Source organism: Eriocheir sinensis, unplaced genomic scaffold (assembly GCF_024679095.1).
Source record: "Eriocheir sinensis breed Jianghai 21 unplaced genomic scaffold, ASM2467909v1 Scaffold265, whole genome shotgun sequence".
Classification (NCBI taxonomy): Eukaryota; Metazoa; Arthropoda; class Malacostraca; order Decapoda; family Varunidae; genus Eriocheir; species Eriocheir sinensis.
The window spans coordinates 294,978-439,156 of NW_026111571.1; the positions used below are offsets into that span (position 1 = coordinate 294,978).

The 144,179-nt window shown below is 43.5% G+C and overlaps 1 protein-coding gene and 1 long non-coding RNA gene across 2 annotated transcripts in view; both read right to left on the minus strand.

Moving 5' to 3' along the window:
• Positions 1 to 56,268: 56,268 nt before the first annotated feature.
• LOC126991364 (uncharacterized) lies at positions 56,269 to 121,401 on the minus strand. The gene is made up of 3 exons (XR_007745443.1): positions 121,132 to 121,401; positions 79,708 to 79,752; positions 56,269 to 56,478 (listed from the first exon to the last, which is right to left on the minus strand). It is a non-coding gene; the product is annotated as an uncharacterized LOC126991364 (long non-coding RNA).
• A 22,232-nt stretch (positions 121,402 to 143,633) lies between these two features.
• The window catches only part of LOC126991363 (neogenin-like), a 7,920-nt gene continuing 7,374 nt past the window's right edge, over positions 143,634 to 144,179 (minus strand). Inside the window, exon 5 of the mRNA XM_050850123.1 lies at positions 143,634 to 144,047. Coding sequence (XP_050706080.1) covers positions 143,967 to 144,047 — 81 coding nt within the window. The 3' untranslated portion in view covers positions 143,634 to 143,966. The remainder of the gene's footprint in view (positions 144,048 to 144,179) is intronic.

Genomic DNA, 144,179 nt, shown 5'->3' on the forward strand with positions numbered 1-144,179 from the left:
GCCTTAAGACGCTGTACATTTCAAGGTCGTCATGGAGTGATTGCCCGGGAGGTCTGTAGGTGACAGATATATTTAAATTGACTTTTGCAATGTTTACTCGCACGCACAAATGTTCAACGTTACTGTTTCCCGGTGTTTTGTCAGTGGGTTGCAAATAGCTTTCGACATAAAGGGCGACGCCACCGCCTCTACGGTTTACACGATCTTTGTTGAAGAGTCTGTAGCCATCTATGTTGTATTCGGAACTTAAATCAATATTTGTGGTGTCGATAAATGTTTCGGTTATAGCAATTATGTCAAAATTTTCTGTTAGTGCAAGACATCTCAGTTCATCAAATTTGTTTCTTAGGCTACGCGCATTGAAACTAAGGATTTTTAAGTTATCTAGAGGCTTGGTAATAGAGGTGGTGGTACTTGAGGGATCACGGTTACGGGTTTGTTGCGATGCACGGCGTCTATTTACACGGGCGGGGTGGAGGGACGTGGCCGTGACTTGTTTTTTGCTCGGATGACACGCACTGCTTCGTTGAGGAGCCTTCCGAGTCTGGCTGCCCCGATGGGAGAAAGGTGCAATCCGTCCCCGTGGAAGAGCTCATTTTGTCCATAGAAATTGTCCCATGCGTTTAGGAACTCCACGTCAAGCTCCCTACAAAGAGTCTGTAAGCGGTTGTTTAGGCTGAAAGCCTTACTGAAAAAGTCGCTCTCCGCCCAAGTCCGTGGTAGAACTCCTGAAATCAAAATGTTAGGGGATTTAGTCTTATACTGCTGGATGAGCCTACGGTACTTCTCCAGGAGTTCCTCAGACCGGGTCGTGGTGACGTCGTTCGTACCTGTGTGAATAACAAACAGTGAATCATTAGTAGCCTGGGGGGAGATCTCCTCAAGAGCAGCAGTTATGTCGTCGATCCCAGCACCAGGATAGCAATAGTTCCGTCTTCGACGAGGAACTCTGCCGCAGAACTCAACGACCTGCTGGCGAATCATGGAGTCACCCACCAGGAAGGTGCTCTCCTGCTCGTCCTCCTCCTCCAGAATGGCAAACCTGTTGAAGCAATGAACAGGATAAATCGCTTGTCTGGCTGGTTTGGCTCCTCCATTCACGACGGTGAAGCCATCATGGTCGGTGCCACTAGCATCCTCCCGTTGCGTGGTGTTGTCCGCTGGTGTCGACGGTACCGCTGAGCAAAGGGGGCGGTTGGAGAAGGGGTTTGGCACCACAGCAACGTTAGCCTGGATGAATTCCTGCAAGGAGGCAACAGTGCGAGAAAGCTCTATTATTTTATTCTGACCTGCTTCCATCTTCTCTTCTTGCTCCTGCAGTCAGGTCTCGAGATGCTGCCTGGTGAGAGAAAGCTCTATTTTTTTATTCTGGCCTTCTTCCACCTTCTCTTCCTGCTCCTGCAGTCTTGTCTCGAGATGCTGCCTGGAGAGACACAGTCGACAGACAGCAGAACGCCCTGTAAAAAAGTGAGCTGAGAAGCTACCGTTACAAGTACTGCACTTCTTAGGTGCCATCTTAGCTGAAATGAAAGAGATAAAAACACAGAGTGAAGGGGATTAGGAAAGGGGGTGAGGTGTGTGAGAGGTAGTTTAGTAATGGAGGAAAAGTGAGAGAGAGGAGGAGTAGGAAGGGATGTGAGGTGAGTAAAGAGGGGGAAAGAGAGGTGTGTGAGATCAAGGAGGGTTAGGAAATAGGTGAGGTTGGAGAGAGGAGGAGTAGGAAGGGATGTGAGGTGAGCAAAGAGGGGGAAAGAGAGGCGGTGAGTGAGGTGTGTGAGATCAAGGAGGGTTAGGAAATAGGTGAGGTGGGAGAGAGGAGGAGTAGGAAGGGATGTGAGGTGAGTAAAGAGGGGGAAAGGGAGGCGGAGTGAGGTGTGTGAGATCAAGGAGGATTAGGAAATAGGTGAGATGAGTGAGAGGGAGTTTGGGAAAGGAGGTAAGTGGGAGAGAGGAGGAGTAGGAAGGGATGTGAGGTGAGTGAGGTGTGTGAGAACAAGAAAGGTTAAGAAAGAGGCGAGGTAAGGTGGGTGAAGGGATGGGTAAATAGGATGTGAGGTAAGGTGAGTGAGGGGGGGAGGGCTTAGAAATATGTGGAGGTGAGGGAGGAGTAGGAAGGGCTAATCCTCTAGGGGATGAGGAGGAGCAAAGGGATGTGAGGTGAGCGAGGGTGGGGGGCTTAGGTGAGGTGAGGGAAAGGGGTGTAGGAAGTGTTAATCCTCTAGGGGATTTAAGAGGGTGTAGTGAGGAGGAGCAGATTGAATCCTCAGGGAATTCAAAGGGTGGGTTGTCGACACACCCAAATCACGCGTGAGACACTCGGGAACACAAAGTCACACTCGGGACACACGAAACACTCAGAAACCCAAGCACAAGCACGACTAAACACCCTCAAGTCACTCGCAAAACACCGGAAATACAACAGCACACTCAAAACACTCTGAAACCCACGCAGAGCACTATAAACAGCCAAATCACACGCAAAACACTGGAAACACAACACACTCGAAACGCAGAACACTCAAAAACAGCCAAATCACACGCAAAACACCGAAACAAAACACACTCAAAACACTCAGAAACCCACGCAGTACACTTAGAAGCAGCCAAATCACACGCAAAAACACTGGAAACACAACACACTTGAATCACTCTGAAACCCACGCAGAACACCCGGAAACAGCCAGATCACACGCAAAAACACCGGAAACACAAATCACAGAGGCAACCACAGGCAGAAACCACAAGCGAACACACACCAAACACGTGTCGGGAAATCACAGGCAACACACAAGGTCCACAAGCGAGAACACACAAACGCACGTGAAAGCAAACGCAATCCCAAGAGCACGACGAAAACACAGGGCAAGCGATGTTGTGGAGCGCAGCGGGGTGAGGTCACGACCTTCTCTCAGCAGAGGTCGGGTGTGAGAGAGAGAGAGAGAGAGAGAGAGAGAGAGAGAGAGAGAGAGAGAGAGAGAGAGAGAGAGAGAGAGAGAGAGAAAATCCATGCATATAAACACACACACACACACACACACACACACACACACACACACACACACACACACACACACACACACACACATTGCTTCCCTTCCTGCTTGTTAACAATGCTATTTGACAAGAAAAGCCACACACACACACACACACACACACACACACACACACACACACACACACACACACACACACAGCCTCTCCATTCTGGGCGCCCCGATTCACGCCAACGGCAATGAAGCAGCCTTAACCAATATCGAGGATATCACCAGGACGCTCATAGACAGGACGGCCAACATCGGCAGCCACGCTGCCCTCTTCTTCCTGTCAAGGTACGCAGCAGTGCCGAGAGCCACGTACCTGCTGCGCGCAGCACCAATCAACACGGCTGGAGAGTCCTTGCGGGCCATTAACGAGCTGATACGGGAAGCGACTTCACGCAGCTGCAACGTACAGCTCGACGACGACGCGTGGGCTCAGTGCTCCCTGCCGCTGCGTTTTGGAGGTTTGGGCGTGAGACGGCTATCCGACGTGGCACTGCCCGCCTACATCGCCTCGGTAGAAGCTTCGCGGGACATGGTCTGTACCATTAACCGCCGTCCCAACGGCGAAAGACCGGCCCGTCTGGCCTCTGCCATGGACGCCTACACCACGAACCAGTGCCCGAACCTCGACCCGGAGCTCAGGCTGACGCAGCGCAACCTGGACGAGGTAGCCTCCACCCACCACCTGGACTTGTTACCCCGCGCCAACCAGGTCGACCGTGCGCGCCTCCTCGCCGCCTCAGCACCACACAGCGGGGCCTGGCTGTCAGCCGTCCCCGTCGAGGTCCTTGGCCTTCTTTTGCCCGACGAGGCGGTCCGCGTGAGCGTCGCCCTGAGGTTGGGCACGCACGCCCAACAACCTCACCGCTGCCGCTGTGAGGCAATGTCCGACGCCAAGGGCTATCATAGCCTGTCCTGCCACAGGAACCCCGGTCGACTGCCCCGCCACGCAGCTCTCAACGACGTCATCTACCGGGCCCTGGCCGCCGCTGGTCTCTCGACCATCCTCGAGCCGCGAGGCCTGGACCGAGGAGACGATCGCCGACCGGACGGCATCACAGTCTTCCCCTTCAGGCGAGGCAAAATGTTGATGTGGGACGCCACCTGCATCAACACATTTTCCACAACCCACACCATCAACGGTGCCTCCGCTGCTGGAGCTGCCGCACACGCTGCAGAAGTACGCAAGCGTCACCGCTACGCGGCCCTCGCCCAGCGATACGACTTCGTGCCCCTCGCCGTGGAGACGAGCCCGCGTGCTAGGACCAGCCTTCGGGGACCTGCTGCAGGACATCGGCAGGCGCATCAGCCAGCGCAGCGGGGAGCCCCGTGAGATGGCATGGCTGAGGCAGCGCGTCAGCATAGCAGTGGCACGTGGCAACGCAGCAGCGATGTGTGGGCCACCGGACCGTAGCCCACAACCTTAGCCGAAGATGGCATACGCCCACACAAGCACACATGCACGCACGTATGCGTACGCACACACACACACACACACACACACACACACATGAACGCCTCCCAAGCGCTCTCTCTCTCTCTCTCTCTCTCTCTCTCTCTCTCTCTCTCTCTCTCTCTCTCTCTCTCTCTCTCTCTCTCTCTCTCTCTCTCTCTCCCTCTCTCTCTCTCTCTCTCTCTCAAAGGATTGCTACCCTCTAACCTCTAGTCCTGAACTGATTGACCTAACGGTACCCCCGACCACCCCCCGCGAGACACGGTGCCCGGCCTCTGCTTCACCGACAACATGTAACATACCTGAAATCTACCTATACTCTACCTGTACTCTCTTTATACTCCACGCTTAAAATACTATACACTACCGACGGTCATAATGGTCACTGCTAACCTTCTCTCGGTACTGGACTTTTTTTGTACGTTTCTTCCTATAGATGGGGTAGGCTTTATCGGTGGGGCATGATAGTCGGGCCCAGTCTGTTACGGCGTAGGCAAGTGTTTATAGCGGCGCCATCTTGCCTGGCTCATGCTGCCCCCCGGAACTCATCTTTAATCCTAGAATCTAGAGTCCGGGTTGATAGGTGGTCTTCTGAACAGCATGTGGGTAGTTTTAAGCCACTCGGCGACGGCTGAAAAATCCCAGCTTGGTGGCACCGGGCGGGGATTGAACTCGCGTCGTAATGAAAGCGGCGCCGTCACGCTATTCATTCAGCCACCGCCTCCCCAAAGAGAGAGAATCTAGAGTCCGGGTCGACAGGTGGTTTTCAGGACAGCATGTGGGTAGTCTTGGGCCATTCGGCGGTGACTGAAATACCTCAGCTGTGCGGCGGCCAGGATTCGAACCCGCGTCCCTCCTGGAGCTCATGAACGCGGGACCGTCACGCTAATCACTCGGCGTAGCCAAGTGTTAATAGAGGGGCCATCTTGCCTGGCTCATACAGCTCCCCGGAACTCATCTTTGATCCTCATTATTAGAGAGAGAATCTAGAGTCCGGGTTGATAGGTGGTCTTCAGGACAGCATGTGGATAGTTTTAAGCCACTCGGCGGTGACTGAAAAATCCCAGCTTGTGGCACCGGGCCATGTCACTTTCAGTACACTTTTTTTATTATATTTTGCATTTCTTTTGTATTATTTTTTTATTTTCCTCTTCTTTATTGCTTTCCTTTCCTCCCCTTCCCTTTCCCTCTCTTCCCCTTTCTCTTTCTTTCCTCTCTCTTCCCTTTCCTTCCCTTCCCTTCCCTTCCCTTACCTTCCTTCCCTTCCCTTTCCTTGCCTTCCCTTTCCTTCCCTTGCCTTCCCTTGCCTTCCCTTGCCTTCCCTTCCCTTCCCTTCCCTTCCCTTCATTTCTTTCTTTTCTTTTCCTTCACACTTTCATTACACTTTTTTATTATATTTTGCAATTCTGTATTATTTTCTATTCTCTTCTTCTTTATTGCTTTCCTTCCCTCCCCTTCCCTTTCCCTCTCTTCCCCTTTCTCTCTCTTCTTCCCTCTCTCTTCCCTTCCCTCCTCCCTTCCTTTCTTCTTCCTTCCTTCCTTCCTTCCCTCTTCCCCTCTCTCTTCCCTTCCCTCTCCTCCCCTTCCTTTTCTTCCCCCTTCTCTTTCCTTTGTTTATCCTCCATTCTCTTCCCTTTCCCTTCCCTCCTTCCTCTTCCTTTATTTTTCCTTTCCTTTCCCTTCCCTTCCCGTCTTCCGTCCTTTCCCCTTCCCTTTCCTACCCTTTCCTTTCCTTCTTTAATTCATCCTCTCCCTTCCTATTTCCTCTTTCTTTCCTCTCTTTCTTTCTTTCTCAGCCATTGACTCTCTTCTTGCTTTGGACGGTTAAGTAAGTGTGTGGGTCTCATCAAATTTACTATATTAAAGTGTACATACCAAGGTCATAGATTTTTCATAAATAATTATCATTTCATATACTGAGATATATTACCGTCTTCCTATATTGCTATGTTTTCTTACTATGCTGAGTTGATCCCGGAGATGATAGGCCGTCAATACCTTATGCTGCCCAGACATCTTCCTATATTGCTAGGCCTTCTTACTGCGCTGAGTTGTTCCCGGAGATGATAGGCCGTCAATACCTTATACAGCCCAGTTATTGCGTGCCGGGGCTGCGATGATTTTTTTTTTTTTTTTTTTTTTTACATCAAAGGACGCTGCTCAACAAAAAAGAGTACAAAAAAAACGCTACTCGTCACTCCCATAATAGATAACAGCAAAGAGTAGCCAAAAGAGATGTCAATTTCGGGTGGAGAGAGACAGGGAGTTGGGACAGGAACCTGCTCCACCGAGGGCTAGCAGGGATGGTGTAACCCCGCTTGTACCCCTTTACCGCCCCTCAGTTTGGGTAACTCTCGATTTACGCCCGTTTGGTTTACGCGTTTTTTTTTAAATAACGCGGGGTCCAAAATCCAAATAAATGTTTAATTTACACGTTTTTTTCACTTATACGCGATATTTTATGGAGTGGCCACCAGATGTCTCACGCAACTGGACTCACACGGCGCCGCGGCCACAAAGCTGAGCTCAGTTCTTCCCGCGCGCCAATTGAATAACAATACAGTACCCACGCTGCCACGCTACTCAAAAACAACAACAACACCCTCGCTGCTGTGCTACCACGAGGGGAAGGGCAGCCAGAGGAGGAACCACGAGAGAGAGAGAAGTCAGAGTGATACAGTAGGCAATAAAGGTACAAACCTACCTCTTGTTTGATTTACATTGTTTTTGCTTTACGCGACCTCTTCAAGGACACAATACTCGCGTAAATCGAGAGTTACCTGGACTTGTTTTATATGTTTGAAATTTGTTAGTCTTCAGCTCAACGTTAAGCCCAAAGACCACATAATCCCGACCACCACCACCACCACCGTCCCACCACCACCACCACCACAATCACCGCCACCACCACTACCACCACCAGCACGTTATGGCTATGAAATTGTTGTTGTTTAGTGTTTGCTTATCTGGCTTCGTGCTGTCAGGGGAAGCGGCAAGTTGTGAGGAGAGGGAAGGGAAGGGAGGGGAAGAGAAGGGGAAGGGAAGAGGGGGAGGAAGGAAAGAAAGGGAAGGGAATGGATAGGGAAGGGAGGGGAACGAAAGGAGAGGAAGGGGAAGGAAAGGGATGGAGGTAAAGGGAAGGAAAAGAAGGGAAGGAAGGGGAAGGAAGGGGATGGAGGGAAAGGGAAGGGAAGGAAAGGAAGGAATGGAAAGAGAAAGAAGGAAAAGGAAGGAAGGGAGGTGAAAGATGGGAAGGGGAGGAGGGAGAGGAGATGGAGGGGAGAGAAGGGGAAGGAAGGGAAGGGAAGGGAAGTGGAGGGAAAAGGGAGGAAGAGGAAGAGAGCGGAGATTGAAAGGGAAGGGAAGGAAGGGGAAGGAAGGGGATGGAGGGAGAGTTAAGGGAAAGGAAGGGAAGGGGAAGAGAAGGAAAAGGGAAAGGAAGGAAGGGGAGGGAAGTAGAAGAGGAAAAGGAGGAAGAAAAAAAGTGAGGAAAGAAATACATTGGAAAAAAAATGAAAAAAAATAAAAGGAAGCGAAGAGAGAGAGAGAGAGAGAGAGAGAGAGAGAGAGAGAGAGAGAGAGAGAGAGAGAGAGAGAGAGAGAGAGAGAGAGAGAGAGAGAGAGAGAGAGAGAGAGAGAGAGAGAGAGAGAGAGAGAGAGAGAGAGAGAGAGAGAGAGAGAGAGAGAGAGAGAGAGAGAGAGAGAGAGAGAAAGTTAAGCGAAAAGTGAATGACCAGCAGTAAGGAAGTTGAACTGGAAGGAGAGGGAGGAAGAGAGAGGAAGATGAAGAGATGGGAGATGTCCAAATCCCTTATGCAAGAGTTAACCAGCATCTTCACTCTTTCATCCCTGTGCTGTCCAAATCCCTTATGCAAGAGTTAACCAGCATCTTCACTCTTTCATCCCTGTGCTGTCCAAATACCATATGCAAGAGTTCACCAGCATCTTCACTCTTTCATCCCTGTGCTGTCCAAATCCCTTAATCCAAGAGTTAACCAGCATCTTCACTCTTTCATCCCTGTGCTGTCCAAATCCCTTATGTAAGAGTTAACCAACATCTTCACTCTTTCATCCCTGTGCTGTCCAAATCCCTTATGCAAGAGTTAATCAGCATCTTCACTCTTTCATCCCTGTGATGTCCAAATTCCTTATGCAAGAGTTAACCAGCATCTTCACTCTTTCATCCCTGTGCTGTCCAAATCCCTTATGCAAGAGTTCACCAGCATCTTCACTCTTTCATCCCTGTGCTGTTCAAATCCCTTATGCAAGAGTTAACTAGCATCTTCACTCTTTCATCCTGTGCTGTCCACATCCCTTATGCAAGAGTTCACCAGCATCTTCACTCTTTCATCCCTGTGGTGTGCAATTCCCTTAATGCAAGAGTTAACCAGCATCTTCACTCTTTCATCCCTGTGCTGTCCAAATCCCTTATGCAATAGTTAACCAGCATCTTCACTCTTTCATCCCTGTGCTGTCCAAATCCTTATGCAAGACTTAACCAGCATCTTCACTCTTTCATCCCTGTGCTGTCCAAATCCCTTATGTAAGAGTTCACCAACATCACTCTTTCATCCCTGTGCTGTCGAAATCCCTTGTGCAAGAGTTAACCAGCATCTTCACTCTTTCATCCCTGTGCTGTCCAAATCCCTTATGCAGGAGTTAACCAGCATCTTCACTCTTTCATCCCTGTGCTGTCCAAAACCCTTATGCAAGAGTTAACCAGCATCTTCACTCTTTCATCCCTGTGCTGTCCAAATCCCTTATGCAAGAGTTAACCAGCATCTTCACCCTTTCATCCCTGTGCTGTCCAAATCCCTTATGCAAGAGTTAACCAGCATCTTCACTCTTTCATCCCTGTGCTGTCCATATCCCTTAATGCAAGAGAAACTTCAATAATGGAGCAAAAGAAGTTGCCAAACTCTCACCAGGCTCATAACACTACCCATGGAAATGCTAACACAACAACCTCTACAACAGCTATCACCAGACTTATAAAACTACCTATGGACATACCAACACAATCACCTCTACCAAAGCCTTGTCAAACTATCAACAGGCTCATAACACTTCACATGGAAATACTACAACCGTTACCAAAGCCTTGTCAACTGTAGGTTTGTAGGCCCCGAAATGTTTCGAGCAAATGGGACACAAAGGACTAAGGTCTGATATTCATGAATGGTTATCAAGCCTTGCCAACCTAGCCTAACCTAACCTAACCTAACCTAACCTAACTAGATCCGTTCTTCTCTGGGGCTCTGAGGCCACGCGTGGGGGGAAGCAGCCTCCACACACCTCGCACATATGACAAAGTTCAACGGAGGATGGAAGGCTTGCTCTGAGACTGTCAACTGGCCATCCTCGCAACATCCCATCCTGCACCGGGACGTGGCGGGACTCTACAACGTGAATAAGGAGAGGCCCGGGCACACCAATGTGCGGTTGGGATCGACTCTGGCCCCGGTGTGTGTGTGTGTGTGTGGAGAGAGAGAGAGAGAGAGAGAGAGAGAGAGAGAGAGAGAGAGAGAGAGAGAGAGAGAGAGAGAGAGAGAGAGAGAGAGAGAGAGAGAGAGACACACACACACACACACACACACACACACACACACACACACACACACACACACACAACCCCCCCACACACAGAATCAGAGAGAGAGAGAGAGAAGAGAGGAGAGAGAGAGAGAGAGAGAGAGAGAGAGAGAGAGAGAGAGAGAGAGAGAGAGAGAGAGAGAGAGAGAGAGAGAGAGAGAGAGAGAGAGAGAGAGAGAGAGAGAGAGAGAGAGAGAGAGAGACACACACACACAGAAACAGAGAGAGAGAGAGAGAGAGAGAGAGAGAGAGAGAGAGAGAGAGAGAGAGAGAGAGAGAGAGAGAGAGAGAGAGAGAGAGACACACACACACACACACACACACACACACACACACACACATTTTTCTTTCCTTCCAACCATTCCGTAGGCTATTCTTAACCTCTCCCTCTTTTTCTTCTTCCTCCTCCTCCTCCTTGTCCCCCTTCTCTTCCCTTCCTCTTCTTCGTCATTCTCCTTTTTTTTCCTCTGCAATTCCCTTTTCTTTCATATAGTTTCCTTACCCTTTCTCACTACTTTTGCTTTCTCTCTCTCTCTCTCTCGTCTTGAGAGGCGTTCTGATAACTCCTCGAACCTCCTCCTTATCAATTTCTGCAACATTCGTGGTCTTCGTTCTAATTTTCATTCTGTGGAGCACCATCTCTCCTCCTCTAAACCTCACCTTCTCTTCCTCACCGAAACACAGGTTTCTGAGGCTACTGACAGCAACCTCTACTCTGTTCCCTCCTACTATCTCTATCCTAAATTTCAATCCAAAGCAGGATGTTGCGCCTACGTGCGCAACGACATCACTTGCTCTCATGCCCACGACCTTCACTCTTCAGAATTTTCTACCATCTGATTAAGACTTCATTGTCATTCTATTACTAAATACATATGTGCTGTTTATCTCTCACCTTACTCTACTAACTATGTAAAATTCTTAGACTATATGAACTCTAAATTGGAGCACATCTTGACCCGCTCTCCCTTCGCTGAAATCTCCATCTTGGGATATTTTAATGTTCACCACCAGCTTTGGCTTTCATCCTCTTTCACTGACCATCCTGGTGAACAAGCCTACAACTTTTCTTTCCTCAACGACCTAGAGCAGTTGGTTCAGCACCCTACTCGTATTCCCGACCGCTTTGGAGACAGGCCCAACATTCTAGACCTTTTCCTTACTTCTAATCCTTCTGCTTACTTTGTCAAATTGCTCTCTCCGTTGGACTCCTCCGATCATAACCTTATTTCTGTCCTATCGCTCCTGTACATCCTCTGGACCCACCGAAGAGGCGATGCTTCTGGCATTTTGCTTCAGCTCAGTGGGATGACCTGAGGATGTACTTTTCCGATTTCCCGAGGAATGATTACTGCTTCCAGGAGAGAGACCCTCTGTGTGTGCCCAGCGCATCACGGAGGTGATTGTCTCTGGAATGGAGGCATACATTCCACGTACTTTCTCTACTCATCATGCTAAAAAGCCTTGGTTTAATGATGCTTGTTCTCGTGCTATTAAAGATAGAGAGGCAGCTCACAAAAGGTTCCAGAGCCTTCGAACACCCGCTGACTTTGACGTTTACATCTCAGCCTGGAATCGTGCCAAATATATTCTCCGACTTACCAGAACTTCTTTTATCAATAGAAAATGTCAATATCTTGCTTCTTCTAATTCATCCCGTGACTTCTGGCATCTAGCCAAAAATATCATCTCTAATTTCACTTCTTCCTCTTTCCCTCCTCTCCTTAACCCTCACGGCAGTACTGCCGTCTCATCTGTCTCTAAGGCTGAACTCTTCGCTCAAACCTTCTGTAAGAACTCCACCCTGGACGATTCTGGGCATATTCCTCCAACTCATCCCCCCCCTCTGACTCCTTTATGCCTGTTATTAAAATTCTTCCAAATGATGTTTTCTATGCCCTCTCTGGCCTCAACTCTCAGAGGGCTTATGGACCTGATGGAATGCCTCCTATTGTCCTTAAAAACTGTGGTTCCGTGCTGACACCCTGCCTGGTCAAACTCTTTCGTCTTTGCCTATCAACATCTACCTTTTCTCCCTGCTGGAAGTATGCCTTTGTACAGCCTGTACCTAAGAAGGGTGACCGTTCCAATCCCTCAAACTACCTCCCTATAGCTTTACTTTCCTGTCTATCTAAAGCTTTTGAATCAATCCTTAAGCGGAAGATTCAAAGGCACCTTTCCACTTCTAACCTTCTATCTGACCGCCAGTATGGGTTCCGCAAGAGGCGTTCTACTGGTGATCTCTTTGCCTTCCTAACTGACTCTTGGTCATCCTCTCTTAGCCGTTTCGGTGAAACCTTTGCTATTGCGCTGAACATATCAAAAGCTTTTGATAGGGTTTGGCACAAATCTTTACTTTCCAAACTACCCTCCTACGGTTTCTATCCTTCTCTCTGTACCTTTATCTCCAGTTTCCTTTCTGACCGTTCTATTTCTGCTGTGGTGGACGGTCTCTGTTCTTCCCCTAAACCAATTAACAGTGGTGTCCCACAGGGCTCTGTCCTATCTCCCACTCTCTTTCTGTTGTTCATTGATGACCTTCTTTCCAAAACGAGCTGTCCTGTCTATTCTTACGCCGATGACTCCACTCTGCATTACTCAACTTCTTTTAATAAAAGACCCACACCACAGGAACTTAACGATTCAAGGCTAGAGGCAACAGAACGCTTAGCCTCAGACCTTAATATTATTTCCGATTGGGGCAAGGGGAACTTGGTGTCCTTCAACGCCTCAAAAACACAGCTCCTCCACCTATCCACTCGACACAATCTTCCAAACAACTATCCCCTATTCTTTGACAACACCCAGCTATCACCTTCCTCAACACTAAACATCCTCGGTCTATCCTTAACTCAAAATCTCAACTGGAAACTTTATATCTCATCCCTTAGTAAATCAGCTTCCTCTAGGCAGGGCGTTCTGTACCGTCTCCGCCAGTTCTGCTCCCCGGCACAGTTGCTATCCATTTACAATAGCCTTGTCCGCCCTCGTATGGAGTATGCATCTTATGTGTGTGTGTGTGGGGGGGGGTCCACTCACACAGCTCTTCTTGACAGAGTGGAGTTAAAGGCTCTTCGTCTCATCAACTCTCCTCCTCATACTGATAGTCTTCTACCTCTCAAATTCCGCCGCCATATTGCATCTCTTTCTATCTTCTATCGATATATTCATGCTGACTGCTCTTCTGAATTTGCTAACTGCATGCCTCCCCCCCTCCCGCGGCCCCGCTGCACATGACTTTCTACTCATGCTCATCCCTATACTGTCCAAACCCCTTATGCAAGAGTCAACCAGCATCTTCACTCTTTCATCCCTCACACTGGTAAAATCTGGAACAATCTTCCTTCATCTGTATTTCCTCCTGCCTACGAATTGAACTCTTTCAAGAAGAGGGTATCAGGACACTTCTCCTCCCGAAATTGACCTCTCTTTTTGGACACTCCTTTCACCTCTATTCAGGAGCAGTGAGTACCGGGCATTTTTTTTTCTTTACGCCCTTGAACTGTTTCCTTATCTGTAAAAAATAATAATAATAATATATATATATATATATATATATATATATATATATATATATATATATATATATATATATATATATATTTATATATATATATATATATATATATATATATATATATATATATATATATATATATATATATATATATATATATATATATATATATATATATATATATATATATATATATATATATATATATATATATATATATATATATATATATTTATTTATTTATATATATGTTTTTTTATTTCTTTTTTATTTTATTTTTTTACAGCAAAGGAGACAGTTCAAGGGCACACAAAAAGCAAACATTAATAAAAAAGCCCGCTACTCACTGCTCCTCAAAATATTCCAAAGAGGTGGCCGCAAGATAGGTCAGTTTGGAGGAGAGGTCTCTTGAAAGAGTATAAGTCGTAGGCAGGAGGAAATACAGATGTAGGTAGAGTGTTCCCGAGTTTACCAGCGTTAGGGATGAAAGAGTGAAGATGTGTATAAGGGTTTAGTAGAAAGTCGAGTGCAGCGGGGCTGGGGAGGCATGCAGTTAGCAAGTTCAGAAGAGCAGTCAGCGTGGAAATATCGATAGAAGATAGAAAGAGAGGAAACATTGCGGCGGAATTTAAGAGGTAGAAGACTATCAGTATGAGGAGGAGAGCTGATGAGACGAAGAGCCTTAGCCTCCACTCTGTCCAGAAGAGCTGTGTGAGTGGAGCTCCCCCACACATGAGATGCATACTCCATACGAGGGCGGACAAGGCCCCTGTATATGGACAGCAACTGTGCAGGGGAGAAGAACTGGCGGAGACGGTACAGAACGCCCAGCCTCGAGGAAGCTGATTTAGTAAGAGATGAGATATGAAGTTTCCAGTTGAGATTTTGAGTTAAGGATAGACCGAGAATGTTTAGTGTTGAGGAAGGTGATAGCTGGGTGTTGTCAAAGAATAGGGGATAGTTGTTTGGAAGATTGTGTCGAGTGGAAATGTGGAGAAACTGTGTTTTTGAGGCGTTGAAGGACACCAGGTTCTTCTTGCCCCAATCGGAAATAATAGTAAGGTCTGAGGCTAAGCGTTTTGCAGTCTCCAGCCTTGAATCGTTAAGTTCCTGAAGGGTGGGTCTTCTATTAAAAGAAGTTGAATAATGCAGAGTGGAATCATCGGCGTAGGAATGGATAGGACAGTTCGTTTTGGAAAGAAGATCATCAATGAACAACAGAAAAAGAGTGGGAGATAGGACAGAGCCCTGTGGGACACCACTGTTAATAGATTTAGGGGAAGAACAGTGACCGTCTACCACGGCAGAAATAGAACGGTCAGAAAGGAAACTGGAGATAAAGGTACAGAGAGAAGGATAGAAACCGTAGGAGGGTAGTTTAGAAAGCAAAGATTTGTGCCAGACCCTATCAAAAGCTTTTGATATGTCCAGCGCAATAACAAAAGTTTCACCGAAACGGCTAAGAGAGGATGACCAAGAGTCAGTTAAGAAGGCTAGGAGATCACCAGTAGAACGCCCCTTGCGGAACCCATACTGGCGATCAGATAGAAGGTCAGAAGTGGAAAGGTGCTTTTGAATCTTCCGGTTAAGGATTGATTCAAAAGCTTTAGATAGACAAGAAAGTAAAGCAATAGGACGGTAAATTGAGGGATTAGAGCGGTCACCCTTCCTAGGAACAGGCTGTATGAAGGCATACTTCCAGCAAGAAAGAAAGGTAGATGTTGACAGGCAGAGGCGAAAGAGTTTGACCAGGCAGGGTGACAGCACGGAGGCACAGTTTTTAAGGACAATAGGAGGCACTCCATCAGGTCCATAAGCCTTCTGAAGATTGAGGCCAGAGAGGGCATAGAAAACATCATTTGAAGAATCTTTATAACAGGCATAAAGGAGTCAGAGGGGAGATGAGTAGGAGGAATATGCCCAGAATCGTCCAGAGTGGAGTTTTTAGAAAAAGTTTGAGAGAAGAGTTCAGCCTTAGAGATAGATGAGACGGCAGTGTTGCCGTCAGGACTGAGGAGTGGAGGGAAAGATGAAGAAGTGAAGTTGGAGGAGATGTTTTTGGCTAGATGCCAGAAGTCACGGGAAGAGTTAGAGAAAGCAAGGTTTTGACATTTTCTATTAATGAAAGAATTTTTGGTTAGTCGGAGAATAGATTTGGCACGATTTCGGGCAGAAATGTAAAGTTCATAATTAGCATTAGTTTGAAGGCTCTGATACCTTTTGTGAGCTACCTCTCTATCATTGACAGCACGAGAACAAGCGTGATTAAACCAAGGCTTTTGCGTGAGGAGTAGAGAAAGAACGAGGAATGTATGCCTCCATTCCAGAGACAATCACCTCTGTGATGCGCTGAGCACACACAGAGGGGTCTCTATCCTGGAAGCAATAATCATTCCACGGGAAATCGGAAAAGTACATCCTCAGGTCGTCCCACCGAGCTGAAGCAAAATGCCAGAAGCATCGCCTCTTCGGTGGGTCCAGAGGGTGTACAGGAGCGATAGGACAGGATGCAGAAATAAGATTGTGATCGGAGGAGCCCAACGGAGAGAACAGTTTGACAGAATAAGCAGAAGGGTTTGAGGTAAGGAAGAGGTCTAGAATGTTGGGCCGATCTCCAAGACGGTCGGGAATACGTGTAGGGTGCTGGACCAACTGCTCTAGGTCGTTGAGGATAGCAAAGTTGTAGGCTTGTTCACCAGGATGGTCAGTGAAAGAGGATGAAAGCCAAACCTGATGGTGAACATTGAAATCTCCTAGGATGGAGATTTCAGCGAAGGGAGAGTGGGTCAAGATGTGCTCCACTTTAGAATTCAAATAGTCAAAGAATTTTACATAGTTGGTAGAGTTAGGGGAGAGATAAACAGCAGAGATGTATTTAGTAATAGAATGACAGTGAAGTCTTAACCAGATGGTGGAAAATTCAGAAGAGTCAAGGTCGTGGGCACGAGAGCAAGTGATGTCGTTGCGCACGTAGGCGCAACATCCAGCTTTGGATTGAAATTTAGGATAGAGATAGTAGGAGGGAACAGAGTAGAGATTGCTGTCAGTAGCCTCAGAAACCTGTGTTTCGGTAAGGAAGAGAAGGTGAGGTTTAGAGGAGGAGAGATGATGTTACACAGAATGAAAATTAGAGCGAAGACCGCGAATGTTGCAGAAATTGAGAAGAAAGAGGTTCGAGGAGTTATCAAGACACCTCTCGGTCGGCAGCCAGAAGAGTCCTCCTGGGGAATTTGGTCCCCATAAATATATATATATATATATATATATATATATATATATATATATATATATATATATATATATATATATATATATATATATATATATATATATATATATATATATATATATATATATATATATATATATATATATATATATATATATATATATATATATATATATATATATATATATATATATATATATATATATATATATATATATATATATATATATATATATATATATATATATATATATATATATATATATATATATATATATATATATATATATATATATATATATATATATATATAATATGTGCTTTCCAAACTACCCTCCTACGGTTTCTATCCTTCTCTCTGTACCTTTATCTCCAGTTTCCTTTCTGACCGTTCTATTTCTGCTGTGATAGACGGTCACTGTTCTTCCCCTAAACCTATTAACACTGGTGTCCCACAGGCTCTGTCCTATCTCCCACTCTCTTTCCGTTGTTCATTGATTATCTTCTTTCCAATACGAACTGTCCTATCCATTCCTACGCCGATGACTCCATTCTGCGTTACTCAACTTTTTTTAATAGAGGACCCACCCAACAGGAACCTAACGATTCAAGGCTGGAGGCAACAGAACGCTTAGCCTCTGACCTTACAATTATTTCTGATTCGGGCAAGAGGAACCTGGTGTCCGTCAACGCCTCAAAAACACAGTTTCTCCACTTATCCACTCGACACAATCTTCCAAAAACTATCCCCTATTCTTTGACAACACTCAGCTATCACCTTCCTCAACACAAAACATCCTCGGTCTATCCTTAACTCAAAATCTCAACTGGAAACTTCATATCTCATCTCTTACTAAATCAGCTTCCTTGAGGCTGGGCGTTCTGTACTGTCTCCGCCAGTTCTTCTCCCCCGCACAGTTGCTATCCATTTACAGGGGCCTTGTCCGCCCTCGTATGGAGTATGCATCTCATGTGTGGGGGAGGTCCACTCACACAGCTCTCTTTGACAGAGTGGAGTCAAAGGCTCTTCGTATCATCAGCTCTCCTCCTCATAATGATAGTTTTCTACCTCTCAAATTCCGCCGCCATGTTGCCTCTCTATCTTCTATCGATATTTTCATGCTGCCTGCTCTTCGGAACTTGCTAACTGCATGCCTCCCCTCCTCCCGCAGCCCCGCTGCACACGACTTTCTACTCATGCTCATCCCTATACTGTCCAAACCCCTTATGCAAGAATCAACCAGCTCCTTCACTCTTTCATCCCTCACGCTGGTAAACTCTGGAACAATCTTCCTTCATCTGTATTTCCTCCTGCCTACGACTTGAACTCTTTCAGGAGGAGGGTGTCAGGACATGAAACTGACCTCTCTTTTTGGACACTCCTTTGACCTCTGCTCGGGAGCAGTGAGTAGCGGGCTTTTTTTTTTTTTTTTTTTTTTTGAGCCCTTGAACTGTCTCCTTAGATGTAAAAAAAATATATATATATATATATATATATATATATATATATATATATATATATATATATATATATATATATATATATATATATATATATATATATATATATATATATATATATATATATATATATATATATATATATATATATATATATATATATATATATATATATATATATATATATATATATATATATATATATATATATATATATATATATATATATATATATATATATATATATATATATATATATATATATATATATATATATATATATATATATATATATATATATATATATATATATATATGTATATATATATATATATATATATATATATATATATATATATATATATATAAGTGGGTAAATGAGTCGTTAGCGTGCGGACGCGGCGTTCAGGACGAGCCAGGATTGCGTCCCGCCCACCGGCACAAGCTGGCAATTTTTCAGTCACTGTCGAGTGTGTCCCAAGACTACCCACAAGCTGCCCTGAAGATCACCTGTCAACCTGGACTCTAGATTATCTTTGAAAGAGGATCAATTATGAGCTCCGGGGGGCAGCATGAGCCACGCAAGGGGCGCCACTATAAACACTTCCCAGCTCTATAATGGGCTGGGGCCGACCACCAGGCCCCACCAAGAAAGCCTTCCACAGCTATAGGCGGAACGTAGAAAAATAAAATAGAAAGACAACTTGTTAGAAAGATAGACAGACATAGATAGATACAGATTCATGGGCGTATATATAGATAAATGGATATATAGACAGATATATAGATAGTCAGACAGATTGATGGAAAGAGAGATAGACAGTTCTGGCAGCAATGACGCAGTGACGCTTGAATGCATCAAATGTATACGGAATTTCCTCAAACGATTCAACAAGATCTTCTGCGGAACAGGGGAGAGAAAGGGGAAAGGATAAAGAAAGAGAAAAGGGGAAGGGAAGAGGAGGAAAGGTACAGAAAAAGGAAACCACATGGAAGAAAAGGGAAGAGGAAGAGAAAGAGGAGGAGGAGGAAGAGGTGGAAGAGGGAGAGGTTAAGAAAAAGTTTATGGAATGTTTAGAAGGGAAAGAGTAATGTGTGTGTGTGTGTGTGTGTGTGTGTGTGTGTGTGTGTGTGTGTGTGTGTGTGTGTGTGTGTGTGTGTGTGTGTGTGTGTGTGTGTGTGTGTGTGTGTGTGTGTGTGTGTGTGTGTGTGTGTGTGTGTGTGTGTGTGTGTGTGTTCTCCAAGCTCCCTTTCCGTTCTTTTTTTGCATTCTGACTTACATCTCTCTCTCTCTCTCTCTCTCTCTCTCTCTCTCTCTCTCTCTCTCTCTCTCTCTGATACTCTCATTTCTTTATTTTCTTACCTTCAAAGAGAGAGAGAGAGAGAGAGAGAGAGAGAGAGAGAGAGAGAGAGAGAGAGAGAGAGTATAACAGTCAAATACATGCAAGAGGGGTTCTCTCTCGCCGTGCATCACAACAAACCTGTAACCGTGATCCCGCAGGTACCACCACCTCTATTACCAAGCCTCTAGATAACTTAAAAATCCTTAGTTTCAATGCGCGTAGCCTAAGAAACAAATTTGATGAACTGAGATGTCTTGCTTTAACAGAAAATTTTGACATAATTGCTATAACCGAAACATTTATCGACACAACAAATATTGATTTAAGTTCCGAATACAACATAGATGTCTAAAGACTCTTCAACAAAGATCGTAAACCGTAGAGGCGGTGGCGTCGCCCTTTATGTCAAAAGCTATTTGCAACCCACTGACAAAACACCGGGAAACAGTAACGTTGAACATTTGTGCGTGCGAATAAACATTGCAAAAGTCAATTTAAATATATCTGTCACCTACAGGCCTCCAGGGCAATCACTCGAAGAAGATGTGGAAATGTACAGCGTTTGATGGCAGTCACTTAATAACAGCGACTCACTGACATTAGGAGACCTTAGCCTCCCCCATATCGACTGGGAGACAGTCAGGTACAGAAGGCGAGTCACAAAGAATGATCGAATTTTTAGAAGAAAATTATCGAAGCCAAATGGTTTCTGAACTAGCTCGACATAATAACATACTAGACCTTGTTATAACAACCCAAGATAACCTAGTCAGTAGTGTCACGGTAGGAGAACACCTCGGTTCTTGCGATCATAAATTAGTGCGCGTCGACATTAAAGCTCAATCATCAGTGACTGAAAATAAAGTAAAGGTGCCCAATTTCAAAAGAGCTAACTTCGTAGAAATCCGACAAAACTAACAGAAATACAACTATCAGATGACGGCAACGTAGAGCCTGGCTAAGCCTTAAAAAAATCACTTACTCACTCAGCAGAACACATTCGTCCCCTTGTGCGAGAAGCGAATTAACACTAATAAAAGCCCACCGTGGTTTAATAGCGAAATTAAACAATCAGTCAATGAGAGAAAATTGTTTTACAGGTTAAAGAAAGAACAAAGCACGCCTGAAAACATTAGACTTTATAATGATGCCAGGCGACGAGTAAAAAGACTAGTAGGTCAAGCAAAGCGTAGATACGAAGAAAATATTGCAGCCAACAGTAAAATAATCTGAAATCTTTCTTCAGTTACATAAACAACAGAAAGGCGATCAAAAGTGGTATTGGACCTTTAACAAACAGCGACGGTGCACTAGTGACTGACAGTCAACACATTGCAAACCTCTTAAACAATTACTTTTCCTCGGTGTTTAATACTAACAGTCTTCCTCTCGCTACCACCAACACCAGTACTATTGTAAATCTCGAGCATGCATTGCCTAATTTTGAAATAACAACCGATGAAGTCCTTAAAGCTCTCCATTCACATAAAACAAATAAAAGTCCTGGACCTGACAAAGTATATCCAACTCTGCTGAAAGAAACAAAGAGCGAAATACTCTCCTCCCTCACAACCGTATTCAATATGTCCTTGCGACAAGGCATCGTCCCTTCAGATTGGAAAAAGGCTAACGTGACACCGATTTTCAAGAAAGGAGACAAAAAAGTACCAGGTAATTACAGACCCATTAGTCTAACTTCGGTTGTAGGTAAGCTACTTGAGGGCATAATTAGAGACAAAATTGTGAATTACCTTGAAAGCCACTCATTGATTGGGGACTCACAACATGGCTTCCGAAACAAAAGATCCTGCCTATCAAACCTATTAACCTTTTATAACGACCTCTTCACTGTTTATGACGTAACCAAATCACTGGACGTAGTCTATCTTGATTTCCAGAAAGCGTTTGATAAAGTCCCGCATCATAAATTACTTTACAAATTAAAGCAAATAGGTATTGACGGTCAAGTAAACCAATGGATCGCGAATTGGTTGAGCAACAGACAACAAAGAGTAGTGATCGACGGATTTAACTCAGAGTGGGCGCCTGTCACTAGTGGCGTTCAGGGCTCGGTCCTTGGCCCAGTGCTCTTCATTATTTACATCAACGACGTGGATGTTGGACTCAATAACCGCATTAGTAAATTTGCAGACGACACAAAGATTGGCAACTCGGTTCTCACTGACGAAGACAGGCAAAGCCTCCAAGAGGATTTGCACAAAATTTCAGCTTGGTCGGATAGATGGGAGATGCCCTTTAACGTAGACAAGTGCCAGGTCCTTCAAGTTGGAACGAGGAATAAGAAGTTCGAATACGAAATGCGCGGCGTTAAACTCAAAAGCGTTCAATGCGTCAAAGACTTGGGGGTCAAAATCGCGTCAAACCTCAAATTCTCACAGCAATGCATCGATGCAGCAAATAAAGCGAACAGAATGTTGGGCTTCATTAAAAGAAACTTTGTATTCAAGAATAAAGATGTAATACTCCCGCTCTACAACAGTTTAGTCAGACCCCACTTGGAATATGCGGTACAGTTTTGGTCTCCCCACCATGCAAAGGATATTGCTAAATTAGAAGGTGTTCAGCGTCGGGCAACGAAAATGATCCCTTCCTTGCGCAACAAATCCTACGAAGAAAGGCTTTCTACCCTTAACATGTTCTCTTGAGAAACGTCGCCTGAGGAAAACTGATCGAATGTTTTAAAATACTTAATGGTTTCACGAATGTAGACAGATCAACATTGTTTATGCTCGATGACACTTTGCGCACGAGGACCACTGGCGTAAACCGCAGATGGAGACACGTAAATTCAGACGGCACCCAACTTTTCTTCACCAACGGTGTAGTGCGAGAATTGAATAAGCTTCCACCGTCAGTGGTCCTGTGTAACACGATTGAATCCTTCAAAATCAAGCTAGAGCTTCACTTCATTCAAATTAATATCAACTAGAGTAGAAATGCAACGTTTTGGAGTCTTCTGATTAATGTAAAATCACTTAGGTTTAAGGACAGACCACTAAGTCTGGACCATGGGGTCTGTGTGGTCTGATTTTCTATATGTAAATCTCTCTCTCTCTCTCCTTTTTCATTCATTCCCTTCACTTTCCTTCTCTTCCCTTTACTATCTCTTCTCCTCTGTGTGTGTGTGTGTGTGTGTGTGTGTGTGTGTGTGTGTTTATGTGTGTGTGTGTGTGTGTGTGTGTGTGTGTGTGTGTGTGTGTGTGTGTGTGTGTGTGTGTGTATTTTTTTGTGTGTGTGTATGTAGTAGTAGTAGTAGTAGTAGTAGTAGTAGTAGTAGTAGTAGTAGTAATAATAATAATAATAATAATAATAATAATAATAATAATAATAATAATAATAATAATAATAATAATAATAATAATAATAATAATAATAATAATAATAACTACAACAACAACAACAACAATTATAGTCGCAGCCGTCCTAAAACATACTATTATATACATATGAAGCCACTTCTGTAACTTAATATGATGTTAAAAACCTATTGTTAATTAATATTTTATAGTTAGTTACAACGACTGAACAAATATTATATACCACACCTGCTAACCGTACCTAATACACCTCGTCACCGTGCTGGCTTTGAGCTGTAAGGTGACTTTTTTTTTTTTACAACAAAGGAGACAGCTCAAGGGCACACAAAAAAAGGAAACTATATTTTTTTCTTTCTTTTTTTTCTTTCTTTTTTTTTGCAATCTGCTCCTGAGTATCTTTGGAGAGCTGCTGGATGTCTGGAGGGTATGCTGTCATATGTCTACGATAAATTGGACGTTTTTAACTAGGTGGCAGGAGCAGCACAGGGCTTTTGAAAGGGCCGCATAAGGGTTGGTTTTATAAGACATACTCGCTTCTCACATCACCCACTTCCAAAAGTCAAAGAGGGGGTCAGTCGGGCTCTAATGAGTTTTCTTCAGGTTCACGGTACAAAAGCAGGCTCACACTACAACCAGAGTCATAAAACTACCCCTGGAAATGCCCACAACTCATACGAAAGCCTTGTCAAATGTGTGTTTCTTTAGGTTCACGGTACAGAGGAAGGATCACACTACCACCAGGGTCATAAAACTACCCCTGGAAATGCCCACAACTCATACGAAAGCCTTGTCAAATATGTGTTCTTGGGTGGCGATATGTCTTGTAATACGACCCGCATCAGGTTAGGTTAGGTTAGGTTAGGTTAGGTTAGTATGTGACTCCGGAGCCGCAGGTTGCCGACTGCTGCACTAGTTAAAAGTAACGTTCTTGAAGACACGAAAGTAAAGTCAATCTCTCACGTATCACTTTTTAAACTCACAAGCATTTGGTGTCTAGTGTCGTGCTGGGCGGCGGCTGCTTGCTCGGCGGCGATGTCATTAGAGCCTGTAACATAAAACCCACTGATTGCTTACGTCGCGCTCCTTCAAAAACGCTTAATTGAACGCGTGTACCTGAGAGCCCGCTACATCTCACAGGCCGCCGCCTGCCACACGACTGACGCTGCGCCCTCCACCACCTCCTGGCGACGTGGCGGTGACTGAGAGGCAGCACTGTCAGATTGTCGTAGTCAGCTGCTATATTTCCCGACTTAATGCCCCAAAATTGTCTTCTGGGCTCCAATACCGAAACTCATTTATAGTTATCGTTAAGAGAGTTAGATCCTGATGTTTCTTGGCAATAGATAGGCGTCAGAAACCGGTAAATACTATGCTCTGAGTACGACAATCTGGCAACGGTGCTGAGAGGTCTCCCTGGGGTGCCGTGTTCTGGAGGGGTTGGCTTCAAGGCCGGCAGTGTGAGACGCTTCCATTCCTCGTAGCAACTATATCCAGAGGCCGAAAAGGAGATCAATCGGGTTCTAATGTGTGCTGTACTAGTATCCCAGTACTGAATAAGTCAGACTACCACCAGGGTCATTAAACTACCCCTGGGAATGCCAACAACTCCAACGAAAACCTTATCAAATGTGTGTTTCTTAGGTTCATGTTACAGAAGAAGGGTCACACTACCACCAGGGTCATTAAACTACCCCTGGAAATGCCTACAACTCCTAGGAAAGCCTTGACAAGTGTGTGTTTCTTAGGTTCACGGTACAGAAGAAGGGTCACACTACCACCAGGGTCATGAAACTACAGCTGGAAATCCTTACAACTCCTACGAAAGACTTGACAAATGTGTGTTTCTTAGGTTCATGTTACAGAAGAAGGGTCACACTACCACCAGGGTCATTAAACTACCCCTGGAAATGCCTACAACTCCTAGGAAAGCCTTGTCAAGTGTGTGTTTCTTAGGTTCATGGTACAAAAGAAGGGTCACACTACCACCAGGGTCATAAAATTACCACTGGAAATGCCTACAACTCCTACGAAAGCCTTCTCAAATATGTGTTTCTTTGGTTCATGGTACAGAAGAAGGGTCACACTACCACCAGGGTCATGAAACTACCTCCGGAAATGCCCAAAACTCCTACGAAAGCCTTGCCAAGTGTGTGTGTACCTGGGCACCGAAATGTATAACATGATCGTAAGTCTCGCCCACCGCTACAGGCTGACAGTTTTCAGGGCCGCTTTTACAGTCACTTTGTTTGTTTTGATTGTTACCAATGGCGGCGATCGACGCTATAGTTTTCCACGTGCAACTGGCCGATGGGGCAGTGGCGGCTGCAGAGGAAGCGAGAGCTGTTGAGAGTGTGTGACAAGGTGCGGCCTAGCCCCGCAGCCGCCACTACCCCATCGGCCAGTTTGACGTGGAAATACTATAGCGGCGATAACAGCCATTGGTAACGATCAAAACAAACAAAACGACTGTAAAAGCGGCCCTTCTCACCACCGAATGGTCCAGGACTATTCACATCCTGTCCAGATGACCGCCTGTTTCAACCTAGCCCGTGAGCTGCTTCCCTCTGCGACCTGGGACCAACTTCACCTAACCGACACTACAATCGACAACGTGTGGAGCAACTTCAAAGATAAGCTTTTGGGAGTAGAAAAGGCTACGAAACCCAGGAGAGTAAATGGTGCCGTAGATCCACCGTGGATGACCAGAGAAATAAAAAGGGCGGTAAACTTAAAAAAAAAAAGAAGTATAACCAAATGAAAGAGAATGACATGGCCGAAGCCCTTACACAGTACCAAAACAGCCTCAAGAGCTTGTCACACCCTTATTCGGAGTACTAAACGCAACTACGAAAAACAAATAGCGCGTGACATCAAGACAAACTCAAAAAAATTCTTCACATACATCAGATCGAAAAAGAAAGTAAAATCCAATATTGGTCCCCTGACAGACGAGACTGGAGCTGCAACTCAGGACAGTAAACAGATGGCCAGAATCCTCAACAGTAACTTCGCATCCGTATTCACAGTCGAGAACATCGAAACCATGCCCGAGAACCCTGACCCGCCGAGGGGAATCACGCCCCTGAAAATTGACTCAATATGCGACCAAGAAGTGAAAGAGTATTTGGATAAACTCGACACGAACAAGTCAACAGGACCTGACGGTTTGTCCCCGCGGTTATTAAAAGAGCTTAAAACAACAATACTTCAGCCACTCACTAACATATTCAACCAGTCTGTTCAATTGAAAAGGTCCCGGAAGACTGGAAGATGGCGAACGTAACACCAATTTTCAAAAAAGGAGACGAAAGCGTTGCATTAAACTACAGGCCCATAAGTTTGACATCAGTGGCAGGAAAAATACTCGAAAAGATTATTAGAGACAAACTTGTTAAGTTTCTAGAAGACAATAATGTAATCTCCGACACCCAGCATGGCTTCAGAAACAAGCGCTCCTGCCTAACGAATTTATTAGACTTCTTCCAAGGTATATATAAGAACTGGGATGCCCACATCCCCAGTGATGTTATATACCTGGACTTTCAGAAAGCCTTCGACAAGGTACCGCACGAGCGATTCCTTAAGAAACTGCACTCGGCGTGCATTGGAGCCCTGATCACGTGGATAAGAGATTGGCTCACCGACAGAAAACAACGAGTACTACTCAACGGACAGCCTTCCGATTGGCTTCCAGTCACTAGTGGAGTGCCTCAAGGGTCAGTGCTGGGACCCATTCTCTTCATCATATATATCAACGACCTCGAATCAGGACTGAAATCCACAATATCGAAATTTGCTGATGACACTAAGGTGGGGGAAAGGCCCTCACAAAGACCGACTATGAAATCATTCAGAAAGACCTCAATCACATTATCGAATGGTCGGAAAATGGCAAATGTCTTTTAATGTTGACAAATGCAAGTCATGCACATTGGGTCCAGAAATAGTAACCACACATACATCATGAATGGGAGACCTCTGCAAGCGATGCAGGAGGAAAAGGATCTTGAGTCACTATCAGCAGTGACCTGAAACACGTGAATCACTGTAAAAAGCATACAACAAAGCCAACACTATGCTCGGGTTCATAGCGAGGAACTTCGAGTGTAAAACGCCAGACGTGATGCTTTATCCTTGTATAATTCCATGGTAAGACCGCACCTCAGTATGCAGTACAGTTCTGGTCTCCTAATTACAGAAAGGACATTGATTTACTTGAAAGGATTCAACGACGCGCCACGAAAATGATACCGACCTTAAGGGCTCAACCGTACGAGGAACGACTCAAGCGACTCAATCTCTTTACATTAGAGAAAAGACGCCTACGAGGAGATATGATTCAAGCTTCAAGTATCTGAAAAATTCAATAACGTCGATTACTCCAATTTCTTTGAATTGCAAACCAACCTAAGAACTAGAAATAACGGTTTACCCATTCAGTCTAGTCGATGTAACACAGACATCGGAAGGAGTCTCTTTTCAAACCGAGTCATCCGTCACTGGAACAATCTTCCTTCAGAAGTAGTAAATGCGAATACTATCAACTCCTTCAAATATAAAATCGACCGTCACTTCGCTGCGTCGGGAGTAAACTGAATATTGAGTTGCTTTCATCTGCTCCTCAATATCGAGGCGCTTTCATCTACTCCTCAATGTCAAGGTGCTTTCATCTGCTCCCCAGGCCCCAGGCTGTCGAGCAGATTAAATCACCAAAGCGGGCAACCTCGTAATGAGCCAATAGGCTTTCTGTTACCTGCGTTTCCATGTTTCCATGTTTCCATGTTAACCCGGACTCAAGATAAACTCGAAAGATGACCAAAAAGGAACTCCGAGGGAAACCATGAGCCAAACAGGATGGCGCCACTATAAATATTTGCCTGCCCCATAACTACCTGGGGCAGACCACCAGACCCCACCAGGAAACCTTACCGGTGTCATAGGCAGGAAGTAAAATAAATCACGGCATTAATCTATATCAGCACGGGCTTTGATAATGTAGATAAGGGTAGGCGGTGGCTGAATGGACAGCGTGACGGCGCCGCGTTCAGGAGGACGCGAGTTCAATCCCCGCCCGGTGCCACCAAGCTGGGATTTTTCAGCCGCCGCCGAGTGGCTTAAAACTACCCACATGCTGTCCAGAAGACCACCTATCAACCCGGACTCTAGATTGTAGGATTAAAGATGAGCTCCGGGAGGGCAGCATGAGCCAATGCAAGATGGCGCCACTATAAACACTGGTCTCTGCCACAACGGGCTGGGCAATACCATCAGGCCCCTCCAAAAACAAGCCTACCGGCGCCACAGGCGAAGATGTAAAAAAAAGAAAAAGAGAGGGCTTTTTCTTCATTTGTTTTTGCCCTTGAACTGCTTCCTTTACTGTAAAAAAAATCGTTATCATCATTACCATTCACCCACGACTCATGAATAACACAGATAGACCCACCTGGTCATTAGTTAGTGGGCCTTCCCTCGCCTCTCCTTCCTCCTCCTCCTCCTCATACTCTTCTTCCTTCCTCCTCTTCCTCCTCTTCCCCGCCATTCTCTGCGTGACTTCCCGCCCAAGCAATTCCATATCCTTCCCTTCTCTCTTCCTCCTCCTCCTCCTCCTCCTCCTCCTCTTACTCGCCTTCCTTCCTCCTCTTCCTCCTCCTTCCCGACATTATCTTCGTGACTTCCCTCCCAAGCATTTCCATATCATTCCCTTCTCTCCTCCTCCTCCTCCTCCTCCTCCTCCTCCTCCTCCTTCTCCTCATCCTCCTTCTCTCCTCTTTCACCTCCCATAACTTCGTGACTTCCCTCCCAAGCATTTCCATATCCTTCCCTTCTCTCCTCCTCCTCCTCCTCCGCCTCCTCCTCCTCCTCCTTCTCCTCCTCCTCCTCCTTCTCTTCTCTTCTCTCCGTTACTTTCCTCCAGTCTCTCCATCTCTCCCGTGATCTCTTGCCTCCATATCCCATAAACTTAAGAATGTTCCGCCTAAACCTCCTCCTCCTCTTCTTCCTCATCCTCCTCTTCTTCTTCTTCTTTTTCTTTTTTCTTCTTTTCTTCTTTTTTTTTTCCTTTTTTTTCTTTTTTACTTGTACTTCTTCTTCTTCTCATTTTTCTTTTTCTTCTTCTTCTTCGAAAAAGGACGAACGAAGGAAAGAGGAGAAGAAAAAGGGAATAGGATGAAGGGAAAAGATAAGAAAAAAAAGAAAAGAAGAAGAAAAATGGAAATGTTCTTGTAATACTTTTTTGGGGGGTAAAGGAAAGAGAAATAAGTCTTTATGTTGCCTGAGTTTCCATGTTTATATGTTTCCTTTCTTTATTTCTTCTTCTTTTTCTTCCTCTTAATCCACTGTGTTCTTCTCCTCTTCCTTCTTCTCTAACTTCTTCTTCTTCTTCTTCTTCTTCTTCTTCTTCATTTTCTTCACTTCATCTTCTGTTTTCCACCTTCTCATTTTCTTCCTCTTCTTCCTCCTCCTCCTTTCTTTCTCTTCCTCTCCTCTCTCTCTCTCTCTCTCTCTCTCTCTCTCTCTCTCTCTCTCTCTCTCTCTCTCTCTCTCTCTCTCTCTCTCTCTCTCTCTCTCTCTCTCTCTCTCTCTCTCTCTCTCTCTCTCCCCCGCCTAGTCTGGACCATGGGGTCTGTGTGGTCTGATTTTCTATGTAAATCAAGATCTTATCCCATCCCTTCCTTCCCTCTCCTCCTTCTCTCTTTCATCTCATTTCCTTAACTTCTCTGTATTACTTCCTCACACACACACTCACACGCTCCCATCTTTCCGTATCATCTATTTCAGTCCAGCACTCACGCCTAAGATAACATGTCCTATATTTTTTTTCAGCTATTGCGAATATTCCTCTTTAGTTTGGAAAGTTTCGTTTAGTCGGCGCAACATCTGTGGTCATATGCCGGAGAGAGACAGAAGGGGAAAGAATTATAGGAGAAGGGAACAGATTCCAGAAGACGGGACACAACCCCTGATTAATACCCGATACCCATTCACTGTTGTGTGGACAGGGGCGTAGGGCATCGGAAAAGCCGCCCAAATTTTTCCACTCCGCTCGGGAACCGAACATGGGATCTCTCGGTTGTGAGCCGAGTGTTTTATCCACTGCACCACGAAGCCCCCAGATGTAGAAGTTGCTTTCTATCTAATCTGTTGTATTTGCATTATCGTTCTTCATAATGCAAGAGTTAATCAATTTCTTCAGCGTATGCAATATACTGAACTATAGGGAAGGTGGTGGCAGAGTGGCTACCGTGCGGGCTGACGGGGGTTCGACTCCCGCTTGCCGCCACAGTTGGGATTTTTTAGTCACCGCCGAGTGCCTAAGACTACCCACATGCTGTCCTGTACACCTCCTGCATACTCGTATGGAGTATGCATCTCACGTGTGGGGGGGGCTCCACTCACACAGCTCTTCTGGATAGAGTGGAGTCTAATGCTCCTCGTCTCATCAGCTCTCCTCCTCTTACTGATAGTCTTCTACCTCTTAAATTCCGCTGCGATGTTGCCTCTCTTTCTATCTTCTATCGATACTTTCACGCTGACTGCTCTTCTGAACTTGCTAACTGCATGCCTCCCCCCCCTCCCGCGGCCACGCTGCACACGACTTTCTACTCATGCTCATCCCTATACTGTCCAAACCCATTATGCAAGAGTTTACCAGCATCTTCACTCTTTCACCCCTCACTCTGGTAAACTCTGGAATAATTTTCCTTCACCTGTATTTCCTCAAAGGACACAAAGAAAGAACAAACAACAGCAGACCTGCTGGTCCTTACGAGGCTGTTTGTGACAAGCTACACTAACTATCTAATCAAAGGTGGAAGATGAAGGACAGCAAAGGCGAAGGCTCCTCCCCACCCCACATCCCTCCAGGCAAAGCTGGCAGGCAAGGAAAAAGAACCATGCAGCATGGAAAAACTGCATGGAAATTATGTAGGAAAGAGGAAAGAACTACCATTACTGCTACCACTAACCGGGCGATAAAAGCGGACAAGGACACCAGTATTCGAAAGAACTTAACGTTATTTCGACAATGAGTAATATCTTAGTTGCTGGTTGGATTCAAAATACTTGTCTAATCTTTTCTTGAAGGCAGTAACTGTTGTACTATCAACGACATCACAGGGTAGAGAGTTCCAAACATTAAGAACTCGATTGAAGAAGAAATGTTTAGCTTCGTGCGACGAGAATCTTTTACCACTTATCTTCAAATTGTGATTTCTTCTTGTTCTATTTGATCGATCAATTGTAAAGTAATCTTCCGCATTAATATCACCGAATCCTTTAAACATTTTAAACACTTTTATTAGATCGCCTTGCATTCTTCGTTTTGATAGGCTGAATAAATTTACTTCTTTAAGCCTTTGTTCATATGACAAATTTCTCAACCTAGGAATCATCTTTGTTACTCTTCGTTGAACCCGTTCCAACTTTTCTATGTCTTTTCTGTAATAGGGAGACCAAAACTGTACACAGTACTCTAGACGGGGTCGAACCAACGAATTATACAGTTTTAATATTACTTTTTCCGATTTATTGTTTAAGACTCGTCCGATGAAGCCAATCAATTTGTTTCCACTTTTAACTACCTCTGAACAATGCTGACCGGGCTTTAAATCGCTTGAAATAGTGATTCCAAGATCCTTTTCTTTACTTACTGCAGAAAGTTGTTGGCCATTCATTACGTACCGAACGCGATTGTTATTTTTTCCGATGTGCAGCACTTTACATTTGTCAACGTTAAATTTCATTTGCCATTGATTGGCCCAACGTGCAAGTCGATCTAGATCTAATTGTAAAGCCTCCCCGTTGAGTGTCGCAGTTACTTTACTAGCAATTTTTGTGTCATCAGCAAATTTTGATACTTTGCAAGTGAGCCCATCATCGATATCATTAACATAAATTAAGAAGAGCATGGGGCCAAACACTGATCCTTGAGGTACACCGCTTCTGACATCGACCCAGTTAGATGTAACACCGTTTAGAACTACTCTCTGTTTCCGCTCAGAGAGCCAGTCCGCAAGCCAATTGTGAATGTTACCCGAGATACCGTGCGCCAGTAGTTTGCTGAGCAATCGTTGGTGGGGGACCTTATCAAATGCCTTTTGAAAATCCAGATATATGATATCTACTGATCTGCTTTCATCGAACACCTCAAAAATATAGTGAAAAAAATCAAGTAAGTTAGTCAAACACGAACGTTTACTACGGAAGCCATGTTGCGAATTATTTATTATATTATTTTCTTCGAAGAATTTCACCATATTGTCGCGAATGATAGTCTCCATTAACTTACAAACAATCGATGTCAGGCTAATTGGTCGATAGTTTCCTGGATGAGACTTGTCCCCCTTTTTGAAAATTGGTGTGACATTTGCAAGTTTCCAATCCGACGGAACTTTTCCAGCTGTTAAAGATTTATTGAATATGATGGAGAACGGCTTACAAATTTGAGGTTTGATTTCTTTTAAGACCCTAGGGGTAATTTTGTCTGGACCAGGAGCTTTGCTTACTTTAATCTTTTCAATTGTGCGTAAAATGTCACTTTCTACGATGAGCACGCCACTTAACATTTTTTTCGGCCCTTCTGATCTCCGGCGGTTGAGGTGATAAACAATCTTCGTCGGTAAATACGGATGCGAAAAAGTTATTTAGGATTGAAGCCATTTCATTTTCATCGTTCGTGCGGTTACCACTATCAATAGCAAGCGGTCCGATACCACAGGTAAGTGACTTTCTATTATTTACATAACAAAAAAATTCTTTAGGATTACATTTACTCGTTTCTGCTATATATTCTTCAAGATTTTTCTTGCTTCGTTTTATTAATTTCTTGGTTTTGCGGCGAATTCTGTCCAACTCTAGTTTGTCAGCCTCACTCTGAGTTGATATGTATCTACTGTATACGCGTTTTTTAAGAGATAGGCTATTTTGAATTTCGTTATTCCACCATTTGGGTTTCTTCATAGAAGCTGAACGTCTGTTACGATAGGGTACGCATATGCTTATGGCATTGTTCAATATTGTGGTGAAGGCCCCCCAAGATTTATCAATATCTGTTTCCGTCGTGATTTCAGTCCAGTCAGAATTATTTAGAATTGATCGGAGTCTTTCGAAATTCGCTCTCTGATAATCAGGCACCTTTTCTTTGCTAGGAGTTACTTTACTTTCTTTCATATTGATGCTGAATGTGATTGTTCGGTGATCGCTAGAACTAAAAATTGGACCAACATTTACTTCGTTAACTAGATCAGCTGTCGTTGAAAAGATAAGGTCAAGTATATTATTTTCCCGAGTCGGTTCTTGAACGTGTTGATGCAAATTACTTTCTAGTAAATTTGTGTACAGGTTGAGCCCTGTATGACAGTTCAACGGTTCACCCCATCTTTTCACTGGCAAGTTAAAGTCCCCAACAATTACAACCTCGCAACTGCTACTTGTTTCTATTAATAATTCACTTAATGCGTGGTCGATATCAAGAGTCTGCCTTGGCGGTCTGTAGATAAGTCAAACTACTATTTTGCGAGATTTATTTTTAATTTCAATGAAGACCGTGTCTACATTGGTTATAATATCTGTTTTCACGGATACTGGATGGAGAGAGCTGTGGATATAAAAGATAACGCCTCCACCCTGTCTGTTCTCTCTTTCATGACTAAAGATGGTATAACCCGGTAATCTATATTCCGCAATGAAATCTCTGTTTGAAGTGTCTATCCAAGATTCCGTGACTCCGATGATGTGATAATGATTTGTAGCCGCGAGGACTTCTAAGTCTTCTAATTTGTTACGTAGGCGTTTACATAGTAAGCTTTAATGTGATTCGAGTCGGGGGTTTTGCGGGTTGAGTGACCCTTACGGTGGGGCTGCTGGTGTTCTCGCCTCCGCGTTTTTTGGCTTTCGAAGAGCCACTTGGTCACAGAGCAGCTTCCCGAAACGGGCTGCTCCAACAGGGTTTAAGTGAATGCCATCAGGAAGGAACAAGTCTGAATCGTAGTAAAAACTGTTCCACAAGTTAGCGAACTGGACGTTTTCTTGTGAGCAAAGGGACTGAAGTCTGTTGTTTGTGATGAAGGCCTTACTGTAAAAGCTAGATTCGGCACCGACCCTCGGGAGGATTCCTGAGATTATGATGTTACTGGCATCCGTTTTACGTTTATACTGCTTGATCATGCGGCGGTATTTCTCAAGCAGTTCCTCAGAAAGGGTTGTCTGTTCGTCATTCGTCCCCGCGTGAATGACAAAGAGTGTGTTTCGGTCGGCATTTTTCGTGACATCATCGCACGGTGCGGTGATGTCGTCCAGTCTGGCACCTGGATAGCAGTAACGTTTTCTGCGGCCGTTTGATGAACGACCACAGAACTCAACCAGCTGGCCACGCACCATGGAGTCCCCAATTAGGCGAGTCTCGAACGAATCCTCCATGGTGTCTGCCAGCACCTGGAACCTATTGAAGGTAGTGGTGGTCAGTAAATCCTTGGTTGCCTGCTTCGGTTTGGCTCCATTTCTTACAGGTTGGAACCCGACATCCTGTGAAGCAGGAAGAGGAAGGGAGGAAGGAAGGAAGGAAGGAAGGAAGGAAGGAAGCGAAGGAAGGAAACATGGAAACATGGAAACATGGAAACGCAGGCAACAGAAAGCCTATTGGCTCATTACGAGGTTGCCCGCTTTGGTGATTTAATCTGCTCGACAGCCTGGGGCCTGGGGAGCAGATGGAAGCACCTCGACATTGAGGAGCAGATGAAAGCACCTCGATATTGAGGAGTAGATGAAAGCAACTTAATATTCAGTTAACTCCCGACGCAGCGAAGTGACGGTCGATTCTATATTTGAAGGAGTTGATGGTATTCGCATTTACTACTTCTGAAGGAAGATTGTTCCAGTGACGGATGACTCGGTTTGAAAAGAAACTCCTTCCGATGTCTGTGTTACATCGACTAGACTGAATGGGTAAACCGTTATTTCTAGTTCTTAGGTTGGTTTGCAATTCAAAGAAATTGGAGTAATCGACGTTATTGAATTTTTTTCAGATACTTGAAGACTTGAATCATATCTCCTCGTAGGCGTCTTTTCTCTAATGTAAAGAGATTGAGTCGCTTGAGTCGTTCCTCATACGGTCGAGCCCTTAAGGTTGGTATCATTTTCGTGGCGCGTCGTTGAATCCTTTCCAGTAAATCAATGTCCTTTCTGTAATTAGGAGACCAGAACTGTACTGCATACTCGAGGTGCGGTCTTACCATGGAATTATACAAGGATAGCATCACGTCTGGCGTTTTACACTCGAAGTTCCTCGCTATGAACCCGAGCATAGTGTTGGCTTTGTTGTATGCTTTTTTTTTTTTCGCGTGTTTCAGGTCACTGCTGATAGTGACTCCAAGATCCTTTTCCTCCTGCATCGCTTGCAGAGGTCTCCCATTCATGATGTATGTGTGGTTACTATTTCTGGACCCAATGTGCATGACTTTGCATTTGTCAACATTACAGGACATTTGCCATTTTTCCGACCATTCGATAATGTGATTGAGGTCTTTCTGAATGATTTCGCGGTCGGTCTTTGTGAGGGCCTCTCCCCCCACCTTAGTGTCATCAGCAAATTTCGATATTGTGGATTTCAGTCCTGATTCGAGGTCGTTGATATATACGATGAAGAGAATGGGTCCCAGCACTGACCCTTGAGGCACTCCACTAGTGACTGGAAGCCAATCGAAAGGCTGTCCGTTGAGGAGTACTCGTTGTTTTCTGTCGGTGAGCCAATCTCTTATCCACGCGATCAGATTGGCTCCAATGCCCGCCGAGTGCAGTTTCTTAAGGAGTCGCTCGTGCGGTACCTTGTCGAAGGCTTTCTGAAAGTCCAGGTATATAACATCAATGGGGATGTGGGCATCCCAGTTCTTATATATACCTTGGAAGAAGTCTAATAAATTCGTTAGGCAGGAGCGCTTGTTTCTGAAGCCATGCTGGGTGTCGGAGATTACATTATTGTCTTCTAGAAACTTAACAAGTTTGTCTCTAATAATCTTTTCGAGTATTTTTCCTGCCACTGATGTCAAACTTATGGGCCTGTAGTTTAATGCAACGCTTTTGTCTCCTTTTTTGAAAATTGGTGTTACGTTCGCCATCTTCCAGTCTTCCGAGACCTTTTTCAATTGAACAGACTGGTTGAATATGTTAGTGAGTGGCTGAGGTATTTGTTGTTTAAGCTCTTTTAATAACCGCGGGGACAAACCGTCAGGTCCTGTTGACTTGTTCGTGTCGAGTTTACCAAATACTCTTTCATTTCTTGGTCGCATATTGAGTCAATTATCAGGGGCGTGATTCCCCTCGGCGGGTCAGGGTTCTCGGGCATGGTTTCGATGTTCTCGACTGTGAATACGGATGCGAAGTTACTGTTGAGGATTCTGGCCATCTGTTTACTGTCCTGAGTTGCAGCTCCAGTCTCGTCTGTCAGGGGACCAATATTGGATTTTACTTTCTTTTTCGATATGATGTATGTGAAGAATTTTTTTGAGTTTGTCTTGATGTCACGCGCTATTTGTTTTTCGTAGTTGCGTTTACTACTCCGAATAAGGGTGCGACAAGCTCTGAGGCTGTTGTGGTACTGAGTACGGGCTTCGGCCGTGTCATTCTCTTTCATTAGGTTATAATTCCTTTTTTTTAAGTTTACCGCCCTTTTTATTTCTCTGGTCATCCACGGTGGATCTACGGCACCATTTACTCGCCTGGATTTCGTAGGCACTGTAGCCTTTTCTACTCCCAAAAGCTTATCTTTGAAGTTGTTCCACACGTTGTCGATTGTATTGTCGGTTAGGTGAAGTTGGTCCCAGGTCGCAGAGGGAAGCAGCTCACGGGCTAGGTTGAAATTTGCTTTTTTTAGTCTGGTATCACTGACGGATTGTCTACGAGTTTGTGACTTATGTTGACATTGAAACGGATTAAGTGGTGATCGCAACCGTTAATTTTTTCACCAACTTCACAGTCGCGAATGAGGTCGGGGTCGCTTACTAATACCAGATCCAGCAGATTGTTTTCTCTTGTTGGTTGAGTTACAACTTGAGTGAGGAACGAATCCTCCACCATTTCTATAAGCCTGTTACCCTCTTGATCTCCAGTCAATAGTCCCCAGTCAATGTTAGGGCAATTAAAGTCCCCAATTATTATTGCTTCTTTACTTTGTGTTAAAGAGTGAAGCTCTTCGTACAGGGCAGTGTCATCGGCTGCCTGTTGTTTTGGAGGCCTGTATACGGTCGGAAGTGTTAGTTTCTTATTATTCGCAGTTATTTCTACATAGACGGAGTCGTAATTCTCTGCGTCCTGTTTGTCTATCTTTATGGCAGGGAGCGTACTTTTTACGTAGCAAATTACTCCTCCTCCTTTCTTGTGCATTCGATTTTTTTGGAAGCTTTCGTACCCGGGAAATGACAGTTCAGATACTCGATGTGCAGAGTTGGCCCAAGTCTCTGTGATGGCTACCACATCTGGTTTCTCAGTTGCAATATACGCCCTAATTTTGTCCTTTTTGGGTAATAGACTGCGTGCATTTGTGTACAAAATGGAAATGTGACTACTGGTTTGGCCGCGTCGTGTTGAATGAGTTCGCTTGTCGGAGGCGTCGTTGGTTACACAGTTTCTTGCAAGCCGCATTGACGCTACGGCTCGGTTGATCAAGGGTTGCCTTTGCCTTGCCCTCGCCTCCAGTTTTTTGAATAGCTTTTCGAGAAGCTTTCAACTGCATCGTTCAGGAGCCTTCCTAGCCGCGCCGAACCAACCTCGTTCAAGTGGAGTCCGTCCTCCCAAAACAAATCTGGGCGCTGGTTGAAGTGATGCCATGCGTTCGTGAACCCTACGCCTTCATCGTTACATAACTGCTTTAGACTAGTGTTGACGCCGTACGCTTTACTGTTGTTTTATCCGGCGAACGTATTGACTCTCGGTAGAATTCCAGAGACGATGATGTGAGGGGACTTGGTCTTGTATTTCCGAATGACTTGACGGTATTTTGCGAACAGGTCCTGAATTTGAGTTGACTGAAGGTCGTTGGTTCCGCATGGATCAGATACACTGTGTCGTCCTTCGCATTTACTGAAACTGCATCGACAGCTGATTCAATATCGTCCAGTTTGGCTCCGGGGATACAGAAACGCTGCCGTGTCAACGTATTCCGACCGCAAAACTCCGTAAGTTGGCCTCTCACCACACTGTCTCCAACTAAATTGACTCTAGTAGTTAGTTTGCCCATACCAGGAAACAGCGTCTGGTTCGTACAAGTGACAGCTGGTAGAATGGTCTTGTGATTTCTTCTGGAAGGGCGCGAGGTACAAGAGGGAGCGCGGGCGAAGGTGGGTTTGGAAGTGGTGGTGGTGATAGTAGTGGGTGGTTGGGGAAGGGTGGAGGGTGAGGTGTGGATGGAGGGAGATGTGGTATCAGAAGTGGAGGAGGAGGCGGAGGTTGAGTTCGTGTTGGAGGTGGAAGTGGAGGATGGAGTGGTGATGAGGATAGGGGAGGAGTCAAGGGTGTTGGAGGGAGAGGGAGGGAGAGCGGGAGAAAGGGGAGTGGTACTGTGGATGGAGGTGGATGGGGTAGGAAGGGAGGTGGATGGAGTAGAAGGAATGGTAAGGGTGGCGGCGGGTTCAGGCGTGGCAGAGGAGATCGTGTTGAAGGTGGAAGGGGAAGATGGAGTGGTGATGAGGATAGGGGAGGAGTCAAGGGTGTTGGAGGGAGAAGAGGGAGTGGGAGTGGATGAGGTAGCAAGGGAGGTGGATGGGTTAGACGGAATGGTAGGGGTGGCGGCGGGTTCAGGCGTTGCAGTGGTGTGGGGGGGTTGAGGCGTGGCAGAGGAGATCGTGTTGGAGGTGGAAGGGGAAGATGGAGTGGTGATGAGGATAGGGGAGGAGTCAAGGGTGGTGGAGGGAGAAGAGGGAGTGGGAGTGGATGAGGTAGCAAGGGAGGTGGATGGGGCGGAAGGAATAGTAAGAATGGAGGCGGGTTCAGGCGAGGCAGAGGAGGAGGAGGTATGTAATTGGGTCAGAACGTCAGAATATGAGTTTGAGGAGGAGGAAGCTGGAGTAGGAAGGGCGGGGAAAGAAGTCACAACTTCCCATATCAGTACGTTTGAGCGTTTCAGCTCATCGTTAATCGAGCTAAGTGCTTGGATACGCGAGTCCAAGACACAATATTTACATTTAGACTCGCTGAGTTGAAAGTGGATCGTGGCAAATTTCTGCGAACAATTACCGCAAGTGAAATATTTGGGCATGGTTACAATTCCTTTTTTCTTTTCTTTTTTCTGTAGCAAGAAACTTTAGTTAAGATATATTTAGAAACCGAGTGGGTGGCTTGCTGAATACCAGGAAGGAGCTCAACTGAACACCTGGAAGGAGTTAGGTAGGGGTCGGGTCGAGTCCCGCGGGGGTAATTAGTTGGACGGTAGAGAGGCTTGTTTAGTTAAAGGAACACAAAGGAGGAGGAGGAGAGGAGGAAATAGTTAGAGGAGGAGGAAATGGTTAAAGGAGGAGGCGGAGGAGGAAATATGGGTTTGGGCGGAGAAGGAGGAGTAGGGAAGGTGATTAAAATAGAAACAGAAATACCTGTGTTGATTAGGATTAGGATTATTTAAGGAGTGCCGGGTGGTTTCCTTCGTTAAGCCCTCGGTGGCTGTGGGATATGGGCGGGTGTGTGAACACCTGGGTCTTGGTGTGTGAACACCTGACTGTCTTGGTGAGGGAGTGCCGGTGAAAAAATTAGCCGACCTCACTAATCCCGGAAAATTTCAGACTTAACGGGCGGTACCGGGAGTAGTTATACCCCTGGGAATAAATAGGGCGGGGTTCAGGAACGATTGAACAAGAAAGAACAGTGAGTTGTGATCTGACCGTTTACTATAGTAATAAAATAAATAAAATACTCGCTATAATAAGTGTGTAAATGTATCACTCGGGTTTACGTTTAAACAATGTGTGTGCTGTTGTTGAAATACTTTACTTTGTTACCCTGTGACAGGTACGGGAAGCAGTAGAATTATGACACTTAGCGTTCCACAGCGGCGGTGATATCTGCTAGGCAGTGAAGCGACGATGAAGTTACCGATGAGCGATGTACAACCTCTTCAAGTAATATCAACTACAGTTAAAGTCCTCGATGGCGTATAAAGATTGCACAACACACTTGGTGAAAACTAACTCTCGGAATCACGGTTAACACTAAATCAAGGAATCACGGTGAGCACTGAATTACGGAATCGCGGTTAACACTGAATCACGGAATCACGGTTAACACCGAATCACGGTTAACACTGAATCACGGAATCGCGGTTAACACCGAATCACGGAATCACGGTTAACACTAAATCAAGGAATCACGGTTAACACTGACTCACGGAATCACGGTTAACACCGAATCACAGAGTCGCGGTTAACACCGAATCACGGAATCACGGGTAACACTAAATCAAGGAATCACGGTTAACACTGAATCACGAATCGCGGTTAACACTGAATCACGGAATCTCGGTTAACACCGAATCACGGTTAACACTGAATCACGGAATAGCGGTTAACACCGGTCACGGAATCACGGTTAACACTAAATCAAGGAATCACGGTTAACACTGAATCACGGAATCGCGGTTAAGACCGAATCACAGAGTCGCGGTTAACACTGATTCACGGAATCACGGTTAACACTAAATCAAGGAATCACGGTTAACACTGAATCACGAATCGCGGTTAACACTGAATCACGGAATAGCGGTTAACACCGAATCACGGAATCACGGTTAACACTAAATCAAGGAATCACGGTTAACACTGAGTCACGAATCACGGTTAACACTGAATCACGGAATAGCGGTTAACACCGAATCACGGAATCACGGTTAACACTGAATCACGGAATCACGGTTAACACCGAATCACGAATCAAGGTTAACACTGAATCACGAATCACGGTTAACACTGAATCACGAATCACGGTTAACACTGAATCACGGAATAGCGGTTAACACCGATTCACGGAATCACGGTTAACACTAAATCAAGGAATCACGGTTAACACTAAATCAAGGAATCACGTTTAACACTAAATCAAGGAATCACGGTGAACACTCTAGCCGGAGCGAGCGGGGGTCGTGACCTTAGCCTAGGAGGGTCAGCAAACGAGTGAGGGTCAGGAAACGAGAGGGAAGTTGGAGGTAGGTAAAGTTAGGTAGGGTAAGGACGAAAGAAAGAAAGGGAGGAAGGAAGGAAAGAAGGAAGGAAGGAAGGAAGGAAGGGAGGAAGGAAGAAAGAAAGGAAGGAAGGAAGGAAGGAAGGAAGGAAGAAAGGAAGGAAGGAAGGAAGGGAGGAGAGAAGCGAAGGAAGGAAGGAAGGAAGGAAGAAAGCAAAGGAAGGAAGGAAGGGAGGAAACTATGGAAGTAGGTAAGGTTAGGTAAGGTAAGGAGGAAAGAAAGAAAGGGAGGAGGGAAAGAAGGAAGCGAAGGAAGGAAGGAAGGAAGGAAGGAAGGAAGGAAGGAAGGAAGGAAGGAAGAAAGCAAAGGAATGAAGGAAGGGAGGGAAGTATGGAGGTAGGTAAGGTTAGGTAAGGTAAGGAGGAAAGAAAGAAAGGGAGGAAGGAAGCGAAGGAAGGAAGGGGGGAAGGAAGAAAGAAAGGAAGGAAGGAAGGAAGGAAAGGAGAGAGGGAAGAATGAGGAAGGTAAGGTTAGATAAGGTAAGAAGGAAAGAATGAAAGGGAGGAGAGAAGGAAGGAAGGAAGGAAGGAAGGAAGGAAGGAAGGAAGGGAGGAAAGTATGAAAGTAGGTAAGTTAGGTTAGGTAAGGAGGAAAGAAAGAAAGGGAGGAGGGAAGGAAGGAAGGGAAGAAGAAAGAAAGAAAGAAAGAAAGAAAAAAAGAAAGAAAGAAAGGAAAGAAGGAAGGAAGGAAGGAAGGAAGGAAGGAAGGAAGGGAGGGAGGGAAAGAGGGGACTATGAAAGTATATAAAATAAGGTATATATACACACTTGAACAATTTTAAACCAAATGATATACTTCCCCGCTGGTTAAAGACGTCTGCCCCGGCGTGCGAGGGACCACCAATACAAGGGCTGATAAACCAGGGAGAATATAGCCTGGGGAATAGCAGGGGCGGGGTATATATGGAGGAGGAGAGAGGAGACAGGGATGAGAGAGAAATAAAAGGGAACACGCGCGGGAAACAACGACCATGTCAGAGTAAAGGGCGGGAGATAGTGAAATGTGGCCAGCAATATCCGTAGAGTTTTGGTGCCTACCTCCATCGAGTCGCCCCCCCACCCCACATCTCTCTCTCTCTCTCTCTCTCTCTCTCTCTCTCTCTCTCTCTCTCTCTCTCTCTCTCTCTCTCTCTCTCTCTCTCTCTCTCTCTCTCTCTCTCTCTCTCTCTCTCTCTCTCTCTCTCTCTCTCTCTCTCTCTCTCTCTCTCTCTCTCTCTCTCTCTCTCTCTCTCTCTCTCTCTCTCTCTCTCTCTCTCTCTCTCTCTCTCTCTCTCTCTCTCTCTCTCAATAAAGAATAAATAAATAAAAAATGAGAATAGAAAGACTGAAATAAAAAAGAAAGAAACAAAGAGAGAGAGAGAGAGAGAGAGAGAGAGAGAGAGAGAGAGAGAGAGAGAGAGAGAGAGAGAGAGAGAGAGAGAGATGCCTAACGCTAACTTGCAACCCAACCAATTAATTAACCAAGCAACCAGCTGCCTCCCTGACAACCTAACTCACTGACTAACTCCCTGACTAAATAATTACTCGATTAGATGAATAATGACCGCTAACACTAACTTACTAAGAAGATAATTAAGTATTTGTCTAATAATACTGACAAAATCATTCTTCACTGGGTAAGAAGTGAACGAAATATCTAACAAGCTGCATGTCTGACGAAATGCCTGGTCCATGTTCGAATCCCGTCGATAACCACAAGCTTCCCTTCCCTTCCGTTCCCTTTTATTTCCTTTCCTTTTCTTTCCATCCCTTCCCTTTCCTTCGCTTTCCTTTTCTTTCCTTCCCTTCCCTTCCCTTCTCTTCCCTTCCCTTTCTTTTCCTTTCCTTCCCTTCCCTTGCCTTCACTTTCCTTTCCTTTTCTTCCCTTTCCTTAGCTTTCCTACACTTCCCTTCCTCCCCTTCCCTTTCCTTTCCTTCCCTTTCTTTTCCTTTCCTTCCCTTTCCCTCCCTTCCCTTTCCTTTCCTTCCCTTTTCTTTTCTTTCCTTCCCTTCCCTTTCCTTTCCTTTCCTTTCCTTCGCTTTTATACCCTTCCCTTCCCTTTCCTTTCCTACCCTTCCCTTGCTTTTCTTCCCTTTCCTTTCCTTCCCTTCCCTTCCCTTTCCTTCCCTTCCTTTTCCTTTCCTCTCCTTCCCTTCAATTCCTTTCCTTTCCTTTCCTTTATTTTCCTTTCCTTCCCTTCTCTTCTCTTTCCTTCCCTTCCTTTTCCTTCCTTTTCCATCCCTTTCCTTTCCTTTCCATCCCTTCCCTTCGCTTTCCTTCCCTTTCCTTTCCTTTCCTTTCCTTCCCTTCAAATCCTTTCCATTCCTTTCATTCCCATACCTTTCCTTTCCTTCCCTTCCTTTTCCATCCTTTCCCTTTCCTTTCCTTTCCTTCCCTTTCCTTTCCTCTCCTTCCCTTTCCTTTCCTTTCCTTTCCTTTCCTTTCCTTTCCTTTCCTTTCCTTTCCTTCCTTCCCTTCCCTTTCCTACCTTTCCCTTCCCTTTCCTTTCCTTTCCTTTCCTTCCCTTCCTTTTCCTTTCCTACCCTTCCCTTCCTTTCCTTTCCTTTCCTTTCTTTCCCTTTTCTTTCCTTCCCTTCCCTTCCCTTCCTTTCCCTTCTCTTCCCTTCCCTTCGCTTCCCTTTCCTTCCCTTCTCTTCTCTTCAACAATGGAGGAAGATTTCAGCGTCTTGGATGGAAGGAAGAAAAAGGTTGTGGAAAGAAAGCAAAGAATAGAGAGAAAATTACTGACCAGGGTTTCTCTCTCTCTCTCTCTCTCTCTCTCTCTCTCTCTCTCTCTCTCTCTCTCTCTCTCTCTCTCTCTCTCTCTCTCTCTCTCTCTCTCTCTCTCTCTCTCTCTCTCTCTCTCTCTCTCTCTCTCTCTCTCTCTCTCTCTCTCTCTCTCTCTCTCTCTCTCTCTCTCTCTCGAACAGAGTAGAGGAGGTCACAGTGACGTTAATACTGAGGCCAGAAATACAGTGAGCCTAATACAGACTAAGCCACCGTATCAGTGATCTGGAGGAAAAAGCGAGTGAAAACACACAGGCAAGTGGTAATACAAGTGATGTGCACCAGACAACACAGCCTAATCATGACTCTCCAGTGAAAAAACATCTAATTCTTGGTGACGTCAATCTCAGCAACATCCAAGTATCCGATTTATCAGAGAGCCGGAGTGTGAGAACATTAGCGGAGGCAAACTATGATCTCATGAGCTGCTGGGTGAAAGAAAAACTCTCCTGGTCTCCCGCCACTTGCATAATCTACGGTTGCCTTTTGACATTCTGGAAGGATCCGAGTACACAGTAGCCCTGGATGACCTTGGAGCCTTGATATGTGAACTAAAAACGAAAAACGAAAACATGGACATCTATGTCAGTCAGCTGGTGCCAAGCCTGCAGAGTGGTACATTGCAGGCCAAAATAAATGACCTCAATGAACACCTACAAAAATGGGCTAATGAAAACGAAATACCCATTATAAACCCTGACCCGCTATTCAGGCTGGGGGATGGTAACATTGATGAGGATTCCTACTACGCTTATGGCCAGCACCAAGGATCCATGCTTATCAGACTAGGGGCCACAAGACTACTTCGTGCCATGCTCTCTCCAGGGACACATTAACAAGGAAAATCTCAAAAAACATCTCCAGTCACACTACCTCCACAAACATCCTAACAAGCAAACACAGAGGACACCAGGCCACTCCCCCACCCCCACCTCACCAGCACACCAGGTGGACAGCGACGGATGGAGAAGGGCGGGGCGGCGCACTTACGCACCACCATCCGCCCAGGCCCACCACTCTAATCCTTCTCGCCACCCCCATCCTCACCCTGCTGGGAACCACGGAAGGTGGAACAGTGACCTTAATCATCCGCGCCACCCCTACCCCTACCCTCATGGGAGCCACGTAAGGCGGGACAGTAACCTGACAACACCTGGTCCCACACCTGACGATAGGAGGGGCACTAACCCTCACTACCTGACCTTCCACCTCCGATATGACAACTCTCAACAGCATCTCTCTTATGGATGGACTAGAAGCCACCCCCACCCCCACACCCAGAGCTCCACACCATCACCACCACCGCAACCATGGCCACGCAGAAGAAGAGCGCGCTACAACTGTGGGGAAACAAACCACACGCAAAACACATGCAGGTTTGACCATAAAATACGGTGCACAACATGTTACCAATTAGGCCACAAAAATAGACTATGTAACTTTTACATTGGCGAAGAAGACGTTGCCGTTGAATATTATAGTAAAGCTAAGGACGGTCTCTCCATAGAACACATCAGTGCCCAGTCTCTTCTATCTAGCTTCGATGAAATAAAATTACTATTATAAGACCGTGATATTGACATTCTCTCTGTTAGTGGGACTTGGCTTCATCAACAAACACCTGACTCACTAATAAAAATACCAGGTTACAATTTATTTCGACCCGATAAGGGCCGCGGAGGTGGAGTGTGTCTTTATGCTAAGGATAATCTAAGCTTCAAGATCATTACACCAGATGTTGAACCCTGTACTGGAATCGAAAACATATGGATCACAGTTCAAAGCAGAAAACTACCATCAATCATTGTAGGATGCTTATACAGACATCCCAAAGCCCCCGCTACCTCATATGATTATCTAATGGAAGTTTTCAAGCACGTTAACCTAAGAAAGAAACCCATGTATGTGTTCGGTGATCTTAACGATAACCTTCCAGTTAACAACAGCAACCTGAAGAAAATAATTGAAGCTTGCGGTTTATCCTAAGTAATAAGTAAACCAACACGTGTCACCCCTCAGTCTGCCACACTACTTGATGTCCTAATCACAAACAAAAAAGAAAGTATTGTTACCTCTGATTGCCTTCCCAGTACTATCGCAGATCACGACATGATTATCTCAAAAATCGACATCAGCAAACCCAAACGGACAAAAATAAATAAATCTTTCAGAAGCCTGGCTACATACCATAAAGATAACTTTTGTGATGCATTGCTAAAGAGTTCAGACTGCTTAAATAATATCACGTTAACTGATGACATTGACGAACAGGTGAATATACTCAACACAATATTCAATTCTTGCCTAGACCAAGTTGCCCCAATGACGACTAAATATATAAACAGACCACCTGCTCCTTGGATTGACAAAGAAGTAAGAGATAACATGAAGTACAGGGATAGCTTACAAGGCCAGCTAAAATTAGATCGACACAACACAACTTTACAACAAATATAAAAAGAAGAAAAGAAACGCGTTAAGGATAAGCTTCATAAGGCAAAAAAGACATACTATCATAATAAATTCCGTCAAAGTAAAGGTAACTCATCATAAATGTGGAGTAATATTAGAGGTATAGTCCCTAACGATAAACCAAATAACAACATCATCACTAACGAAGATATTAATGACAAGGCGGAGGATTTTAACAACTACTTTGCTAACGTAGGAAGAAAAACTTTTGAGAGGTGCAAAAATGACTCTACTAACAATAGTACTAACTCAGACAACGTACGAGTAACTCATGACACTATTGATAACTTAGACACAAATAACTTCTTCAGACCTAAACCAGTTGATGTTGAGACTGTAATTCTAACGATATCCAAACTAAAGGAGACCAAAGCTGTAGGTAGCGATGGCATTTCTTTAAATTTCATAAAAGACGTTCTTTTTGTTACAGCTTTCTACCTAACATGCATATTCAACACCTCAATAGTTACAGGTAAATTTCCCACCCCATGGAAACATGCCATTGTTGTCCCGATTTTTAAAGGAGGGGATAGCAATATCAACTCCAATTACAGACCTATATCTCTCCTCCCTGTAATATCAAAGGTCTTAGAAAAAATTGTAGCTAAGCAACTTTCTGACCACCTAGAAGGGAATGCTTTACATTCTAACTCTCAACACGGATTCAGGCCGAAGTTATCTACTGAAACTGCTCTCACAGTAACATCCAATAATGTATATAGTAACCTAGACAATAAGAGAATAACTTTGATAACTTTATGTGACTTATCGAAGGCATTCGACAGTGTTAACCACGACATTTTACTGCAGCGAACCCTTAAACTACGTATAGACCCTTTCTGGATCCAAGACTACCTATCAAACAGAACTCAATCAGTCCGGCTAAACAATCACATATCACCCAAATCCTTAATAACACATGGAGTCCCACAAGACTCTATCCTTGGCCCTGTTATTTTTACTATTTTTGTTAATGATATCTCAGATCGCATCAGCGACTGTATACTGGTTCAGTACGCAGATGACACATTTTATCCACAGTGACAACATTAATAACATAGACCAGCTAATAACCAGAGCTAAAGTAACAGTCGAATGCCAAGACTTACTTCCTAAAAAGTGGCCTTATGTTGAATTCTAACAAAACCCAATTTATACTTATCGGCACACGGCAACTGTTATCGAGCTTACCGGATGATATGACCATCAGCTTTGATGGAAGTGATATACCAATAAGCAAACATGTTAAAATATTGGGTGTTTACTTTGACAAGTACCTGACTTTCGACACACCAACTCAACAAAAAAAGTAATAGGGGTTAAAATGTTCATAAACAGAGTTAAGGACATATTTGATAAGGACACCAGAATGATTGTTATCAAGACACTAGTGTTAAGTCTAATCAATTACGGACTAAAAATATGGGGCAACACCAATGAGACCCTCATGCAGCGAGTGCAAAAACTGCAAAATTTCCCTGCCAAAGGTGTTGGTGGGGGCTACAAAAGACGCGACCGTGCTACTCCTGTGATACAAGAACTAAAGTGGATAAAGATGAAAGAAAAAGTGAAATTCGATCAGTGTATAATGGTGTACAAAGTGACCCATAAATATTATCCTGAGTGGCTACTAAACTTACCATATGTAACACAAATTAACGAACGAGACAAAACGGAGACCTGTTTATCCCTAGAGTGAGAACAGACAATGGTGCGCGGTCACTATTAGTAAGTGGACCAAGAGCATGGAGCAAGCTCCCCCCTAATATAAAAGAACTCCCGTCACTCACGAGTTTCAAGAAAGCCCTAACTATTCACGCTATTCAAGGAGGCTTTTGCTAAAGAACGCGCGAAGGACATAATATACACTTATCTCGTACATATGTATTATATCTAGTAAGTACCTATATATGATATCCCATGTAAATATTTAGTTATTAAGATAATAGATTAGTTAAAGAAAGTCTTATATATGATATCTATATTCCATGTAAAATATTTAGTAATTAAGAGAAAAGCCATTGTACATTGTACTTTAATGGAATAAAGCATTCTGATTCTGATTCTCTCTCTCTCTCTCTCTCTCTCTCTCTCTCTCTCTCTCTCTCTCTCTCTCTCTCTCTCTCTCTCTCTCTCTCTCTCTCTCTCTCTCTCTCTCTCTCTCTCTCTCTCTCTCTCTCTCTCTCTCTCTCTCTCTCTCTCTCTCTCTCTGTGTGTGTGTGTGTGTGTGTGTGTGTGTGTGTGTGTGTGTGTGTGTGTGTGTGTGTGTGTGTGTGTGTGTGTGTGTGTGTGTGTGTGTGCGCGCGTGGGGGTGTGATGTCGCGCCATAACCACCGTTCTGTCAACACACGTTTCTCACGACTAGAAAACACAACACAGACACAGGCAAACGCTTGTGTTACTGCTGGTGTTGGCGCTTCCCTAAACATTGACACCACCACCACCACCACCACCACTATACCGTTTCCGATACTGCTGGGGATTGTGCTGCCCTGGACACACACACACACATACACACACACACACTCACACACACACACACACACACACACACACACACACACACACACACACACACACACACACACACACACACACACACACACACACACACACACACACACACACTACCTCCCTCCTTCCCTCACACACACACACACACAAAAAAAGCAATCAAGAAAAGCAAAAAAAAAAAAAATAATAAATAAATAAATAAAGTTACATATAAAAACAGACGAAAACAAACAAACAGCTGTAAAAAAATCACATCGAAAAAACACCACCGAAATAACACCAGCCACTACCACAGCCACCACCACCACCACTAACAACAACAACAACAACAACAACAACAACAACAACAACACAAACCCCAACACTAATATCACCACCACCACCACCACTACCACCACCACCAGCAATAAAAATATCATCAACACTAACGCCAACACAGCTATCACAGACATTCACCCCCCAACTAACAGGGGGGGGCATACACCAGGAGGCGCGTCGCTTCACTCACCTGCAGACTCCACCCCAGACAGTTAACACGGGCAAGGCTCCACGCAGCTGCTTTTCCCATGATAATGATAATAATAATAATAATAATAATAATAATAATAATAATAATAATAATAATAATAATAATAATAATAATAATAATAATAATAATAATAATAATAATGATTATAATAATAATAATAATGATAATAATAATGATAATAATAATTGTAATATTAATAATAATAATAATAATAATAATAATAATAATAATAATAATAATAATAATAATAATAATAATAATAATAATAATAATAATGATAGTAATAATAATAATAATAATATTAATAACTACAACAACAACAGAGTAGCTCAACAGTGGCTCCGTGGTATTCTATCTTTACTTCATTCTGACAGCCACGTTCGATAGCCCGCGCTGGGTGTAAATTTTGAGATTCAATAAATGAAAATACAAACCAGCATATATCTGTTCTTTAAATATTTTTTACGTTTAACCCATGGCGGCGGTAAGCTATCTTGGTGGTGCCTGATGGTCGGCCCCAGCCTGTTATGACGCAGGCAAGTGTATAAAGTGGCGCCATCCTGCTTGGCTCATGCTGCCCCCCCCCCCCCTCCCCCCAGGAGCTCATTCTTGACTCACTTCAACAGTTCCTCTAGAGTCCGGGTTGATGGGTGGTCTTCAGGACGGCACTGTTTTTTTTTTTTACGTCATGGCCTATTCCGCCGGTAGGCCTCTTCCCGGTGGATCCTAATGGTCGGCCCAAGGTTTCTTCCCGGTGGGGCCTGATGGTCGGCCCAGCCCGTTCTGGCGCAGGCGAGTGTTGATAATGGCTCCATCTTGCATTGGCTCATGCTGTTCTCCCGGAGCTCATCTTTAATCCTAGAATCTAGAGTCCGGGATGATAGGTGGTCTTCTGGACAGCATGAGGGTAGTTTTAAGCCACTCGGCGGTGACTGAAAATCCCAGGTTGTAGTGGCGGATTTGAACCCGCATCGTTCAGAACGCGGCGAACGCGAGACCCACACGCTAACCACTCAGCCATATATATCTCTCTATCTATAAATATGTAATTTTATTACTCAGTTTAATAATCTATTGTTCATTCATCAATAACATATCTGTCTATTAATTGCCTGTCTCCCTGTCTACTAATCTATCTATTTATGTATATCCATCTCGCTATTTGTGTCATTATATCCATTCGTTCATCGTCATCATGCCTCGGCCATAATCAATTTCTAATAACAATTAATTTCGCCTCGCCGCGGTTATATTGCTTTTTTTCATAATCATACAACGTTAAGCGCGTCGTTGCCCTTATCAAACCGTGCTTCACGCGCCGCTGTTCAACGCGCCGCGCCTCGCCTCGCCTCGCCTCGCCTCGCTCTCTTTATTGCGTGTGAACGACAATTTTAACTCGTGTCCGCCCCGCCGCTGTCAACGCTGCGCTGCCTCACCCAAGAACATGAAGCACACCAACACACCAGCCAGCGTTCAGGGTATGGCGGGGGGTCAATCACGGGGGGGTATGTCTTAGTTCTGTGATGTCACGTTCAATGTAGGTCACATTGTGTTAATGGCAAGTTCTGTTCTGTTAAGGCACGTTTAGCTCTGTCTATGGCACGTTCTGTTCTGTTTATGGGACGTTCTGTTCTGTTATGGCATGTTCTGTTTATGGGACGTTTTGCTTATGCATACTGCGATACGTTCCCTTGCGAGGCTTATGTCCACGGGGATGAGGGAATGCAGTGAAGGAGTCTCTCATCATCCTGCAAGAGTTTAAGTCGTAGGAGGGAAGCAATACAATAGAAAGGCTGTCTCAGGGTAACCCGGATAAGGGATGAAGGAACGGAGATGCTGGTCAACTCTTGCATAGGAATGGAGATGCTGGTCAACTCTTGCATAGGAACGGAGATGCTGGTCAACTCTTGCATAGGAACGGAGATGCTGGTCAACTCTTGCATAGGAACGGAGATGCTGGTCAACTCTTGCATAGGAACGGAGATGCTGGTCAACTCTTGCAGAGGAACGGAGATGCTGGTCAACTCTTGCATAGGAATGGAGATGCTGGTCAACTCTTGCATAGGAATGGAGATGCTGGTCAACTCTTGCATAGGAATGGAGATGCTGGTCAACTCTTGCATAGGAATGGAGATGCTGGTCAACTCTTGCATAGGAATGGAGATGCTGGTCAACTCTTGCACTGGACAGCATAGGAAAGAGCTGGAGTCGAATGTCTTGTGCAGCGAAACAATACAGTATTTCATTTCCTCCGTTCGTGGGTTTAGCGGTGAGAGAAATGAGCGTAAAGATGCTAGTTAACTTTCGTATTTGTAAGATAGAAAGAGCAAGGTAAAGCTTGAATAAGAAAGACTTGTAGAGCGCCTTAATCCGGACACTCGCCTTAGTTTGCTTGACATGATTAGTGTAAAAAGTTTGGAAAGTTTCGTTTAGTCGGCGCAACGTCTATGGTCATATGCCGGAGGGAGACAGAAAGGGAAGGAATTATAGAAAGGATCAGACCCCAGAAGACGGGACACAACCCCCGATTAATACCTGGTACCCATTCACTGCTGGGTGGACAGGGGCGTAGGGTATCGGAAAAACCGCCCAGCTTTTTCCACTCCGCCCGGGAATCGAACCCGGGCTCTCTCGGTTGTGGGGCGAGTGTGCTAACCACTGCACCACGAAGCCCAAAGTGAACGAACGGGGCAATCTAGTGTTCTGTTTTCTATTACTATTACTGTAAAGAGAACGTATAATACTGTGTAGTGTACTAACTGTCTATTAATCTTACTGAATAGAGAACGTAAGGATCGGTATGGTGTTTTATTCTTCTCTTCCTAGTGTTGAAAGAACGTACAGACCAGTGTAGCGTTCTATTTCTGTATAACTATTACTGTTTAGAGAACGTAACGGGCAATGGAGTGTTTTATTTTTCTATTATTCTAAGATCGGTTTTCTCAGACACGCTTCCACCTCTCACATCAACTATTCCCAAAGGCCAAAAAAGGGGATTAATCGGGGTCCCATGAGTGTTTGTTCACGTTAATGGCACAGAAGAAGACTCACACTACCACCAGGGTCATAACACTACCCCTGGAAATGCCCCACACAACCCCTACGAAAGCCCTGTCAAATGTGTGTGTGCTTGGACGAATATATGTTTAAGAATATGGTCCAGTACGGTACAAGATTTTAGGTTCCTTTGAATAGGGTCGTATACTGGTTTACGTTCACTATTTTTATTACCTTTCCTGTCTAGAGAACGTAGTGTGGTATTATCAAACGCTTCCGCCCTCTCATGAGCCTTTGTTGACGTTCATGTCACAGAGGAAGAGTCACACTACCACCAGGGTCATAACACTACCCCTGGAAATGCCCCATACAACCCCTACGAAAGCCCTGTCAAATGTCTGTGTGCTCGGGTGAGCATGACTAACTTTAGTGGTAGATTTAGGAACATATGTATACAGGGTTTAAGTCACCCGTGGATATAGGGTCGCTGTGGGCTGGTTAGCATTTTCTTTCATCATTTCCAGCGCGTAATCTCCTTAGGCGTCAGAGGCTGTGAAGGGCAAGGCCGTATCTGTTTCTAATTAAATGGGTGGGTTTTTACTGGTCTGGTTTGCTCTCCTGAACGATTTGGTCATTTTGGGAACATAATCTGGTGTCTGGGGGGGTTGTGGGGGGTTTTGAGTGTATGTGTGCGTGTGTGTGTGGGTGTGGGTGTGGGTGTGGGTGTGCAGGGTTAACAGTGATCTAGTGAAAATCAAATATTTCTATTCCGTCTAATCCCCCACCCCTCCCCCCTCCCCCCCGAGAGAGGCGATGCAGTATCGTGCTTGCAGTGACCACCTCGTTGTATTCTGTTCACACTGACCCATGTATAGTTCCTTTCCGTCAATTTTTTTTTTTTTTTCCCATGTTTGTTTGCTTTACGTTTCGGGGTGATGGTTGGCCTCAGCCCGTTATGGCGCAGGCAAGTGTTTATAGGGGCACCATCTTGCTTGGCTCATGCTGCCCTCCGGAGTTCATTCTAGATTACCTTGGACAGTTCAACTAGAGTCCGGGTTGATGGGGGGTCTTCAGGACAGCATGTGGGTAGTCTTAGGCCACTCGGGGGTGACTGAAAAATCCCAGATGATAGCGGCGGATTCGAACCCGCATCGTCCAGAACGCAGCGAACGAGAAACCCGCACGCTAACCACTCAGCCATATATGTATTCGCCACCAAGACCAATCCCTCACCATTCCTTCACCTTATCCCAAATCCTTCCGCAAGAGTCCACCCGAACCGCTAATCTCTCGCCCCATCTCTCTATCTATAAATGTGTCCAATTATCTTAAAAATATGTATTTTTTTCAGTTTAATAATCTATTTGTTCATTCACCAATAACATATATGTCTGTTCATTACCGGTCTCACTGTCTACTAATATATCTATTTATGCTGCCCCCCCCGGAGCTCATGTTTCATCCTTCCTTTAAAGAGAGAATCCAGAGTCCAGATTGACAGGTGGTCTTTAGGACAGCTTGTGGGTAGTCTTAGGCCACTCGGCGGTGACTGAAAATTCCCAGGCTGTAGCGGCGGGCGGGACGCGAGCTGAACACGGCACTGACATGCCAGCCACTCAGCTACCATCTGCCCCATCGTGTTTTTTTTTTTGTTTTTGTTTTTTTACGTCGTGCCATGTTGCGCCGGTAGGCTTCTTCCCGGTGGATCCTGATGGTCGGCCCAAGGCTTCTTCCCGGTGGGGCCTAATGGTCGGCCCAGCCCATTCTGGCGCAGGCGAGTGTTTATAGTGGCGCCATCTTGCGTTGGCTCATGCTGCCCTCCCAGAGCTCATCTTTAGTCCTAGAATCTAGAGTCCGGGTTGACAGGTGGTCTTCTGGACAGCATGTGGGTAGTTTCAAGCCACTCGGCGGCGGCTGAAAAATCCCAGCTTGGTGGCACCGGGCGGGGATTGAACTCGCGTCGTTCTAGACGCGGCGCCGTCACGCTATCCATTCAGCCACCGCCTCCCCAATGTGTGTTGCCGAAGCTGGGGAGGGCGATGCTATATTTTATTTTCATGACCTCTTTGTATTATATTCGACAGTAAGTCTTGGGGATAATTTGATGCAGAGATGGATTGATATTCTTCCCTGATAGATTGATACTTTCCTCCCTGATTAAATAATGCGGCGGTCCTCCCGAGTAAGCCCCCACGCCTTGGCCCTGTCCACCCCCCTCAAGTCCCTCCCGGCAGGATCGGCTGACTTGCCCCAGCCATGTGTTATGTGGGCGTCCCCTTGGCCTCCTCCACCCAGGGTTGTCTTGTACAAACAACCCTGTGGCAGGATCGACGTCCGGGGGGCGCCACGTGCCCGTACAGCTGACGTTCACGGACTAAGCTCCAGACACCTCTCCACCCGAAATTGACCTCTCTTTTGGCCACTCTTTACTTTTATCTTTTTTTAGGAGCAGCGATTAGCGGGCTTTTTTTTCTACACCTTTTCTTTTGTTGCCCATAAAATAAAATAGTTCTGACCATAATTTTATACATTTTGATTTTCGTATGGACCGAACAATTAGTATTATTCCAAACTGATTCCAACATTCCCAATGCTTGATTTGCCTTCCTTAATCTTTCTTCAAACTCCTTCCTTAAAGAACCATCCCTAGACAAAATAGTACCAGGATATTTGAACCTTTCCACTTGCTTCTTTTCCTGTGAAAAAAAAAGTGGTAACAAGCCTCGAGTCAGCTCCACGGAGTAGTCGTTGGTTCGATACGAAGTCACTCCAGCGATGTCCCGTGACAAGCGTTGCCAAACAGTCGTACACTGAACATTGCAATTATCATTTTTAGGCTCCAACACTGCCGCAACCACACAAACAACATTAGCGTTAAAACCGTTATTTATTGATGCTTTTTGTGTTTTTTGCAAGAGTTATCGGTCAGGAAGTACGACAATGCAATGCGATGAGTACGGTAATTTGGGAACGCCTCTCCAAGTCTGCTCCCGTATAAATCACTTTTCCTCTAATTACACGACACCGCCGCCACCACCACAGCCACCTGCGCCTAATGAACGTATACAGGTGTGGCAAGAAAGGGCAGGTGAGAGGGAGAGAGAGAGAGAGAAGCAGATCTCATACGCCTGGCCGGAGGGATGTGCTGGTGATGACTGGGGTTGAGACAGACTTCTCTCTCCCTCCCTTCTCTCCACTTTCTCCCCTCCATTCTCTCTCCTCTCCATATCGTTACTGCTTTCCTCTTCTCTCCAATTTTTCCTCCTCTCTCCCTCCCTTTCCTCCACTTTCTTCCCTCCATTCTCTCTCCTCTCCATATCACTACTGCTTTCCTCTTCTCTCCAATTTGTCCTCCTCTCTCCCTCCCCTTCCTCCACTTTCTTCCCTCCAATCTCTCTGTTCAGCGTCCATGTCTCACAGCCACACAGGGAGCAAAGGCGACTTAAGGACTCGAATCTTTGTCCCTGATGGATGATATTTATTTCCACTACAAGCGTGTATTTAACTATGAGCCCAGGAGTGTTGCAAGATATTTCTATTTGACTCCATTGTTAGTGTGTTCTGGTTTTCCTTTTTCTCCTCTCTCTTTCTCTTCTCTCTTTTCTCTTTCTTCTTATTCTCCTCTCTCGTTCTCTTCTCCCTTTCCTCTTTCTCCTCTTTTTCCTCTCGTTTTCCTTTCTTTTTTTTCCACTCTCTCTCTGTAAAGCGTTATGCACCTAGTTGACTCTCTTTATACTCATCTACGTTACCTATTCATGTTCTCTAAGGTGAGCGTCAAGTGTTGAAAATAGCTCTACAAGTGTAAACAACATATTCTACTCGCCTCTGTAAAGCGTCGCGCGCCCTCACTCTTTCTCTTTGGCCGAGGTCGTGTTCCGGTGACTAATTCGGCAGGACGTGTGGCAGGCGGGCGGGTCTGACTCCTCCCCGGCCTGCCAACACAGCTTCAGGCGGCGGTGCGTGTGCGTTTGTGTCTGTCTCTTCACTCCCCGATGACCTCGACGAGTGCCCGCGGCTGCAAAGAAAGGAAATACTGTTATAGACACATATTCTTAACCCGGTGGCAGCGACGAGCCAAATTTGTGGCTTTACCGTGTAGCAGCGACGAGCCAAATTTGTGCCATGATATAATCACCCCAAAATAGATGATGCATAAACTGATTACAAATGCTTTGATATATATATATATATATATATATATATATATATATATATATATATATATATATATATATATATATATATATATATAAATATATATCTATATATATCTATATATTGAAATGGTTTGTGTGAGTGATGATTTTTTTCTCATTTTTCTCGCTGAGAGGGACCAATAAGAAACATGATCCCCGCTGCTGCCACCACCACCGGGATATACATATCGTCGCCCAAGCACATATTTGACAAGGCATTCGTATAGGAGTTTTGAGCAGTCCAGTCCTGACATACGGCCCAGAAGCTTGGCGCCTCACAAGATATTCAGAAAAAAAGGACAAAATGAACACAAAGGGGAATGGATAGAAAAATGCTTTGGTATAAGATGGAGGGCCAGGAAACGACCGTCATGAATTAGTGTAAACAAACAAAAGGTGAAGATATATTAGTGACCAAAAACGGGAAATAGACTCGTTCAGAACACGTCACGGGTATAAGGAACACATATATTGTAGATGTATGGAAAAATGAATGGAGGTGAGAAAGAATGATCGATTTAATGAAAGAATGAAGGAAAAGAGGAAAAAAGGAGGATAGAAATAAAGAAAACGAAAGAACAGAAGGAAGGAAGGAGGAAAAAGAAAAATGAAAAAGAAATAAAGTAGAAGGAAGGAATAAAAAAAGACGTTGAAAGAAGAATGAAAAGAGAGAGAGAAGAGAGAAAAAAGTTAAATGAAATACAATCTGCAGCTTTATAGATTTTTTTCCTCGTTTTTTTCTTTCTTGTCGCAGAGAGAAAGAGGATTAATGTGTGTGTGTGTGTGTGTGTGTGTGTGTGTGTGTGTGTGTGTGTGTGTGTGTGTGTGTGTGTGTACGGGATGAACAGCGGTACGGGTCACGCTACCCCTTAATTATTCTATCCCGGTGGTGGTGGTGGTGGTGGTGATGGTGGTGGGGGTGGTGGTGGGGGTGAGGCAGGAAGAGGAAGAATAGGAGAAAGGAAGGAAACATGGAAACATGGAAACATGGACTAGCAGGCAGCAGAAAGCCTGTTGGCTCATAACTAGGCTGCCTGCGTTCAGTGATTTAATCAATCCGTTTGCCACAGGAGTGGCTTGCAGGGAAGGATTAAAGCACTTGTGTACCTACTCTTGGGAACGTTCAGTTCACTCCTGTTGCAGCAAAGTGGCGATCAATGCGTTTCTTGAAGGAGTTGATGGTCTCTGCGCTAACCACTTCTGCAGGAAGGCTGTTCCAGTGGCGAACAACTCTATTCGAGAAATGACTCCTGCCGATGTCGGTATTGCATCGCTTTCCTTGAATTGTTTTTCCGTTGTTTCTTGTTCTCAGGTTAGTTTGTAGCGTGAAGAGTTTGGAGTGATCAACGTTGCTGAGCTTGTTCAGGTACTTAATTAAAGACTTGTATCATGTCTCCCCGCAGTCGTCTCTTTTCCAACGTGAAGAGGTTGAGTCGCTCGAGTCGTTCTTCATAGGGTTTCGTCCTCAGTGATGGTATCATCTTCGTGGCGCGGCGCTGTACTCTCTCAAGTAATTCAATGTCTTTCCTGTAATTAGGAGACCAGAATTGCACGGCGTATTCCAGGTGGGGCCTTACCAGCGAATTATACAAGGATAACATAACTCCCGGCGTCTTGTATTCGAAGTTCCTCGATATGAACCCAAGCATTGTATTGGCTTTCTTACAGGCGGACTTGCAGTGTTTTGTTTGTTTCAAGTCACTGCTGATGGTGACCCCGAGGTCTCTTTCCTCTTGCACAACATGTAATGGTTCGCCACCCATGTGGTATATGTGGTTGCTGTTTCTGGATCCGATATGCATTACTTTACATTTGGTTGTTTTGAAGGACATCTGCATTTTTTCTGACCCCGTTTTGATCTGGTCCAGGTCTCTCTGGATAATTTCGCAGTCTGCCGTCGTGAGGGCCTTCCCACCCACCTTTGTGTCGTCGGCAAATTTTGAAAGATTGGATTTTAATCCTAGTTCTAGGTCGTTGATATATATGATGAAAAGTATGGGTCCCAGCACTGACCCTGTGGCACTCCACTTGTGACCGGGAGCCACTCGAGGCCTGTCCGTTGAGTACAACTCGTTGTTTTCTTTCAGTGAGCCAGTCTTTGATCCACGCTGTCAGATCGTCGCCTAATCCCGCCGACTTAAGTTTCTTGAGGAGTCTTTCATGTGGCACTTTGTCAAAGGCTTTCTGAAAGTCTAGATATATAACATCACTGGGGATATGATTATCCCAGTTTTCGTAGATACCTTGGAAGAAGTCCAATAAATTGGTTAAGCATGAGCGCTTGTTCCTGAAACCGTGCTGAGCATCGGAAATGATGTTGTTGTCTTCAAGGAACCTAACGAGTTTGTCTCTGATGATCTTCTCGAGGATTTTTCCTGCCACTGAGGTCAAGCTGATTGGTCTGTAGTTTAGGGCCACACTTTTGTCTCCCTTTTTGTAGATCGGTGTTACGTTCGCTTGTTTCCAGTCTTTCGGGACTTTGTTTTGTTGTAGTGACAGATTGTAGATGGCGGTGAGTGGCTTGAGGATTTGCTGCTTGAGTTCCTTGAGCAGCCTGGGTGACAAGTCGTCGGGTCCGGTAGACTTGTTTGTCTCGAGTTTGTCTAGGTAATTTTTCACATCCCGTTCGTCGATTGTACCAATTTCTAGGGGAGTGATTCCCATCGGTGGGGAAGGGCTCTCGGGTACGGACTGGGTATTCTCGACCGTGAACACAGACGCGAAGTTCCTGTTTAGGATTTCGACCATTTGTCTACTGTCCTGTGTTAGTACGTCACTTTCATCTTTTAGGGGACCGATATTTCTTTTTGTCTTCTTTTTGGTTCTTATATACGTGAAGAAAGAAGAGAAGGAGGAGGAGGAAGAGAAGAAGGAGAAGAAGAAGAAGAGGAAGAGGAGGAGAGGAAAAGAGAAAATCATAAGGAGGAACAAGAGGAAAAGGAGAATGAATGGAAGAATAAGGAGGAGGAGGAGGAGGAAGAGGAGGAGGAGTAGAAAAATTGAGGAAAAAAAATGATGTAAATATGGAAATGAGAGAGAGAGAGAGAGAGAGAGAGAGAGAGAGAGAGAGAGAGAGAGAGAGAGAGAGAGAGAGAGAGAGATTGAGCAATATATAACATGTAATTCGCCCCAATTAAAACACAAACACACACACACACACACACATACACACACGGAGATGATCAGTATGTAAAAGAAGAGGCAAAAGAAGAAGAGGAAGAAAAAGAAGAACAAGAACAAGAAGAAGAAGTAGAACAAGAACAAGAACAAGAACAACAACAAAAACAGGAAGAAGAAGAAGAAGAAGAAGAAGAAGGACAAGAAGAAGAACAAGAAGAAGAAGTAGAACAAGAACAAGAACAAGAACATGAACAAAAAAAAGGAAGAAGAAGAAGAAGAAGAAGAAGAAGAAGAAGAAGAAGAAGAAGAAGAAGAAGAAGAAGAAGAAGAAGAAGAAGAAGAAGAAGAAGAAGAAGAAGAAGAAGAAGAAGAAAAAGAAGAAGAAGAAGAGGAAGAAGAAGAGGAAGAAGAAGAACAACAACAACAATAACAACAACGACAGCAACAACAACAACAACAACAACAACAACAACAACAACAACAACAACAACAACAACAACAACAACAACAAAAACAGCAACAACAACAGCAACAACAACAAGAGGAACAAGAAAAAGAAGAGGAAGAGGAAGAAGAAGAAGAGAAGGATGAAAAGAAACATTCAATCTCATACAAATGCTCATAAACCCCACAGATTATAAGGATGAACAAGACATCTTATTTAACAGCGGGTCACCAAACAGACAGCCCAGCGAACGTAAACTTGTGATTCTAAACTTGTGATTCCAAACTCGTGGTTCATAACTCGTGATTCTAAGCTCGTGATTATAAACTCGTGATTCTAAACTTGTGATTCTAAACTCGTGATTCTTAACTCGTGATTCTAAACTCGTGATCCTAAACTCGTGATTCTAAACTAGTGATTCTAAACTCGTGATTCTAAACTCGTGATTCTAAACTCGTGGTTCTATACTTGTGATTCTAAACTCGTGATTCTAAGCTCGTGATTCTATACTTGTGATTCTAAACTCGTGATTCTAGACTTGTGATTCTAAATTCGTGATTCTAAACTCGTGATTCTAAACTTGTGATTCTAAACTAGTGATTCTATACTTTTGATTCTAAAAGCGTGATTCAAAACTTGTGATTCTAAATTCGTGATTCTAAACTCGTGATTCTAAACTCGTGATTAAAAACTTGTGATTTTAAACTCGTGATTCTAAACTCGTGATTTTAGACTTGTGATTCTAAACTCGTGATCCTAAACTCGTGAATCTAAACTCGTGATTCTAAACTTGTGATTCTAAACTTGTGATTCTAAACTCGTGATTCTAGACTCGTGATTCTAAACTAGTGATTCTAAACATGTGATTCTAAACTAGTGATTCTAAAGTAGTGATTCTATGCTTGTGATTCTAAACTTGTGATTCTAAACTCGTGATTCTAAACTCGTGATTCTAAACTCGTGATTCTAAACTTGTGAGTCTAAACTCGTGATTCTAAGCTCGTGATTCTATACTTGTGATTCTAAACTCGTGATTCTAAACTTGTGATTCTAAATTCGTGATTATAAACTCGTGATTCTAAACTTGTGATTCTATACTTGTGATTCTAAAAGCGTGATTCTAAACTTGTGATTCTAAATTCGTGATTCTAAACTCGTGATTCTAAACTTGTGATCATAAACTTCTGATTTTAAACTCGTGATTCTAAACTCGTGATTTTAAACTTGTGATTCTAAACTCGTGATCCTAAATTCGTGATTCCAAACTTGTGATTCTAAACTTGTGATTCTAAACTCGTGATTCAAAACTCGTGATTCTAAACTAGTGATTCTAAACTTGTGATTCTAAACTAGTGATTCTAAAGTAGTGATTCTAAACTTGTGATTCTAAACTCGTGATTTTAAACTTGTGATTCTAAACTCGTGATCCTAAATTCGTGATTCCAAACTTGTGATTCTAAACTTGTGATTCTAAACTCGTGATTCAAAACTCGTGATTCTAAACTAGTGATTCTAAACTTGTGATTCTAAACTAGTGATTCTAAACTAGTGATTCTAAAGTAGTGATTCTAAACTTGTGATTCTAAACTCGTGATTCTAAACTCGTGATTCTAAACTCGTGATTCTAAACTTGTGATTCTAAACATGTGATTCCTAACTCGTGATTCTAATTTTGTGATTCTAAACTCGTGATTCTAAACTCGTGATTCTAAACTTGTGATTGTAAACTCGTGATTCTAAGCTTGTGATTCTAAACTCGTCATTCTAAACTCGTGATTCTAAAGTCGTGATTCTAAACTTGTGATTTTAAACCCGTGATTCTAAACTTGTGATTCTAAATTTGTGATTCTAAACTTGTGATTCTAAACTCGTGACTCTAAACTTTTGATTCTAAGCACGTGATTCTAAACTCGTGATTCTAAACTTGTGATTCTAAACTTGTGATTCTAAACTCGTGATTCTAAACTTGTGATTCTAAAAGTGATTCTAAACTTGTGATTCTAAACTCGTAATTCTAAGCTCGTGATTCTAAAGTCGTGACTCTAAACTTGTGATTCTAAACATGTGATTCTAAACTCGTGATTCTAAACTTGTGATTCTAAACTCGTGATTCTAAACTTTTGATTCTGAGCACGTGATTCTAAACTCGTGATTCTAAACTTTTGATTCTAAGCACGTGATTCTAAACTCGTGATTCTAAACTTGTGATTCTAAACTTGCGATTCTAAACTCGTGATTCTAAACTTGTGATTCTAAACATGTGATTCTAAACTCGTGATATTAAACTTGTGATCCTAAGCTTGTGATTCTAAACTCGTGATTCTAAACTTGTGATTCTAAACATGTGATTCTAAACTCGTGATTCTAAACTTGTGATTCTAAACTTGTGATTCTAAACTCGTGATTCTAAACTTGTGATTCTAAACTCGTGATTCTAAACTTGTGATTCTAAACTTTTGATTCTAAACTCGTGATTCTAAGCTCGTGATTCTAAACTCGTGATTCTAAACTTGTGATTCTAAACTTGTGATTCTAATCTTATGATTCTAAACTCGTGATTCTAAACTCGTGATTCTAAACTCATGATTCTAAACTTGTGATTCTAAACTCGTGATTCTAAACTCGTGATTCTAAACTCGTGATTCTAAACTTGTGATTCTAAACTCGTGATTCTAAACTCGTGATTCTAAACTTGTGATTCTAAACTCGTGATTCTGAGCTTGTGATTCTCGCACGGACAAAATTAAACCAGATGACTCACTGATCCATAACTTCCTTACTACAGAGTTAATTGAGGTTAAGACTCAGAAAGGTAACAGAATGGATAGATATTAAGACTGAAGAAGATAGATTAATAGAGAGTCAAGCAGTAGCCCAGTGGTGGATAAATGGACCAAGTTAAGCGGGTGACTCACGACCTTATGGCAGCGTGATGGAAGGGTTGAAGTGTGGGCAAGACAGAGTTATGAGTTAGGGAAGAGTCTTGGGTGTAACTCACTCCCTGGAAGGTCTCGTGCGTGTGTGTGTGTGTGTTGCCTTATATAGACACACACTCACACACATACGCACACGTAATATAAACACGCCTTTCTCTCTTCTCTCTCTCTCTCTCTCTCTCTCTCTCTCTCTCTCTCTCTCTCTCTCTCAAGAAAGTCAAAGAGAGAAAGATGCAAATGTAGGCGTATGGAATAGAGAGAGAGAGAGAGTAATGTATTCCTGGAGAATTCTGTAATCTCAGTAACGTGTGAATGTCTGTCTGTCTGTCGTTTTGTCTGTCTGTCTGTATGTTTGTATGTATGTATGTATGTACGTACCTATGTATGTATGTATGTATGAATGAATGTATATTTGTTTTTACTTAATTTATTTTCCTACCAGCTTCAGTGTGTGTGTGTGTGTGTGTGTGTGTGTGTGTGTGTGTGTGTGTGTGTGTGTGTGTGTGTGTGTGTGTGTGTGTGTGTGTGTGTGTGTGCCTACCTGTATGCGTCTCTCTCTCTCTCTCTCTCTCTCTCTCTCTCTCTCTCTCTCTCTCTCTCTCTCTCTCTCTCTCTCTCTCTCTCTCTCTCTCTCTCTCTCTCTCTCTCTCTCTCTCTCTCTCTCTCTCTCTCTCTCTCTCTCTCTCTCTCTCTCTCTCTCTCTCTCTCTAATCCATACACCTACATTTGCATCTTCTCTTCTCTCTCTATCTCTCTCTCTCTCTCTCTCTCTCTCTCTCTCTCTCTCTCTCTCTCTCTCTCTCTCTCTCTCTCTCTCTCTCTCTCTCTCTCTCTCTCTCTCTCTCTCTCTCTCTCTCTCTCTCTCTCTCTCTCTCTCTCTCTCTCTCGATACCATTAACCATCATACTAACATCCCATCAGCGGAGTGCGTTGAACAAATACAATTACTTCATATTTTCTGCAGGAGCGGTATTGAGTGGCGTCAAAAATACTGGACACAAACGAGATGGAAAGACGAATGGAACAGTCACACCGCAACGCACGGGACGGAAACCTGGCGCCTCACGATGTCCGTAGAGAGTAAAGGAAAGCTAGGAAGCATACAAAGAGGAATAGACAGAATAAGGCTGGGTATAGTGGACACATGTATATTACTGAAGAAGAGAAAAAGGGAAGCTAAGATTGGCAAAAAGAGGAATAGGGAGAACAAGGCTGGTGATAACATGAAGGTACGGACAGCGAACATTATGAATCAGAGCACAGACAGAGGCAAAAGATATTCTATTTTTTTTATCTTTTTTATGTCTGTGCCTATGCTTGAGGGGCCTGGATGGTCATGGCGCAGGCAAGTGTTTATAGTGGCGCCATTTTCTCTTGGCTCATGCTGCCCCCCGGAACTCCGTCTTGATTCACTTGGACGGTTTCCTCTAGAGTCCGGGTTCATGGGTGGTCTCCAAGACAGCATGTGAGTAGTTTTAAGACACTCGGCGGTGACTGAAAAATCCGAGGTGGTTGCGTGAGGATTCGAACTCTCGACGTCCATCACATGGTGAATGTGGGCCCAGCACGCTACCACTCAGCCACCGCCTACCCTCCACACCCTCTGCGGCAGGGACGTGTTCTTCCCAGGGAGTGTCATCAGAAGCACCATCTCTGTGTTCACCAGACTCTGGCACCCTTTCCTAAGCCTCAGTCAGGGTGCGGCCACACTGCATGCGGTTTGCTGGGCGGGTAGAGGGTAGAGGGTTGCCTAGCGGGTCAGAGGCAAGAACAAACACATGTTATCTAATAAGAGTGGGTAAGCTTGGAGGGAACCCGCTACCCGTGTCCTGGATGGCCACTCCTATTAGATAATATGTGTTTGTTCTTGCCTCTGACCCGCTAGGCAACCCACTACCCTCTACCCTCCCAGCAAACCGCATGCAGTGTGGCCGCACCCTAAGGGGAGTAGAGTACAGTCAGACGTCTCTCCATACCCTTGTACAAAGCATGCTCGTTTGTTCTACTTCAGCAAGGGATGCAGCTCGAGGGCAAACAACAACAACAACAAAAAGACTCGCTAGGCGCCGCTCCAACAAAAGAATTAAAGAACAAGGGGCCAAAAGAGATGTCAGTATCGGGCGGAGAGGTGACTGACTTCACTGACTTGACTGACTGACTGACTGACTGTCTCCACGTGGTTAACTGGTTGACTGGGTGACTGACTGACTTGACTTACTGACTAGCTGACTTGACGTGGGTAACTGGCTGACTGCTTGGCTTGTCCTGATACTCTTCTAGGCGTTCAAGTCGTAGGCAGGTGGATATAGTACAGACCGGATAAGTCAAGCTACATCCCGTATAACATTTTTCCTCTTTAGAAATAGCAAATAGCAAATAGCAAATAGCAGAGTACAAATTAGAGAAAAAAAATGTGAGGTGAAGTATGTGGAACTCAACGAAGGCGGGGAACAATTTAATAGCTGCCCTGGTGGTGTTTTTTTTTTTTATTATTTATTGCGAAGAGTAAAAAAATGGGTAAAGGAGAGCTTGGGATACTACCGACGCACACACACACACACACACACACAACGCTCTGGACGGAAAAGGTATGAGAGAGAGAGAGAGAGAGTAAAACAAACAAACAAACAGTATCAAACACGAACATGTAACTTATGTTTGAATTTATGTACGTGTGTGTGTGTGTGTGTGTGTGTGTGTGTGTGTGTGTGTGTGTGTGTGTGTGTGTGTGTGTGTGTGTGTGTGTGTGTGTGTGTGTGTGTGTGTGTGTGTGTGTAAACATAGACCGAATTCTACCACACAAGCACACAGCACAAAAAAAACGACCTCTCTCTCTCTCTCTCTCTCTATATATCTCTCTATCTCTCTCTCTCTCTCTCTCTCTCTCTCTCTCTCTCTCTCTCTCTCTCTCTCTCTCTCTCTCTCTCTCTCTCTCTCTCTCTCTCTCTCTCTCTCTCTCTCTCTCTCTCTCTCTCTCTATATATAATTAATCTAAGACCTAAATATATGCAGGCGTCCAGCTGGCCCAGACGAAGCGGGGACTGCAGGAAATGCTCGCTCGCTTTGGTGTGTGTGTGTGTGTGTGTGTGTGTGTGTGTGTGTGTGTGTGTGTGTGTGTGTGTGTGTGTGTGTGTGAGGTCCCTTCCCACGCCCTCTGTCCCCGGCTTCAAGGGCTCACACGACGCCTGACAGTCCATTTTAAGAAGGAAAGGGAATGGGTACCCCTGCCTGGTCAAACTCCTTCGTCTCTCTTTGTCAACATCTATATTAACCCTTCTCCATTTCCCTTCCTAATCCCTTATCTGCCCTTCTCTTCCCTTCTCTCTGCTGTCCTTAAAAACTGTGCTTCCGTGCTGACACCCTGCCTGGTCAAACTCCTTCATCTCTGCCTGTCAGCATCTACCATTCCTTCAAGCTGGAACAGCGACTTCATACAGCCTGTGCCTAGGAAGGGTGACCGCTCCAATCCTTCAAACTACCGCCCTATAGCTTTACTTTCCTCTCTAACTAAAGTTTTTGAATCGATACTTAACACGAAGATTCTCAAGCATCTAACCACCTCTGACCTTCTATCTGATCGCCAGTTTGGGTAGACAGAACGATAGTAATAGGAGCTGGGAGATAGAGATAGATAGATAGATTGGTAAATGGAGATAGACTTAGGTAGATTAATAGATAGAGAGTAAGGAAAGGTAGACATGTTGTTAAGAAATACGAGAGAGAACTATTGATGCAGTAAAAAAAAAAAAAACATTCTTGATAAAACATATAAAAAAGAAAAACAGACACTTAATGAGAGAGAGAGAGAGAGAGAGAGAGAGAGAGAGAGAGAGAGAGAGAGAGAGAGAGAGAGAGAGAGAGAGAACACAAACAAAAACAGTCTGTAACGATGTCAAACCTTCAAAAAATGCAAATAACCACGTGGGAAGAAAATAGAAAGAAAGATAAAACGAAAATTCACATAGGAAAGAGAACATATGGAAAGGGAATGCATGGAACCTACGTAGAAATTGAATAGGGAATAATACATGGCAAGGAGAATCTATATACGGAGTAGGAAATGTATGGAAATCTAGTAGCAATATATGGATTGGAAACTGCATTAGATGCGAAATATAGAGAAAATAAGGAAATTAATAAGTGCTACGTAGAGAATAGGTAAATAAGAGAGAAAGAGAGAGTCCCTCCTCTCTCCCTCTCTCTCTCTCTCTCTCTCTCTCTCTCTCTCTCTCTCTCTCTCTCTCTCTTCAACCATAATAATTGGGTTTTTTTTAAAGTATATGTTGCATTGATGTATGTGTGTGTGTGTGTGTGTGTGTGTGTGTGTGTGTGTGTGTTAATTATGCAGTATATTTCTGTTGCATCAGTAATGTGTCCTCTAAAAACTACAAACACTCTCTCTCTCTCTCTCTCTCTCTCTCTCTCTCTCTCTCTCTCTCTCTCTCTCTCTCTCTCTCTCTCTCTCTCTCTCTCTCTCTCTCTCTCTCTCTCTCTCTCTCTCTCTCTCTCTCTCTCTCTCTCTCTCTCTCTCTCTCTCGCTCTCTCTCTCTCTCTCTCTCTCTCTCTCTCTCTCTCTCTCTCTCTCTCTCTCTCTCTCTCTCTCTACTCTCCTCTTGTCTTCCCTTCTCTCTCTCTCTCTTCTCTCAGTAATTTTTTCCCCGGCACAAAAGAGGTGTCGTCCACGGCCATTCCTCAGTGGTTATACATGCAAACGGCTCCGATGAATAATATATAATTCATTCCACGTTTCCTGTCCGCTTTATTTTTTATCCTAATGGCCAGCAAAACCTCGTCGCGGGCATTTTTAAACCCCCACCCGTGAAGCGCCGGTTGGTTGGGGTCTGTTTTGAATATACGACCAAACATATATTTCCAAGATTTAGCGCTGACCCGTGTGATGGAGTGCCTGGAAAATGGATACTAGCGGAGTTCAATATCTCTACAATGGCCCTATATAGTATAACGGTTGGCTAGTACATCGCTACTATTACAAGAACTATAGACGGTACAAGATTTAGCGCTGGACGGTGTGATGTACACCGCTACTATTACAAGAACTACAGACGGTACAAGATTTAGCGCTGGACGGTGTGATGTACACCGCTACTATTACAAGAACTACAGACGGTACAAGATTTAGCGCTGGACGGTGTGATGGAGTGTCTTGAAAATGTATACTAGTGGGTTTCAATATCTTTGCAATGGCCCTATATAGTGTAACGCATGCCCTAACACACCGCTACTATTACAAAAACTGGAGACGGGACAAGATTCAGCGCTGGACGGTGTGATGGAGTGCCTGGAAAATGTATATACTAGTGGATTTGAATATCTCTACAATGGCCCTATATAGTATAACACTTGAGCCTGGAACACAACGCTACTATTACAAAAACTATAGACGGGACAAGATTTAGCGCGGGGCAGTGTGATGGAGTGCCTGGAAAATGGATACTAGTGGATTTCAATATCGCTACAAAGTATTATACAAGCCCTAACACACCGCTCCTATTACGAAAGCTACAGAGGACGGATATAGGTGAAATTCGGTAAGGCTTTGGTAGAGGTTGTGTTAGTAGTGTTTCCATGGGTAGTGTTATGACCCTGGTGATAGTTTGACAAGGCTTTGGTAGAGGTTGTGTTAGTAGTATTTCCATGGGTAGTGTTATGAGCCTGGTGATAGTTTGACAAGGCTTTAGTGGAGGTTGTGTTAGTAGTATTCCCATGGGTAGTGTTATGAGCCTGGTGATAGTCTGACAAGGCTTTGGTGGAGGTTGTTGTGTTAGTAGTATGTCCATGGGTAGTGTTATGAGCCTGGTGATAGTTTGCCAAGGCTTTGGTAGAGGTTGTGTTAGTAGTATGTCCACGGGTAGTGTTATTAGCCTGGTGATAGTTTGACAAGGCTTTGGTAGAGGTTCTGTTAGTAGTATGTCCATGGATAGTGTTATGAGCCTGTTGATAGTTTAAGTCTTTTTTTTTTTTTTACAACAAAGGAGGCAGCTCAAGGGCACAAAGACAACAATAATAAAAAAAAGCCCGATAATCGCTGCTCCTAAAAAAAGAATCAGAAGAGGCGGCCAAAAGCAAGGTCAGATTCGGAAGAAGTGTCCTGATACCCTCCTCTTGAAAGAGTTCAAGTCGTAGGCAGGAGGAAATACAGATGAAGGAAGATTGTTCCAGAGTTTACCAGGGTGAGGGATGAAAGAGTGAAGATGCCGGTTAACTCTTGCATAAGGGATTTGGACAATATAGGGATGAGCATGAGTAGAAAGTCGTGTGCAGCGGGGCCGCGGGAGGGGGAGAGGCATGCAGTTAGCAAGTTCAGAAGAGCAGTCAGCGTGGAAATATCGATAGAAGATAGAAAGAGAGGCAACATCGCGGCGGAATTTAAGAGGTAGAAGACTATCAGTAGGAGGAGGAGAGTTGATGAGACGAAGAGCCTTAGCCTCCACTCTGTCCAGAAGAGCTGTGTGGGTGGAGCCCCCCCACACGTGAGATGCATACTCCATACGAGGGCGGACAACGCCCCTGTATATGGATAGCAACTGCGCGGAGAAGAACTGGCGGAGACGATACAGAACGCCCAACCTCGAGGAAGCTTGGTGGAGGTTGTGTTAGTAGTGTTTACATGGGTAGTGTTATGAGCCTGGTGATAGTTTGATAAGGCTTTGGTAAAGGTTGTGTTAGTAGTACTTCCATGGGTAGTGTTATGAGCCTGGTGATAATCCGACAAGGCTTTGGTAGAGGTTGTGTTAGCAGTGTTTCCATGGGTAGTGTTATGAGCTTGGTGATAGTTTGACAAGGCTTTGGTAGAGGTTGTGTTTGTAATATTTCCATGGGTAGTGTTATGAGCCTGGTGATAGTTTGACAAGGTTTTGGTAGAGGTTGTGTTAGTAGTATTTCCATGGGTAGTGGTATGAGCCTGGTGATAGTTTGACAAGGTTTTGGTAGAGGTTGTGTTAGTAATATTTCCATGGGTAGTGTTATGAGCCTGGTGATAGTTTGACAAGGCTTTGGTAGAGAATGTGTTAGTAGTATATCCATGGGTAGTGTTATGAGCCTGGTGATAGTTTGACAAGGCTTTGGAAGATGTTGTGTTAGTACTATTTCCATGGGCAGTGTTATGAGCCTGGTGATAGTTTGACAAGACTTTGGTAGAGGTTGTGTTAGTAGTATTTCCATGGGCAGTGTTATGAGCCTGGTGATAGTTCGACAACACTTTGGTAGTGGTTGTGTTAGTAGCATTTCCATGGGTAGTGTTATGAGCCTGTTGATAGTCTGACAAGGCTTTGGTAGAGGTTGTGTTAGTAGTATTTCCATGGGCAGTGTTATGAGCCTGGTGATAGTTTGACAAGACTTTGGTAGAGCTTGTGTTAGTAGTATTTCCATGGGTAGTGTTATGAGCCTGGTGATAGTTTGACAAGGCTTTGGTAGAGGTTGTGTTAGTAGTATTGCCATGGGTAGTGTTATGAGCCTGGTGATAGTTTGACAAGGCTTTAGTGGAGGTTGTGTTAGTAGTATTCCCATGGGTAGTGTTATGAGCCTGGTGATAGTCTGACAAGGCTTTGGTAGAGATTGTGTTAGTAGTATTTCCATGGGTAGTGTTATGAGCCTGGTGATAGTTTAACAAGGCTTTGGTAGAGGTTGTGTTAGTAGTATTTCCATGGGTAGTGTTATGAGCCTGGTGATAGTTTGACAAGACTTTGGTAGAGGTTGTGTTAGTAGTATTTACATGGGTAGTGTTATGAGCCTGGTGACAGTTTGACAAGACTTTGGTAGAGGCTGTGTTAGTAGTATTTCCATGGGTAGTGTTATGAGCCGGGTGATAGTTTGACAAGGCTTTGGTGGAGGTTGTGCTAGTAGTATTTCCATGGGTAGTGTTATGAGCCTAGTGAAGTTCTTTAGGTATACCTGAAGACCTGAATCCTATCCCCTCGTAGGCGTTTTTTTTCCCAGCGTGAAGAGGTTGTGAGTCGCCTGAGTCGCTCCTCGTACGAAAAAAAAAAGTATTATGAACTGCGGAAAAAAGGAAAAAAAATATATGGTTCTTAAGTGAGTGAGGGAAAGATTACACCTACTTAACCTTCATCCCCCCCCCCTCCTGTCCCCTCCCCTATCCCCCCCTCCCACCCCAAAATAAAGAAAACACAATATATGGTCCTTAAGTGAGGGAGGAAAAGATTACACCTACTTAGCCTTCCTCCCCTCCCCCCCCCTCCCCTATTACCCTCCCGCCCCCCCAGTGTCATCTCGCGTGCCCCAGCTCACCTGTTTGCGTTAATGATCCGTAGGTGATGTGAGGTGATGACCCGGGTGAGTTTTAGGGTAAGGAGAAGGAGGAGGAGGAGGAGGAGAAGGAGGAGGAGGAGGAGAAGGAGGAGGAGGAGGAGGAGGAGGATTAGAAGGAAAGATAAAGGGATTTGAGGTTAAAAAGATTTGGAGGAGGAGGAGGAGAGAAAGAGGGGAAGGAGAAGGAGGATGAGGAGGATGAGGAGGAGGAATACATAGGAATACATAGGAAGAACAGACACCAGAAGACCTATCGGTCTATGGCGAGGGTGTCTGTTTCCTACCGCTACTACTAGTAATCTACGTGTGGTAGGATAAAACAGGAAAGATGAAGGCTCCTCCCCACCCACCTCTCCCTCCGGCAACGTGCCGGCAGGAAATAGTTAGAAGAGAACACCATGTACCTTTTAGGAAGAAAGGGACATGGAAATTTTACAGTAAAGAGATAAATAAGAGGAAATTACTACCCTTAACTTACACTACTGGTAACCTAAGCTGTGGGGGAAAATGACTTCATTACATAAGAACATAAGAACATAGAAATACAGGGAGACTGGAAGAGGACGAGTGGCCTACACAGGGCAGCCCCAGAATCCCCCCTAATACTCATGATGGGTGAGGTGTAGTTTCAGGGGCACAGGTGGAGGCTTGATCCTCATTTTACCGGCGGTGCTAGGCACGCACCAGTAACCTGTCACCTTACTGCACCCACACCTCACTCCACCTGTCATGCGGACATTAACTGTTGCTTTACTCTATTGTTGACTTTCGCTACTTGCAATCTAGGTTGTGGGGGAGAATTACATGAATATAGGTTGAGGTCTTGCTGCAATCTGTCTGAAAACATGCGAAAAAGGGTCAGTATAATCTTATATCCCTGAAGTACTTATCCAAAGAAGACTTGAAGCTATTGATACTCTGTGCGCTAACTACTGACGGTGGGAGTCTATTCCAGTGATCGACGACTCTGTTATTGAAAAAACTTCTGCGCACCAATGTGTTACATCGATTTCCCTTTAACTTCATACCGTTGCTGCGTGTTATTGTGTTGGTGTCTCTCTGAAATCGACTATCTGGGTTAATGTTGTCGAATCCATTTAGGATTTTGAACACTTCAATTAAGTCCTCTCTGATCCTTCGCCTTTTTTTTGGGAAAACATATCTAAACGCTTTAAACGCTCGTCATATGGCAAGTTTCGGAGCGCTGGAATTTGTTTGGTTGCTCGTCGCTGTATCTTTTCTAGCAAAACTTGATCTTTGATATAGTTCGGTGACCAGAACTGAACGGCGTATTCTAGGTGTGGTCTTACAAATGCTAAATATAATCTCTTCATAAGTTCGGGTGATTTATAATCAAAGTTTCTTGAGATTAATCCCAACATCATATTGGCTTTTTTACTCGCTGCAGAACATTGATCACTCATTTTAAGAGTGTTACTGATAATGACACCAAGATCTTTTTCTTGTTTTACTTTACTGAGCTCATGTCCTTGAATCTGATATTTAAAATTAGGAATTTTTTCACCTATGTGCATTACTTTACATTTATCTACGTTAAAACTCATTTGCCATTTTTCCCTCCAGTCGGCAAGTCTGATTGAATGTTCTCGCAACTTTGACCGCTCATTACCGTACCTCCTAATTTGGTGTCGTCGGCGAATTTGGCTACTTTTGAAAGGATATCAGTTTCTAAGTCGTTCACGTAAATTATGAATAGTGTTGGCCCCAGGACCGAACCTTGGGGAACGCCACTGGTGAAGAAAGGAGGAGGACGAAGGAGGAGGAGGAGGAGGAGGAGGAGGAGGAGGAAGAGAGAGGGAAGGGGAAAAAGAAGGAGCTTAGGGAGAAGAAAGAAGAAGAAGAAGAAGAAAAAGAAGAAAAAAAAAGAAGAAGCAGTAGAAGAAGAAGAAAAAAAAGAAGAAGAAGAAGAAGAAGAAGAGAAAGAAGAAAAAGAAAAAGAAAAGAAAAGAGAAGAAGAAGTTAAAGAAAAAGAAAAAGAAGAAGAAGAAAAAGAAGAAAACAAAAAGAAAAAGAACGAGAAGAAGAAGAAGAAGAAGAAAAAGAAGCAGAAGAAAATATAACAAGAAAAAAAGGAGACCTGGACACATGGAAACATCAACAGTCAGGCACCAGATAGCCCATTAGCACCATTATACGAGAAACAAATGTAAGCTCCTGGTCTACGTGTGGCGATATTCAATTAACTCCTGTCTGTCTCTCTCTGTCTCTGTGTCTGTCTGTTTGTGCCTGTCTATCTCTGTATGTCTGTCAGTCTTTTTATTTATTTAACTAAAAATCCATGGGGCAGTTGTTCTTGTTCTGGTCTAGTAGGGAACGAAGGGGAAGGGGAGGAAAGCGAAGGAGAAAGGGAGGTAGGGACGAAAGGGGGAAGGAGAAAGGAGAAGGGGTAGGGAGGGGAAGGGAAGGAAGTGGAGGAGGGGGAAGGGAAAGGGAGAGGAAAGGGTGGAAGGAGAAGGGGTAGGAAGAGGAAGGAAGGGGAAGGGAAGGGAAGGAGAAGGGAAGGAAGGGAGGAAAGGGGGAGAGGAAAAGGTGAGAAAGGGAAGGAAGGAAAAGGGAAGGAAGGGGAAGGAAGGAAGGGGAATGAAGAGGAAGGAGAAGAGGAAGGAAGGGGGGAAAGGAAGGAGGGGAAGGAGAAGGGGAAGGAAGGGGAAGAGAAGAAGAAGGAAGAGGAAGGGAAGAAAGGGAATGAGAGGGAGGGAAGAGAAGAGGAAGGAAGGGGAAGGGAAGGAAGGGAAGGAGGAGGGGAAGGAAGGGAAAGGAGAAGGGGGGGGAGGGAAGGAGAATGAAAGGGAAGGGAAGAAAGGGGAAGGATTAAGGGGTAAGGATATAAGGGGGGAATAGAAGAGGAAGGAAGAGGGAGGAAGGGAGGAGGAGGGGAGGATTGGATGTCTCTACTGCACCGCCTCGCATGAATTGTTAGATGCTTGTTGTTATAGTTACACTTATTTAGGTACTTAACTCCCTCCCCACCCATCATCCCACCCCAAAACACACACAGTCCTCAGGGCTACACTATATCATCCCTCTTACCCCATTACTACATCCTCCTGCACTCCCTCCCCATTACTACATCCTCCACCCCACTCCATTACTACATCCTCCCTGCACCCACCCTCCATTACTACATCCTCCCTGCACCCACACTCCATTACTACATCCTCCCTGTACCCACACTCCATTACTACATCCTCCCTGCACCCACCCTCCATTACTACATCCTCCCTGCACCCACCCTCCATTACTACATCCTCCCTGCACCCACCCTCCATTACTACATCCTCCCTGCACCCACACTCCATTACTACATCCTCCCTGCACCCACCCTCCATTACTACATCCTCCCTGCACCCACACTCCATTACTACATCCTCCCTGCACCCACCCTCCATTACTACATCCTCCCTGCACCCACCCTCCATTACTACATCCTCCCTGCACCCACCCTCCATTACTACATCCTCCCTGCACCCACCCTCCATTACTACATCCTCCCTGCACCCACACTCCATTATTACATCCTCCCAGCACCCACACTTCATTCGTCTTTATTCCAACGTGGAGAGAAAAAATGTCAACCCGGACTCTTGTGAAACTCTCAAGAGGATCAGTTGGAGCTCCGGAGGGCAGCATGAGCCAAGCCAGAACGGCGCCACTATAAAACACTTGTCAGCGACACGAACGGGCTAGGTCTAACCAGTAGGACCCATGTGTAAGTCCTTTTGACGCTCTGGGCGACAACTATATTGGGAACCAGACCTAAGGCGAATTTGCGCCGTCAACAATGTATCAGCATCTGGTTGTTATGGTGCTGGCCAACATCAGCGACCTCGGCAGAACGCACCCCGGTGCTGCCTGCTGCCTCTGGTCAGTGGCCTCACGAAAAGCGAGGCGAGGCGAGGGTTGTCATGGCAACGCGACCACTCCTAGCATCATGCCAACACCCACCCCGTCGGCGCGCACGATTCATGAAGTGAAAAGTTTTTATAAACAGTTCCGTGCTGCACTTTTTTTAGGTTTTATGAAAAATCTGAATACACCATCGTGTTCAGGAGGCTTTTCTCTATAAGATGGAACTGTTTATTTTAGTCTTTATTTCATAGCCGCTGCAAACGATAGCTATATGAAAAATGTGTTATAAACTACGGATAAATTATTTACCATCAGCTCGTCACTTTTTATTTAGTTTCTGTTTTATTGAGGTTTCACAAACATATTCGAGTTCTCCAATCACTGCTGCGTCTAACGGTGGTAACCAAAATGTCCTGTCTAATGTATGAGTTGAGGTACGGCAAATGATATGGAAGCATGTCTGTGATGTCCCACCTTCTGATCAAGCTGTTTTTTATATTTGATGTCACAAGTTGTGACGGTGGCGCCTCTCAGCATAGGATCTTTCCAGGTTGTTCCCGGAGCAACATTTTCTCAACAAATGTTGACCAGAAGTTGGCCGCCAAAACGGCTTGAGGCAACACGGAAGCAACTTGTCATGTATTCGTGACGTCTCTTCAACAAATGTTGACGGCGAAAATTCGCCTCTACGCTTTGTACTCCAGGTGAGATATTGCCAACAGGTTGTACAAAAAAAAAAGTTATACTGCTTGTGTCATACACTCAAAGTTCCTCGCTATGATATTCTTTCATCACCTATATTGTCTAAATCCCTTGTACAAGAGTAAACCAGTATCTTCATTTTTTCATCCCTCTACTGTCCAAATCCCTCTGCAAGAGTTAACCAGTATCTTCATTTTTTCATCCCACTACTGTCCAAATCCCTCACGCATGAGTTAATCAGTATCTTTATTCTTTCATCCCTCTACTGTCCAAATCCCTCATGCATGAGTTAACCAGCATCTTTATTCTATCAGCCCTCTACTGTCCAAATCCCTCATGCAAGAGTTAAACAGCATCTTTATTCTATCATCCCTCTACTGTCCAAATCCCTCATGCAAGAGTTAACCAGCATTTTCATACTTTTATCCCTCTACTGTCCAAATCCCTCATGCAAGAGTTAACCAGCTTCTTCATTCTTTCATCCTTCTACTGTCCAAATCCCTCATGCAAGTTAAGCAGCATCTTCATTCTTTCATCCCTCTACTGTCCAAATCCCTCATGCAAGAGTTAACCAGCATCTTCATTCGTTCATCCCCCTACTGTCCAAATCCTTCTTGAAAGAGTTTACCAACATTTTCATTCTTTCCTCCCCCTACTGTCCAAATCCCTCATGCAGGAGTTAACCAGCATCTTCATTTTTTCATCCTCCTACTGTACAAATCCCTCATGCAAGAGTTAACCAGCAGCTTCATTCTTTCATCCCTCTACTCTCTAAATCCCTTATGCAAGAGTTAACCAGCATCTTCATTCTTTCATCCCTCTACTGTCCAAGTCCCTCATGCAAGAGTTAATCAGCATCTTCATTATTTTTTTCATCACCTACTGTCCAGTCCTCATGCAGGAGTTAACCAGCATCTTTCTTTCATCCCTCTACTGTCCAAATCCCTCATGCAAGAGTTAACCAGCATCTTCATTCTTTCATCCCTCTACTGTCCAAATCCCTCATGCAAGAGTTAACCAGCATCTTCATTCTTTCATCCCTCTACTGTCCAAATCCCTCATGCAAGAGTTAACCAGCATCTTCATTCTTTCATTCCTCTATACTGTCCAAATCTCACCACATGCAAGAGTTAAGCAGCATCTACATTCTTTCATCCCTCTACTGTCAAAAGTTCTCATGCAAGAGTTAACCAGCATCTTCATTCTAAGATTCCCCATATTGTCCAAATCCTCAGAGAGAGCACTACATCTTCATTCTCATCTCTCTATTGTCCAAATGAGGTTACATTTTCATTCTTTCATCCCTCTACTGTCCAAATCCCCGCAAGAGTTCATCTTCATTCTTTCATCTCTACTGTCCAGATCCTCATCTCATGCAAGAGTTAACCAGCATCTTCATTCTTTCATCTCTCTACTGTCCCAATCCCTCATTCAAGAGTTAACCAGCATCTTCATTCTTTCATCCCTTTACTGTCCAAATCCCTCATGCAAGAGTTAACCAGCATCTTCATTCTTTCATCCTCATCGTCCAAACCTCCTGCAATGAGATGCTAACTAGCATCTTCATTTCCTCCTCTACTGTCCAAATCCCTCATGCAAGTTAAGCAGCATCTTCATTCTTTCATCCCTCTACTGTCCAAATTTATCATGCAAGAGTTAACCAGCATCTTCATTCTTTCATTCCTCTATACTATCCAAATCCCTTGTGAGAAAGTTAACCAGCATCTTCATTCTTTCATCCCTCTACTGTCCAAATCTGTCATGCAAGAGTTAACCAGCATCTTCATTATTTCATCCCTCTGCTGTCCAAATCCCTTATGCAAGAGTTAACCAGCATCTTCATTCTTTCATCCCTCTACTGTCCAAATCCCTCATGCACAAGTTAACTAGCATCTTCATTCTTTCATCCCACTACTGTCCAAATCCCTCATGCAAAAGTTAACCAGCATCTTCATTCTTTCAGCCCTCTACTGTCCAAATCCTTCATGCAAGAGTTAACCAGCATCTTTATTCTTTCAGCCCTCTACTGTTCAAATCCCTCATGCAAGAGTTAACCAGCGTCTTTATTCTTTCAGCCCTCTACTGTTCAAATCCCTCATGCAAGAGTTAACCAGCATCTTTATTCTTTCAGCCCTCTACTGTCCAAATCCCTCATGCAAGAGTTAACCAGCATCTTTATTCTTTCATCCCTCACGCTGGTAAACTCATGAACAGCCCCTGCCTTCGTCTGTATTTCCTCCTGCCTACGACTTGAACTCTCTCAGGAGGAGTGTATCGAGATCTCTCTATTGGATTGCTACTCTTGCAAACTCTTTCTTTATAGGGCCAGTTATTGGCTGTTTATTTTCTGTTATTTTTTGTCGGCGTTAAGCTGCTTCATTGAAGAACTGTAATGAATAAAAACAATATGTTCTACTGGAGTAAATAAATCAAAGCATAACTGATCACCTTCACAAGCTAAAAATCAAAAGTTAAAATATATGTAATTATCAAGGGAACCTGGCTCTGCATCAACTCCCTGGAAACACATGAAGCAAAACTCGTTCATCTCATCCAGGAAAACATTAAACCTTGCGAGGAGATTAAGAGGTGGGAAGGGAAGGAATAGCGAGGGGAGAGAGGAGGAGGAGGAGGAGGAGGAGGAGGAGGAGGAGGAGGAGGAAGGTGAAGATTTGAAGGACGGCGAAAGGGAGTTGGATGAAGAAGATAAAGAGGAAGAGGAAGGGAAGAAAAGGAAGGAGAGAAGGAGGGAATAATTGACAAGCGTGAAATCTGAGTGTGTGTCTGTGTGTGTGTGTGTGTGTGTGTGTGTGTGTGTGTGTGTGTGTGTGTGTGTGTGTGTGTGTGTGTGTGTGTGTGTGTGTGTGTGTGTGTGTGTGTGTGTGTGTGTGTGTGTGTGTGTGTGTGTGTGTGTGTTTGTGTGTGTGTGTGTGTCAAGAACGTGTCGAGATATAGTTTAGGACGCGACATTTTCTTTCCTTTGGTCAGAATATGTATAAAAGAACGTGTTAGAACATAAACCTGCACTCTTTAACATTGCGTCGCCCAAGCAGGTGTAGTTTTATGACCCTGGTGGTAGTCTGACCCTTCTTCTGAACCGTGAACCTCAAGAAACACATTTGACAATTCTTTCGTAAGAGTTTGGCGCATTTCCAGGGGTAGTTTTATGACCCTCGTGATAGGCTGACCCTCCTTCCGTACCGTGAACCTAAAGAAACACACATTTGACAAGGCTTTCGTAGGAGGTTGGAGCATTTCCTTGGGTAGTTTTATGACCCTCGTGGTAGTCTGACCCTCCTTCCGTACCGTGAACCTAAAGAAACACACATTTGACAAGGCTTTCGTAGGAGGTTGGAGCATTTCCTGGGGTAGCTTTATGACCCTGGTGGCAGTCTGACCCTTCTTCCGAACTGTGAACCTAAATAAACACACATTTGACAAGGCTTTCGTAGGAGTTTGGAGCATTTCCGGGGGTAGTTGTATGACCCTGGTGGTAGTCTGACCCTTCTGCTGCACCGTGAACCTAAAGAAACACACATGAGAACCCGCCTGTCCTCCTTTTCGACCTTTGGCAATAGTTCACGTGAGAGGTGGAGGCGTCAGACGATATCGACCTTAGCCCTGTCACTAACATGCCCCCCAAAAGCAATATACAGAGAAGGAGAACCGAGATTTTCCACACTTACGTTATCAGGGACTCTTCCGCGCTGCCTTATCCTTTCTTTGTCCTCCTGAGGGGAAAGAGAAAAAGAGAGGGAACATTAGTGACGGCAAGTATCAAAAGCGGTAGTAGTAGTAGTAGTAGTAGTAGTAGTAGTAGTAGTAGTTAAGAGTGGAGTAATGTAAATAGTTGTAAAAGTAAGTAAGAAAAGAGAGAATGAGTTACTAACCGCGACGTGAAAAATAGATCATTGTACAGTAAATAGACAGGAATGTTTTTTTTTAATTATGAAGGATCTGAAGACGAGAGACTGAGATAGATAAAACAGAACAAAAGCAAAAGAAATAACAGAAATCAGGAAGATAAAAAACAGGAGAAAAAAAGAAAGCCCAAAACAACAGAATAACCACAAATAGCAAAAAAAAAACAGAAAACAAGAAGATGAAAAACAGGAGAAGAAAACGAAAGAAAGATTAAAATAAAATAACCACAAATAGCGGAAAATAAACAGAAAAAAGGAAGATGGAAAACAGGAGAAAAAAAACGAAAAAAATCCAAGTATAAAAATAACCATAAATAACAAAAGAAAAAGAAAAACCAAAGAAGAAAAACACGAAGAAAGAATAAATAAACAAACAAATAAAATGAAATAACCACGAGAAATAGAAGAAAAAAACAGGAGAATGAGAAGAAAAAAAGAGAACCGAAAAAATGACAAGACGGAAAAAAAGAAGAGAAAAAAATCAATTAGTCATAAATGATAAAAGAAGAAACAAATAAATAAAATAGAATAAGACATTTGAGAAGAAAAAAAGGGAATCATCAAGGTAACACACACTCTCACACACACACACACACACACACACACACACACACACACACACACACACACACACACACACACACAAACACACAAGCACATCATAACTAATTCTAATACTATTCATGAATCTTAATAAACGTTTTGAAAAATATACGTGACCCTGCGAGGTCAAAATTATTAGTTCCTTGATTATTTGTTTGACTCACCGAAGCGCCATGACAAAACGCCCGCGAAAAGACGAGAGAAAAAGTGGAAAAGAAAGAAAGAAAAAAAGAAAGAAAGTGGACATTAAAAAAACTGGAAAAACTGGAAAAATATAAATAAATGAAGAAAGAAAGAAAAAAGAAAGAAAGAAAGAAGGAAAGAAAGAAAGAAAGAAATTGGAAATTAAGAAAGTTGAAAAAGGTGGAAATTAAGAAAGAAAGAAAGTAAGAAACAAAGAGAGAAAGTGGAAATTAAGTAAGTGGAAAGAGTGGAACTTAAGAAATAAATAAATAAATAAAGAAAGAAAAAAAGTAAGAAGGTGGAAATTAAGAAAGTGGAGAAAAGTGGAAATTAAGAAAGAAAGAAAGAAAGAAAGAAAGAGAGAAAGACGATGTAAAGGACAGAGAAAGAAAGAAAAGCAAACTGAAATAGATTAGCAGAGAATTAAGATAATAAAGAAAAAAATGAAAAATAAATAAAAATATAAATAAAAATATAAATAAAGAAAAAACAGAAAGAAAAAAGAAAAAAAAAAGAAAAAAGTAAAAAGAAAGAAAGAAAGAAAGAAAGAAAAAAAGAAAGAAAGAAAGAAAGAAAGAAAGACAACATAAAGGATAAAGAAAAAAAATGAAATAGATTAGCAGAGAAAAAAGGAAAAAAATGAAATAAAAAAATGAAATAGAAAATAAAGAAAAAGAAAGAAAAAGAAAAAAAAAACAGAACAAAAGCAAGACAAATGAAAGAAAAAAGAAAAGAAAAAAAGAAAAATGAAGAAAAAAAATAAAGAAAGAAAGAAAAATTATATAAAAAAGAAAGAAAAATAAAGAAATAAAGAAAGAGAGAAAGAAAGAAAAAAAGAAAGACGACGAAAAGGATAAAGGAAGAAAGAAAAACAACCTGAAATAGAAATTAGCAGGAAAAAAAAACATATGAAGAAAAATAAAAAGTTACGAAATAAATGAAAAAAACGATGAGGGCGACAAAAAGAAGAGAAATAAGTGAAACAGAAAATATAAATAAAACAGAAATAGCAGAAAAATCAGAGAAAGAAGAAAAAATGGCAGAGAAATAAAAAAATAAAAAATAAAACTAGACGATGTAAGATGTGTGTGTGTGTGTGTGTCTCTCTCTCTCTCTCTCTCTCTCTCTCTCTCTCTCTCTCTCTCTCTCTCTCTCTCTCTCTCTCTCTCTCTCTCTCTCTCTCTCTCTCTCTCACACACACACACACACACACACACACGTACACACATACATTGTCTGTGATGACAAAGGAGTATCTGGCAGCTCTCTGACTGATGATAACAGAGTTGTATTTGCTGATAATTTCTCGACATTCTTCCTCCTCTACACAATCATCTGCTTTCTCTATTTCTTTCCCCCTTGCCCCTTTCTCCCCTTTCTTTATTTCGCTTTTTTTTATTTCGCGTTGACGCAATTTATATTATGCATAGCAGGTATATGTTGACTCGTCGTGTATGCTGCTTTGCAAATACGGGATACATGTCATGAAGAAGAAGAAAGTAAGAAGAGAAGGAAGAAGATAATAAACGAGAAAGGAAAGGAAGGAAAAAGGAAGAAGAGGAGGAGGAGGAAGAAAAGAAGAGAAAGAAGAAGAAAATAAAAGGGGAGGAGTAGAAAGAAGAGAAGAAAGAGGAGGAGGAGGAGGAAGAAGAAAAAAAAAGGAAGAAGATAAAAGGAGGAGAAGAAGAAAAGAAGAGAAGAAAGAAGAGGAGGAGGAGGAGGAGGAAGAGGAGGAGGAGGAGGAGGAGGAGGAGGAGGAGGAGGAGGAAGAGCAAAAAAATAGGAAAAAAAGGAGAAAGAAAGGAAGAAGAGGAAGAAAACTAAAAACTAATAAACAAGACAGTAATTAGGAATAAAAAAGGAGAAGGAGGAGGAGGAGGAGGAGGAGGAGGAGAAAATGGGATGAATAAACGAAGGGAAGAAAACAAAGATTGAGAACACACAAAAAAAGATAAAAAAAGCGAAAAAAATAGCGAAAATAACAACGAGAAAAAAAGACGAAAAACAACAACAAAAAAATAAAGCGAATAAAATGACAAAAAAGAAGGCAGTGTATTAAAGTGCAAATTCTCTCTCTCTCTCTCTCTCTCTCTCTCTCTCTCTCTCTCTCTCTCTCTCTCTCTCTCTCTCTCTCTCTCTCTCTCTCTCTCTCTCTCTCTCTCTCTCTCTCTCTCTCTCTCTCTCTAACCATTAATGAGAGAGAGAGAGAGAGAGAGAGAGAGAGAGAGAGAGAGACAGGAGGCAGAAGGAAATAAATAAGTTTGTGTGTGTGTGTGTGTGTGTGTGTGTGTGTGTGTGTGTGTGTGTGCGCGTCATAAATTTAGCTTGATGACAAGAGGAAAAAGGAAGAGAGAAAGGGAAAGTTAAAGTATGTGTGTGTGTGTGTGTGTGTGTGTGTGTGTGTGTGTGTGTGTGTGTGTGTGTGTGTGTGTTCTCTTTCCTCGCATTTTATTTTTTATTTTCCTTTTTTTACCTTATTTCTCATTCGCAATCTTATCCCACGTTTCCGTCTATGTCCGGGGAAGACTTTCTTTGGTGGGTCCTTGGTGGTCAGCCCAGACCCATTATGGCGCGGGCAAATGTTTATAGTGGCGCCATCTTGTTAGGCTCTTATTTTTTTAACATCTCAGCCTATAGCACCGGTAGGCTTTCTTCAGGAGCCTAGCTGGTGGTCGGCCCAGGCCCGTCATGGCGCAGTTAAGTGTTTATAGTGGCGCCATCTTCTCTTGCCTCATGCTGCCCCCCGGAACTCCTTCTTGATTCAATTGGACGGTTTCCTATAGAGTCCGGGTTGATGGGTGGTCTTCAGGACAGCATGTGGGTAGTCTTAGGCCACTCGGCGGTGACTGAAAAATCCCAGGTGGTAGCGTGGGGATTCGAACTGACGTTGTCCATGGCGTGGTGAATGCTGGCCCGGCACGCTATCCACTCAGCCACCACCTACCCTACCATCTATGGCTACTATCGGAGCTCATCTTTGATACTCTCTTGCGAGCGAGAATCTAGAGTCCGGGTTGACAAGTGGGTAGTCTCAGGCCACTCGGCGGTGACTGAAATATCCCAGCTTGAGGCACGGGGCGGGACGCTATGCCACACCCTCCTAGAAGTGGCACCGGCACGCTAACCACTCAGCCAACGCCTCCCCTCTTTCCTGCGTTTCTTCCTGCCTTCCCTTCTTTCTTTCCTTCCTTCCTTCTTTATTTTTATCTTTCTCTTTCTTTTCTTATTTCTTTTTCTCTTTCCACAGAGTTATATACATAGAGGGTTCCCAGAGCCTGGATTTTGAAACAACTGGCGGCCATCTTAGGGTGACAGAGAGAAATTTAACATCACATAGTTATGTCTGCTACTGCTATTGTCAAGTTAGCAGCGCCTCGGCGACCCTCTGTCAGATCGACTTGTTATTTTCTCGTCCATTTTCTACCCCCTGATTATTGTTACATTGGTACATGTCATATACCATCTGAATCGGAAAAACGTGCTGAATTTTAAACTGTAAACAAAAATTTAATGCAATAAAAAGTACATGAATGACAAGGAGTTGAAGCAAAAAAGGTGAACAAAAATGTTTATACACTATCATATATTTTTCTCATTATTTTATTGTAGGTGTTTACCTAAGTGCAATAAATTTGTGATCATTAAATGCAGCAATGTTTCATCTACACGATGATCGACTTAGTTTTCCAAAATATAATAATGGTGGCTAGCTAATAGTGATTAAGTGTAAACACGGGAATCATGGAAGGTCGCCAATCCGTCACCCAATGGCGGCCGAGCACAGAGTTACAGGCAGAGCAGTGGCTTCACCTCTCACCGTGGCGAGAGATTGGAGTTGAGCCCTCTAGCATATAACTCTGTCTTTCTCTTTCCTTCTTTCTTTTCTCTTTCTCTTCCTTTCCTTCTTTCTTTTTCTCTTTCTCTTTCTTTCATTCCTTCCTTCTTTCTTTTTTATTTCTGTTTCTTCATTACTTCTTTCTTTTTTCTTTCCTTCTTCCTTCCTTCTTTCTTTTCTTTCTTTCTTCCTTCCTTCTTCCTTCCTTCTTTCTTTCTGTTTCTTCTTTATTCCTTCTTTCTTTTTTCTTTCTGTTTCTTTCTTCCTTCTTTCTTTTCTTTCTGTTTCTTCCTTCCTTCTTTCTTTTTCTTTCTGTTTCTTTCCTTCCTTCTTTCTTTTCTTTTCTGTTTCTTCCTTCCTTCTTTCTTTCTTTTTTTCCTTTTTCCTTTTCTTTCTTTCTCTTTCCTTCCTTCTTTCTCTTTCTTTATTTCCTTCTTTTTCTTTTTTTCTTTCTTTTTCTTTTTTCCTTCCTTCTTTCTTTCCTTCCTTCTGCCTGTAATCTATCCTTCCTTCTGTTCTATTATTTCATCTTTTATTTATTTATTTTTTTTCCTTCTGTTTCCTTTCTTTTCTGTTGTTTTTTTTGTTTAATTAATTCATATTTTTTTTATTTCGTTCTTCCTATCAAACACAACCACACACACACACACACCCACACACACACACACACACACACCACCACCACTCTTTGTACTCTCTCTCTCTCTCTCTCTCTCTCTCTCTCTCTCTCTCTCTCTCTCTCTCTCTCTCTCTCTCTCTCTCTCTCTCTCTCTCTCTCTCTCTCTCTCTCTCTCTCTCTCTCTCTCTCACACCGACGCGACCTACTGATATCATGTTTGTTTTACGTATTTTAACACACAATTTTCACCCACGCACTGCCCTGACATGCCCCCAAAAGCTGCCCTGATGATCCCTCCCAACACACACACACACACACACACACACACACACACACACCAGCAACATAATTTTAACATGGATAACTAAGGGAGTATATCAAGACATCTCTCCACCCGAAATTGACCTCCCTCTCTCGGCCACTCTTCACTTATATCTTTTACAGGAGCAGCGATTAGTGGGATTTTTTTTTTACACTTTATTTTAGTTACCCTTGAGCTGTTTCCTTTACCGTATGAAAAAAAAAAAAAGATCCTCCAAATCGCTCCCAGCAAGACATCACGACCCCTGTTCAAGAAAAAGGAAGAGGAGGAGGAGGAGGAGGAGGAGGAGGAGGAGGTGGAGGAGGAGGGGTCGAGGTATACCCGTGACCCTCATATTAAATTACCTTTTTCCGAGTATATAAAAAAAATGGGTAAATATTGGCACGTGATATTAACGAGTTTTCATTATACAAAGTGAGTGCTCTCTCTCTCTCTCTCTCTCTCTCTCTCTCTCTCTCTCTCTCTCTCTCTCTCTCTCTCTCTCTCTCTCTCTCTCTCTCTCTCTCTCTCTCTCTCTCTCTCTCTCTCTCTCTCTCACACCCGACCTCTGCTGAGAGAAGGTCGTGACCTCACCCCGCTGCGCCCCACAACATCGCTTGCCCTGTGTTTTCGTCGTGCTCTTGGGCGTTTGTGTGTTCTCGCTTGTGGACCTTGTGTGTTGCCTGTGATTTCCCGACACGTGTTTGGTGTGTGTTCGCTTGTGGTTTCTGCCTGTGGTTGCCTCTGTGATTTGTGTTTCCGGTGTTTTTGCGTGTGATCTGGCTGTCTCCGGGAGTTCTGCGTGGGTTTCAGAGTGATTCAAGTGTGTTGTGTTTCCGGTGTTTTTGCGTGTGATCTGGCTGTTTCCGGGTGTTCTGCGTGGGTTTCAGAGTGATTCAAGTGTGTTGTGTTTCCGGTGTGTTTGCGTGTGATCTGGCTGTTTCCGGGTGTTCTGCGTGGGTTTCAGAGTGATTCAAGTGTGTTTCAGAGTGATTCAAGTGTGTTGTGTTTCCGGTGTTTTTGCGTGTGATCTGGCTGTTTCCGGGTGTTCTGCGTGGGTTTCAGAGTGATTCAAGTGTGTTGTGTTTCCGGTGTTTTTGCGTGTGATCTGGCTGTTTCCGAGTGTTCTGCGTGGGTTTCAGAGTGATTCAAGTGTGTTGTGTTTCCGGTGTTTTTGCGTGTGATTTGGCTGCTTATAAGTGTACTGCGTGGGTTTCAGAGCGTTTTGAGTGTGCTGTTTTGTTTCCGGTGTTTTTGCGTGTGATTTGGCTGTTTTCGAGTGTTCTGCGTTTCGAGTGTGTTGTGCTTCCAGTGCTTTTACGTGTGATTTGGATGTTTATAGTGCTCTGCGTGAGTTTCAGAGTGTTTTGAGTGTGCTGTTGTACTTCCGGTGTTTTTGCGAGTGACTTGAGGGTGTTTAGTCGTGCTTGTGCTTGGGTTTCTGAGTGTTTCGTGTGTCCCGAGTGTGACTTTGTGTTCCCGAGTGTCTCACGCGTGATTTGGGTGTGTCGACAACCCACCCTTTGAATTCCCTGAGGATTCAATCTGCTCCTCCTCATTACACCCTCTTTAAATCCCCTAGAGGATTAACACTTCCTACACCCCTTTCCCTCACCTCACCTAAGCCCCCCCCCACCCTCGCTCACCTCACATCCCTTTTGCTCCTCCTCATCCCCTAGAGGATTAGCCCTTCCTACTCCTCCCTCACCTCCACATATTCCTAAGCCCTTCCCCCCTCACTCACCTTACCTCACATCCTATTTACCCATCCTTTCACCCACCTTACCTCGCCTCTTTCTTAACCTTTCTTGTTCTCACACACCTCACTCACCTCACATCCCTTCCTACTCCTCCTCTCTCCCACTTACCTCCTTTCCCAAACTCCCTCTCACTCATCTCACCTATTTCCTAACCCTCCTTGATCTCACACACCTCACTCACCGCCTCCCTTTCCCCCTCTTTACTCACCTCACATCCCTTCCTAATCCTCCTCTCTCCCACCTCACCTATTTCCTAACCCTCCTTGATCTCACCTCTCTTTCCCCCTCTTTACTCACCTCACATCCCTTCCTACTCCTCCTCTCTCTCACTTTTCCTCCATTACTAAACTACCTCTAACACACCTCACCCCCTTTCCTAATCCCCTTCACTCTGTGTTTTTATCTCTTTCATTTCAGCTAAGATGGCGCCTAAGAAGTGCAGTACTTGTAACGGTAGCTTCTCAGCTCACTTTTTTACAGGGCGTTCTGCTGTCTGTCGACTGAGTCTGTCCAGGCAGCATCTCGAGACAAGACTGCAGGAGCAGGAAGAGAAGATGGAAGAAGGCCAGAATAAAATAATAGAGCTTTCTCTCACCAGGCAGCATCTCGAGACAAGACTGCAGGAGCAAGAAGAGAAGATGGAAGCAGGTCAGAATAAAATAATAGAGCTTTCTCGCACTGTTGCCTCCTTGCAGGAATTCATCCAGGCTAACGTTGCTGTGGTGCCAAACCCTTCTCCAACCACCCCCTTGCCCTCAGCGGTACCGTCGACACCAGCGGACAACACCACGCAACGGGAGGATGCTAGTGGCACCGACCATGATGGCTTCACCGTCGTGAATGGAGGAGCCAAGCCAGCCAGACATGCGATTTATCCTGTTCATTGCTTCAACAGGTTTGCCATTCTGGAGGAGGAGGACGAGCAGGAGAGCACCTTCCTGGTGGGTGACTCCATGATTCGCCAGCAGGTCGTTGAGTTCTGCGGCAGAGTTCCTCGTCGAAGACGGAACTATTGCTATCCTAGTGCTGGGATCGACGACATAACTGCTGCTCTTGAGGAGATCTCCCCCCAGGCTACTAATGATTCACTGTTTGTTATTCACACAGGTAAGAACGACGTCACCACGACCCGGTCTGACGAACTCCTGGAGAAGTACAGTAGGCTCATCCAGCAGTATAAGTCTAGATCCCCTAAGATTTTGATTTCAGGAGTTCTAACACGGACTTGGGCGGAGAGCGATTTTTTCAGTAAGGCCTTCAGCCTAAACAACCGCTTACAGACTCTTTGTAGGGAGCTTGACGTGGAGTTCCTAAACGCATGGGACAATTTCTATGGACAAAATGAGCTCTTTCACAGGGACGGATTGCACCTTTCTCCCATCGGGGCAGCCAGACTCGGAAGTCTCATCAACTAAGCAGTGCGTGTCATCCGAACAAAAACGAGTCACGGCCACGTCCTCCACCCCGCCCATGTAAATAGACGCCGTGCATCACAACAAACCCGTAACCGTGATCCCGCAAGTACCACCACCTCTATTACCAGGCCTCTAGATAACTTAAAAATCCTTAGTTTCAATGCGCGTAGCCTAAGAAACAAATTTGATGAACTGAGATGTCTTGCTTTAACAGAAAATTTTGACATAATTGCTATAACCGAAACATTTATCGACACCACAAATATTGATTTAAGTTCCGAATACAACATAGATGGCTACAGACTCTTCAACAAAGATCGTGTAAACCGTAGAGGCGGTGGCGTCGCCTTTTATGTCAAAGCTATTTGCAACCCACTGACAAAACACCGAAACAGTAACGTTGAACATTTGTGCGTGCGAGTAAACATTGCAAAAGTCAACAAATATATCTGTCACCTACAGACCTCCCGGGCAATCACTCGATGACGACCTTGAAATGTACAGCGTCTTAAGGCAGTCACTTAATAACAGCGACTCACTGATATTAGGAGACTTTAACCTCCCCCATATCGACTGGGCGACATTGTCAGGTACAGAAGGCGAGTCACATAGAATGATCGAATTTCTAGAAGAAAATTATCTAAGCCAAATGGTTTCTGAGCCAACTCGACAAAATAATATACTCGACCTTGTTATAACAACCCAAGATAACCTAGTCAGTAGTGTCACGGTAGGAGAACACCTCGGTTCTTGCGATCATAAATTAGTGCGCGTCGACATTAAAGCTCAATCATCAGTGACTGAAAATAAAGTAAAGGTGCCCAATTTCAAAGAGCTAACTTCGTAGAAATCCGACAAAACTAACAGAAATACAACTATCAGATGACGGCAACGTAGAGGAAGCCTGGCTAAGCCTTAAAATCACTTACTCACTCAGCAGAACACATTCGTCCCCTTGTGCGAGAAGCGAATTAACACTAATAAAGCCCACCGTGGTTTAATAGCGAAATTAAACAATCAGTCAATGAGAGAAAATTGTTTTACAGGTTAAAGAAAGAACAAAGCACGCCCGAAAACATTAGACTTTATAATGATGCCAGGCGACGAGTAAAAGACTAGTAGGTCAGGCAAAGCGTAGATACGAAGAAAATATTGCAGCCAACTGTAAAATAATCCGAAATCTTTCTTCAGTTACATAAACAACAGAAAGGCGATCAAAAGTGGTATTGGACCTTTAACAAACAGCGACGGTGCACTAGTGACTGACAGCCAACACATTGCAAACCTCTTAAACAATTACTTTTCCTCGGTGTTTAATACTAACAGTCTTCCTCTCGCTACCACCAACACCAGTACTATTGTAAATCTCGAGCATGCATTGCCTAATTTTGAAATAACAACCGATGAAGTCCTTAAAGCTCTCCATTCACTTAAAACAAATAAAAGTCCTGGACCTGACAAAGTATATCCAACTCTGCTGAAAGAAACAAAGGGCGAAATACTCTCCTCCCTCACAACCGTATTCAATATGTCCTTGCGACAAGGCATCGTGCCTTCAGATTGGAAAATGGCTAACGTGACACCGATTTTCAAGAAAGGAGACAAAAAGTACCAGGTAATTACAGGCCCATTAGTCTAACTTCGGTTGTAGGTAAGCTACTTGAGGGCATAATTAGAGACAAAATTGTGAATTACCTTGAAAGCCACTCATTGATTGGGGACTCACAACATGGCTTCCGAAACAAAAGATCCTGCCTATCAAACCTATTAACCTTTTATAACGACCTCTTCACTGTTTATGACGTAACCAAATCACTGGACGTAGTCTATCTTGATTTCAGAAAGCGTTTGATAAAGTCCCGCATCATAAATTACTTTACAAATTAAAGCAAATAGGTATTGACGGTCAAGTAAACCAATGGATCGCGAATTGGTTGAGCAACAGACAACAAAGAGTAGTGATCGACGGATTTAACTCAGAGTGGGCGCCTGTCACTAGTGGCGTCCCTCAGGGCTCGGTCCTTGGCCCAGTGCTCTTCATTATTTACATCAACGACGTGGATGTTGGACTCAATAACCGCATTAGTAAATTTGCAGACGACACAAAGATTGGCAACTCGGTTCTCACTGACGAAGACAGGCAAAGCCTCCAAGAAGATTTGCACAAAATTTCAGCTTGGTCGGATAGATGGGAGATGCCCTTTAACGTAGACAAGTGCCAGGTCCTTCAAGTTGGAACGAGGAATAAAAAGTTCGAATACGAAATGCGCGGCGTTAAACTCAAAAGCGTTCAATGCGTCAAAGACTTGGGGGTCAAAATCGCGTCAAACCTCAAATTCTCACAGCAATGCATCGATGCTGCAAATAAAGCGAACAGAATGTTGGGCTTCATTAAAAGAAACTTTGTATTCAAGAATAAAGATGTAATACTCCCGCTCTACAACAGTTTAGTCAGACCCCACTTGGAATATGCGGTACAGTTTTGGTCTCCCCACCATGCAAAGGATATTGCTAAATTAGAAGGTGTTCAGCGTCGGGCAACGAAAATGATCCCTTCCTTGCGCAACAAATCCTACGAAGAAAGGCTTTCTACCCTTAACATGTTCTCTCTTGAGAAACGTCGCCTCCGAGGAAAACTGATCGAATGTTTTAAAATACTTAATGGTTTCACGAATGTAGACAGATCAACATTGTTTATGATCGATGACACTTTGCGCACGAGGAACAATGGCGTAAAACTCAGATGTAGACAAGTAAATTCAGACTGCACCAAATTTTTCTTCACCAACGTTGTAGTGCGAGAATGGAATAAGCTTCCACCGTCAGTGGTCCAGTGTAACACGATTGACTCCTTCAAAAATAAGCTCGACCGTCACTTCCTTCAACTTAATATCAACTAGAGTAGAAATGCAACGTTTTGGAGTCTTCTGATTAATGTAAAATCACTTAGGTTTAAGGACAGACCACCAAGTCTGGACCTTGGGGTGTGTGTGGTCTGTTTTTCTATGTATATCTATTTATATCTCTCTCTCTCTCTCTCTCTCTCTCTCTCTCTCTCTCTCTCTCTCTCTCTCTCTCTCTCTCTCTCTCTCTCTCTCTCTCTCTCTCTCTCTTCTCTTCTCTTCTCTTCTCCTTCCCTTTTCCTTCCTTTCCCTTTTCTTCCCTTCCCTCCCTTCTCCTTTTCTTTTCCATCTCTTCTCTTCTCTTCTTTTCTCTTCTCTTCTCTTCTTTTGCTCTTCATTTCCTTTCCCTTCCCTTCCTTTTCTTTCCCTTCACTTCCCTTCCCTTCCCTTCCCTTCCCTTCAATTCCCTTCCTTTCCCTTCTCTTCCCTTCCCTTCCCTTCCCTTCCTTTCCTTTCCTTTCCCTTCCCTTCCCTTCCCTTCTTTTCTTTTCCTCTTATCTCCCTCTTCTCTTCTCTTCCCTTTAATTCCCATTCCTTTCTCTTCCCTTACCTTCCCTTCCCCTCATATTTCCTTCCCTTCCCTTCCCATTTCCTTCCCTTCCCTTCTTTTCTTTTCCTCTTCTCTTCTTTTTATTTTATTTAAACATAGGCACATGTATACTATTTACATACCCAAAGGTGCACTGTCGTGTGCTGCCTATTCAAAGGACATAATAAAATCTATATAAAAAATAACTACATAAACTAAAAAAAATATATATACTATAAAAAAAAACATACAATACAGAATATATGTGAACACACTACCACTCTCACACTACTCCTGTCAGTGGGGTGTCAGTGCCCTTCATGTGTGGGCCTTCAAGTTTTATTTTGTTGTTTTTTATTTTTATGTGTTTCACACAGGCCTGTTGTATACACAAACATCCAGTGCAACATCGCTGATAAGCATGTTACATAAAACTACTAATGGTAATGTCTGTTCAAATCTTATATATTATATTTTCTTCTCTTCTCTTCTATTCTCTCATCTCTTCTCTTCTTTTCCCTTCCCTTCCCTTCCCTTCCCTTCCCTTCCCTTCCCTTCCCTTCCCTTCCCTTCTTTTCTTTTCCTCTTATTTTCTTCTTCTCTTCTCTTTCCTTCCCTTCCCTTCCCTTCAATTCCCTTCCTTTCTCTTCCCTTCCCTTCCCTTCCCTTCCCTTCACTTCCCTTCTTTTCTTTTCCTCTTCTCTTCTGTTTTCTTCTGTTCTCTTCTGTTCTCTCTTCTCTACTCTTCTCTTCCCTTCCCTTCCCTTCCATTCCCTTCAATTCCCTTCCTCTCCCGTCACTTTCCTTCCCTTCCCTTCCCTTCAATTCCCTTCCCTTCCCTTCCCTTCCTTTCCCTTCCCTTCCCTTCCCTTCTTTTCCTATCCCTTCCCTTCCCTTCCCATCCCTTCAATTCCCTTCCCTTCCCTTCCCTTCCCTTCAATTCCCTTCCCTTCCCTTCCCTTCCCTTCCCTTCTCTTCTCTTCTCTTCTCTTCCTTCCCTTCCTTCCTTTCCCTTCCTTCCTTCCATTCCTTCCCATCCTTTCCTTTCCTTCTCTTCCCTCCTTCAATTCCTTCCTTTCCTTATCTTCCTTCCTTCCCTTCCTTTCCCTTCCCTTCCTTTTCTTTTCCTTCCTTTCCCTTCCCTTCCCTTCCCTTCCCTTCTCTGTCTTTCCCTTCCCTTCCCTTCCCTTCCCTTCTTTTCCTTTCCTCTTATCTTCCTCTTCTCTCTCTCTCTCTCTCTCTCTCTCTCTCTCTCTCTCTCTCTCTCTCTCTCTCTCTCTCTCTCTCTCTCTCTCTCTCTCTCTCTCTCTCTCTCTCTCTCTCTCTCTCTCTCTCTCTCTCCTTCTTCTTCCTTTTTCTTTCTTTTTCATCCCCTTTTCTTCCTACTCCTCTTCCACATTTTCCTCCTCCTCCTCCTCCTCCTTGCGTGTCATTATGATCTTCCTGGATTTTAAAATCGGTTTTAATTTTGCTCAAGGTTCATGGATTAGAGAGAGGAGGAGGAGGAGGAGGAGGAGGAGGAAAAGAAGAAGAGTAAACATCCATGAAACACAATATTGTTTTTCTTTTTTTTCTTTTTTTATATTTTTCTTAATTTTTTATTTTCCTTACCTTGTATTTTTTTTATTTCTTCTTCTTCTTCTTTCTCTTCTTCATCTTTTTTTGTCTCTGTTTACTTTTATTTTCCTCTTTTTCTTTTTCTTTAATTTCATCAACATTATTCCATTAATATATTTCACGATCATTTTATTTTTTTTCATTTCTTTGAATTTTTCTTTTTTTTCTTTCTTCTTTTTCTTTCTCTTCTTCCCCTTATTCCAATTATTCTGTTTCCTTTTCTTTACTTATTTTCTTCATACCTTCCTTCATTCCTTCCTTTCTTGTTTCTTTTTTTCTTCTTTTCTTCTTTCTTCTTCTTCTGTCAATCTCTTTTTCTTTTGTTTTCATTATTTTCCTCTTCATCTCTTTCTTATTCCTATTTTTTATCCATTCTTTATTTGCACTCCATATTTTTCCTTATTTCCTTCCTTCCTTCCTTCCTTCCTTCCTTTCTTTCTTCGTTCGTTCCTTCCTTTCCTTCCTTTCTGCTTTCCTTCCTTCTCTCCTGGTTTCCTTCCTTCCTTCCTTCCTTCCTTCCTTCCTTCCTTCTGTCCTTCTTTCCTTTCTTCCTTTCTTCCTTCCTTCTCTCCTGTCTTCCTTTCTTCCTTCCCTCCTTCCTTCCTTTCCTTCCTTCCTTCCTTCCTTCCTTCCTCCCTTCCATTCCTTCCTTCTTTCCATCCATTTTCACTCCACATTCTCCTCTCCCGTCCACACAAAATATTCCACTCTCCACCCAGACATCCATATCATCCTTGGCTAGTATCTCTCTCTTTTTCATCCATCTCACACACGCTGTTGTCAAGCATCCGCCAGTCACACATTCAACCTGCGCTTGCTTGCCTCTGCCTCCCTTTATCTCCCTCCTCAGCCTTTAGGGGAGGTGGTGGCTGAATGGATAGCGTGCCGGCGCCGCGTTCAGGACGACGCGAGTTCAATCCCCGCCCGGTGCCACCAAGCTGGGATTTTTCAGCCGCTGCCGAGTGGCTTAAAACTACCCACATGCTGTCCAGAAGACCACCTATCAACCCGGACTCTAGATTCTAGGACTAAAGATGAGCTCCGGGAGGGCAGCATGAGCCAATGCAGGATGGCGCCACTATTAACACTCGCCTGCGCCAGAACGGGCTGGGCCGACCATCAAGCCCCACCGGGAAGAGGTCTTGGGCCGACCATCAGGATCCACCGGGAAGAAGCCTTGGGCCGACCATCAGGATCCACCGGGAAGAAGCCTTGGGCCGACCATCAGAACCCACCGGGAAGAAGCCTTGGGCCGACCATCAGGATCCACCGGGAAGAAGCCTTGGGCCGACCATCAGGATCCACCGGGAAGAAGCCTTGGGCCGACCATCAGGATCCACCGGGAAGAAGCCTTGGGCCGACCATCAGGCCCCACCGGGAAGAAGCCTTGGGCCGACAATCAGGATCCACCGGGAAGAAGCCTTGGGCCGACCATCAGGATCCACCGGGAAGAAGCCTTGGGCCGACCATCAGGATCCACCGGGAAGAAGCCTTGGGCCGACCATCAGGATCCACCGGGAAGAAGCCTTGGGCCGACAATCAGGATCCACCGGGAAGAAGCCTTGGGCCGACAATCAGGATCCACCGGGAAAACCGCAGGCCGACAATCAGGATCCACCGGGAAGAAGCCTTGGGCCGACCATCAGGATCCACCGGGAAGAAGCCTTGGGCCGACCATCAGGATCCACCGGGAAGAAACCTTGGGCCGACCATCAGGATCCACCGGGAAGAAGCCTACCGGTGCAATAGGCCGCGACGTATAAAAAAAAAAAAAAAATACACGCTCAGAGGCCATGCACAGACTGGTTGGCGTAGTGTGGTTTTATTTCCAGTCAATTTTATGTTTTTTTTCTTCTTTTCATTCATCTTCCTCACTGTTTTCCTTCTTTTCCTCCTCTTTTTTTTTTCCTTTCCTTCGTTGATCTTTTTCCTTCTCTCCCTTTCAGTTTCTCTTTTCCTCCCTTTTCTCTTCTTCTCTCATTTTCCTCCTTTTTCTTTCGGTTCTCCATTTTTCCTCCTCCTTCTCTTCTTTCATTTTCTCTTTTCCTCCTTTCTCTGTTCCTTCCTTTATCTCACAGTTTTCCCCCTTTTCCTAATCTTTTCCTCCTCTTTTCCTCCTTCCTAATATCTTCCTCTCTTTTTCTCCTTTTCCTTCATTTTCTCTTTTTCCTTCTTTCTCTCTTTCTTCCTTTCTCTCACACTTTTCCCCCTTTTCCTCCTTTTTTCCTCCTCTTTACCTTCTTCCTTATTTTCTTCTTCTCTTTTTCTTCTTTTCCTCATTTCTTTTCCTTCATTTTCTCTTTTCCTCCTTTTTCTGTTCCTTTCTTCCTCTCACTGTTTTCCCCCTTTTCCTAATCTTTTCCTCCTCTTTTCCTTCTTCCTTATTCTCTTCCTCTCTTTTTCTCCTTTTCCTCCTCCTTTTCCTTCATATTCTCTTTTCCTACTTGCTCTCTTCCTTCCTTTCTCTCTGTTTTCCCCCTTTTCCTCCTCTTTTCCTTCTTCCTTATTCTCTTCCTCTCTTTTTCTCCTTTTCCTCTTCTTTTTCCTTCATTTTCTCTTTTCCTCCTTTCCCTCTTCCTTCCTTTCTCTCACCGTTTTCCCCCTTTTCCTCCTCTTTTCCTTTTTCCTTATCGTCTTTCTCATTTTCTCCTTTTCCTCTTCTTTTTCCTTCATTTTCTCTTTTCCTCCTTTCTCTTTTTCTTTCTTTCTCTAACAGTTTTCCCAATTTTCCTCCTCTTTTCCTTCTTCTTATCCACTTCCTCTCTTTTTCTCCTTTTCCTCCTAATTTTCCTTCATTTTCTCATTTCCTCCTTTCTTTCTTCCTTCCTTTCTCTCATAGCTTTCCCCTTTTCCTCCTCCTTTCTTTCTTACTTATCCTATTCCTTCCTTTTTCTCCTTTTCCTCCTCCTCTTCCTTCATTTTCTCTTTTCCTCCTTTCTCTGTTCCTTTCTTCCTCTCACTGTTTTCCCCCTTTTCCTAATCTTTTCCTCCTCTTTTCCTTCTTCCTTATTCTCTTCCTCTCTTTTTCTCCTTTTCCTCCTCCTTTTCCTTCATATTCTCTTTTCCTACTTGCTCTCTTCCTTCCTTTCTCTCTGTTTTCCCCCTTTTCCTCCTCTTTTCCTTCTTCCTTATTCTCTTCCTCTCTTTTTCTCCTTTTCCTCTTCTTTTTCCTTCATTTTCTCTTTTCCTCCTTTCCCTCTTCCTTCCTTTCTCTCACCGTTTTCCCCCTTTTCCTCCTCTTTTCCTTTTTCCTTATCGTCTTTCTCATTTTCTCCTTTTCCTCTTCTTTTTCCTTCATTTTCTCTTTTCCTCCTTTCTCTTTTTCTTTCTTTCTCTAACAGTTTTCCCAATTTTCCTCCTCTTTTCCTTCTTCTTATCCACTTCCTCTCTTTTTCTCCTTTTCCTCCTAATTTTCCTTCATTTTCTCATTTCCTCCTTTCTTTCTTCCTTCCTTTCTCTCATAGCTTTCCCCTTTTCCACCTCCTTTCTTTCTTACTTATCCTCTTCCTTCCTTTTTCTCCTTTTCCTCCTCCTCTTCCTTCATTTTCTCTTTTCCTCCTTTCTCTGTTCCTTCCTTTATCTCACAGTTTTCCCCCTTTTCCTCCTCTTTTAATCCTCTTTTCCTTCTTCCTTATTCTCTTCCTCTCTTTTTCTCCTTTTCCTCATTTATTTTCCTTCATTTTCTCTTTTCCTCCTTTTTCTCTTCCTTCCTTTCTCTCACCATTTTATTCCTTTTCCTCCTCTTTTCCTCTTTTCCTTATTCCTTATTCTCTCCCTCCCTCATTTTCTCTCTTCCTCCTTTTCCTTCATATTCTCTTTTCCTCCTTTCTCTTTTTCCTTCCTTTCTCTCACTGTTTTTCCCGTTTTCCTTCTCTTTTCCTTCTTCCTTATTCTTTTCCTCTCCTTTCCTCCTTTTCTTCATTTCTTTACCCTAATCTGGAGTGTGTGTGTGGGCGCCTGTTGTGTGGAAATTCAAGTCACTTCCTTAAAACTCACATGAAGTCCTAGCCCTTCACAAGTTTACCAAATAGCCAATGTAGGGTAGGCGGTGGCTGAGTGGTAGCGTGCTGGGCCCACATTCACCGCGTGATGGACGACGCGGGTTCGAATCCCCACGCTACCACCTGGGATTTTTCAGTCACCGCCGAGTGGATTAAAACTACCCACTTGCTGTCCTGAAGACCACCCATCAACCCGGACTCTAGAGGAAACCGTCCAAGTGAATCAAGAAGGAGTTCCGGGGGGCAGCATGAGCCAAGAGAAGATGGCGCCACTATAAACACTTGCCTGCGCCATGACGGGCTGGGGCCGGCTACCAACCAGGCCCCTCAAGCAAGTCTACCGGCGCTATAGGCATAGACGTAAAAGAAAAAAAAAAATAATAAAATAAAATAAAAATACTAACCCTTCACAAGACTACCAAATAGCCAATATATTAGTGTTCAAATCATTAACACTGGAAGGAAATGAGGACAGAAAAAAACTATATCACAAAAATTAGGAGCATAAGAAAAAAGAAAATTCACGAAGACTAAGTACGGTCCGCTTTCACAGTTATTGTGTTTGTTTTGATCGTTACCAATGGCGGCAATCGGCGCTATAGCATTTCCTAGGTCCATATACAGCAAGTCAAGTCATACGCAGGTTTGTGGGAGCAGATACGGCCGAGGCGTGGTTTATGCGTGACACTGCTTGGAGCCAAACTATACAGTATAGAAACAGGGATTTAGAGAAAACGAAGAAAGGCGGACTAACTTAAATCAATCACTTCAACATGCCCTCCCTCACACCCCACACCGCCGTTTGTAGGCATTGGAATTACAGTCACGCAATAGCACAATAAAAAGGGATATTTTATCGTCAGTGGCTTGCCTGAACGCGCTGTGAAAGAAGGCGAGAATGCACATCCAGGGTGCACACACGGCCCCAACTTTAGTCACCCCTGAACTGGCGGGTATTTTTATTTTTTTAGCTTCAAGTGACGTCATCCCGCTGCTCCGCCCCCAAACCGCCCCCTGCGCGTACCGGTCGCTGTTTTGAAGCAGAGTGACTTGACTTGGTATATATAGAGTATTTCCACGTAAAACTGGCCGCTGGGGTAGAGGCGGCTGCGGGGTTATCCTAGCCCCGCACCTTGCCACACACTCTCATCACCTCTCGCTTCCTCTGCAGCCGCCATTACCCCATAGGCCAGTTTCACGTGGATAACTATAGCGTCGATCGCCGCCGTCGGTAACGATCAAAGCAAGCAAAGTGACTGTGAAAGCGGCCCTAAAAGACGCAACAACGACAATCAATAATCAAGAAACGAGAATAATGACCATAAGTGGGAGCCGTTACAAAGGCAATCCCACGCCTCCTACAGGACTGTACTGGGGGAGTGTGAAGGCGGGTAGCTCTGTGCTCTGTCCTGGCGGCCACACCCTGACGACGGTATGGGCTTATATACGTATCGGGCTACCATTATGACTGTTACCCAAAGCCACGGAGAAGATTAAGTGGGTTTTCATGGTTACTTTTTCCCGTTGATGGTGTAGGTCGTGTCAAGTAGGAAAGTTTTGTTTAGTCGGCGCAACATCTGTGATCATATGCCGGAGAGAGACAAAAGGGGAAGGAATTACAGAAAGGAAAAAAAAAAAGTTGGAAAGTTTTGTTTAGTCGGCGCAACATCTATGGTCATATGCCGGAGAGAGACAGAAGAGGAAGGAATTATAGGAGAAGGGGAAAAGTTGGAATGTTTGGTTTAGTCGGCGCAACATCTGTGGACATATGCCGGAGAGAGACAGAAGAGGAAGGAGTTATAGGAGAAGGGGAAAAGTTGGAATGTTTGGTTTAGTCGGCGCAACATCTGTGGTCATATGCCGGAGAGAGACAGAAGGGGAAGGAATTATAGGGGAAGGGAACAGACCCCCAGGAGACGGGACACAAACCCTGATTAATACCTGGTACCCATTCACTGCTGGGTGGACAGGGGCGTAGGGTATCGGAGAAGCCGCCCAAATGTTTCCACTCCGCCCGGGAATCGAAGCCGGGCTCTCTCGGTTGTGAGGCGAGTGTGCTAACCATTGCACCACGAAGCCCCTCAGGTCGTGTCAAACTATCACTGGGGTCACATAACAGTACCCCATCTCGATGCTCTGACAACAACAACAACAACAACAACAACAACAACAACAACTACAGCCGTACAAGCACCTCCATCACCACCACCATCACCACCATCACCACCACCACCACCATTACCATCACCACCACCACCATCACCACCACTATCATAACCACCACCACCACCACTACTACCTCCATCACCACCACCACTACCACCACCACCATCACCACCATCACCATTACCACCACCACCACCACCACCACAACCACCACCACAACCACCACCACCACCACCACAACCACCACCATCACCAGCACCACCACCACCACCATCACCACCACCACCACCACCATCACCACCACCACCTACACCATCATCACCACCGCCACAACCACCACCACCACCACCACCACCACCATCATCACCAACACCACCACCATACCACTACCACCACCACCACCACCACCACCGCCACCACCACTACCACCACCTCCACCACCATCATCACCACCATCACCACCATCATCACCAACACCACCACCATACCACTACCACCACCACCACCACCCTCACCACCGCCACCACCACTACCACCACCACCACCACCTCCATCACCACCACCACCACCACTTCCACCAGCACAACCACCACCACCACCACGACCACAACCTCAATCACCACTACCACCACCACCACCACCTCATAAACATAGTCATCAACACCAAGCCAATCACTTTGGCGCGGAAACCATACACACACACACACACACACACACACACACACACACACACACACACACACACACACACTAATATAAGGAAATTACAGATACAAATATAGGTCAACCTCTCTCTCTCTCTCTCTCTCTCTCTCTCTCTCTCTCTCTCTCTCTCTCTCTCTCTCTCTCTCTCTCTCTCTCTCTCTCTCTCTCTCTCTCATGCAAAGGACTTTTAAATTCTCTTTTTATTCTTCATTGAGGGATTTAGGAGGATTTAGGAGGTGATGGTGGTGGTAGTGGTAGTGGTGGTGGTGGTGGTGGAGGAGGTAGAGAGGGGGGGGAGGGGGGGGACAAACGAACCACACCACCACCACCACCATCACCACCACCATCATCACCACCACCACCACTATAGACATTCCAACTGACGGTATTGTTTTTCAGAGCAAGAGTCACATCAAAGTCAAAATAAAAAACGGGCGTAAACCACTCCCACCACACACACACACAAACAAAGCTAAATAAACTGTCAATTCATGTGTTATAAGTGTGTTAATTATTATCCGGTGAGTGCGTCAAGGCCGTCACCATTATCCCTCTATTTATCTTGTTTTGATGATGGTTATAGCTGTGGAGGGCTGTCTTAACCCGGTGGTGGTAGCGGCGGGGATCATGTTTCTTAATAACAACAACAAGAAAAATAAGAAAAAGTCACCCCTCACACAAACCATTTCATAATATATATCAAAGCATTTGTGATCAGTTTATGTATCTTTTGAAATCTGGCCCGTCGCTGCTACACGGTAAAGGCACAAATTTGGCCCGTCGCTGCTACACGGTAAAGTTACAAATTTGGCCCGTCGCTGCTACACGGTAAAGCCACAAATTTGGCCCGTCGCTGCTACACGGTAAAGGCACAAATTTGGCCCGTCGCTGCTACACGGTAAAGCCACAAATATGGCCCGTCGCTGTTACACGGTAAAGCCACAAATTTGGCCCGTCGCTGCTACACGGTAAAGCCACAAATTTGGCCCCTCGCTGCTACCGGGTTAAGGGGCTTTACTGTTCCCTCCCTTCATTTCCCTTCCCTTCCCCTTCGCCTCCCTTCATTTCAACTCAAACTTCTGTCACACTTCTTTGACACACTTCTCCCCTCTCCCACTTTTCCTCTCACATAGACACTTTCAGCCCTTCAGTTCCCTTCCCTTCATCTCTCTTCCCTTCCCCTTCGCCTCCCTTCATTTCCCCTCCTTTCCTTTCCTTCCCCTCCCTTCCTCCTCCCAAATCTATCGTGTTACTGTGTCAAAACTTTCAGCCCTTTAGTTCCCTTCCCTTCATCTCCCTTACCTCCCTTCCCTTCATCTCCCTTCCCCTTCATCTCACTCCCCTTCTCTCCCCTTCCTCCCCTCTCCCCTTCCTTTGATGCTCTTGACGTCCCCTCGCCGAGAGCCGCTCAAAAAGAGGGTGTTAGAATCTGTTCACAGGGACGCTGTTGTTATTTTTCAGGTCAAGTTTGCTCTTATGTTATTACTGTGTGTGTGTGTGTGTGTGTGCGTGTGTGTGTGTGTGTGTGTGCACCAGGATCACTCACACACACACACACACACACACACACACACACACAGTTTTTTGTATTTTATTATGTATCAATTTCTCTCTCTCTCTCTCTCTCTCTCTCTCTCTCTCTCTCTCTCTCTCTCTCTCTCTCTCTCTCTCTCTCTCTCTCTCTGGTGATTGACGGATTTAACTCAGAGTGGGCGCCGGTCACTAGTGGCGTCCCTCAGGGCTCGGTTCTTGGCCCAGTGCTCTTCATTATTTACATCAACGACGTGGATGTTGGACTCAATAATCGCATTAGTAAATTTGAAGACGACACAAAGATTGGTAACTCGGTTCTCACTAACGAGGACAGGCAAAGCCTCCAAGAGGATTTGCACAAAATTTCAGCTTAGTCGGATAAATGGGAGATGCCCTTTAACGTAGACAAGTGCCAGGTCCTTCAAGTTGGAACAAGAAATAAGAAGTTCGATTACGAAATACGCGGCGTTAAACTCACAAGCGTTCAATGCGTTAAGGACCTGGGGGTCAAAATTGCGTCAAACCTTAAATTCTCACATCAATGCATCGATGCAGCAAATAAAGCGAACAGAATGTTGGGCTTCATTAAAAGAAACTTTTTATTCAAGAATAAAGATGTAATACTTCCGCTCTACAATAGTTTTGGTCTCCTCACCATGCAAAGGACATTGCTAAATTAGGTGTTCAGCGTCGGGCAACAAAAATGATCCCTTCCTTGCGCAACAAATCCTACGAAGAAAGGCTTTCCACCCTTAACATGTTCTCTCTTGAGAAACGTCGCCTCCGAGGAAAACTGATCGAATGTTTTAAAATACTTAATGGTTTCACGAATGTAGACAGAACAACATTGTTTATGATCGATGCCACTTTGCGAACGAGGAACAATGGCATAAAACTCAAATGCAGACAAGTAAATTCAGACCACCAATTTTTTCTTCACCAACGTTGTAGTGCGAGAATGGAATAAGCTCCCACCGTCAGTGGTCCAGTGTAACACGATTGACTCCTTTAAAAACAAGCTCGACCGTCACTTCCTTGAACTTAATATTAACTAGAGTAGAAAAGCAACGTTTTGGAGCCATCTGATTAATGTAGATTCACTTAAGTTTAAGGACAGACCACCTAGTCTGGACCATGGGGTCTGTGTGGTCTGATTTTCTATGTAATTTTATGTAATTCTCTCTCTCTCTCTCTCTCTCTCTCTCTCTCTCTCTCTCTCTCTCTCTCTCTCTCTCTCTCTCTCTCTCTCTCTCTCTCTCTCTCTCTCTCTCTCTCTCTCTACTATTCCTCTTTTTCCTCTTCTCTCTCCCTCTTCTCCTCCTTCCTCATCTTTTCTCTCCCTCAGCCTTCCCCCCAAAAACACCTCTCCTCTCCTTCCCTGACCTTCACATTCCTCAGCAAAATGTTAGGTATTACCTTTGATGAAAGTATGTCATTTAAAACACACATATCTGCCTTAAGTAATAAATTATCAAAGGAATATATCATTACCAAGTAAAAGACCTCATGCCAACTAATGTCCTTCAAATAATGTACAATGCCCATGTATTGCCACATTTTCAGTATTGTACACCAATTTGGTGCAACACTTATCCAACACATTTACTTCCTTTATTTCGTTTGCAAAAGAAAATAATTAGAATTATTTCAAACCGTGGTTATTTTTATCACACACAACCTTTATTTAAAAAAATTAACATCCAATAACTTTTTGATATTAATAAATTACAAATTGGTCTATATAAGTACAAATCAATCAACACAAGAAATATGGCAGTCTCAGTCACCACAACACAATTATTCCACCCGCACCCGTGAATACCTCCGTGCTCCACAACATAACCCGTCAGTCTTCCAACACTCTCTAGCTTATTCTGGTCCTAAAATTTGGAATTCTGTGCCAAATTACTTTCAACTATTACCAACATTGCATACATTCAAGAAACATTATAAACAGTATATTCTTGATCAGTATTGATAAAGCTACCTGTATCTAGTGTATATAAGTAGATTATTATGCTCTATGAGGACTAAATATGTATTATGTAATAAATATTTTGTACATATGTATGTCTATTGGCGACTGAACCAAAAATTACAAACATGCTGCCCGAAAGAAAAATCTGCTTTAAATGGGCTGCTCACAAACTAATAAATAAATTTCTCCTTATTATGAAAACATTTTTTTTTTTTTTGGAAGCATAATAGAGTGTTTCAAGTGTTTCAAGTGTGTTTCCCATTCATACTCCTTTCCCTCAACACTCCCCCTCCATGAACACAATCCTCTCCCCTCACACACCCTGTTTGTCCCTTCGTGTGGTGAGGATATGTCGAGGTTACCAGAGGCTTCAAACACCTTGCTAGCGTAGTGCATAACAATGGTGGGTCAGGATGGAGCCGGCCCGAGATATTATATGGAATCGCTCAACACGGGTATATATGGCGTTGTCGATATCTATGCAGGCGGAAAGGACTCGAATTTTTATATAGCCTATGCTCCCTGTCTTACTGTGTGGCTGTGAGACATGGAACAGTGGCTTGGTGAGGCGTGTAGATGTCTTTTTTTTTTCTTTTTTTTACGTCGTGGCCTATTGCGCCGGTAGGCTTCTTCCCGGTGGATCCGGATGGTCGACCCAAGGCTTCTTCCCGGAAGAGCCTGATGGTCGGCCCAGCCCGTTCTGGCGCAGGCGAGTGTTTATAGTGGCGCCATCTTGCATTGGCTCATGCTGCCCTCCCGGAACTCATCTTTAATCCTAGAATCTAGAGTCCGGGTTGATAGGTGGTCTTCTGGACAGCATGTGGGTAGTTTTAAGCCACTCGGCGGCGGCTGAAAAATCCCAGCTTGGTGGCACCGGGCGGGGATTGAACTCGCGTCGTCCTGAACGCGGCGCCGTCACGCTATCCATTCATCCACAGCCTACCTATACAAGTGCCTTCGCAGAGTCATGAATTATCGCCAAAATGACTTCGTGTCGAACCAGCGACTACTTCGTGAAGTGAGTCGAGGCCTGTTACCAGCATTTATTTTTGTATTTTTTTTACAGGAAAAGAAGCAAGTGGAAAGGTTCAAATATCTTGGTACTATTTTGTCTAGGGATGGTTCTTTAAAAAGGTAGCAGCGACGGGCCAAATTTATGGCCTTACCGTGCAGCAGCGACGGGACAAATTTGTGGTTTTACCTTGTAGCAGCGACGGGACAAATTTGTGGTTTTACCGTGTAGCAGCGACGGGCCAAATTTGTGGCTTTACCATGTTGCAGCGACGGGCCAAATTTGTGGTTTTACCGTGTAGCAGCGACGGGCCAAATTTGTGGCTTTACCGTGTAGCAGCGACGGGCCAAATTTGTGGCTTTACCGTGTAGCAGCGACGGGCCAAGTTTGTGGTTTTACCGTGTAGCAGCGACGGGACAAATTTGTGGCTTTACCGTGTAGCTGCAACGGGCCAAATTTGTGGCTTTACCGTGTAGCAGCGTCGGGCCAAATTTGTGGCTTTACCGTGTTGCAGCGACGGGCCAAATTTGTGGCTTTACCGTGTAGCTGCGACGGGCCAAATTTGTGGCTTTACTGTGTAACAGCGACGGGCCAAATTTGTGCCCTTACCGTGTAGCTGCGCCAGGCCAAATTTGTGGCTTTACCGTGTACCAGCGACGGGCCAAATTTGTGGCTTTACCGTGTACCAGCGTCGGGCCAAATTTATGGCTTTACCGTGTACCAGCGATGGGCTAAATTTGTGGCTTTACCGTGTACCAGCGTCGGGCCAAATTTGTGGCTTTACCGTGTACCAGCGATGGGCCAAATTTGTGGCTTTACCGTGTACCAGCGATGGGCCAAATTTGTGGCTTTACCGTGTACCAGCGATGGGCCAAATTTGTGGCTTTACCGTGTACCAGCGACGGGACAAATTTGTGGCTTTACCGTGTACCAGCGACGGGCCAAATTTGTGCCATGATATAAACCCCCCAAAATGGATGATGCATAAACTGATCACAAATGATTTGATATATATTATGAAATGTGTGTGATGATTTTTTTCTCATTTTTCTCTCTTAGAGGGACCATTAAGAAACATGATCCCCGCTGCTACCGGGTTAAGGAAGGAGTTTGAAGAAAGATTAAGGAAGGCAAATCAAGCATTGGGAATGTTGGAATCAGTTTGGAATAATATTAATTCTTCGGTCCATACGAAAATCAAAATGTATAAAATTATGGTCAGAACTATTTTATTTTATGGGCAACAAAAGAAAAGGTGTAGAAAAAAGGCCCGCTAATCGCTGCTCATAAAAAAAAGATTAAAGAGTGGCCAAAAGAGAGGTCAATTTCGGGTGGAGAGGTGTCTGGAGCTTAGTCCGTGAACGTCAGCTGTACGGGCACGTGGCGCGCCCCCGGACGTCGATCCTGCCTAAGTCTATATACACCAAGTCAGGTCATACGCAGGTTTGTGGGAGCAGACACGGCCGAGGCGTGGTTTATGCGTGACACTGCTTGGAGCCAAACTAAAGAACGTAGAAACAGGGATTTAGAGAAAACTAAGAAAGGCAGACTAATTTAAATCAATCACTTTAACATGCCCTCCCTCACACCCTACACCGCTGTTTGTAGGCATTGGAATTACAGTTACGCAATAGCACAATAAGAAGACATTTTTTCGTCAGTGGCTTGCCTGAATGCGCTGTGAAAGAAGGCGAGAATGCATATCCAGAGTGCACATACGGCCCCAAATTTAGTCACCCCTGAACTAGCGGGTGTGTGTGTGTGTGTATATATATATATATATATATATATATATATATATATATATATATATATATATATATATATATATATATATATATATATATATATATATATTTTTTTTTTTTTTTTTAGCTTCAAGTTACGTCATCCCGCTGCTCCGCCCCAAAACCGCCACCTGCGCGTACCGGTCGCAGTTTTGAAGCAGAGTTTCTTGACTTGGTATATGTTATATTTTGGATCCTGCCACAGGGTTGTTTGTACGAGACAAACCTGGGTGGAGGAGGCCCCAAGGGGACGCCCACATAACACATGGCTGGGGCAGGTCAGCCGATCCTGCTGGGAGGGACTTGGAGGGAGTGGACAGGGCTTGCTCGGGAGGACCGTCGTAAGTATGGGCGGCGGGTGAGTGAAGCGACGCGCCCCCGGGTGTATGCTCCCCATTAGTTAGTTAGTTACACTCATCAGAATAATACACCAACACCCGTTACACCTCCTCCTCCTCCTCTTCCTCTTTCTCTTCCTCTTCCTCTTCCTCCTCCTCCTCCTCCTCCTCCTCCTCCTCCTCTTCCTCTTTTTCGTCCTCCTCCATGAAGACTAAGAGAACAAATAATGCCACAAGCCTACCATGGATGACTACCCAAGTTCGACAAGCGATTAATTTAAAGTAGAGATAATACAACTTGCTAAAGGACAACAGCACTGACGAGGCTCGCGAACAGTACCATCAAAGCCTCAGAGCTTGCAGAACTCTCATTCGCCAGCGTAAACGCGACTATGAAGAGCAGATTGCGCGCGAAGCCAAGCCCAACCCGAAAAAGTTCTTCACGTATATAAGAACCAAAAAGAAGACAAAAAGCAATATCGGTCCCCTAAAAGATGAAAGTGACGTGCTAACACAGGACAGCAGACAAATGGTCGAAATCCTAAACAGAAACTTCGCGTCTGTGCTCACGGTCGAGAACACCCAGTCCGTACCCGAGAGCCCTACCCCACCGATGGGAATTACTCCCCTAGAAATTGGCACAATCGACGAACGGGATGTGAAAAAGTATCTAGAGAAACTTGAGACAAACAAGTCCACCGGACCCGACGACTTGTCACCCAGGCTGCTCAAGGAACTCAAGCAGCAAATCCTCAAGCCACTCACCGCCATCTACAATCTGTCACTACAACAAAACAAAGTTCCGAAAGACTGGAAACAAGCGAACGTAACACTAATCTTCAAAAAGGGAGACAAAAGTGTGGCCCTAAACTACAGACCAATCAGCTTGACCTCAGTGGCCGGAAAAATCCTCGAGAAGATCATCAGAGACAAACTCGTTAGGTTCCTTGAAGACAACAACATCATTTCCGATGCTCAGCACGGTTTCAGGAATAAGCGCTCGTGCTTAACCAATTCACTGGCCTTCTTCCAAGGTATCTATGAAAACTGGGATAATCATATCCCGAGTGATGTTATATATCTAGACTTTCAAAAAGCCTTTGACAAAGTGCCACACGAAAGACTCCTCAAGAAACTCAAGTCGGCGGGGTTAGGCGACAACCTGACAGCGTGGATCAAAGACTGGCTCACTGGAAGAAAACAACGAGTTGTACTCAACGGACAGGCCTCCGAGTGGCTCCCGGTCACAAGTGGAGAGCCACAGGGGTCAGTGCTGGGACCCATACTCTTTATCATATATATCAACGACCTAGAACTTGTATTACAATCCAATCTTTCAAAATTTCCCGACGACACAAAGGTGGGTGGGAAGGCCATCACGACGACAGACTGCGAAATTATCCAGAGAGACCTGGACCTGATCACTCGGTGGTCGGAAAAATGGCAGATGTCCTTCAACACTACCAAATGTAAAGTAATGCATATCGGATCCAGAAACAGCAATCACACATACCACATGGGTGGCGAGCCACTATATGTAGTGCAAGAGGAAAGAGACCTCGGGGTCACCATCAGCAGTGACTTGAAACAAACAAAACACTGCAAATCCGCCTGTAAGAAAGCCAATACCATGCTTGGGTTCATATCGAGGAACTTTGAATACAAGACGCCGGGAGTTATGTTATCCTTGTAGAATTCGCTGGAATACGCCGTGCAATTCTGGTCTCCAAATTACAGGAGAGACATAGAATTACTTGAGAGAGTACAGCGCCGCGCCACGAAAATGATATCATCACTGAGGACGAGGCCCTATGAAGAGCGACTCGAGCGACTCAACCTTTTCACGTTGGAAAAGAGACGACTGCGGGGAGACATGATACAAGTCTTTAAGTACCTGAACATGCTTAGCAACGTTGATCACTCCAAACTCTTCACGCTACAAACTAACCTGAGAACAAGTAACAACGGAAAAACAATTCAAGCAAAGCGATGCAATACCGACATCGGCAGTTATTTCTCGAATAGAGTTGTTCGCCACTGGAACAGCCTTCCTGCAGAAGTGGTTAGCGCAGAGAGCATCAACTCATTCAAGAAACGCATTGATCGCCACTTTGCTGCAACGGGAGTGAACTGAACGTATCCAAGAGTAGGCGCACAAGTGATTTAATTCTTCCCTGCAAGCCACTCCTATGGCAAACGGATTGATTAAATCACTGAACGCAGGCAGCCTAGTAATGAGCCAACAGGATTTCTGCTGCCTGCTAGTCCATGTTTCCATGTTTCCCCTCCCAAACAGTCAGATAACGTGTGAGATTTAATTGGCTTCCTTTATATGTGTTATGTCTCAAGGGAGTGTGTGTGTGTGTGTGTGTGTGTGTGTGTGTGTGTGTGTGTGTGTGTGTACTCTAATGGTTTTATGTACATGTAAGGAAGGAAAAGGAGAAGGAAGAGCAGGAGGAGCAGGTGGTGGAGGTGGGGGTGGAGGAGGAGGAGGAAGTGGAGTAGTAGAAATGATAATAATGATGACAATAATAATAATAATAATAATAATAATAATAATAATAATAATAATAATAATAATAATGACATTGAAACAAAGAAACTAATAATGCATGAAAAATTCTCTCTCTCTCTCTCTCTCTCTCTCTCTCTCTCTCTCTCTCTCTCTCTCTCTCTCTCTCTCTCTCTCTCTCTCTCTCTTTCTTTTTTTATTTATCTTTACATCTTACATATTGCAATCTCTCTCTCTCTCTCTCTCTCTCTCTCTCTCTCTCTCTCTCTCTCTCAGGATACGTGACGCTGGTGGGTCACCAGTAGTGTGTGGCGTCCTGCCAAGGAGGGGCGTTGGCGATGGATGGCTGTCCAGGGCGATAGCAGTGAACAGCAGACTTGCTGAGCACTGCGGGCGCAATGGGTGGCTGTTCGTCGACAATTGGGACCACTTCTTTGGCAACGACGCCCTCTACGCCCGTGACGGGATACACTTGACGTTCAAGGGTGTTGAGGCTCTCTCAGACTCCCTTGAGCGAGCACTTGGTACCCTGAGGGATTTTTTAGTATAGGCGAGGGGGGGAGGAGTAATGGGAGCAATGGGAGGAGTAATGGGAGGGGACATCTAGCTCATAATATAACCAGGCAGCTTAGAAGTAATTCTAGAGGAGTAACAGAGGACGGGCTAAGAATCTTCTATACTAACAGCAGGAGCCTCAGAAACAAGATAGACTTACTAAGGGGTGAAGCTTGTTCAGAAAATTTTGACATAATAGCGATCACTGAGACATGGATAGACTTTGCTAATAGAAATTTTAGGTCAGAATTTGAAATAACGGGTTATCAGATGTTTCACAAAGACAGAAGGGGCAGAAAGGGAGGTGGAGTTGCGCTATATGTTAAAGACTCACTTAAATGTTTAGTTAACAACTCAGTCAAAACTAACATGGATTCAGAATCAGTTTGGGTGGACGTTTACAAAGGGAAAGAAAAACTAACTCTAGGAGTTATATACAGGCCACCCAACCTTAACAGGCAGGACACGAGTATATTACTACAGGAGATTGGCAGGGCGAGTATGAGTAGAAATGTCTGCGTAAGGGGGGACTTTAATTATAGGAATATAGACTGGGAAGATCTAGTGGGTGACCTGGAAGCCGAGGACTTTCTTGAAGTTATACAAGATAATTTCCTTAAGCAGGTAGTTACTGAGCCTACCAGAGGAGATAACATATTAGACTTAGTCCTAACCAATAATGGGAACTTGCTACGTGAGTTGGAGGTGGGCGGAGAGTTAGGAAATAGTGATCACAGAACGGTTCGTTTTAGGTTAGACTGGGCGGTAACCCGTGATCCAAACCCAGTGTTAGTGCCAGATTTTAGAAGAGCAAACTACGAGGGGCTTCGAAGACATCTTGAAGGGGTAAACTGGGATAATTTATGGATTCATGAGGGCCAGAACTGCGGATTGGAGAGCCAGGAGAACCAGGTAGAAATGTCTTACAATAATTTAGTTAGAGTAATAGTCGAGGGGCAAGAACAGCATATACCACAGCGAACACTTAGAAAAGAAAACACGAGATTGGGTTAAAGAAGGGAATTTATCAGAAAATAAAGAATGGGGAAACACATCTCAGGGGCCGGTACGTCGAACTATCTAGATTAGTTAAGAAAACACCAGGATAGCAAAAAAGAACTATGAGATCAAAGTAGCAAATGAGGCGAAAAGTAATCCTAAGGGCTTCTTTCAGATGTATAGAACAAAAACACGGGAGAAAATTGGACCGCTGAAATCAAACACAGGGGAGCTAGTAGAAAATTACGAAAATATGAGCACATTGTTGAACGACTACTTCCTTTCAGTATTCACACAGGAGGATCGAACGACTATACCGGAAAGAGTTCAGGTGTACGAGGGCGGGGATGGCGATAAATTGAGGGATATAATCATTACCAGGCAAGTAGTTCAGGATGAGATAGATAAGCTTAAGAAGAACAAGTCGCCAGGTCCTGACGGGATATTTCCGAGGGTATTAAAGGAGCTAGGTGATATAATCAGAGACCCACTAACCGACATCTTTAAGATGTCGGTAAATACTGGTTATGTGCCGAGCCTATGGAAAGTAGCTAATGTGACTCCGATTTTTAAAAAGGGGGACAGGTCAGTTGCTTCAAACTATCGCCCAATTAGCTTAACATCGGTTATAGGGAAGATGCTGGAGTCCTTAATAGCCAGGAACATTCGGGAGCATTTAGAGAAACATAGCTTAATTCACGACTCGCAGCATGGGTTCACAAAAGGTAGGTCATGCCTCACTAATCTCTTGTCCTTCTACAATAAAGTATTTGAGGCGGTTGACAGAGATGAAAATTATGATGTAATCTATCTTGATTTTAGTAAAGCGTTTGACAAAGTTCCTCACCAACGACTGTTGCTTAAATTACAGGCTCACGGAGTAGAGGGTAAAGTTTTGAACTGGGTCAAGGCGTGGCTTAGCAATAGGAAGCAAAGAGTGCAAATCAATGGTAAAAGATCTGACTGGGGATGTGTTACGAGTGGGGTCCCACAAGGTTCGGTATTAGGTCCACTTTTGTTTATTATTTATATCAATGACTTAGACACAGGAATTAGTAGTGATGTTAGTAAATTTGCTGATGATACCAAGATCGGTAGAGTAATTGAGTCGGATCAGGACGCTAGTATTCTCCAAGGTGAACTCAACAGATTATATGACTGGGCGGATAAATGGCAGATGGAGTTCAATGTAGGGAAGTGCAGTATTCTGAGTGTAGGTAGGAACAACCCTCACATAACTATTGCTTAAATGACACTCTCATAAGTAGGTCTGGGTGCGAGAGGGATTTAGGGTCTTAGTGAGCTCTGATCTCCGTCCAAGGGCACAATGCATTCAAGCTAGAAATCGAGCTAATAGGGTACTGGGATTTATTTCAAGGAGCGTAAGCAACAGAAGCCCCGAAGTCTTCCTCAAACTATATTTAGCATTAGTTAGACCTCATCTTGACTATGCGGTTCAGTTCTGGTCACCCTACTATAGAATGGATATCAAAATGTTAGAATCGGTGCAGAGGAGGATGACTAAGATGATTCAGGGGTGAGAAACTTGCCATACGAGGAAAGACTCAAACAGTTAAACTTGCATTCTCTAGAAAGGCGAAGGGTGCGTGGAGACATGATCGAGGTTTATAAATGGATGAAGGGCTTTAATAAGGGAGACATTCATAAGGTTTTGTTGGTAAGAGAACCGGGTAGGACACGAAGTAACGGGTTTAAACTGGATAAATTCAGATTCAACAGGGACATAGGCAAAATTGGTTTACTAATAGGGTGGTGGATGAGTGGAATAGGCTTAGCAGTCATGTGGTGAGTGCCAATACAATTGTCACATTCAAAAATAGACTAGATAAATTCATGGACAGCGATATTAGGTGGGGTTAGATACACAGGAGCTTAGGGTCAAAGGAGCTGCCTCGTACAGGCCTACCGGCCTCTTGCAGACTCCTGCGTTCTTATGTTCTTATGTTCTTATGTTCTCTCTCTCTCTCTCTCTCTCTCTCTCTCTCTCTCTCTCTCTCTCTCTCTCTCTCTCTCTCTCTCTCTCTCTCTCTCTCTCTCTCTCTCTCTCTCTCCACACACACACACACACACACACACACACACACACACACACATTCCTTTCCTCCCTCTCCTTCTCCTTTCCCTCCACTCTCTCCTTCTCTCTCTCTCCTCTCCCTCTCCTCCCGAACTTGACACCTCCAGCAACCTCGAAAAAAAAGCGTTCTGGTCAAAACTACTGATGAGATTAAAATTAAACTTGACAAACTTCATAAACTGATATTTGGAGACCTGTGAACTTGGACACCTGTGAACTTGGAAAGTGTGTAAACTTGCTGAACTTGAATAAACTTGAGATATTTGCAGACTGGTTCCCATGAGGGTTATGTCGCGTGGCAGAATAATTATAACAACTTTGTAAATACAGCTTGGTACACACGCAAACACACACACACACACACACACACACACACACACACACACACACACACACACACATACACACAAGGGACATATGAGGCGTGATGCATTGTACAGGGCAGTGAAGGGAAGGGACACGTTGGAAGGTCTGACCTGTTGGCTATGAATACAAGAGGTCACGGGAAGAAACTCAGGCATACAAAGTGAGTGGGAGACATCTAGCAACATCGACACAGTTAAAACATCTTACTTATCTTACAAGTGTCAAATTCTTAAGCAATGTGGTGCCCAAACACACACATATTTGACAAGGCTTTCGTAAGAGTATTGGGAATGTCCAGGGGTAGTTTTATGACCTCGGTGGTAGTATGACCCTCCTTCTGTACCACGAACCTAAGAGGAACACAAATTTGGAAAGGCTTTCGTAAGAGTTTTGGGAATTTCCAGGCGTAGTGTAATGACCCTGGTGGTAGTTTGACCCATGAACCTAAGAAACACAAATCTGGCAAAGCTTTCGTAGGAGTTTTGGGAATTTCCAGGCGTTGTGTAATGACCCTAGTGGTAGTTTGACCCATGTCCCTAAGAAACATATATTTGACAAGGCTTTCGTAGAAGTTATTGTGGGGGTCATTTCCAGGGGTAGTTTTATGTCCCTGGTGGTAGTTTGACCCTTCCTCTGTACCGCGAACCTGAGTAACACAAATTTGACAAGGCTTTCATAGGAGTTATGGGGGTCATTTCCAGGGGTAGTTTCATGACCCTGGTGGTAGTTGGACCCTCCCTCTAAACTGCAAACCTAAGTAACACAAATTTGACAAGGCTTTCATAGGAGTTATGGGGGTCATTTCCAGGGGTAGTTTCATGAACCTGGTGGTAGTTGGACCCTTCCTCTGTACCGTGAACCTAAGTAACACAAATTTGACAAGGCTTTCATAAGAGTTATGGGGGTCATTTCCAGGGGTAGTTTCATGAGCCTTGTGGTAATTGGACCCTCCCTTTATACCACGAACCTAAGATACACATATTTGACAAGGCTTTCGTAGGAGTTATTGGGGGCATTTCCAGGGGTAGTTTTATGACCCTGGTGGTAGTCTGACCCTCCCTCTGTACCACGAACCTAAGAGACACATATTTGACAAGGCTTTCGTAGGAGTTGTGGGGGGTATTTCCAGGGCTAGTTTTATGACCCTGGTGGTAGTCTGACCCTTCCTCTGTACCACGAACCTAAGAAGAACACAAATTTGACAAGGCTCTCCTAGGAGCTGTGTGGGGCATTTCCAGGGGTAGTTTAATGAACCTGGTGGTAGTTTGACCCATGAACCCAAGAAGCACATATTTGACGAGGCTTCCCTAGGAGCTTATGGGGGTAACTTCCAGGTGTAGTTTTATGACCCTGGTGGCAGTCTGATCCTTCCTCTGTACCACGAACCTAAGAGGAAAACAAATTTGGCAAGGCTTTCGAAAGAGTTTGGGGAATTTCCAGGCGTAGTGTAATGACCCAGGTGGTAGTTTGACCCTTCTTCTGTACCACGAACCTAAGAAACACATATTTGTCAAGGCTTTCGTACGAGTTGTGGGGGGCATTTCCAGGGGTAGTTTTATGACCCTGGTGGTAGTTTGACCCTTACTCTGTACCACGAACCTAAGAAACACATATTTGACAAGGCTTTCGTAGGAGTTGTGGGGGGCATTTCAAGGGGTAGTTTTATGACCCTGGTGGTAGTTTGACCCTTCCTCTGTACCACGAACCTAAGAAACACAAATCTGGCAAGGCTTTCGTAGGAGTTATTGGGGTCATTTCCAGGGGTAGTTTTATGACCATGGTGGTAGTTTGACCCATGAACCTAAGAAAACATATTTGACAAGGCTTTCGTAGGAGTTGTGGGGGTCATTTCCAGGGGATGTTTTATGACCCTGGTGGTAGTTTGACCCTCCCTCTGTACCACGAACCTAAGAAACACATATCTGACAAGGCTTTCGTAGGAGCTATGGGGGGCATTTCCAGGGGTAGTTTTATGACCCTGGAGGTAGTTTGACCCTTCCTCTGTACCACGAACCTAAGAGGAACACAAATTTGGCAAGGCTTTCGTAAGAGTTTTGGGAATTTCCAGGCGTATTGACCCTGATGGTAGTTTGACCCTTCCTCTGTACCACGAACCTAAGAAACACACATTTGACTTGGCTTTCGTAGGAGTTTTGGGCATTTCCAGGGGTAGTTTTATGACCCTGGTGGTAGTTTGACCCTTCCTCTGTACCACGAACCTAAGAAAAACAAATCTGGGAAGGCTTTCGTAGGAGTTATTAGGGTAATTTCCAGGGGTAGTTTTATGATTCTGGTGGTAGTTTGACCCTCCCTCTGTACAAAGAACCTAAGAGACACAAATCTGGCAAGGCTTTCGTAAGAGTTTTGGGAATTTCCAGGGGTAGTTTTATGACCTTTGTGGTAGTTTGACCCATGAACCTAAGAAACACATTTCATAGGCTTTCATAGGAGTTCTGAGCATTTCCTTTCCCTCTCCTCTCTCTCTCTTTCCCCTCTCTTCCTTCTCCTTTCCTTCCCCTCCTCCTTCCCTTCTCCTCCTTCTTCTCTTTCTCTTCCCCCTCTCTTCCCTTTTCTTTACCCCCTTCTCCGTCTCCTCCTCCTTCGCCTCTTCTCCGTCTCCTTCCCTCTCCTCGTTCTCCTTCCCCACTCCTCCCTCTCCTTGCCTCTCCTCCATATATTGACACATCACACGACCTTCAAAATGTGCTGAAGCTAAAACTACTGATGAGATTTACTCTAAACTTGATAAACTGATATTTGCAGACGGGACCCATCCAGTGTTACGTCGCTTTATCTATAATTATCACAACTTTGCAAATACACACACACACACACACACACACACACACACACACACACACACACACACACACACACGCACATTCTCACACACACACACACACACACACCTCCACACACACTCAAATCACACCAGGGTCATGAAACTACCCCTGAAAATGCCTAAAACTCCTAGGAAAGCCTTGTCAAATATGTGTTTCTTAGATTCATGGTACAGAGGAACGGTTAAATCACCACCAGGGTCATAAAACTACCCCTGGAAATGCCTAAAACTCCTACGAAAGCCTTGTCAAATATGTGTTTCTTAGGTTCGTGGTACAGAGGAAGGGTCACATCACCACCAGGGTCACGAAACTACCCCTGGAAATGCCTAAAACTCCTACGAAAGCCTTGTCAAATATGTGTTTCTTAGGTTCGTGGTACAGAGGAAGGGTCAAATCACCACCAAGGTCACGAAACTACCCCTGGAAATGCCTAAAACCTTTACGAAAGCCTTGTCAAATATGTGTTTCTTAGGTTCGTAGTACAGAGGATGGGTCAAATTACCACCAGGGTCACGAAACTACCCCTGGAAATGCCAAAAACTCCCTTGTTCCCTGCAGTCATTTCTTCCCGTCATCCACACCTAATGATCTTCCTAGTAGTAAACATTCATTGATCACTGCACAGAACAAAGGATCGCCGCAGTTTGTTTTGTTATGTTCTATGAGCCCTCCTCCCTAAAGACATTCATAACACACACTGATAATAATAAAAGCACTAACCAGGAACTGTACAGCTTCAAGGCTTTCATAGGAGTTTTAGACATTTCCAGGGGCAGTTTCATGACCGTTCCTCTGTACCACGAACCTAAGAAATACATATTTGACAAGGCTTTCGTAGGAGTTTTAGGCATTTCCAGGGGCAGTTTCATGACCCTGGTGGTGATTTGACCCTTCCTCTGTGCCACGAATCTAAGAAACACATATTTGACAAGGCTTTCGTGGGAGTTTAAGGCATTTCCAGGGGCAGTTTCATGACCCTGGTGGTGATTTGACCGTTCCTTTATACCATAAACCTAAGAAACGCATATTTGACATGTCTTTCGTAGGAGTTTCAGGCATTTCCAAGGGCAGTTTCATGACCCTTCCTCTGTACCACGAACCTAAGAAACACATATTTGACAAGGCTTTCGTAGGAGTTTTAGGCATTTCCAGAGGTAGTTTCATGACCCTGGTGGTGATTTGACCCTTCCTCTGTGCCACGAATCCAAGAAACACAAATTTGGCAAGACTTTCGTGTTTGTTGTGTGCATATTTTGGGATAGCTTCATGACCCTGGTGGTAGTCTGACCGTTCCTCTGTGCTACGAATCTAAAAAACACATATTTGACAAGGCTTTCGTAGGAGTTTTAGGCATTTCCAGAGGCAGTTTCATGACTCTGGTGGTAGTTTGACCCTTCCTCTGTACCACGAACCAAAGAAACACATATTTGGCAAGGCTTTCGTAGGAGTTTTAGGCATTTCCATGGGCAGTTTCATGACCGTTCGTCTGTACTACGAACCTAAGAAACATAAATTTGGCAAGGCTTTCGTAGGAGTTTTAGGCATTTCCAGGGGCAGTTTCATGATCGTTCCTCTGTACCACGAGCTTAAGAAACACATATTTGACAAGGCTTTCGTAGGAGTTTTAGGCATTTCCAGGTGCAGTTTCATGACCATTCCTCTGTACCACGAACCTAAGAAACACACATTTAGTTGGAGTTGTGGGGAAGGGAAGGGAAGAGAAGAGAAGGAGTGAAAAGAGAAGAGAAGGGAAGAGAAGGGAAGGGAAGGGAGGGGAAGGAAGGAGAAGGGAAGGGAAGGAAAGGGAGGGGAAGAGAAGGGAGGGGAAGTGAAGGGAAGTGAAGGGAAGGGAAGGAAAGGAAAAGAGAAGGGAGAAGAAGGGAAGGGAAGGGAAGGGAAGGGAAGGGAAGGGAAAGATATGGCAGGAAGAAAAATGAGTGCCCCCTTAATATCCGGTAACTATTTTACGTGTATTGCTAGCGTGTATTATTCGCGTGAGTGTTTACTAGCGTGTATTACTAGCGTGTATTTGTAATGTGTACATTATAATGTACATGTGTATGTATGACTGTACGTGTGGCGACACCCGGACGGTGTCGCACAACAGGATGTCTAACAACACGTCGTGCTTTTGGCCATGGGAAGCTGTGATGAACTGACACTAGGATCAGCAAATGATGACTTTCATCAGCCGTCATCAACAGGAACCCACACCCTTCCGGACGAACTACAAGCAAATAAAACGGGCGAACAACGCGGAGAAGGGAGAGAAGACGGGTGACGGGCAGGCGAGCGGTGCTCTGCCGCCCCGCGCCTTGCAGCGGTGTGGCTGTCTCTGATTTCGTGCGTCTCGCTCACGTAAACTGTAAACCTTATGTAGTACAACTGTTAATATAGTTAAAATATATTTGGTACTTGTATTAACCTGAGAGAGAGAACTAAAGTGAACTAAAGTGAACTTATAACGGCTACCGCTCGGCCACACATCACTTAACTAAAAGGCTATTGTGTTCTCTCAACCACTTAAATCGACTGGAGAACGCAGGCAACGGTACACCGGACCTGACGTGAGACAGCAGTTCGCGCCTTAAACATTAAATATACCACTTAACATAAACCACGTTAAAAACAGCTAACAAGAAAGGCTAACATATTACTAGCGTGTATTACTAGCGTGAGTGTTTACTAGCGTGTATTACTAGCGTGTATTACTAGCGTGAGTGTTTACTAGCGTGTATTACTAGCGTGAGTGTTTACTAGCGTGTATTACTAGCGTGAGTGTTTACTAGCGTGTATTACTAGCGTGAGTGTTTACTAGCGTGTATTACTAGCGTGAGTGTTTACTAGCGTGTATTACTAGCGTGTATTACTAGCGTGAGTGTTTACTAGCGTGTATTACTAGCGTGAGTTTACTAGCGTGTATTACTAGCATGAGTATTTACTAGCGTGAGTGCTTACTAGCGTGTATTACTAGCGTGAGCGTTTACTAGCGTGTATTACTAGCGTGAGTGTTTACTAGCGTGTATTACTAGCGTGAGTGTTTACTAGCGTGTATTACTAGCGTGAGTGTTTACTAGCGTGTATTACTAGCGTGTGTGTTTACTAGCGTGTGTTACTAGCGTGAGTGTTTACTAGCGTGTATTACTAGCGTGAGTGTTTACTAGCGTGTATTTATAGCGTGAGTGTTTACTAGCGTGTATTACTAGCGTGTATTACTAGCGTGAGTGTTTACTGGCGTGTATTACTAGCGTGAGTGTTTACTAGCGTGTATTACTAGCGTGTGTGTTTACTAGCGTGTATTTCTAGCGTGAGTGTTTACTAGCGTGTATTATTAGCGTGGGTGTTTACTAGCGTGTATTACTAGCGTGAGTGTTTACTAGCGTGTATTACTAGCGTGAGTGTTTACTAGCGTGTATTACTAGCGTGTGTGTTTACTAGCGTGCATTTCTAGCGTGAGTGTTTACTAGCGTGTATTACTAGCGTGAGTGTTTACTAGCGTGTATTACTAGCGTGAGTGTTTACTAGCGTGAGTGTTTTACTAGCGTGAGTGTTTACTAGCGTGTATTACTAGCGTGAGTGTTTACTAGCGTGTATTACTAGCGTGAGTGTTTACTAGCGTGAGTGTTTACTAGCGTGTATTACTAGCGTGAGTGTTTACTAGCGTGTATTACTAGCGTGAGTGTTTACTAGCGTGTATTACTAGCGTGAGTGTTTACTAGCGTGTATTACTAGCGTGAGTGTTTTACTAGCGTGTATTACTTTAGGGCTTAAGGGCCAGAGTTCTTGCACATAAATATTTAAAAACACATCGTAGCGAGTTTGGTTTTCTACGATGCAATTTATGTTTTCTCATTCAGCACAAGAAAGCATAGGACAGCATAGGACAGCACAGGACAGCATAGGACAGCATAGGACAGCACAGGACACCATAGGACAGCACAGGACAGCACAGGACAGCATAAGATGGCACAAGACAGCATAATACAGCACAAGATGGCACAGGACAGCATAGGACAGAACGGGACAGCATAGGACAGCACAGGACAGCATAAGACAGCACAGGACAGCATAGGACAGCACAGGACAGCATAAGACAGCACAGGACAGCATAGAACAGCAAGGAACAGCATAAGACAGCACAGGACAGCATAGGACAGCACAGAAAAGCACGGGACAGCATAGAAGAGCGTAGGACAGCACAGAACAGCATAAGATAGCACAGGACAGCATAGGACAGCATAGGACAAAACGGGACAGCATAGAACAGCACATGACAGCATAGGACAGCAGAGAACAACAACAAAAACACAATGTAGCGCACTTGGCTCTGAACGATGGCAATTCTATTTTTTTTTTTATTCTCTATATTTTTTTTATTTATCACTATATATATATTTTTTCATTCTATATAACACAGCCCCCCACAGACCCGAAAACACACACACACACACACGCACACAGCAACTCCCTAACCCCCACATAAGCCCCCAACCCTCTCCCCCCATCACACACACACGCACGCACACACTCACGTCAGCAGGTTGAGTCAGGTGGAAGCGACAGCGGTGGAGGCGGTGGAGCTAATAGCCAAAAAACGCAATTTCCAAACTTTTTCCCGTCAATCCTAAACTCACACTATAAACCAAGCCAAGCCTCAGCACACTCAGCAGCCCGTCAGCACACACAGCACACTTCCAGCGCTAGGTTTGAATCGCTCGACGGTGGAAACTCCTTATGCGGGGAATGATAGTCCAGGCGGGAAGGCGTTGGAGGTGGAGCGTAACATCCACCCTCGATCACGGCTCACGCGGCACTGAGCTCTCTCTGAAGGGTTGAGGCAAAGAGACTATATAGTGATATGTAGTAATTCCTCGGGCGTGCGGAAGTAGCGCCATCTATTGCAGCCCACCAAAAACGTCACTTTTCAGGGGTAGCTTTATTATTTTTGAAGTACCTGCCACAGCACCCTATCCAGCCCTTACTTACTTTTTTTCATTATTGTAAAATGATTTACTAATGGGGCAAAGAAAAATATATTTGTTCTTATGTTTTATTAGGTATTATCTACACTATATCAATTTGTTATTTTAGGAAAATATATATATATATATATATATATATATATATATATATATATATATATATATATATATATATATATATATATATATATATATATATATATATATATATATATGTGTGTGTGTGTGTGTGTAGCAAACGTATCCAGTGCTTTAAATACAAGCAAAGTATTCAACATTCTATGCATGCTAGATTACTATAATGCCTTTGCAACTGTGGTAACCCGGATGTCACACTGGTCCTGTGTCCCAGGGTAATGGGTTCCCTAACACCACAGGCTCAAGGGCCAATGTTACAGAGATGTGCACCGAGGCCACGCGCTGCTACAGCGTATGCCCCCAACCGTACCTTTACCTTTTGCAAAATGCTCTTAGCTGAGTAAAAATATCATACTAACTGTACTTGTGCCAGATAATGGCAAGCATTGCATACTGCTTGACAGGGCAGAGAACAAAAGCTTCTAAGCATTACAGATGAAATAAACAATGGGAGACACTCAAAGATTATTAACTGAACATGACCCGATTTATAACAGGCAAAACCAACAATGGTGCGTTATATACAATAAAAACTGTATAAAAATGTTGCAAGGCACATCAATATAAGAGCAAAGCATCATAAAACATGCTGAAATGCATGATGGAGGACATCAAGAAGGTAACACGAGTTGTCTTAAATGGAATGCAATAACTTGGTGGTCCTGGGAGACAGCCGAGCCTGGAAGTGAAAATGGGATCTAGGGCACGGTATGATCTCACAAGCTCTGACCTTGGTGTCAGGGTCATGAGGATATTAAGCTCAGTAGGCACAACTATGCAGCGGAGGCACATATGATAAAAGCAAATGAGACAAAATAAGGCAACTCATAGTGTAAGAAAATAGCAGGAAAGTTATGCTGCAGTATGTGACACACCAAATTACAGGGCAGAGAGTGATATGTATTTCATAGGCTACATCAGTAAACATGTAGCATTTATTGCAGGAATGACACATTAAAGTTGGATGTAATAAAATATATGTTTTTAGCACACATTAAAGTTGGATGTAATAAAATATATGTTTTTAGCACACATTAAAGTTGGATGTAATAAAATATATGTTTTTAGCACACATTAAAGTTGGATGTAATAAAATATATGTTTTTAGCATACATTGGATGTAATAAAATCATTTGATATGAAACTCCTTGAACTGGCCAACCAAACAAACCACTCTGTCAGCCCAACCCCCCCCCCCAAAAAAAACATTTTTTTTCACAGGGTTTATGAGGCATCAGTCAAGAATATCAACTGCCATTACATTTTGTAAATCATACCTATGTGATTATGTATATCATATAAAGCAGAAAAAAAATTGCATGCTGTAATACAAACAAGATTACTCCTGGAAGCCACATTAATGATGCCAGACACGTGATGATAGACACTTAGTGTGATGAAATTACAAGCTGTATTTCACATCATGAAACCAAGCCAAGTGTCACTGCAGCACATTATTAGGTAAGGCAGACACCAAAAGCTTGCTACCTGAACAAGATTAAATATAACAGGCAAAATCCACAATAAAGTATTGCATACTGTTGGGTAGGGAAGAGAACAAATGCTTCCAAGCATTACACCTGAAATAAACAATGGCAGATATTCAAAGCTTGTGAGCTGAACAAGATCTGATTTATAACAGGCAAAACCAACAATGGTGCATTACATGCGATATCTGGCAGGGGATTCCTTGCATTACAACTGGAAAGTGGCAGACACCTAAAGCTTGTTAACTGAACAAGATCTGATTTATAACAAGCAAGACCAACAATGGTGCATTATATGTGATATCTGGCAGGAGAGATAAATGATTCCTTATATTACAACTGGAAAGTGGCAGACACCCAAAGCTTGTTAATTTAACAAGATCTGATTTATAACAGGCAAGCCCAACAATGGTGCATTATATGTGATATCTGGCAGGAGAGATAAATGATTCCTTGCATTACAACTAGAAAGTGGCAGACACCTAAAGCTTGTTAACTGAACAAGATCTGATTTATAACAAGCAAGACCAACAATGGTGCATTATATGTGATATCTGGCAGAAGATAAATGATTCCTTATTACAACTGGAAAGTGGCAGACACACCCAAAGCTTGTTAATTTAACAAGATCTGATTTATAACAGGCAAGCCCAACAATGGTGCATTACTTGCAATATTTGGCAAAGTGTATGTAAAAATTCTTGGCGTAACAAGAGTAATAATACTAAATAATGGCAAATCCATGAAAGTATCTCTTTTTTGACAAGGGCTGTGCTCTCTTGCTGCAGGGTTGCCAGAGAATCTGTTGCTCCAGCCAACATGTACTGAAATACCCCTGAGCCATGGTGAAGTGTTGAAACTGAAGGCAAGGAAATACTGTGCTTAGAAATATATTAGTATTTGGACTTTGATAGTATAAGGCCAGAGCAAACCTCCTCTCTTGTAACCCATATCTTCTACTAGGCTTAGATCATGGCATCTTGCAGCATGTTGAACCTGACCTCAGAAAAAATACATCCCTGTTGGATCTAAAAAATTACTGGCTCTGGGCAAAAACTGCCCAGGAGTTGTAACAGCCTGGGCTTTGAGCTGCCTTGCCTCCTGGTGCAGACGACAGACTGTTGTGTGCAGCAATTTTCACTTTTTATGTCTGAAAATACATGAAAAAATATTTAATCACAATTAATCACAATTCTAAATAATAAAATATGTGCATGTAATTGCATTATTTTCAGTGCTATAAGGACAGTGAATCTAAGCATTGACATTATGTCTGCACGCCAGCTTCGATGGAAGGCTTCACTTAGATTGCCTGACAAGAGTAATTTTCAGGAGATGGGGGAGAGGATACAACTGGAGACTCTTGACAGATATAATGTCAAGATCTACAAGCACCCATTTAACATATATATCTTTGATGTTCAGTCCATACTAAAACATTTGTCAATGTGTTGCCACACTAAAAATATAAAAATTCTCTGTTTCTGCAATGTTAGTCATACCTAAGCCCTGCTAAACCATCCAAGTGAATCAAGAATGAGTTCCGGGGGGCAGTATGAGCCAAGAATAAATGGCGCCACTATAAAAAGTTGCCTGCGCCATGACGGACTTGGGCCGACCGCCAGGCCCCTGAAGAAAGTCTACCAGCACTATAGGCGGGTGGGAAAAAACAAAACAGGATCACATCAGAAGAATGGACAAAGGTTTGTTAGTGGCACTTCAAGGTTATGCTACCTCTTCAAAGATTGGCCAGTCATGGTTTAAAGTGGAACAGGATAAACAAGAAACAGGTAGATATCTGTGGACACTACTGTTACTATCAATTGCCAGCCTATGGCAAAATTTGAACCAATGCTATCAAAAACATAAGACCCATATGCTGATCACTCGACTAATCGTAACGGTACTACACCCATAGAAACATAATAAGGAGTTTAAATATATCACTCAAAATGTCAACCTTTTTACATACCTTTTTTATAAGATATGAAGCCTACTGGTGTAACAGTTAAATATTGAACTCAATTTGTATGCAAAGATGTGAAGTATGTTATTAAGCTGTAGCGTTTCCAACACATTAGTTGTGATTAAAGCAACATGGAATAATAACTAAAGAGGATAAATTATCACTGAGAACAAGAGGTTCCTTACTATATTGTGGTGAGCTTGATGGTCGAGTCGAGTTTCCTCCAACCCCATCAACTTCACACCTGTTGAGAGGCAATTTTTTAATCAAAGTGAAAAATGGATGCAAATGGTCACTAAAACAAGTTATTATACTTGTGTCACAAATTCGGGCAAAGAATTTAGGGAAGGACTCCCGGACTTGGCATCACTGATGAGGTAAATGATCTCGTGCACTCATTGGGCTATAATATATATATTTTTTTATTTTTACGTTGCTGCCTACTGCGCCGGCAGGCATCTTCCCGGTGGGGCCTGATGGTCGGCCCAAGGCTTCTTCCAGGTGGGGCCTGATGGTCGGCCCAGCCCGTTCTGGCGCAGGCGAGTGTTTATAGTGGCGCCATCTTGCATTGGCTAATGCTGCCCCCCGGAACTCGTTCTTGATTCGCTTGGACGGCTTCCTCTAGAGTCCGGGTTGATGGGTGGTCTTCAGGACAGCATGTGGGTAGTTTTAAGCCACTCGGCGGTGACTGAAAAATCCGAGGTGGTAGCGTGGGGATTCGAACCTGCGTCGTCCATCACGCGGTGAATGTGGGCCCAGTACGCTACCAGTTCAGCCACCGCCTACCCTCAATATACACTGTTATAATGTGTATTATTGTCTTGTTACTATATATTACCTACTGATAATGGAAATACGTGTCAGGATTAATCATCAAATACAAGGAAAAAAGATTCATGTATGGAAATTGTGAACTTTTAAGTTTATGTAACTAGCAAGGTTTATTATGCACAAAAAGGTTGGATACTTCAGATGTAAAAGATTTTTGGATATAATATCACCCCCTTCCTCCATATTGGTTCTTTAAAGCAAGGGATGACTATAGCCGATTATTATTTGCGGCAGGTTTCACGACACTTTTTTTAGTGCAAACCATCTGGAAATCAATAATCATTATAAGGAATACTTCTCATGAGTAGCTACTAAAACTTGACAACCTAGAAGGATGCACCATCAGACTGTAAAGGATAGATATATTATAAGACATAGCTACATTGGTGGATCCAAGCCCACCCCCCAGTGGTCCTGAGTGATACAGGAAAACTAGCTAAAAAGCGCGCTGCGGCTAAAACAATGCTTTGGCACAAAGTCCAGGCCGTTATACCCATTGATTTAGGTCACTCCACCAGTTTTTCAAGACCAGGACTGCCGAGAATGGCTAATCGGTAATGCTGATGCTCCTTCCACCCGCAAAAAGTCTGACGTCCTCCCCAAAACTCATTTCCTGGATCTGCACCCAAAGACATACCGTAACATGGTTCAGTGATCATGGACAAAAAAAATGTTAAGCCAATCAATATCCAATCATTTCAGGATACATAAATCAGCATCCATATGAAGGAATTCTACAACTTAAAAGTGATGTTGAGCAGGGCATGTGTCAAGTGACTTGCACAGACTATTTTGTGAAGTCATAATTATATTAATAAAACAACAATCAACAAACACTAGATGAAGTATTCATACCAAAATCAGTACATGGAGCTGGTGCACTGCAATGGGGAGCACATCCCTGCAGCTCACCAAGAGGGTTGGATGCTGCCATGTAGTTCAGGGAGTGGCTAAATTTCTTCACCCTTGGGCTCTTTCTTGGACTCTCCCCTTCAGCTGCCACATTCTCTTGGACATCGGACGTGTTTGGATCTGTTGGGATGTGGTTGTGTTAGATGTGGAATAACATACGACAGTGGAACATGGAAGGAAAGAGTATGTCCACACGGTAAAATACAGAGATGAGGATTGCACTGCATTAGTTAAGTGATTACAAGATGTAAATTGAAATTCTTTGGATACTGAAAGGATGTACGGGGACAACTGGGTGAGAAGGGAGAGAGATGCAGATTTTTATGTTATATAGCACGTTACACCAATGAAGCCTTAGGACATACACATTCAGAAAGACCACAACTTTGGCTGCTAGACGGAAAAGCACTAGATGTCAAAGTGCCAGGACATTGAAGGAAGTAATAATAAGAAAAGTAATAATAATTAATGAGTATAAATATATTTCTGATATTTCTGTTTATCTTAATACTAGTCTTGGAATTTTCAAACACTAAGAATATAATAAATAAATATTGATAAATTAATTTAAATAAATACATTAACTGTACTAATACTACCACTAACAATATTAACAGCACTGCACCTAATAGACTGAGCAATAAACTGAGTCTGATATGTAACCATAATTAAACTGTCTCTGTCTGAGTGTTATGTGAAGCTTGCTTAATGCACCATGATAGGAATGGCATAGATGCATGCAGGTTGCTGAGATACTTACAGTCACCAGCCACTTGTAGATATGGCACCAAAATATGTTGTAAGCATTGGCGGCCAACTTCTATTTATTTAATTATTATTTTCTTTAAACAAAGGAGACAGCTCAAGGGCAACAAAGCGTACTAGAAAAAAAAGCCCCACTACTCACCACTCCCAAACAGACAAAAGTAGAGTCTTGATACACTCTTCTTGAAGGTCAAATTATAGGCAGGAGGAAATGCAGACAATGGAGGGCTGTTCCAGTTTATCAGTGTAAGGGATGAAAGAGTGGAGATGCTGGTTAACTTTTGCATAAGATGTTTGGCAAGATAGAACATGCAGTAATTGACTTAAATTAGAAAAGTATAGATTTAGGAGGGAAATGGGCAGGCATTGGTTTAGTAATAGGGTGGTGGGGGAATGGAATAGATTCAGCAATCACATAGTGAGTGCAGGGACGATAGCTTGTTTTAAGAGTAGACTGGATAGCTACATGGACAAGGCTGACAGGTGGTAATGGGGAGGAATCTGGAGCTGCCGTGTGTAGGCCATTCGGCCTCTTGCCGCGGGAGGAGGGGAGGCATGCAGTTAGCAAGTTCAGAACAGCTGTCAGCGTGAAAATGATTAGAATTTCCACATTATCATTATTTATATATATCACTTACCCCGGCTGGCATCCTTCCGTAATAAATGTAGCTTCACACCAGGCTGTGTCCTCTTTATCACCACAAAGGGACATGATTTGAGGCTCCGGCTGGTAAACGTGGCGGCCGCGGCGGTGTTATGATTTTTGAACGAGGCAGCGTTGCAATCGGAGCAGAGAAAGATATTGCTGCGAATAGCGATATAATAAACAGTATAAGTTAGACCAAGATAATTATATTCAATCACTCTTTCCCCCAACAAACCAATGACTCAATGTATATATATCATCATTACTGATGGAAGTCAGCGTGCGTGCTAAAACAATGAGTTTGGAAGAAAAAACATGATCACATAGTTTAAAAGAACGGCAGTAGGGCTACAATTCCTTGGTTCATTCCAGTATGTATACAGAAAGGTTAAACACATAAAACACATCTAACCACTGGTAGCCTCCCACAAATGCATAGAAAGTAATATAATTGCGGTATAATAATATAACAATAATATCATTACTCATGACATGCAGTCAGGCTATATCTACCTAGTAAATATATATATAGTTCCTACTGCTCATTTTAATATTTATCTACCTTTATTTTTTTTATTTAAAATGGGAAATAACTGGACTGAAGAAAAAAAGTAGCAACATTTGCTGCTTGATCCCATGTAGCAACACTGCTGATGGGTACTGGGGGTTCGGGTGGGTCTTGGAGGGGGGAGGCGCCTGGATGTAAACAACGCTGCTCCTGCGCCATCTGTTGCAACAGACATACACCACCACCCGCCCACGGTCTCCTTGGTTATGCTTCCCTTATGTCTCGGTGTCCGCCATTTTCTTGATGTATACCTCACATAAGCGAGACATATTCTTTATAAGCACGGGCCCTGGAGCGTACGCTCATACCGAAGGTAAACGAGGATCAAGCCTCTACCTGTAACCCCTGAAACTACACCTCACCATAGCTGGGCACGATAACAGAAAACCTTATTCCCGATAACCGATAACTGATAATGAAAAACCTTAACGGCGATAACCAATATTCGTTAACTAGAGACACAAATATAGGCGATAACCGATAACCGATACCCGATATAAATCCACAATTCCGATACTAGCTAGCGATAAGTCCGATAGGCGAAAACGGTACTATATTGATATTTCAGATAGAACAACACTGATGAATTCAAATTTTCATTATCTGTATTTTAGGAAACTTACAAAACCTTAAAACCACACGTTGACACGTAAATATGGACGGTAATACTAAAAATGCCTGAATCGGTGTTGTGTTATTTGGCGTCCCCACCGTCAAAAATTGTTTACAAACACTGGTCTCTCGTGAACGGTGCATGCTCAGACCAGCAAGCGTAGAGCTGTACAGTCTCACAAAGCTTTTAAACCGTAATCAAGAGTTGCTGGAAGGCTGAATCAGACATATAGTACCACTACCACCATCCTCGCTGTTTTTAGAACGACACTCTGTACGAGTTGTATTTATATGTACAGAGTGTACATCGTTCTAGAAACAGCAGGGATGGTGGTACTGTATGTTTGATTCAGCTTTCCAGCAACTCTATGTTAAAAGCATTGTGAGACTGAACAGGTCTACACTTAATGGTCTGAGCATGCGCAGTTCACGAGAGACCAATGTTTGTAAACAAAAGCGCCGCTTATGACGATGGGACACCACTTACAACCGACATACTTCAGTATCATGGCATGCTCACAAACGAATATGGAATATCAAATTTGAGGCAGTGAATAATCATTTTGGGGTAAAGTTAAATGATTTTCTCTATGATATATTGATTTTGAGTAGCATAAAAAAAATAACCTAGTGCTTTAATTTTCATGATCTAAGCATGAAATCTCATCACCGAAATTTTTTCATACAACACCGGGCCACGCATGCGCAGTAGGGAGACAACGTTTTTTTCTGAGAGGCGGAAAAAAGTAGCGATTATCGCTAGTTTGGTTACAAAAGTAACGAAGATACCGATATATATTTAAATAAGTAGCGGATGGTCGATAATCCGATTTTATTATCAGCGATAAAGTATCGCAATAACTTATCGCGATAACGCCCAGCTATGCACTTCACCCATCGTGAGTAGTGGGGGGGATTCTGGAGCTGCCCTGTGTAGGAAACTCAGCCTCTTGGAGTCTCCCTGTGTTCTTATGCTTTTATGTTACAATAGAGTATACGAGGCAGCTGACAATAATGAGAGTTACGATGTAGTTTATCTTGAAATTAGTAAGGCCTTCGATAAATTATCGCACCAGAGACTGTTAAATAAAGTCAGGGCTCATGGAATAGAAAAGGAGGTTTATGATTGGATTAGGGCGTGGATTTACGACAGGAAACAGAGGGTTATCATTAACAGTAAAAAAAATCCGAATGGGGTAATATCACCAGTGGGGTTCCGTTTTAGGCCCACTTTTATTCATTATCTACATCAATAACATAGACAATGGGATAACTAGTGACATAGGTAAATTTGCGGATGACACCAAAAATTAACTCAAAATCTCAACTGGAAACTTCATATCTCATCTCTTACTAAATCAGCTTCCTCGAGGCTGGGCGTTCTGTACCGTCTCCGTCAGTTCTTCTCCCCTGCACAGTTGCTGTCCATATACAGGGGCCTTGTCCGCCCTCGTATGGAGTATGCATCTCATGTGTGGGGGGGCTCCACTCACACAGCTCTTCTGGACAGAGTGGAGGCTAAGGCTCTTCGTCTCATCAGCTCTCCTCCTCATACTGATAGTCTTCTACCTCTTAAATTTCGCCGCAATGTTGCCTCTCTTTCTATCTTCTATCGATATTTCCACGCTGACTGCTCTTCTGAACTTGCTAACTGCATGCCTCCCCCTCCCGCTGCACTCGACTTTCTACTCATGCTCATCCTTATACTGTCCAAACCCCTTATGCAAGAGTTAACCAGCATATTCACTCTTTCATCCCTCACGCTGGTAAACTCTGGAACAATCTTCCTTCATCTGTATTTCCTCCTGCCTACGACTTGAACTCTTTCAAGAGGAGGGTATCAGGACACCTCTCCTCCCGTATTTGATCTTCCTTTCAGCCACCTCTTTTGTTTCTTTTTTAGGAGCAGCGAGTAGCGGGCTTTTTTTTATTATTGTTTTCTTTTTTTGTGTGCCCTTGAGCTGCCTCCTTTGTTGTAAAAAAAAAAGGACGCACTATTAGGACAGGGGAGGATGCTAAAGCACTGCAGGAGGATCTCAACAAACTGTCAGCTTGGTCAGAGAAATGGCAGATGAATTTTAACATCACCAAGTGTAGCGTACTTAATGTAGGAACACGCAACCCATTACACGGGTATAGTTTAGACTCCACAGCGATAGGCAGATCAGAGTGTGAAAGGGATTTGGGAGTGTTAGTGAACTCTGACCTAAAACTAACGAAGGAATATGCGGTACAGTTTTGGTCTCCCCACCATGCAAAGGACATTGCTAAATTAGAAGGTGTTCAGCGTCGGGCAACAAAAATGATCCCTTCCTTGCCCAACAAATCCTACGAAGAAAGGCTTTCTACCCTTAACATGTTCTCTCTTGAGAAACGTCGCCTCCAAGGAAAACTGATCGAATGTTTTAAAATACTTAATGGTTTCACGAATGTAGACAGAACAAAATTGTTTATGATCGATGACACTTTGCGCACGAGGAACAATGGCATAAAACTCAAATGTAGACAAGTAAATTCAGATTGCACCAAATTTTTCTTCAGCAACGTTGTAGTGCGAGAATGGAATAAGCTCCCACCATCAGTGGTCCAGTGTAACACGATTGACTCCTTTAAAAACAAGCTCGACCGTCACTTCCTTGAACTTAATATTAACTAGAGTAGAAAAGCAACGTTTTGGAGCCATCTGAATAACGGAGAATCACTTAGGTTTAAGTTCAGACCACCTAGTCTGAACCATGGGGTCTGTGTGGCCTGATTTTCTGTGTAATTCTCTCTCTCTCTCTCTCTCTCTCTCTCTCTCTCTCTCTCTCTCTCTCTCTCTCTCTCTCTCTCTCTCTCTCTCTCTCTCTCTCTCTCTCTCTCTCTCTCTCTCTCTCTCTCTCTCTCTCTCTCTCTCTCTCTCTCTCTCTTTACATCTAAGGATACGGCTCAAGGGTAACAAAAAGATTAAAAAAGCCCGCTACTCGCCGCTCCCACAAAAGGAAAAAGTAAAGAGTAGCCAAAAGCGAGGTCAATTTCGAGTGGAGAAGTGTCTTGATACACTCTTCTTAAAAGAGGTCAAGTCATAGGCAGGAGGAAATACAGACAAAGGAAGACTGTTCCAGAGTTTACCAGTGAAGGGGGATGAAAGAATGGAGATGCTGGTTAACTCTTGCATAAAGGGTTTGGACAGTATAGGGATGAACATGAGTAGAAAGTCGTGTGCAGCGGGGCCGCAGGAGGGGGGGAGGCATGCAGTTAGCAAGTTCAAAAGAGCACTCAGCATGAAAATATCGATAGAAGATAGAAAGAAAAGCAAAATGGCGGCGGAATTTAAGAGGTAGAAGGCTGTCAGTAAGAGGAGAGCTGATGAGACGAAGAGCCTAAAACTCCACCCTGTCCAGAAGAGCTGCGAGTGAAGCCCCCACACGTGAGATGCATACTCTATACGAGGGCGGACAAGGCCCCTGTACGTATATGGAAAGCAACTCGTTATCTACTTCTTCCGTTTTATTCCACAATTTGTAAATTAGTATTAGTATTAGGTATTTACCTAGTTTACCTAGTTGTGAAATACAGGAAAAGAGCCGTACTAGGCTCGTGCTGTCCCGTCTCCAAAGCGCTTATTATTCAGTTTGGCTTTAAATTCATGAATCATTTTTGCACACACAGTCTCCTCGTCAAGTCCGTTCCATGTTGTTATGCTTCTGTATGGAAAACTGTATTTCTTGATGTCTCTCCTACAGTCGCTCTTCTTCAATTTCTTACCCTCTTTTCACACTCATGTCACGTACCACTAGGTCTTCCGTCCAATTTCTCCAATCCCTCTTGTATCCTATATTAGGTCCCCTCTCTCCTTCTCTCCAGTGTTGTTAGTCTCAATTTCTCCAGTCTTTCTTCATAAGTATGTTCTCTCAGAGCTTCCGGTAGTTTGGTCGCTGCTCTCTGTATTCTTTCCAACTTTCTAATTATTTCTTCAATCTAGGTGACCACACTAAAGCTGCATATTCCAGTCTTGAACGTATCATCGATGCTATTAGTTTCTTCACAATTTCTTCGTCTAGATGTGTAAATGCTGCTTTCATGTTTCTAAGAAGATTGTATGTTTCCCCAGTTATCCGATTTATATTCTTTCCAATGGATAACTTTTCTGTTATTGTCACTCCTAGATCTTTTTCCTGTTTTTTTCATGATTCTTTCATTACTCCGTCTACTGCTCTTACCAAACTCCATCACGCTACAATTCTCTGTATTGAATGTCATTTCCCATTTGCGTGACCATTCGCTTATTCTATCGAGAACTTGGCTCAGGGCTACACAGTCTTCTTCATTAGCCACCCTCCTCATTATTTTAGCATCATCAGCAAACATATTCATATAGCTTGCCACCCCTTCTGTTATGTCAATTATATATATTGCAAAACTAATCGGAGCCAACACCGATCTTTGGAGGACTCCACTAGTCACTTCCGTCCAGCCTGATTTATTGTTCCTGATTACTGTTTTCATTTCTCTCTTCGCTAAAAAGTCTATAATCCAACCCTTATATTATATTGCATCATCCTGTAGGTTTCTCCAAATAACTTGTTTATGTGCTTTTCTGGGGAGTAGGTCTTGCATCGTTACTCCCAAATCTTTTTTCTTCATGTGCTAAATTTAAGTTTTCTTCTCCCATCCTATATGTTTTCCTTGGTCTTTTTATACTTTTCCCCATATCCATAACATGGCATTTGTTTGCATTAAATTCCGTCTCCCATAACCGGCTCCTTCTATACACTCTGTCCAGGTCTTTTTGCAATTCTTCACAGTGTTCCTCCATCTTCACTTTCCTTATTAATTTTGCATCATCTGCAAAAAGGCTCATATAACTTTTTATACCCTTTGGCATATCATTTATATATATTATTAAGAACATTATTGGTGTTTGTATCATTTCAGGTAAAATATATGTATTAAGTATATAAAAAAAAAACTAGTCCTGTTAGGTTTGTGTGGGTCAAGTCACGTGTTTGTGGAGGTCATCTTAGGTCCCAAAGTTTTTTTTTTTTTTTTTACGCGTTGGCCTATTGCGCCGGTAGGCTTCTTCCCGGTGGATCCTGATGGTCGGTCCAAGGCTTCTTCCAGGTGGTTCCTGATCATGGAGGTATTAAGGTCCTGACCTGATGGTCGGCCCAGCCTGTTCTGGCGCAGGCGAGTGTTTATAGTGGCGCCATCTTGCATTGGCTCATGCTGCCCTCCCAGAGCTCATCTTTAATCCTAGAATCTAGATTCCGGGTTGATAGGTGGTCTTCTGGACAGCATGTGGGTAGCTTTAAGCCACTCGGCGGCGGCTGAAAAATCCCAGCTTGGTGGCACCAGTCGGGGATTGAACTCGCGTCGTCCTGAACGCGGGGCCGTCTTGCTATCTGTTCAGCCACCGCCTGCAGTGCCTGTTCCAGAGCCTCAAGGGAAGTGCCGGCAGCCTGGAGGGGGTTTGGAGGCCCCTTATTCAGAGTGCCTTAAAGTGTGTGTGTGTGTGTGTGTGTGTGTGTGTGTGTGTGTGTGTGTGTGTAATTCACCACGGCCTGATCACAAGTTACATAAGATGATAAGAACATAAGCACGTTGGAATCTGCAAGAGGCCGGTAGGCCCATACAAGGCAGCTCCTTTGAACCTAAGCTTCCGTGTATCTAACCCCACCTAATATCGCTGTCCATGAATTTATCTAATCTATTTTTGAATGTGACAATTTTATTGGCATTCACCACATGACTGCTAAGCCTATTCCACTCATTCACAACCCTGTCAGTAAACCAATTTTTGCCAATGTCCCTGTTGAATCTGAATTTATCCAGTTTAAACCCATTACTTCGTGTCCTACCCGGTTCTTTTACCAACAAAACCTTATGAATATCTCCCTTAATAAAGCCCTTCATCCATTTATAAACCTCGATCATGTCTCCACACACCCTTCGCCTTTCTAGAGAATGCAAGTTTAACTGTTTGAGTCTTTCCTCGTATGGCAAGTTTCTCAACCCCTGAATCATCTTAGTCATCCTCCTCTGCACAGATTCTAACATTTTGATATCCATTCTATAGTAAGGTGACCAGAACTGAACCGCATAGTCAAGATGAGGTCTAACTAATGCTAAATATAGTTTGAGGAAGACTTTGACGCTTCTGTTGCTAACGCTCCTTGAAATAAATCACAGTACCCTATTTGCTCGATTTCTAGCTTGAATGCATTGTGCCCTTGGACGGAGATCAGAGCTCACTAAGACCCCTAAATCTCTCTCGCACCCAGACCTGCTTATGAGAGTGTCATTTAAGCAATAGTTGTGAGAGGGGTTGTTTCTACCTATACTCAGAATACTGCACTTCCCTAAATTGAACTCCATCTGCCATTTATCCGCCCAGTCATACAATCTGTTTAGTTCATCCTGGAGAATATTAGCGTCCTAATCCAACTCAATTATTCTACCGATCTTGGTATCATCTGCAAACTTACTGACATCACTACTAATTCCTGTATCTAAGTCATTGATATAAATAATAAACAAAAGTGGACCTAATACCAAACCTTGTTGGACCCCACTCGTAACACATCCCCAGTCAGATCTTTTATTATTGATTTGCACTCTTTGCTTCCTATTGCTAAGCCACGCCTTGACCCAGTTCAAAACTTTACCCTCTACTCCGTGAGCCTGTAATTTAAGCAACAGTCGTTGGTGAGGAACTTTGTCAAATGCTTTACTAAAATCAAGAAAGATTACATCATAATTTTCATTTCTGTCTACCGCCTCAAATTTGGCAGGACTATTTTAACTACCACTAAGATATCTGGTTGCTGGGGTGGGAAGGAGTCATTTCGGGGCTCCTTAATTACTGTGAATGTGCAAGTAGTTTTTTTGCAACAGTAATGAGACCACTGGGGCCATCTGGTTGCTGGGGTGGGAAGGAGAGAGGCTTGAGGGGTTACTTAGCGTTAGAGATGTTCAAGTGTATGGAGTGACAGTATGGAGTGTAGCCAAAGTTGTTCCTGGAAAAAGAAGAAAAGGAGGAAGGAAGAAGAAAAGGAAGAAGAAACAAAAAAAAGACCACAAAAAATAGTAAGAAAAAGTAGAAAGGAAAAGTAGAATGAGAAGAAAAATGAAGAAGAAAACATGAAGAAAAAAGAAGAAAAAAGAAAAACAAAAATAGGAAGGAGAAAACATGAAGAAAACAGCGGAAAAAATATAATAAAAGAAATAAATGAAAAAAAAAAAATTCCGTGCTTGTCCCCGGAAAAGAGACCCTGGCCAAAGGTGTTCCTGGAAAGTGACAACAGATAGAAGAAGTATGAAGTAAGAGGAAGGAAGAAGAAGAAGAAGAAGAAAAGGAAGAAAATTGATGCCTTCTCGAGCACCCTGACTCTTCATGGCTGGAGGTAAGCACTATGGGAAAACATGACGTTATAGAGAAGGTGACTGTGATGAAGACTGGGAGGAGAGAATTTACCACAGGGGAGAATGGAAGACTTTTGGCACTCCCATTCTGAAGAAGTTTAACTCATGGGAAGGAGGAAAGGACTGTGATGACGACTAGGAGATGCCAAGAGGCTATCAAATTTAATAGTTCAAGAGGTCTTTTAGTAACTGCACTTAAGTGGTAGAATACCAGAAATTAAGTTGTTCAAATTAGATACACTACAACTCTTGAATTAAAGAGCTGGAGGCCACAGGGATGAGCTTGGAAATATAGAAGAAGTTAGATAATTATTCACCAGTCAAGAAATGAAAGAATGAGCTACGATGCAACTCTTGAATTAGAGAGTTGGAGGCCACAGGGATGAGCTTGAGTTTAAGACCTTGAGCAGTAAGTATGGAGTATCATAACAAAGGAAGGGAAGCAGCAACACCAGCACCAGAGCTTGAAGGCACTCATTCAGAAGCTACAGGACATGTTGTGGGACCGTATACTCTGGCAAGGCTTCCACAATGTTTCATCATGTAAGACTCTTACCTCTAACACTTTGACCGTCACGTTGGTGTCAGTCTTGATAAACCCTCGGCCGTCTTGGCTCTCTGTGCCTCGGTCCCACAGCCTGGCCACTCTTTGTTTCCTTGGCCTTGTCTTGCAGAGCCTCCCGGAGTGCCCCAAGCCTCTAGTCCGGTGCCGTCATCTCCTTGTTGCTGATCTTCAGCTGCCGGAAACACAGAGCCATTAGAGTTTAAGCCTGTATATTTGAAGTTGTGGTGACCACTGGTGGAAGCATGATATAAGAGCGACAGCAATCAGTAAGTCGTGGTTAATGCTGGCCATGTTTGTCAGGGAAAGGCGCACGATGGAGAGACGGAGTCTATCTCATCCGTGCCGGGCGGCTGCTGTTTTGGTGACGTAATTTTTAAGTCTTTCATAAACTGAATAAAATGGGTAGACTTAAATAAATGCCTAAAATAAGAATTTAAGATAACTTTTTTCTCTTTACCATGTCCTATATACCAAAAGAAACAGGAAAAAAATATTTATAAGCAAATAATTAACTCATTACTTATTTGAAATTATTATGTAAAGAATGCCTAAAATAGTTTTTTTAATTATTATTTTATAAAAAAAATAATATCATTATAAGTTTTAATGATCGGATCATTGGAATGATTAATCGGACCAGCAGTACTTAAAAAAATGATCGGATATATATATCTATATAGATAGATATATCTATATATATATATATATATATATATAGATATATATATATATATATATATATATATATATATATATGTATATATATATATATATATATATATATATATATATATATATATATATATATATATATATATATATATATATATATATATATATATATATATATATATATATATATATATATATATATATATATATATATATATATATATATATATATATATATATATATATATAGTGGCACCGATCACTTTTTTGCTGTTCCGATCCCCGATCATCCGATCAGTTTGGGCAACTGATCCGACTTTGATCATCCGAACATTTTTCAAGTACTTCTGTTCCGATCACCATTCCGATCATCCGATCAATGAAATTTAAAATAATTGCTATTATTTTTTTAAATAAGAATTACAAGAAACACCTATTTTAGGCGTTCTTTAAGTAATAATTTCAAAAAAGTAATAACTTAATTATTTGCTCATAAATATCTTTGTTTTTCCTCTTTCTTTTGGTATATATGTTGGACATGGTAAAGAAAAAAATGTTATCTTAACTTCTTATTTTAATCATTTATTTAAGTCTACTCTTTTTATTCAATTTCTGAAAGTTTGAAAAAGGAATTATGTTCGTTATTTTAACTTTTGTTTGAAGTTGATTTAGAATTTTGAGAAACATTTTTCAATTTTTTAATATTTTATCATCGATATCTAGGAAATATTTTTTACTATTCTATAAAAAACGAGCGATAGTGATCATTGATCTCCTATCCTTCCTGATGAAATAGCTTTCTGAATAAAAGATATTGGTCCATAAATAAGTTAGTTACAAGAAGAACATAAGGAATAAGGTTCTGATTAGAAGTGAGCCGGTGTTGTGTCATCTGCCATCCACGTATCCTAAGACATCCCATCCTGATCTGCGCATGCGTGGAACCCGATGTTTACAAACACAGTGTTGATATCGTAGTTTGTCCAGGCAAGATGGCGGCAAGACAGCATGGCAGCTTTTATGGGAAAATGGCCAAATTCAAAAATGACATGGACCCCATAATTCAGATAGCCTACCATTAAATGGAGAGAATCTGAGAAACATGACCATCAATCAGAAGAGAGTGTAGGTTATCTCATTTATCACATTTACCGACATACAAGGGGTGTAGGTTATCTCATTTATCACATTTACCGACATACAAGGGGTGTAGGTTATCTCATTTATCACATTTACCGACATACAAGGGGTGTAGGTTATCTCATTTATCACATTTACTGACATACAATGTTTCAGGTTACCTCATTTATCACATTTACTGACATACAAGGGGTTTAGGGTACCTCATTTTTCACATTTACTGACATACAAGGGTAGGCGGTGGCTGAGTGATTAGCGTGTGGGGCCAGCATTCATCACGCCATGGACAACGTCGATTCGTATCCCCACGCTACCACCTGGGATTTTTTAGTCACCGCCGAGTGGCTTAAGACTACCCACAGGCTGTCCAGAAGACCACCTATCATTCCGGATTCTAGAAGAAACCGTACAAGCGAGTAAAAAATGAGTTCCAGGGGGCAGCATGAGCCAAGCATAACTAGCGCCACTAAAAAAATTCCCTGCGCCATGACGGGCTTCGGCCGACCACCAGGCCCCTGAAGAAAGCCTACCGGAGCTATAGGCTGAGATGTAAACAAAAAAAAGTTACCTCATTCATCACATTTACCAACATACAAGGGGTGTAGGGTACCTCATTTATCACATTTACCGACATACAAGGGGTGTAGGGTACCTCATTCATCACATTTACCAACATACAAGGGGTGTAGAGTACTTCATTTATCACATTTACCGACAGAAAAGGGGTGTAGGGTACATCATTTATCACATTTACCGACATTCAGGGGGTGTAGGTTATCTCATTTATCACATTTACCGACATTCAAGGGGTGTAGGTTATCTCATTTATCACATTTACCGACATTCAAGGGGTGTAAGGTATCTCATTAATTATATTTACTGAGATATGCGGGGTATAGGTTATCTCATTTATCACATTTACCAAGATACAAGGGGTGTAGGTTATATCATTTATCACATTTACCGACATACAAGGGGTGTAGGTTATCTCATTTATCACATTTACTGACATACAAGGGGTGTAGGTTATCTCATTTATCACATTTACTGACATACAAGGGGTGTAGGTTTTCTCATTTATCACATTTACTGACATACAAAGGGTGTAGGTTATCTCATTTATCACATTTACTGACATACACAGGGTAGGTTATCTCATTTATCACATTTACCAAGATACAAGGGGTGTAGGTTATCTCATTTATCACATTTACCAAGATACAAGGGGTGTAGGTTATCTCATCTATCACATTTACCGACATACAATGGGTGTAGGTTATCTCATTTATCACATTTACTGACATACAAGGGGTGTAGGTTATCTCATTTATCACATTTACTGACATACAAAGGGTGTAGGTTATCTCATTTATCACATTTACTGACATACACGGGGTAGGTTATCTCATTTATCACATTTACTGACATACAAGGGGTGTAGGTTATCTCATTTATCACATATACTGACATACAAGGGGTGTAGGTTATCTCATTTATCACATTTACTGACATACAAGGAGTGTAGGTTATCTCATTTATCACATTTACCGACATACAAGGGGTGTAGGTTATCTCATTTATAACATTTACCGACATACAAAGGGTGCAGGTTATCTCATCACATTTATCGACATACAAGGGGTTTAGGTTATCTCATTTATCACATTTACCGACATACAAGGGGTGTAGGTTATCTCATTTATCACATTTACCGACATACAAGGGATGCAGGTTATCTCATTTATCACATTTACTGACATACAATGTTTCAGGTTACCTCATTTATCACATTTACCGACATACAAGGGGTTCAGGGTACCTCATTTTTCACATTTACTGACATACAAGGGTAGGCGGTGGCTGAGTGATTAGCTTGCGGGGCCAGCATTCATCGCGCCATGGACAATGTCGATTCGTATCCCCACGCTACCACCTGGGATTTTTTAGTCACCGCCGAGTGGCTTAAGACTACCCACAGACTGTCCAGAAGACCACCTATCATCCCGGGTTCTGGAAGAAACTACAAGCGAATCAAAAATGAGTTCCAGGGGGCAGCATGAGCCAAGCATAACTAGCGCCACTAAAAAAATTGCCTGCGCCATGACGGGCTTCGGCCGACCACCAGACCCCTGAAGAAAGCCTACCAGAGCTATAGGCTGATATGTAAACAAAAAAAAGTTACCTCATTCATCACATTTACCGACATACAAGGGGTGTAGGTTATCTCATTTATCACATTTACCGACATACAAGGGGTGTAGGGTACTTCATTTATCACATTTACCGACATACAAGGGGTGTAGGGTACTTCATTTATCACATTTACCAACATACATGGGGTGTAGGGTACATCATTTATCACATTTACCAACATACAAGGGGTGTAAGTTATCTCATTTATCACATTTACCGACATTCAATGGGTGTAGGGTATCTCATTAATTAAATTTACCGAGATACGAGGGGTGTAGGTTATCTCATTTATCACATTTACCGATATACAAGGGGTGCAGGTTATCTCATTTATCACATTTACCGACATACAAGGGGTGCAGGTTATCTCATTTATCACATTTACCGATATACAAGGGGTGCAGGTTATCTCATTTATCACATTTACCGACATACAAAGGGTGTAAGTTATCTCTTTTATCACATTTACCGACATACAAAGGGTGTAAGTTATCTCATTTATCACATTTACCGACATACATGGGGTGTACGTTAATTATCTCATTTATCACATTTACCGACATACCTCATTTACCTCATTTGCTGACAGACAAAGGTTGCAGGAAAAAACTTTCATATTTCAAGCAATTTTCAAATCCAAAACATACGTCAACATTTACTTAAAAAACAAAAAAAAAAAAAACTCGGATGGAACATATCGCGATAGGCAGTCGACAAAGACAAGGTACCGTGTCGCAATTCATCCATCCTTTGTTTGTAAACAAATCCCGCGCATGCACAGAATGGATGGGATGTCTTAGGATACGTGGATGGCAGATGACACCACACCGGGTAGGACACGTAGCAATGGGTTTAAGTTGGATAAGTTCAGGTTCAACAAAGACATAGGCAAGAATTGGTTTACCAACAGTGGTGGATGAGTGGAACAGACGTAGAAGTCATGTGGTGAGCGCCAACACGATAGATACATTCAAGAAGAAGTTAGATTAGTTCTTGGATGGGAGAGGTATGGGGCGTTGGTTTGGTGCCGTGGTCTGGGCCAATGTCAATATAACTATATAGACATTGGTCTGGGCGGCATGTTGCGCTGTCTCGCGAGACCTCCTTCCTCCTCCTCCTCTTGTTGTGGGGGAGCCCGACGGGTGGGGGGAGGGGTGTCGAGAGAAGGAATAAATTAACGATCAATAATTATTCCTAATTTTATAACTAAAGACGCTTATTGAAGTAACTATTTAGCAACATGTATAAAAGTAATTGTAAGAATTATGCAGTCACTTGTTGCCATGACAACGTTGACCACTTTCTTTTCCTGTGATCGGTGATCGGAAGTTAGTTTGTGAAGTTCCGATCTCCACAGTCCGATTACCTTTGACAACGATGATCCAATCTTTGCATTCCGATCGTCAAGTGCTGTTCCGATCAGATCGGAAGATCGGACGATCGGACTGATGATCGGAAGTGCCCAGCTCTGATATATATATATATATATATATATATATATATATATATATATAATATATATATATATATATATATATATATATATATATATATTTGTATGTATGTGTGTGTGTATATATATATATATATATATATATATATATATATATATATATATATATATATATATATATATATATATATATATATATATATATATATATATATATATATAGTGATTTGAAAGTTTCCAAAGATTACTTTAAGTTTAAGTTTAGGGCCTGTAAGTCTGAGCACAGTCAAGGATCCAGATACATACTTGTTCAGTACTTGTTTGTAGTTGTTACAGGAGCAGGTTTAGGACAGATAGAGTTGCCTGAAGTTGTCATTTTCATGACAGAATATTATATTATTACCATACAGAAGAATATCTACTTCTATTCTGTTACGGTTTGGTTGCAAACTTTGGTTACTATTATGATACATTGACGGCCAAGTTAGTATAGATTAAAGGAGGCTGATTTTTTACCTAGTAAAAAACATATGGCAAGTTGGCAACATTAGCGCAGGAGGATATAATAATGTAGGAATCTTTTTTTTTATATATACTTTGAAGAGAATAAATGAATCATTGCACATGAATAGGTTGTTTTACTTTATCGTCTTTCGAGCACACCATTTAACCTAGGGAATACTTATACTCAGAAAAAAAATCAATCATTTAATCATCTGATTAAATCAATTTGATTAAATCATTGTCAACCTTGCTGTGCTGTTTCTAATACCATTATGTAAGGTTCATTTTTAAGTATTTGCAAAAGGTCAATGAAAAAATCAATATCTCAAACACTAGTAATAGCTCACCCTATGAGTCATAATTTATCTGTGCCTCATCACAGCAAGGATTCAGCTGTGCAGGATTTCCTTGAGAAGTGTTGCAGGACTGAGTGAATATTTACTGAAAGAAGAACGAAGGCTTCCAGCACTGTGGTCTCACCCTGATGGTCTTCACAGCAAACTCACACACTGTTGATGGCTTGAGGCTGTCAATGAGGCAGGTCACATACATCCGTGGCGTTGACGTAGCGGCTGGAGGATGAGGACGAGAAGGTGGTGCAGCTGTTGTACTGCAGGAGTCAAAGGTCAGTATTAACAGGGAGTCAGGTACAAGGACGGAGAGAAAACATAAGAAAGGTCACTGGATGAAGGACTGGCTTGTGAAATGAGACATGAATGACAGGAGGATAGGAAGGGTGTGA